This window comes from Impatiens glandulifera, unplaced genomic scaffold, assembly GCF_907164915.1.
Source record: "Impatiens glandulifera unplaced genomic scaffold, dImpGla2.1, whole genome shotgun sequence".
NCBI lineage: Eukaryota > Viridiplantae > Streptophyta > Magnoliopsida > Ericales > Balsaminaceae > Impatiens > Impatiens glandulifera.
Window position 1 is genome coordinate 23,491 of NW_025919462.1, and position 144,179 is coordinate 167,669.

The 144,179-nt window shown below is 30.5% G+C and overlaps 11 protein-coding genes and 1 pseudogene across 13 annotated transcripts; 6 read left to right on the forward strand and 6 right to left on the reverse strand.

The window, feature by feature from the left end:
* Window positions 1-217: 217 nt before the first annotated feature.
* Window positions 218-10,854, reverse strand: LOC124918026 (annotated as a pseudogene).
* LOC124918038 (D-aminoacyl-tRNA deacylase-like) lies at window positions 6,585-10,445 on the forward strand. Its single transcript, XM_047458304.1, has 9 exons — window positions 6,585-6,788; window positions 6,868-7,048; window positions 7,144-7,286; window positions 7,879-7,942; window positions 8,214-8,266; window positions 8,648-8,703; window positions 8,805-8,879; window positions 9,100-9,294; window positions 10,236-10,445. Exons 1-9 carry the CDS (start codon window positions 6,687-6,689, stop codon window positions 10,321-10,323), a joined length of 957 nt encoding a protein of 318 aa, XP_047314260.1. The 5' UTR covers window positions 6,585-6,686; the 3' UTR covers window positions 10,324-10,445.
* An 881-nt stretch (window positions 10,855-11,735) lies between the features above and the next one.
* On the reverse strand, window positions 11,736-16,406 carry LOC124918033 (agmatine deiminase-like). The gene is made up of 11 exons (XM_047458299.1): window positions 16,382-16,406; window positions 16,089-16,300; window positions 15,714-15,827; window positions 15,533-15,622; window positions 15,364-15,445; window positions 14,507-14,562; window positions 14,329-14,407; window positions 13,959-14,093; window positions 13,061-13,293; window positions 12,447-12,605; window positions 11,736-12,087 (listed from the first exon to the last, which is right to left on the reverse strand). Exons 2-11 carry the CDS (start codon window positions 16,173-16,175, stop codon window positions 12,004-12,006), a joined length of 1,119 nt encoding a protein of 372 aa, XP_047314255.1. The 5' UTR covers window positions 16,176-16,300; window positions 16,382-16,406; the 3' UTR covers window positions 11,736-12,003.
* A 6,995-nt stretch (window positions 16,407-23,401) lies between these two features.
* LOC124918029 (peptidyl-tRNA hydrolase, mitochondrial-like) lies at window positions 23,402-28,392 on the reverse strand. The gene is made up of 8 exons (XM_047458295.1): window positions 28,010-28,392; window positions 26,911-26,995; window positions 25,650-25,717; window positions 25,499-25,549; window positions 25,348-25,421; window positions 24,422-24,480; window positions 24,213-24,289; window positions 23,402-23,717 (listed from the first exon to the last, which is right to left on the reverse strand). Exons 1-8 carry the CDS (start codon window positions 28,352-28,354, stop codon window positions 23,604-23,606), a joined length of 873 nt encoding a protein of 290 aa, XP_047314251.1. The 5' UTR covers window positions 28,355-28,392; the 3' UTR covers window positions 23,402-23,603.
* Window positions 28,393-29,999: 1,607 nt separating this feature from the next.
* Window positions 30,000-40,039, reverse strand: LOC124918025. The gene is made up of 3 exons (XM_047458292.1): window positions 39,810-40,039; window positions 38,588-38,668; window positions 30,000-30,228 (listed from the first exon to the last, which is right to left on the reverse strand). The coding sequence occupies exons 1-3, from the start codon at window positions 40,016-40,018 to the stop codon at window positions 30,189-30,191; spliced, it is 330 nt and encodes a 109-aa protein (XP_047314248.1). The 5' UTR covers window positions 40,019-40,039; the 3' UTR covers window positions 30,000-30,188.
* A 3,373-nt stretch (window positions 40,040-43,412) lies between these two features.
* On the reverse strand, window positions 43,413-56,844 carry LOC124918032 (carbon catabolite repressor protein 4 homolog 5-like). Of its 3 annotated transcripts, XR_007097293.1 has the most exons (16): window positions 56,524-56,844; window positions 55,815-55,978; window positions 55,535-55,600; window positions 55,390-55,442; window positions 54,717-54,798; window positions 54,374-54,420; window positions 53,645-53,726; window positions 52,599-52,691; window positions 52,454-52,486; window positions 52,206-52,318; window positions 51,662-51,791; window positions 51,440-51,525; window positions 51,280-51,364; window positions 50,181-50,330; window positions 43,883-43,991; window positions 43,413-43,669 (listed from the first exon to the last, which is right to left on the reverse strand). XR_007097293.1 is itself a non-coding variant. In XM_047458297.1 (14 exons), the coding sequence occupies exons 1-14, from the start codon at window positions 56,783-56,785 to the stop codon at window positions 50,259-50,261; spliced, it is 1,368 nt and encodes a 455-aa protein (XP_047314253.1). In that variant the 5' UTR covers window positions 56,786-56,844; the 3' UTR covers window positions 50,001-50,258. The 3 variants fall into 3 exon arrangements, 1 of the variants encoding a protein (XP_047314253.1); XR_007097292.1 differs by lacking the exon at window positions 43,883-43,991; XM_047458297.1 differs by lacking the exons at window positions 43,413-43,669; window positions 43,883-43,991 and having other exon boundaries at window positions 50,001-50,330.
* On the forward strand, window positions 45,877-49,313 carry LOC124918031 (aspartyl protease APCB1-like). Its single transcript, XM_047458296.1, has 9 exons — window positions 45,877-46,515; window positions 47,012-47,129; window positions 47,224-47,447; window positions 47,526-47,768; window positions 47,991-48,144; window positions 48,222-48,307; window positions 48,401-48,515; window positions 48,605-48,677; window positions 48,962-49,313. Exons 1-9 carry the CDS (start codon window positions 45,971-45,973, stop codon window positions 49,093-49,095), a joined length of 1,692 nt encoding a protein of 563 aa, XP_047314252.1. The 5' UTR covers window positions 45,877-45,970; the 3' UTR covers window positions 49,096-49,313.
* A 5,436-nt stretch (window positions 56,845-62,280) lies between the features above and the next one.
* On the forward strand, window positions 62,281-63,497 carry LOC124918037. The gene is made up of 2 exons (XM_047458303.1): window positions 62,281-62,453; window positions 62,812-63,497. The coding sequence occupies exons 1-2, from the start codon at window positions 62,288-62,290 to the stop codon at window positions 63,360-63,362; spliced, it is 717 nt and encodes a 238-aa protein (XP_047314259.1). The 5' UTR covers window positions 62,281-62,287; the 3' UTR covers window positions 63,363-63,497.
* A 10,540-nt stretch (window positions 63,498-74,037) lies between these two features.
* Window positions 74,038-76,047, forward strand: LOC124918036 (beta-amyrin 28-monooxygenase-like). Its single transcript, XM_047458302.1, has 4 exons — window positions 74,038-74,513; window positions 74,880-75,361; window positions 75,449-75,636; window positions 75,704-76,047. Exons 1-4 carry the CDS (start codon window positions 74,038-74,040, stop codon window positions 75,995-75,997), a joined length of 1,440 nt encoding a protein of 479 aa, XP_047314258.1. The 3' UTR covers window positions 75,998-76,047.
* Window positions 76,048-87,204: 11,157 nt separating this feature from the next.
* LOC124918027 (lupeol synthase-like) lies at window positions 87,205-94,594 on the reverse strand. Its single transcript, XM_047458293.1, has 18 exons — window positions 94,393-94,594; window positions 91,652-91,837; window positions 91,471-91,560; window positions 91,196-91,393; window positions 91,037-91,121; window positions 90,749-90,915; window positions 90,134-90,322; window positions 89,925-90,038; window positions 89,727-89,846; window positions 89,510-89,632; window positions 89,328-89,426; window positions 89,190-89,246; window positions 88,798-88,844; window positions 88,554-88,697; window positions 88,282-88,459; window positions 87,741-87,821; window positions 87,536-87,619; window positions 87,205-87,339 (listed from the first exon to the last, which is right to left on the reverse strand). Exons 1-18 carry the CDS (start codon window positions 94,591-94,593, stop codon window positions 87,220-87,222), a joined length of 2,283 nt encoding a protein of 760 aa, XP_047314249.1. The 5' UTR covers window position 94,594; the 3' UTR covers window positions 87,205-87,219.
* An 11,754-nt stretch (window positions 94,595-106,348) lies between these two features.
* On the forward strand, window positions 106,349-108,197 carry LOC124918035 (beta-amyrin 28-monooxygenase-like). Its single transcript, XM_047458301.1, has 4 exons — window positions 106,349-106,824; window positions 107,059-107,540; window positions 107,627-107,814; window positions 107,903-108,197. The coding sequence occupies exons 1-4, from the start codon at window positions 106,349-106,351 to the stop codon at window positions 108,194-108,196; spliced, it is 1,440 nt and encodes a 479-aa protein (XP_047314257.1). The 3' UTR covers window position 108,197.
* A 19,241-nt stretch (window positions 108,198-127,438) lies between these two features.
* On the forward strand, window positions 127,439-129,432 carry LOC124918028 (beta-amyrin 28-monooxygenase-like). The gene is made up of 4 exons (XM_047458294.1): window positions 127,439-127,972; window positions 128,059-128,517; window positions 128,761-128,948; window positions 129,040-129,432. Exons 1-4 carry the CDS (start codon window positions 127,474-127,476, stop codon window positions 129,334-129,336), a joined length of 1,443 nt encoding a protein of 480 aa, XP_047314250.1. The 5' UTR covers window positions 127,439-127,473; the 3' UTR covers window positions 129,337-129,432.
* The last annotated feature ends 14,747 nt before the right edge of the window (window positions 129,433-144,179 follow it).

Genomic DNA, 144,179 nt, shown 5'->3' on the forward strand with positions numbered 1-144,179 from the left:
ACAAATTCTTTGATGTTCAATTATTTGGATAAAATTCAAATAAATAAACTAAAAATACTATACAAACACAAGCTTTTCCAAACATTATAAGAATATAATACTTGTAACACATTTTATTCTTAAAGAGGACAAAATAAAAAAATAAAACAACAAGATAAACACATAATGACCACGATTTAAGTGTTTCCATAATTGCACATTATTATTCATTCATCCTTTAATGTGGGTAGAGAAGAATGGGAAGACCATTGGCCATCATAGGCATGGGATCAACTACAATTTTCTCATCAAGAATTACCTTCTCCCATTTGAACCTCCTCACTATGTTATACATGAACACCAATATCGCCAACCTCGCATACTCTTTTCCCGGACACATCCTCAGCCCCCCACCAAATGGCACATAGGTGAAAGGAATCGGTCCCTTTCCTTCGAATCTTGACGGCTCAAACTTTTCTGGCTCCGAAAAGTATTTAGGGTTCTTATGCGTTGTATTCGCATTCCAGTATAACTGTGCGTGCATGTAGATTCGATTCTCATTAAAAACAATGTAGTCATCCCAAAAATAAACTCGTGTAAAAAAAAAAGAATGTTACCTTCCATCCCTTGGGAATAGAGAAACCAGCGTAAGTAAAATCAGTTAAAGCTTCTCGGAAAGTCCCTTGGACTGGCGGCGCCATTCTCAGGACTTCATTAACCACGTTCCAACAGTACTTCATCTTCTTCAAATCCTCCCAATTCAGAAGATCCCCGCCTTTCTTCTCCATTGCCAACTCTTCTACCTCTGAAAACATAGCATTCATTCAAAACTCAACATTTTTTTGGGTACAAAAACAACAAGATTGTCAACCCTGAAGAACTTTATCGTAGACTCTTGGAAGCTCTGCGAGATACTTAAGAATAAAGGTAATGGTGGCGCTGGTAGTGTCATGGCCGCCAATTAACATTGCAATGATCTTGTCTGCGATATCCATTTCCTTCATGAACTGCCCATTCTCGTCCGTGGTAATGAGCATGTGGGTTAGAAAATCGTGTCCCGGGATCGCGATTCCTGCCGCGAGATCCACCGTCCTCTGCCGGATGATCCGGATCATCTCTTTCCTTATCGTTTTTGTTGCGTTTATTGCCTTGTTAAACTTTGTGCCCGGGAAGTTTATTGGGACTGATAGAATTCCAGCGACCAATAAATGGAAAGGGTCGGAAAATCTGGCGATTTCGGTGGGATTGTCGACGCTTAGGAAAAGTCGGCAGGCGAGGGTAAAAGTGTACTTCTTTGCTAGAGGAAAGACTATGACTTTCTTGTGGCCGTTCCAATGAGTGTCTAAATGACTCCTGTTAGACAATTTCATTTATTATTTTTCAAATATTTGTTTTAACTAAATATTATAACAGATTATATAAATAATGAAATTCTAACATGAATATATGAAATGGTTTCTTGCTTAAAAAAAGAAATAAAAATTATTTAACTTATAATAAAGATCAATGGTTAAGCATTAAATAAGAGAGTACTTGAGCTTTAAGTCAATTTAAGACCTTCTTTAATTTAGGATAATTAAGCTATGATGTTTTACTTATATAATGATGGTTTGGTTTCTCCACATTCTTATTACAAGTAATTAATTGTAAGTCTAAGAAAAATATCTAATTGTGCTAAAATATTTTAAATTTTAAATAATAAATATATATAAATAATTTTATCTATAAATATTTTAGATAAAATTAATATTATTCAAATCTAACTAATTTAAAATTTGTTTTAATTTGTAAAAATTAAGTTTTATTTTAATCTTAATGTTAACATATATTTATCATCGACACCCACTTAACCCTCAATTGACCAACATCTTTTGACTCACATTTTTTCATATGTTTTTTTTATCCCATCGCAAACCACATACTAATCTTAGTCGACCTCAGTTGAAGGCACACCCCTTATCTCTCATCAAACTTAACCATTAACCTTCCAATTGACCATCATCTTGTGACTCAAACTTTTTTATATGTCTCTTTATCCTCTTGACAAATCATTAACCTCCCAATTGACCATCATCTTGTGTCTCAAACTTTTTTATATGTCTCTTTATCCTCTCGACAAATCACTCACTGATCATAATCTTGTGATTCATACTTTTTCATAGGCCTCTTCATCCTTCGACAAACCACTCACCAATCTTAGTTGACATCTCTTTTACTCTCACTTCAACAAATCAACAACCAATCTCAATTGGTCACACATCTCTTATCCATCGTCAAAACCCAACTACTAACCCCCAACTGACTCCCATCTCGTGACTCACAATTTTTTATATGCCTCTTTATTCTTTCGGCCGTCAAACCACCCATCACCTGACCTCTATCTCGTGACCTCACACTTTAAAATGTTTTCCAAACCAACCACTAATTCCGACAGCACACTCGACAAACCATTAATTATCCAACCTCCATCTCGTGAACTCACACTTTCAAATGCTCGCCAAACTAATTATTAATTCCGATCTCACACTTTTAAATGCCTCGTATCATTTGTTTAAAATTTGACATTAAATGTGAACACTTTAACCGCTAAAACACTTGATATTGCTGAAATAATTTTATTATTTTGTGTATGCATATATATATTATATTTAATATTTATTACTAATTAGTTAATTTTTATATTAATCAAAATATTATTTATATATATATATATATTTATGGTAAAAGAAAAAAAAATAATTAAAAAAGAACGACTTGATAATTTATTAAACTTAAATTTTAGGTATGATTATCATCATTATCATCATTATCATTATTACGCTTTACTTGATCATTTATTAAACTTAAATTTTAGGTATGATTATCATAGTTATCATTATCATCATTATTACGCTTTACGCTTTACTATATTATTATTATTATTATTATTATTTATCTTTTTTAAAATAATTGAGATATACCTAAATTGAAGTAGATGGTTTTCAATATTTTAGTAAGGTCAATGATCAAATCAAACCGGTAACAACCTGAATTAATTTAATTGTACCTGGTGACGACGTCCATGGTAGCCACGTACTTCTGAAGGGCGTCGGGCTTCAAGAATCGGGGAAGAAGATTGCGCATCTTGAGCGACTCTTCAGAAGTCGAAGTGTATGTAGAAGAAGGGAAGATCTTCTCGACCGATCTCGGCCACCAAGATGTCACAAGTTTATTCTCGTTCGAAAACAAGAACTTGTTCCCCGAAGCGCCACAAAACACAACTGTCTTCTCTGCTAAGAGCGAAGTCTTGAAAACTTTGTGCGAGTACATGGCCATCCTCTCCTTGAAGAACCTCTCTGGGGTGCCCTTTCGGCCCATGGACATGAACTCAAGGGTCTCTCCTACAATAGGGAAGCCAGTCCTCCCAGTGGCAGTTGGTCCTTGCCGGAGAAAACCAGCCGGAGAGAAAGGATTATCATGATGGTTAGGAAGAGGAGAAAGGAGAGGAAGAGGAAAAGGAGTTCCATTTCAGTTTTCTTTCATTATCAAATGTAACTAGACTTCTTAAATAATATGAAATATATGTTAAATGTTGTCACACATTAATATCTAATAATAAACTATATAGTGAGACTTTATATAAAATTAACCTTATTATATATACAAATAAATTTATTGTTAATAGAATTTTAATTTAATATCTAGTTATATATATAATTTTTTTAATTATTCAATATTAAATGGTTATAATTATATTAAATTTCAAATTTATATTAATAAAATAAAATAACCATATTTATTAAGTTATTAAATCATTTTAATATATTTATAATGTGTGTAAGAAAATTTGTGTATTAATGATATGCATGAAAATGTGTGAAAAAAATAATGTATAGAAAAATAAATTTTATAGAGTTGAAAGAATCAATCTTCCTAATTATTCTAATGGTTTTTCTATGTTTTGATTTTGGAGTTTTATTAAAATTAACTTATAGAGCTTTAGATTTCATGTTTGGATTTTGGAGTTTTATTTTTTTATGTTTTGATTTTGGAGTTTTATATTTTTTATGTTTTGATTTTTTAGTTTTGTTTTATATTTTGATTTTTGTTAGATTTTTAAGTTATGTTTAAATTTTAATTTCTAACTTAGTATAAAACAAGTACAAACTTACAACCATGCAAATCAACAAAAACAAGACAAAAATAAATAAATAAATCTATACATGAATAGAGAAAAAAGAAAAAGAGGAAGACCGGCCAAGTATTGAAAGACTCCTGAAGAAGAGGAAGAACAAGTGCTGAAAGGCTCCTAAAGATCCAAAAACATGTTTTCCCTTTTTCTTGGTTGGACGACATATTTTCTTACTTTCAATCAAAATGTAGTTATAGACACTCATTTTTATTACCACTTTATAATTGTTAAGAATAATTCCGAGTCTACAAATTTTATTTATAGTCATTGAACCATATTAAAATAAAACAATTAATTTTGGAAGAGATTTGTCTATCAATTAAGCCTAGCTATAGAATATGTTTTTTTTTTTTTTTTGATTTTTGAGTTTTTCGATCACCTATTAACTTCGAGTCCTCAGTAGATGTCTACGCCAGGAAATATGACATGAACAACGCGCATATAATAATTTTATTGAAAGTTAACAACGAATGAGCGTTAACAACGAATGAACTTTAAATTGCTTTGATCTTGTTAGAGTCTTGTCGATTGGCTTCAGGGGCAGAGTCACCCTTAGCCTTAGGGTTACCAGCGGATGAATCAATCTCCTGATACTAATATATATGTAAATAATTTCCTAAGCTTATTAATTAGGATCGATATAAACAGCCCGGTCAACTCCCTCCTATAATATACTAAAAATATAGTTATTCATAATTAAATAAAATCCTAATTTATTAATTTCAAAACAAACCACCATCTATAATATATTTATTCTTAATTAATTAAACACCATACTAATTTATTAATTTCTAAATAAACGTGTCTAACTCAATAATAATAACAAATAATATATACATTCATAATGAAATATATACTTTGTAGTGGAATTATGTATAAATCTTAAATATAAAAATATAGAAGAATTATATTGAAATGAGTAATAAAGAATCAAAAGGAGGAAATAAAACCCATAGAGAGAATACAATAGGGATGAGAGAGAGAAATTTTAACAAGAATTTTTACCTAAATCATTTCATAAATTTCTAAACAACCAATATTCTATTTATACTATTCTATCAATAACCCAAATATTATTTCCCCTTGTATCATTACCCTCTCCTTCACTTCGTTCATCCGCGAACGACAATAGTCGAAGGATACGTTGAAACTCTAAAACATCTGGTGGCTCTTCAAACCATATGAATAGTCGGAATTGCTTCTTTAAGATATCGGGTGGTTTTTCAAACCATACAAACTGTCCCACAAGATTTATCAATTGTAGCCCATAAGAACAATTACAAAACTTAACATCAGGTGGTTCTTCAAACGGGAAATTTGATAATATAACCCTCAAAAGACTCTAATTTTGATATTTAACCTCCATAAAAAACATTTTGATTTTTAACCTTTTTTTAAATTTTTTTCCAATTTTACCCTTAATAACTTTTTTACTTTTTTTTTTCTTTTTTCTTTTCTTTTTCTTCCTTTTCTTTTCTTTTCTTTTCTTTTCTTCTTCCCCTGCTTTCCCTTTCCCCCCCACCGTTACACTTCTTCTTCCCCCGCTTTCTCCCCATCCGGTTTCTCCCCGCCCAGCCCTAGACGCCAAGCTCGAACTCCGCCAACCACCATCCCCGACGTTCGCCAAGAAGCCCAACCCCTCGAGCCCCGACGAGATAGCCAAGACGCTTCCAGCCAGCCTCTTCGACGATCGCCAAGCCTCGGACGCTTCTAGCCCGACGATCTGAGGTTAGTTTAGGTTTATTGTTTAGGTAATCTATATGGATTGGGGGTAAGGAATGATTGGGCGTGGGACGTGGGGGTTGGGCGTGGGGCGTAGGGATTGGGCGTTGGGAGTGGGGGTTGGGCGTGGGGCGTGGGGACCGATTTTGACAGCATTTCAAACGTAGCATTTCCCAACATTTCAACCGTAACATTTTGACAGCATTTCAACGTGAATGAAATGAGAATGATAGAAATGAACGTACCCATTTAGATGCTGGTCGGTTGGTCTCGTTGCGGGGCCTTAGTTGGGTCTCAGGTATCGTCGCTGGGTCTCAGCGGAGCTGTGTCGTTGGCGGTGGCGGCAGTTGGGTCTCCCTCCGAGTTCGGTGGCTGGCAGTTGGGGGAAGGGAGGGTGGTGGGGTCGCGGTGGAAAGGAAACGGGGAAGAAGAGAAAGGTGATTGGGTTTGGGAAATGGGATGGGGACATGTGGGTGGGGACCAACCCGTGAATGAGAGGAAAAGAAAAAAAAAAGAAAAAAAAAAAGTAAAAGTAAAAAGGTTATTAAGGGTAAAATTGGAAAAAATAAAAAATAAAAAAGTTAAAAATCAAAATGTTTTTTTTATGGAAGTTAAATATCAAAATTAGAATTTTTTTAAAGTTATATTATCAAATTGCCCCTTTAAACTATAATAAGTTCAATCCATGTTTTATTTCTGAAAACAAAAAAACGCCAACATCTTATCTTAATGCCCAAAACATCTTCAAACATTTTTCAATTTCAGCTCGAATAGAAGTTATCTCGAACGCATTTTCGCCAAACCGCCAGGGGATATGGTGACGCTTGTAGTGGCGACCACCGCTGACCCGGCTTCAATTGGCCCCGCTTCCGCCCTCTTGGCAATGCCCGGTTTTCACCCGGGTCCTACCTTCCAGGTTTCATTCGCAATTTCAGACTTCTATTCATCTCAAACGGGAATGAATCCATGTGAACTGGATTTCCGATTTTGTGTAGAATATATCGAGTTTTGTGAATAAGGAACTAAGGCTCTTGAAGCATGACAACCCAATTGTCTTGGAAGATCATTTGGACAGAAGATGGGAATCCGTAACAGGTGAAACAGTCGATGAGGTCATCTTCCTTAGTAAGCACACTGCTGTCTCAAACCGTCCTGCGCTCACAGTTCATCCAATTGGTACTGAGATTTTGTCAAATGGGCTTTTCCCCATGATTTAATTACATTTGCAAAGTTGATTTAGATGTTTTTTTTTCATTTTAATGCGCATTTAGGAGTGCCTCATTTGCGAGAAGATGAGGTGCCACCTGCTGGTGGAAAATCTGGTTGGGCTGCACCTCCTAACCCCCGTATAGGACCATGGCTCAGGCTGTTGAAGAGCATTGCTGAATCATTTTCTCTATTGCCTGAATTTGAGGTTAGAAATTTATAGCCATGGTTACTACAGATGATATGAAAGTGGACTTGCAATTATGAGATTCTGGCCATGATTTTGTTTGCTATCTTAAATGAAGTGAAGATCAAATTGTCTCAAGTTCGATTTCTACTAAGAATGCGCCCATTGAAGTGAAGATCGTGCTAGCTTTCTCGAGGGTGCCTTAGTTTTGTAGGGATCATGATTTTCTTCATATATTTGGATGATAATATAATACAGTACAATGTATAGGATATACTAAAGAAGCTAACTAAATGAAATGCAATTTTCTAGATATGCTAGCTTTATAAATACTCAACCTTTACCATGTTTTAGGAACTTCTCTTTGATTGTGTTGTTAGGATTGTAAATAGTAAAATAAATTAGATGACAATGTTGTAAATACGATGTAGTGGGTTGAACAAGTGAAACAATTACAAAAAAAAAACTCTCTTTTCATGTACTGGGTCCTCGGTCTGTTCTCACCTAGACTTAGGCCATTCTCCTCTCTTACCCTAATTCAGAATTCTAGTTTATAACAGTTTGATATTGTATATATTTCAATTTGTTTCTTTGATTATCAATTCTATTGTAGGTGACTTTGGAGGCTACCCATCACGGACCTGAAATAAACTCACCAACCATGTTTGTGGAGATAGGTATATTCTTCACCTCCACCCAACTTATTTATAAATCGGATAGAAGCTCGTTGGGTTTGCTGAAATTGCATAAAAAGCTCATTTTACTTGTTGAACTAAAGAAATAGGCTCAAATCACCTCCCAACGTTTTTTTAACTGCCTTAAATCTTATGTTTCTTAGCTAATGCTTCCCTATTTTGTTTTTTTGCCCATAAGACCTTGAATTGGTTGGTAAGAATTTAGATTTAATGTACAAGTCTAATTTGTTGCCTTCTCCTTGTACTATACTAGGAAGTACAGAAGAACAATGGAAGAGGCAGGATGCTGCACAAGCCATTGCTTTAGTTGAGCATCTCTTCTAATTGAGCCTTATTTAGAAACAATTTTGTACTTGAATTCTAGATCTGGATATGCTTGAGAGAACACCAATGAATACTTTGAGACAGATTCAGATACGTTTGTTTCATAACCTTCAAACAACTCTTACCGATGATCCAAATGACTGTTTGTCATGAAATTTGAATAGGTTGTAGATAGATCTCTTCAAGATGGGTTTTCTTTTCTGGATCTAGATCTAGATCTGAGCCAGACTAAGTTCAAATACAACCCGTTTCCACATCTGGATTCACAACTGAATGATAATTTGTGTTTCCAAATGTTTCTTATGGTTGTGAAACTTTTCATGACAAATTTTTTTAACACAGCTGTTCTTGTGATGATTAAAGTTAGTTTGGGAAGGTTTAGGACTGGGTGGAGGAGCTGCAGTAGGGCACTGGAGTAGGTACAGTGGGTGCAAGTTTTGTAATGGAAATATTGTTGTATTTGAAAATGGAATGTCATTATTTTTGTAATTAATTATATAATCCTTGTTTGATTTCACAGGAAGAACTACCAAAATAAGGTCCTTCTTGGAATTGGTGGTGGACATTATGTACCAAGGCATATGGACATTGTCATGTGAGTATGCATCAGCATTTACGAACAATGTCTATATCATGTTTTGAACATGTGACCAGAACGTATCAATCGAATCTTGTGATTAATTGTTGTAATTGAATATGCAGAAAAACTCATACTTCCATTATTGTTATGTACATACATACATATTCCTATACAAAAACTCCATTGTCTAATATTTCATTCCTTAAAAATTAGTTTGAAGATTTTTATTTTTCAGGAAAGATGGTGTGTGGGTAGGTCACCTTCTGTCTGGGTATTCATTGACAATGGAAGAAGAAGATGTTCATAAATCTGAAGGAAAAACAAGCACAGACTCTGTAGGTGGGACTTGGAGACAAGCTATCAAAGTTGCACTTGAGACTACTAAATCAGCATTCCCTGGGGGAGAAGTTTTAGCACATCTTGACAAGAAGTTAGTATTGCACTTCATATTTCTTTATGTTTTTCTTCTCTTTGAATTTTAGGAAGCTATCATGACCCCACTATAGTCATGCCTAGGAATCGAATTTTAGACAAGATTCTTTCCACTTGAGCTATCCTAGTGAGTTATTTCTTATATGTTTTCGTAAATAGTAAACTCATAAATAATCACTCAAAACTCACAAGTATTTGTCATTTTCAAAATTCTCCTTAAAACTATTATTCTTTTTTGGAATAAGCCCTTACACTATGAAACACATTTGATGCGACCAAAATAAAATGGTCCGGCTATAAAAATGAAAACGCTAAAAAATGCCCTTTCAAAAGTGCTTATATCATGGGCCTATTTTGAAATTGATGGATACTTTAAGGATTATTTATGGGTTTTACTCTTTTGTAAACTTAAAATGAATTCTTTTGAACACATCTTCAGATTCAATTCGAAAATACTAGATTGAAGTGGGAGGTTGTGACGCCTTCAGGGATTAGTCGAGGTGTGTGAAAAGTTGTCCGGACACCCTACTTATACAATAAAAGAAACTTAAAAATATTTTCTAAGATGTTTGACTAGTAAATTTTGATGCAACTCATGTTCAGGGCTTAATACGACTATCAATCAGAATGAGGAGAATGCTTTAATTATTTGTTTGATTATTTTGTGATTTGGGTTCTTTATTGGTACATGTCACATATACTTATAGTTAGGTAATTAGAGATATAGTTAGTAGTATTAATAGTAGTTAATATGATAGTTAATTGAGAATTGAATAATGATGAATAAGAAGATAGTAGTTCGGTTGCTTCTCTGCTCCGTCTCTGAAGTGTCTTGCCCACGTCCCCCATTCTATCATAATGTTTCTCGATTCCCATCCATTCTTTCACAATTGTTGTTATCTCGTCTTAATCGCTCTTAATCATAATCATATTATGCAGGAGTTTGAAAGGTTGGCAAAAACAGGCAATCACAAAGTTCCTAGTGGAGCTGAATGTGAATATTGGAAAGCCTTCTGATTTCTACTGATTGTTCTTGTTTTGTGTATAGTTAAGTGTTTTTTCATTGGTGTTCCCATTATTAAATTTCTTATTTTGTTACTTATGAAACCAAAGGAATTTGATTTTCTGAAAGATGGGTTTTATTGTCAATTTCCTGTACATTCTAGCCTGTCATTTAAGATTCAACTTATTGTTATTGTTATTGATAACTAGAGATGATTTCTTGTCCCAATTATTATATGGAATTCAAGAGAAATAGAAGAAAGTTTGATATTAGATCTTGGCAAGATCAAGATTTTGTAACTTTTGATACTATATTGGTGGAGGTTAAAAAATGAGCACTTCACTCTCGAAATAATGAGTATAGATTGTAGAAAATATATGAAAAGCTAGGTTAAAATTCTTGCACTTTAATGTGGAACTAAATGAGCATTTAAGATAAATGAAAATTTTATGTTTTAGTTTTGCTCTAATTTAAATGTGACATTAAAAATTGTGATTTTTACTACATCTGTCATACTTACAAAATTAATAATACAAATACATAGTAAATTAACATCTATTTTATATGAGAAATAGTTACTTAAAACAAATACAAGAAGTAAGAAACTTTTTATCCTATATAATTGTATATAATTGTGTTGTTTGAGAAGATTTCTTAAAATGATTTGGTTGACTTTTATATGTTTAATTTTTTTTTTTTTTTTTTAAGAACGTTTGGTTCCGCTGCTACTATGGAGTTAATCCCCGCGGGTTAAGTACATAGCCCGCAAACATACTTAACCAGGTGCAGAACTTGCCACCTGACGGACTCGAATCCAGGATCTCATGGAGACATAGAAGATATCCACCACTTTTGCCGTTAGGTTAAAAAATAATCAACTTTATTTATTTGAAAAATATTAAGAGTGTAGTGATTAGAGAATATGCTTCAAATGAAATTGGATCTTTTGAATTTCTTTTTACTTTATTCATGGGATGTTTTTTATTGCTTCATTTTTTCCTATTTATATGATTATTTGGAAACAATTTTTTTTTTCTTTTGAAAAACTTGTTTAGATAAAATAATCAAAATATTCCTAATAATTAATATTTTCAAATACTGTAAAGTATAAAATAAGAATAATTGGAATGAACCTATTTGAAAAAACTATAATAAGTTAATAAATTTATGACTAACTAAATTATATCTCAAAACATTATTTCATCTAAAATTCACATCCAAATAAGATACTAAAAAAAATTCAAACCCAGATCTAAACGTGTTTCTAAATGGAGACCTAAGACTGATGAAGTAAAGATTGAAAGGATAGTAACTTATTTATTAATAATCCACAACAAACAAGCTTAATTGTATAAGTTCAGGTGAAAAATCATGAATTTTGACCAAACAAATCATCTACCCTTTAAAGCATAAATGGAGACCTAAGACTGATGAAGTAAAGATTGAAAGGATAGTAACTTATTTATTAATAATCCACAACAAACAAGCTTAATTGTATAAGTTCAGGTGAAAAATCATGAATTTTGACCAAACAAATCATCTACCCTTTAAAGCATACAAACCTCAAACAGGCAGGAATAAATGAAATCTAAGTTTTACAGAAAACATTATGAGGTTCAGACAAGATAGCTTATCTGACAACAATAGATTTAACCTAATCTTATGTTTATTGTTTCTCCACCATAAGATAAGATAAGATAAAGTTTATGCTGCTGGTTGCTGTTGAGTGATACAGTGCACATTTCCACCACCAAGAAGAATATCCCTAGCACTTTTTATCCTCACTATCTGAAACTCAGTACAACAATATTCAGTTAATTAACTATCACCAAAAAGTATACAATTTTCTAGCATATCCAACCCGTAATCGTAACGACCCAAATGCAAGAGCGGAGCTCTACCAACTGAGCTATATCCCCCGAGCCAAGCTTGGTCTACAGCCTTATCTTTCTGATAAGAGATAGCATTATGGCAGACTGCGCTCAGTTGGTAGAGCTGCGATTATGGGTTGGATGTCTAATTGTCCAGGCGGTAATGACAATATCTTAAAACCATATTTTGCTCATGTAACTTGTAAAAAAAGAAAAAAAAAACTTGTAATAAAATATTTGCATAATTGAAGACAATATTATTGGCTCTTGACTTACTTGATGGTCTGGAAATGTATGAGACAGGACCCTAACTGCTTCATCATCCCATTTCTGATCTCCAAATTGTGGCGTAATAATAGCTCCATTTGCTATATAGAAGTTTATGTAAGAAGCAGCAAGTACCGAGTCTACACATCTTGCTTTAGCCTCCCCAACCTGGTTTTTCATCACGAGGGAGATAATAATAATCTTTATACCAAATGAATTCAAAAAATAAGGTGGATCACAATCCAAAAGTAATATTTATACTGAATGGAGCAAAAGAATGACACCATAATCTGGATTTGATTCAAGTAATAATGATCCAAAATACAATCTTATACCAAATGAAAAATAAATAAAATCACTTTCAGTTTTAATTTGGCGACTTTTAAATGGGATCGTGATTGTGCTAGAAACTGTGACAAAATACCAGTTTCCAAATTATGTGGTTGTAGATAACTTCTTCAACTTTTTGAGAATTTCATTACCCAGAAAAATAAACTTTCTGCTAAAATATAATGTCTTCAGTTTCTCTTAATGAGAACACAATCAACTGAAGAACAATAATATCTAAATATACCTCTTATATTTTCACAATTAACTGCTTCATGATGTATCCTTTTTTTTACCTGAACAAGACCAGCTTCCTCCTCGGCCGTCATGCAAAGAGGCCCAGGAATATGCAATTTAATGATTTCAAATTTTCTCCCTTTCGCATCAGTAGCATTTGAAAGAACCGAATATGCTTCTATGGACCTCTCATACTGAGGGTCAGATTCATCATCAGTCCAGGCCAACAAAACCACTCCAGGTTTCACAAAACAGCACATATTGTCAATGTGACCATTTGTATCCTCATCTCCTGAAAAATTATCTTGTTAAAGAACATTACTTGAGTCATCTTAAACTATGTAAAACAATTAGATGACCTTTTTTGGTTCTCCAAAGTAATTAAAACTAAACATTAAAATGTTAGGATCCAGATAACATTGAAATTTGGAAGTTAAAACTGGTAACTGGTAGTAGAAGGATATATTAGTATTAGTATAGGGGCAGTGTGGTAATTAGTAGAGTAAGTTAGTAGGTTACAACTTACAAATAGTAAGAGTATGTATTTTTTTGAGTAATGAATTAAATGGTTATTGAATCTCGTTTATCTCCTCTCTAAAGGCTTAGGCCATTTTTCGTCCCATCTCTAGGGTGGTAAGTCCCATGATGTTAACTACTTAGTTTGTTCATTTGATCAATATAGTTCTATGTTGAAATCAATACAGAATTCTTGATTTCAAAAACATCCACTAAAGTACTAAAACACCCTTACTATAACGTTTTTAAAATATTACATACATCAAACACTTTTTTTTTTCAAATAATCCTATATAAACAAGCTCTAACTATTATCTTAATTATCTACTAAAAGCATAACAATCTCGTATCAAATTGCACCAAATTACATGGATTTTATTTAAATATGATAGACGAATAGGGATTCAATAATTGCATTTTGAAATCTTTTGATGTTTTTACCAAATAGTCCACGGGGAAGCCACACAATCTTCTGTACTCCAAGATATGCTTTAAGTTCGTCCTCAATTTCTTCTTTGCTCATATGAGGGTTTCTGTTCTTATTTAGTAGGCACTCCTCAGTTGTAAGACATGTCCCTGAATGAAATTTGAAAATTGTATTAACTGTCATATTTAAGACATTCGCGTATAAAGTGTATTTCAAAGTATATATGACAAGCTCCAAACCAAGACATGTAAATCTATATCAGTTTGCATATCTTGGTGTAAAGAAACAAACAAGTGCTTACTTCTCCAAGACAGTTCCAATATCAAATTAATAGTATTAGTAAAACAAGAAGAAAAAAACACCTTGTAGCACAGGAAATCATACCTTCTCCATCTACATGAATGCTTCCACCTTCAAGAATCATAGAGTGTTTAAATTTAGCAACTCGTTCAACATCCAGAATCTGAAAGAAAGAAAAAGGGTGAAAATCAGCAAAATAATTGAAGAATGAAAGAACATGTAACTGAATTGTATACTATCACAAGATCAAGACTTCACTGACCTTACTTGCCAGAAGATTGTCAAAACTCCAATCTATATAGCAACCTCCATCAACTCCTAATCATCCAAAAAAAATTGAAAAATGGAAATATCAGAACTACACGATGAAAAGATATAATAAACAATATACATGTATTAGGCAAACAATCATCTGCAATAAGAAGAGCATTAATGACCCAAACAACTTGAAAAGAATGAATTGGTGATAAAAATAGATAGCTATAGTGCCTCTTCTATCTGATTAATAGGACAAAACTTATTGATTTGATTGAATCATGTGATAAAATGACATTTATGTCACAATAGAACCAAATAAAATTACTCTTTTATCGTATAAAATGTACCACCAGTGTCAATTACTATAACAGGTTGTATGGAAATCAGTGTTTCAAGTCCAGGAAGGCATGAGAATCGACCAAATGATGAAGAACCTATTTAACCTTGCCGATTATATTTACTAAATAAGAAACAAATTGGTAAATAAAATTCCAGATCATATCTTTCTTATCATATTCCCTAATGTACTACTTACATTTTATACACATTTTTAACTAATTCTAATTTTTACACAAGTTTTAACCTCATTCAGAAGATCATTCCACCGAGGATCCATCTTTACCTTATTTACTACAACAATGCCTAACCTATGCCGAATATCTAGGTATTGATGTTCCAGAATAGGAAATCTGGATTATTAGAGTTATACATATATATATATGATCAATTTATGGGGAAGTTTGGAATGTCAAGACACCCTTCAAAGATGAAAGCACTTAGCATAACTCTAATATGGAGATTCTAGTTTTAGAAGACAGGAAGCAGGAAAGTACAAAAGGAAAATTGACCCATCATACATACCCCCATAACTGTTGAATTCCCAATCAATCCCAGCAACCTTAGCCTCTGAGTCACTTGTGGATTTGCTTTCTTTTACAACAAACTAAGAGATTAAGATAAACTTCATTTCAATAATTCAATAGATGTTTGGAAAAAGTCAAATATCATAAAGAGAAAAGAGTAAACATACTGTAGGCCCTGAATCACGAAGCCAAGAATCATTCAAGCTCATTTCAATCACCCTTACACTTTTCGGTAATTGACTTCGAGCATTTGCCCACTGATATTTAACAACCAATGAAAAATAATAATCAAGAATTGGGTATGCAAATGCAAATCCAAATCCAAATCCATTTTCTCCTTCAACTAACCTGTGCAGCACTAGCACAAACAGTCACTGGCTCAAACTTTGATATAGCAGATGCAACTTCCACAAATGCACGTTGACCATGGATTGCATTATCTCTCCAATTATCCAGACGTTCCTGTAAAACAAAAATAACTTCATAAATTAAAAATGATATTTTGGTATTATCCCTCCAGTTTATACATCAATCATATGTTGCCATGATAGCTGATTTGTTTAACTTTGTTAAGAAGTTCTAATCTGATTCAAATAGAAATACATATAGATAGATAGATAGATAGATAGATAGATAGATAGATAGATAGATAGATAGATAGATAGATAGATAGATAGATAGATAGATAGATAAAAAGATAAAATGGGTGTGGATTGAACTCACAGGCCAACCGATCCAACACATAGAATGAGGTTCCCATTCTGCAGGCATGCGGTATCCATGAAAAACTGGTGTTTCTTTCAAATCCATTGCCGTCTTCAATGACTGACTGTTACAGTATCTTCTTCTTCTTCTTCCAAACAACAGATTGAACAGAAAAATACAAGCTTGGAACTGAATACAAAATCTTGCGACTGCAGATTTAACAGTTGTTTCTGCAGCTTCAGAAATCAATGATTTTGTTAGATCGAAAAGAAGGGAAAAAGAACAATGGCGGCAGTGTCAGATAACTTTACCCTTGAATCATCGCAGCGCAGACAAATTTTATGTAAATTATGTATATTTTGTGCTCATATATATTACATTAAGTTTGTTTTTTTACTATATAAATTGTATATGATAAAAAAAAAAGTATAAATAAAATATTTTAATAATATATATTTATAAAAATATAATATAATATATAATAATAATAATAATAATAATGATCGATTGGTTTCACGGATATAGAGTTTTCGTTAATTTGAATATATATATATATAAAAGTAAATGAATATTTGAATCAGATAGTATTTAACACACTCATAAACTTGAAACGGTTAAAATTAAAATTAAAAATATTATATATATATATATATATATATTTCTTATATGAAAAAAAAATAGTACAACCTATTAACCCATTATAAGAATAAAAATATTTTTAAATTTTTTTTATTTAAAAAGTGTTATTTGTGATTTTATATGTATAATAATATATATATATATATATATAATAATATATATATAATAATGTTTAATTTAAATTTGTTTGGTTTATTGGGTCGAGAATGGTAGTTAATTTGAATATATATATGAAAGAGTGAATTATATTTGGATCTGATCTTAGGTTAATTCATTCATATATAAATTTGAAACAGTTAAAATTAAAATTAAAAATACTATATCGAACGTGGAAAAGAAAAAAAAAAAGTAAGTGCTAAAATATTAACAAATTATGATTATAAGAATAAAAGTATTTTTAAAGTTGATAATATAGTCTCAGTTTTTTTATTTAAAAATTGTTAGTTGTGATTTGAAATTATTAATTTTTTTACTTCAACTGATCTAGGGTTAATCCTTTGAGGTTGATAATGGTAGTGTCTCAATTTTTTTATTTAAAAAATGTTAGTTGTGATTTTAAATATTAATAAAAATAAATAATATTAATATATAATGATAATTTTGTTTAAATATAAAATATATTAATATTTTAGTTAATATTTTTTTAAATATAAAATATTTAATATTTTATTAATAAATAAAGATGTGGAGAACTGGTATAAAATGTCCTAATTATTAATTAATTAATAAATATATATTATGAATTAAATAAATCTGGTCATATTATGAAATTTTTTATATAATATATTATACTTCTATATTTTATTTTTATTAGAAAGTCTGTTACATTCTTTTTAAGTATTTCAAAAAATTCAACCAAAATTAATTTTTTAATCAATTATTTCTCAACCCTCACTCATTTCATTAATTAAAATACTAAAATACTTTATATTTAAAATTATTATTTTTTATTTTATTTATATATATCAATACCCTTTAAATTATTTTACCAAAAATAATCATCACCTTCACAAAATCATCACCAATCATTATTTTTTTTCTCTCTAAATTTTTAAAAAAATTTCAATCCGAAAAAATTATAATTTGGGATAAGTTACTTTTTGATATTATTATTATTATTATTATTATTATTATTATAATAGACATATAGAAAATACAGTATCATAATATATCGATTTTTAAGGTATACCGAAAAAAAGATCAAATATAGTACCGAAATTATTTATACGATAAATATACGAGATTTTCAAAATTTTAATATATCGAGATATACCGAAATTGTATTTATACATTAATATATATATATATATATATAATTATTATAAGAAAATAAATATATTTAATATTAATTTAATTATAGAAACATAATTTTAAAAATTAAATCAAAATATAATTATATTGTAATATTATTTAATATCTATCATCTCTAAGTTGACAATAAAATTGAAAAAAAGATCAAACCAAACTTTCAATCTTTTGAAGCAATTGAAATGAGTGAAACTAAGTATTCAATTCTTTCAATTATTGTCATAATATTTTTGTAATATCATCTTTAATAATTGACAATAAGTCTATTTTTAGCTTGAATAAGAGAATATTTGATTTTTTTATGAATAAATTGAGTCTTAAAATGGTGGAAACATCATTGGTTTGTACAAATGATTGGTCAAAAAGAGATGAATTCAATATAAGAAAAGATCTTATTTAAATTATTTAATAAAAATTAAAAAATTAAAAAGAGTGAGATATTTTTATTAATTAATTCTAAATTAATTAATATTTATTATTATTATTATTATTATTATTTTTATTATTATTATTATTATTTAACATTAATTGTATTATCAATTTATATAAAAAAAAATTACAAATACAAATGCTATTAAAAATTGTTTGAATCTTTCCCATATCCCCTTTAGTCTAACTTACCAAGATTATATTTATGTTTATTTTTGATAATTTCAATTTTTGTAACAAAATTTAATTTTTATAAAAAATGTTAAATTTTAAAAAATAATTATTTTATGATAAATATTTTTAATTTTAGGTAACGTTTATGTATTAATTATATTAAATTGATTTTTTTGTTTAAGTTATTATGTTTTTAGGTAGGAAAGATATAATATCGATACCGTACCGAAATTAAAGTATACTGAAATCAGAAATTGCGGAGGCTTGGTTTAATCAAGCCGCTGAGTATTGGAAACATACCTGTAATATTATGAATTTTTCTATACCGAAACTTTCGATAATGTATAAAATATGGATAAAATAATAAGTATACCATATCGACCCACCCTAGTTAGTATAATTTTTCTTTCAATTTATTTGTTATTGAATGATAAAAAATTAATTTAAAAATAAAATAAAGTTATAAGACATTCTTATCAAACAATATATTTACCTTTTTTTTTTCTTCCAACCAAACAAACAAAAGTTAACTTTTTAACTTGAAGCAAATAATTGTTTTGTTATGATTACAAATAAAAAGTTGATAAATAATGACAATTGTCCTTTACCTATCACACACCAAAGTCAATTATCTCCATCAAAATAGGTCACTGTCACTTGTCATATATTTCACTTAATCATCATTTATTTTTATTTCTACATTTTTATTTAGATATTACAATTTTACTTTTCTAAACTTGATTTAACTTCCAAATAATTATAAATGAGGATACTTGCATTTATATCATATTAATGTTATTTAATTTCTCTTTCTAAATGATTATTTCACCTAACATATTTAATAATATGTTGACGAAAAATTTATTATTCACCGTTAGTATTGAATTTTTATCGTAGATTAAGTTTTTCCCAAATCTAGCATAGTCTATTCAATCATATTATCAATATTATTGATTTTTTTTTTAACATGGACCCATGAAAAACATTTTATATGTCTAAAATAGAGATAACGCAATCTCATAATCAAAGTCTCCAACTTTCTTTAATATTTCAAATGTTCCTACAAATTAATGAATTTTCCAAATCGAATAACCTTTATGGCTCTTTTGTGAATATCATTATTTATTATTTTTTACTTTGCGAATTGATCAATTTAATCACATAAATTTTATCAATTATTTTTTTTACTATTGATCATATTAATCTTATTTAAAAATTTAAACATTTAATAAATATTATTATTATTTTTTATTTATTTATTTATATTTACGAAAATCTTTCTTGTTATAAATAGAATCACTTTCATAATCATATTATTAGTTACTATTCTTATTGTTAGATTGCGAGTTAGAAATATACCTATAGTATTTTTAATTTTATTTTAAACCGTTTTAAGTTTATGGGCGAATCAACCCACAATTCGACCCAAATATTCATTTACTCTCACATATACATCCAAATTAACCACAATTCTCGACTCAGCAATCCGGACACTTTAAAAATTAAATAATTATATATATATATATAGATTAGTTAATTAATTATTTGAGAGTAATATCAAATTAAATAACTCTCTTTATAATAAATAAATTAGATTTAGTGATGATACATATAGTTAAGGGTAAACATATTTATATTTAGGGTTAACATAATTCTAACCCAAACTCAAAATATTAATTTAGATTGGTTAATTCAGATTTAGTAGAATTCGAATTAAATTAAATTCGAGTTAAATTTAATTTGGCCTAATTATCCAAATTATATTAATTTAATTAATTTATTTTCATTTATTTCTCACTCCATCCTCTTTGTCCTATCTCTCCCCCTATACCCTTTTCATTCGAAAATCAGAAGTGAAAATCTAATAATAACAAATGCATAATTTTATTATTAACTAATATATAATTAACATGCACAAATATAAAATAATTATATATATATTATATAGTTACGTGTATTAATATATAAAGTTGTACATATAATTATCAAAATCTAACATATTTGTATTAAAAAATAATTTAAACACCGTTAATTTCTTTAAAATCATTTTCTCTAAAACGAGTTAAAAATAATTTCTACTAACTAAAAAACGATTAGAATCAATTCTCCCTATTGAATTATTGATTTATATTTTATAGTATAAAATTAATGTGAAAATAATATTTAAAATTAATTTTAAAAAATATTACATCATTTAATTTAATGTAATAATAATATTTATATTTATATGATGAATATAGTTCAAAATTTCATCTTATTTTTTAAATTTAACCATTTCAAATTTTGTGACGGGTCACCCGTAAATTACAATCTGACTCGTTTACTTAAAAAAAACAAATTTTGCGCTTATGATACAAGAATCTAGAAATTAATAAAAAAAAATTAAAATTAAATAAATATAATATCAAACTTTATTTTGATTTTAAAATATAAAACTCTGTTATTCTTATAAAGTGAAACTTTATTTTGATTTTAAAATATAAATTTTGGTTAAATGTTATACTTATAATGTGATCAGTTTAAGACTTTTATATATATATATATATATATATATATATATATATATATATATATATATATATATATATATATATATATATATATATATATTATTGAAAATAAATTAGTTGTTAATTATGTACATAATTAGTAAATATAAAATTTATTTTATGAAAGGTATCATATCAAGATTGATCCCATATCTAAGTCAATCTTTATGTCCCACTACATATAAAAATTGCATATCTAGTTATTCTTTATGTCCTAATATTGAGACATAAGGATGGACAAGATAATATGATTATGACATAAAATAAAATTTATATTTATCAGTTATTATGCCCATAATGGACAACTAATTTATTTTTCAATATTATTATAGTATATATATATATATATATATTCTTATCAATATATACATACTGTCCTAACTAACTATTGGGCAGCCCTAACTAAACATATTAATATTTTTTATTTAATTTAACAAATATCTTATATCGATAAGTTATTTTTATTTAGTAGATAAAAATTAATTTTGTAATTCGTAAATTATTGAATTATTATAGACAAGAAATTAGAAAGAAATATATTTGGACCTATTTAATTGATTTAACCTACTAATTAATTTTTGGATGGAGATGGACTCCCCCTTAGCCTTGGAATGTCCTAACCGGTTTCATGGGCTTACCCAAGAGCATCCCTTCATGCAATATGAACATTTCTATCATTTATATACATAATAAAATGAGATATATGTCATGTACAAAATTGAGAATATGTATTTTGCAGAATTAGTTTTTTCTTTAGTGAAAACATTTATATTTATTTATTCATTATCAAAGAAGAAAAAAATCAACTTACAAGTAAAATAAACAATTGAAGGAAGTAAATAATTAATGTCTTATTTTTTCCTTTCCTTTCTTTTTATAAAAAATAAAATAAACAAATAATACTGTTTCAACTTTGAAGAAAAAATAATATATATATATATATAAATAATAACTAAGAAAGAACAAAGGAATTTAATCCAACATGAAATATCCAATTCACATATTTTCACTTATTAATAACTCTACATAGTTTTAAAGCCATCGAAATGTGTTGTCAAATTTGTTAATATAAAATACTATTTATTATATATATATTCAAGTATATTTCGGCGGCTATCTAATTATTATTTGTTTAATTTTAGTTCTAATCGTACTTTAACTTTTAGAAAAGTTATCAATGTTCATTCCTTTAAATTTGTGGTTAAATATAACTGTTTAAATTTAAAATATTATTTTATATATATTATCTTTCATTATTTTTTATATTTATATATAAAATTATTAAATCTCTTATATATTTATAATATATATATATATCCTTTAAAATTCATTGAGTTTATATGTATTTATAAAACAAATATTTATCGGAGTTTATATGTTTTAATATCTGAATTAAAATGGGAGATATTGTAAGGAAAAAATTATTTATTATGTTTTGACTAATTCATTTTTATAATATGAACTGATTTAAATTATCCAAACTTGAAAATAACAAAATATATATAATTCAAATAACTTACAGTTATTAAAATGACTTCTAAACTTTTTTTTTATGTGAGCACGATGTTTTGTTGCTGTTTTAGATTTTTGATTGATTTTGACGTTTTGTTTTGCTGAATATAATAGACTTCATTTTGAAACCAAATAATAAATTGATGGAATGGAACATAAGGTCTTGCTTGGATTATTTGAATAATCAGATTATTTAGAAAATAATGATTATGATAATTTTAAGAATATTATAATATTTTTTTTTTTTTTGTTAAAAAAGACTTAAAGGTATCGATATATATAATGATAAAATAAAATAATAATTTAAAATAAATAATAAATTAAATGATTTAATAAAAGAGGATGAATTATATTATGTTTTTAGATTGTGATTATTTATATATCATGTACATACGAAAGTCTAAGGTGTGAAATATATATATATATATATATATAATTTTGATTGCTCTCTTAATTTAATTATATTTATTTTATTCATTTATTAAAGTATAAGATGTAATTTTCTATCTTATTTTTTTAGTTTTTATTTTAAAAAGAGGTGAAAGAGGATCTAACTGAAAAAAAAAATTAATTTTTTTATCTTTTCTATTTTTTAACAATTTTTTATTTTTTCCAACAAAAAATGTCATTATCTCATTCATTACCCAATCTATAGCTACTCTTTTTATATACACTATTGTCCACTATCAAAGAAACCCTAAAATAAACTACAAATAAACATGTTTTAAAGAAATAATTTTATTGAATCTAAGAATAATAATATATAACTTTTACAATAATAATAATAAGTAATGTTCCCTTTCAAAAAAGAATGATAAATAATGTTTCCTAAAACAGATTCGAACCCTTATTTTCTGTCGCATGTTTTCAAATCCATTTCTCACCGATATCAAAGGGACTACACAAAACCTAAAAAGACACTTCAGCCAAGCTGTTCTAAATATTTGGCACTGTTGACATATGTTGCGCTTTTGTCGAAACCATCCAACAGAAGGGTTCGTACTGCTCGAATTCCAGTTTCAAATGTGAAATTCAGCTGGAAATAATTGAGATCATTAGTGCAGAATTGTTGATACCCTAATGATAATGCAATTGTAACTATTTCTTTTATAAAAAAATTGTCTTTTGAAATGTTAACTCAGGAAATCTGTCACATAAGATGAATGTTTTTTTCAACATTAAGGATATAATAAGAGAACCCACAAATAAGTGTATTCATTTAGTTTTGAAATTCACCCTTAAACTAAACTGGGTTTTTATACAAGCTCTTTAGCTATGAAATATGTTTTGAAATGAATTTGTCACATATGTGTTTACTTGACAACAAAATAAAAAAAAAACTTCTCAAACCAAAAATGGTCTTGTGTGGCTGCAAGGTTAAATGTGACAATTCCCCTTAAAATTTGACGTTTAAAAAGGTTATTGTAGAAACGGTTTTGTAGTTGAAGAGGTTATATGTAAAAAACAATAGTTTGATCTAAGAAGTCATTAGGAGTTTCCTATGTATACTGTTTCCAACATTGTTACTTACCTCTTCTTGTTCGTGCTTGTTAAATGGGCGAAGGACAAAGTTGACAGGATCCATTTTCCCAGGCGGCCTTCCTATTCCTATGGAATTTTACAAATTGGTTATATTGAAACATTATAGTTTCAACTCAGTGTTCAACTGGTAACAAAAACATTATTAACTGAGCAAGAAAATCAAAAGTTTGGCTAGCTTTGTTGGCACTAGACCCTTACCTATTCTGAGGCGTGGAAAATCACGACTCCCTTTGAAGTGATCAATAATACTCCTCATGCTGCAAGAAGAACAACAACTGAAGTCAGTTTTACCCCTGATTGTTGACATTTATTACAAGGCTCAAGACTAACTAGGTTATCCATATCGGGTTTTATCCACTCTCAACTCAGAAATTTGTGGGACATATTATGGTTACCCAGAAAGCAAACATACACTTGCTTGATAAGGAAAAACAGAGGCTTTTCTTAATCTCAATCATATCTGTTTGTTTTATTTTTCCATTCCATTGAAAATCGATTTAATAGGCGTAAACTATGACAGTAAAAAGCCCAGACATACCAGAAGCAAAACATCTATTGTGGAGGATCTCCAACTTCAAGTGGAATTGAGCTTGTGTGAAGTATTGAGATTCCAAGAGTAGTTTGGACAAGAGAAGTTTTACTTTTTAGAGAATTTTTAATGTTTCATTCTCTGTCTTTCATGTGTCTCTTATTGAATTCATGACAATTTTTGTCATGTAATGTACTGGTTTGGTTTTTTCTCCCACGAACAATGCAACCTTTGCGTTGTTTGTGGTGTAGTGAAAAGATTTTTCACCCTTTCAAAAGAAAAGGTTACTCAAGCCCCCATATAAGGATTCCTATATATATATATAAAAGAAAGAACATCCTAAGCAGTACATTGCCATCATTTGGAAACACCATTTTGTTCGGATTTTGTCATATGGTTGTGGATTCGAATGAGATTCTGTTTGGTTAGGCCTTGTTAAGATCAAACTTGTTTACCAAACAGAATCTCATTTGAACTTCGGCAATTTCTCATATCGGGATGCAAATCCATTTTGCTCCAAATCCAAATACAAAAGCCATATCATTCAAAATAAGCTATAAGAGGTTTGATCAATGAAAGTAGCAGAGAAACTTACCCATTATGTCCACCATGTCCACCTTTAGGTAATAACCGTAATTTTGCGAAAGGTAAATCTAAGTCATCAAACACCTGTGGGTGAAAGGATCGTGAATTTTGTTACCCAAGATAAAGATAAAATCATTAGTGCAATTTCTAAAACACTTTACCACAAGAACTTGCTTCAAGGGAACCTTGTAATAGGAAACAATTGCACCAACCTTCAAATGAAAAGTATATTATTGTAAACAAGATTTGAAGCATCAAAGAAAGGAATATTAAACTAATGATAAAATCTCAACGAAAAAGCTTTTTACTTACAGACTGACCACTAGCATTCATAAAAGTTTGAGGTTTCGCCAGCATTAGGGGCGCGTCTCCAATGAATCCTACAACATAGTGAACTTAGAAGAAAAATAAAGAATAGGCGTTGCAGATGTAGGCAGTAGCATAAACAATTCCCGTACTTTTTATAAAGCAAATACCACAATCAACATCATGTTCCTGTTTTGTTTTTGTATCTCTTCTTTCCTACACTATCAAACTTTGAGCTTGTTTGATGTGGGTTAATTGGAATTGTTTCTAAATAATCCAATATCCAATCAAACATCACTTCTTTAATCATATCATTCAAATCATCAATCAAAATACCATTAGTTTTTATAACATATTAAATATTAAATACTAAGGATATTATTTGATCCAAATAACTCACTCTTACATCAAACGAGTTTTTTTTTTCAAATAACCCTAGATCAAACAAGGCATTTAGATCACCATATAAACACCTTTAACATTCCTACAAACTTCTCTTAGATATCTTCATATTTTATCCTTTTCCATATCACAGCTACATCTCTTTTGTCTGCTATTTCATTTTCCTTGTTAAATCAAATCTATACCAGAGCCTAACCTCATTACACAATCATTTTCTGATATGATTCATAATGTTCTTATGTTCTCATTTCCTTTTTAATTGCTGCACAATCAATATGACACTCAAAATTCTCTTAACTTGTTTGTGCTCCTTGCAAATGTTTCTGTTAGAGAAATGATAACTAACTGAAATTCTTATATATATTTCACCACTAGAACCTATAGCTACAGAGATGCTACACAAATAACCAAACCTTACCCAACTCAAATAAATAAAAATTGAATACAACTTGATTAAAATTCATAATATTTCATTAACACCAATGGTAAATTCTTCAACATCTATTTAACTATAGTTGATCATTTGGATCAGAAGTTGATCTTATTTGTTCTTGTTGCGTTTTTTTCACCATTTGCTAGCGGCATTCACAAATATAGGGATTAATGAAAATGGTTTTATCCTTTCAAAAAGAAAGCAATAGCTTAATGTAAAGCTCATATATGTAATGACCATTAGAGGAAGCAGAAGCGGAAGTTAAGTGGAAGAGATTCCATACTCAATAATTATAGGCAAACCAACCTAGTAAACCAAGTCTAAAAGATAAGGAAAAAAGCATGTAAGAAAACAGTGAACCCATTAACCATTAATGCCTGGAAGGATTTTTTCAGAGTGATTGAGTTTTTGGAAAAGGTAAAAATAAAGAACCTTTTCCAAACAGGGCTTTGTGTGCAATGGTGCTCATGGATATCCCCTCAGCTTCAGCTATAGCATCTATCATGGAAAAACCAACCTGAAATGAATTAATGCATCAATTAGCAGTTTGCATGCAAAACAGTAGAAAGTTGTAAAGGAGATTTATGAGAAAGGACAGATGTCAAAAAGAGAGAGAGGATACTATTAAGTATTAAGCCTTATAAGCGAAAGTGTGCACATGGTGACAGATCACAGAATCTAGTAAGTTCAACAAGTGCCATACAGCAGCCCACATGTGCATTCATATAGTTCACAGATTAGATTACATTAGATAAAACTGAAAATTAAGTGTTTAATGAATCTTAAGTGCCAAATGAGTTAAGTACCTGGAAAATAAATGTTGAATAAACTAAATGAATACGCCTAAATTTGAAGTACTTGGCATGTAAGTGATTCGATAAATACGAAACTAATGTCAAGTGAGTACTTATTTTACCATTATAATAACATAATTTCACTAATTTTCAAGGTTTTAAAACTATCTTTTGAACACTCTTACTACACATTACCAATTTAAGTCATTCATAACGTTCCGAATTAAGCTAGTTTTTTAAACATAATTTGACATGAATCTAAATACTCAAATCAAATTAACTTCTTTCAAATAAGCACTTAATCAAAATTGTGTTATCAAACACATCACTAGCTTGAAAATGAGATGTTGAGACATGATATATCCACTAACTGGTGAAGAAATCATCATTTTCACTGGCGTATTCTATGTTCATTAACAAGCAGTCTACTGCCTACTGAAACAATCTGGGGAGTTCAATCCCTGCTTAAATTATGAAGATTCTATTAAACAGTCATGGAAAAGTCCATGTTGCTGCAATTATAGAGTTCATGGGTCTGATCAAATCTAATATGATTACAATATAATCTGAAGAAACTAAATCAATCCATAAGGTCAAGAATCTATTAACCTAATTTCTAGATAAGATATCATAGCATGGGTTACAACCCATTAACGAAATTTCATAGGCAAAACATAAATTAACTATCTTTCATCTTTGTAGGACGACAGTGAAAGAGAAGGGATAGAGAAACGAACATTGTGGCGTGTGCTGTTGTACTTCTTCCCTGGATTACCAAGACCAACAATAAGCCAAGGCTGAGGCTTTGGCTTCTTCTCTTCAATCTTAACCAACAACTCTGAATCTGCCGTCATCGAGGAACTAGAGGCGGTGCATAGAAGGCGCTGCGCATCAAAGGATGAGATAGATGATTCTACTTCCATAAGCCCTGAATTTCTCCTCCGCCAATAATTTGAGGCTATGGTTTTGAAAGAGTATGAGTAGGAGAAACAGGAAGGGGCATAACGTGGAGGAAAAGGAACGCCGGCGGCCACAAGGCCGACGACAGAAGTTGCTGAGAAAGGAACCACACCCCGGGGCATGGTCTAGTCAAATGAAAACAAATGGAGGACCAAAAGTTTGAACTTTTAGGCTAAGTCATAAATTATTATTAATTTTAAAAGAAAAAATTCTTAATATTTAATAAAAAAATATAATATATTTTAATAAACAATGAAATAAAGAATTGATAAATATTTAAAAAATTATTTATAAAAGCTAAATTGAGAAATGTAAACCTATTGAAAAAATTTATATATATTGTAAAATGATCTATTTAATTAAAATTTAAAATTAAAAATTAAAAAATTAAAAAAATATTTCAAAATTTATGTACCTTATTTTATATTGAAATTTATAAATAAATTTCTTATACGAGAAAACTCAAATAATATATAATTAATAAACCATTCTTTTAAAAACCGTTTCGGTCAACTCTATTTTGTGAGCGAATTTCGATTCAACCGGAACCACTAGTTAAACCTGATTTTAATTATTTAAAAAAATTAAATATATTAGTATGTAAATTATATATATAATAACTTATATATATATAAAATTAAGTAAATGCATATTAATTAAATTAAATATTTAATCATTAAATTAATATAAAATCAAATATTCATAATTAAATATCAAAAATAAAAAATAAAAAAACAAAAACAAAATGATAACATACAGTTGATAAATCAGGAACAAAGTAAGACCTGAAATGACAACCATTGAGAGCTGAAAAATCCAACCAGACAGTTCACAAAACCGTTTTATAGTTATGCTTACGAGTACAAAGCCAACCTATTGGAAAAAAGATAATTATTTTTATAATTTATTATCTATAAAAATTTAATCATTTATAATAAAAAAATAGGTGAAAACAACTTATCTAGATAAAAAAAAATTAATATATCAATATTCCAATAATTAAAACTCTTTTAAGAAAATAAATTTTCATGGCATGTTATTTGGTCTGAACCAAATATTTTACCGTCGAATTCGAATAAATCGAATTTAAATTTATTTAAATCGGTTTTGTTTTTAATTAGTTTAAGAAAAATAAAAAATTCGAAGAAACTTGAACCGAAAACTCGAATAACCCGGAAATCGAAGCGACCCTTATATTTATGCATATTAACTTGACAAAATGTATGAAATTTATTCATTTTATATTGGATTCATTGCTTTATCTTTTAATTTCATCTTCATCTTGATAGTCTTGTTCATATTTATCTCTTTTGATTATTTATTGATTCAGGGAATGTTGAAGGAGACGAAGGAGATGAGAGAAAATGGAGTGGATGAGTTGAGGTTAAAGAAAGAGACATAAATTGAAGGTATCAACTTTAAATTAAATTGAATGGAAAACTATTTTCAAATGTTGATTAATTTGGATTAAAAAATTATATATATAATATTTGGTTGCTTAGATGGATTAAAAAATAAAAAAAAATAATAATTACACAGTTGTAAAATATTAAGGCCGCTAATTTATTTATTTATTTTTTCTGTTTAATGAATAAATTTGATATATTTTGTCAAGTTTATTTACATAAATAAAATTTTACTACTTAATAGACAAATTTAAAATTATTGTCCAACTTTGTACGTAAAATTAACATTTCTCTCAAAAACAACATATGTATATGCCATGTCATGGACACCTGAAATTATGTTTGTAATAAAAACCCAATCTTATGGAATTATTGATATTGTAGCAGTCTAGCACATTCCTTCAAACTCATTGGATCATAAGTTGAGGACATATGAATACGAATATTTCTATTTACTCTTAATGCCTCGCTCTCTCTTGAAACCACGACCCGTCAACCCCAAAGATACCCCTGAGCTCTCCACGCTCCCCACGCTCCATTGCTTCTACACTTAGTCGGCGAGTCCGCCAGATAGTAGGGAAGTTTGTGATCTGCAATGTGAGGAGAGATAAAGGTTATAAAACTGCAAAGGTCTCTAAGGACTCACCTTCGCCAAAAGCCCTCATCTCTAGAAACTTGGCTTGGGAGGCGTCCCTCTCGTAGTAGGGTTCTAAACCTCGCCTCACTCTTGTGACATGCTATATCCAACTATTGGAAGATGTGTTATATGGAGGTTTTATGATTTATTGTTGACGGGGTTCGACTTTTGATGCATTCGAACAAGATTCACACTCCTTGGCGGTTAGTTGGACTCTTGTTTTTGAAGGGCTTAGTCTCATAATATAAGAAAAAACCCTTTGGGACACCCTTTCTCTTAGATGAGAGCAAGCAAGCCGCCCTTTAACTATGAAATGACGCAAGTTAGTATGGTAGTTGGTCCATTCTATCATATCTTTTCATTCTTGCAAGTCTTCAAAAACAATTAAATGTGGACGATTATATTTTAACGTTGTTAGAGATTTATGTGAAGTTAAATAAATTTGACACTTTTTTGTCAAATTTGTATACATAAGTAGAATTTTACAACTTAATAAATAAATTTGACACATTTATTCAGCTTTGTAAATAAAATTGACATTTACTCATTTCAAAAACATTTTTAAGTTAATTTAAATTTATAACATTTGTTGTATGGTTGTGTGAATGTTACTAATAAGATACTTTAGGATTTGTTGATCGTTATCATTTAATCATAACTAGGATCTCTCTAGTTATGATTCTTGACTCTCCCAATTTTAAAATTTTTAATGAAATGATAAAAAAAAAAAATTGTTTTAATACTTTGAATTCATAATACAAATTGATAGAATGGTTATTTAATACTTTGAATTTAATTATTTATAAGATTTTGGATATGTATTTTTTTTAGAAAGAGAGATTGGTAGAGAGGAAAATAAATTAGTGTGTACATGTAATTAATGATGTCAATCATATTTCTATTTAAATGGTCTGGATTAAAGTGTTTTTTTCAGGTTGAAAGGTAGTTGTGTCTATAGCTATGATTTCGTCTCGATTATACATCGAACACTAATAAACATATTTAAATATATAACAACGTTAATTTATTTATTATTATTTATATTTTATAAGAGTTTTAAATTTATTTGTTTATATTAACATGAAATTTTAATATATTATATGAAAATATTATTTTATATAATTTTATCATTGAATTTGTTTTTTTATAATATGGTATAAACAGTGTTCCGCGAGAATTTTTTAAATCAAACAAGACATAGTAGTAAAAAAATGATCGAGAATAATACTCTCCGCCCATTGTCTCCTCCATGGTACTTTGTACCGGTTGTCACAAGCTCCATATTAATTCCGTTTTAAATAGATAGGCAAAGTAGCCCATATAGTATGTTCTCCTCTATTAATTGATAGAATAATGCTTCCATAAACTCTTTTCAAGCTAACTGCGTTATCGATGGAATGCACCAATATTTTTGATCGTTCATTCTTGCAAAAAGGGTCATGATATTTTGTTTTACAACCTTGTACCATTTCTTGTACCGTATTTCAACTTTTTAAAACAATCTTTAATCTCAACTCCTCACCTTTTTAATATTTCAAATTTGTTAATAATTTTGAAGATATTCATTTTCTTCCTACGTTTGTTGTCGTTGTTGTTCATCAATAGTGAGTATCTTTTCAAACCAAACGAAAATGTGGACAGATGAAATCCTTTCATCAGTTTTTCTAAAATGTCGGGACCGGATCTGCTATCCCACGACATGTCCGATACATATCTCATTCTTCAAAACACTTTAAAATCATATATGGAGAGAAAAACTTTTCATAGTTAAGGACGTTAAAATTAATAAAGATTAAAATGGGGAAGAAAATTGAGATTAAAGATTTTGAAATAGGTACAGGAAATGGTAGGGTTGTGGAACATCATAATTCGACTCTTTTATTAGGGCTTTGGATATGCTGTTTCACAACTTTTATCATTGTTTGTACACCATCAATATTCTTCCCAATAATATTTTTGAATTTTTTTCAAGGGGGGAGAGACATGGAGTGAATTAAGAAAGAGAGACAGTGATACAGCCAATGATACAAGCTGTGAAACAACCGATCCAGACCCCTTTATTAGGGATTCAATATGTTTAAGACTTTGTTACAATTTTTGTTAGTTTGCCAAAAAAAACTATTAATGAGAAAAAGACATTCAAATATTGTCCTCCACTTATAAATCACATATTGTTTCTTTTGTCAATTTGTGTTTAAATTACTCACATCAAATATGATGGTAAACAAAATATACATTGTTCTGGTTGGAAGTATTTACATGACTTTATTTTCAGTGTTTAATTTAAAATAAAATAAAGGAATAAAAAATATTTTAAGGGCCATATAAAATTGAAGACGTTCTTTTTCATTGATTTCATTCTAAGAAACAAACCATAACATTTGATTTGTCTCATGAGTTTCTCTTCTACACTTATTTCATTATAACAAATGTGTTAGGAATGAATTTAAAATATTACAAATATGTTATATTCATGGTACATAATTTTAGTACAATAAAAAGTGTATTCAACAAAATGAAACTATATCTTATGGTGTATAATTTTGATATTAGGAAATAAGATTATCACAATAGAAAATTAAATATTTTGTTATGGAAATACAATTAGGAAATATGGTAATAATAATTTGGAAAGTCTTTTTGAGAGTTTTGGACAAGATATTGATATTGACCTAATTGAAGCTTATTTTAAGGTGCATGACACTTAAAAAAATCAAGTATTTGCCTTGAGAGCATCGCTCCTTGTGAGTTGTGTGTGAGATTTCATTATGAGAGAATAATTGTAATATTCCTATAACAATTTTTTGATAATAAAGTTGAGAGCATCTTGTGCTTCGAAAGTGGATGTAAGCCTGTTTTGGCTGAACCACTATAAATCTTGTGTTTGCGTTCTTTAGTTGTTTTCTTTCGTTTCGACAATTGTACAGTGTTGTTATTATTCTTGCATTAAAAGATACTTTATTTCCTGATATCTTAACAGAACGAACCATACTATTTGATTTGTCACCTAAGTTTCTGAAGTTAAATTATAATAATAATAATAATGTAACAAAATAATGCATCTCTTTATCACGATCATCGTTAGGATGGCAACGAGTACCTTACCCGTCGGTTAGTGAAATATTCATCCTCAAATCCAATTTTTATTTTACTATCCGACCTTGAACTCGACGGGTATCTCTATTTGTATCACATTCCTGATTCGTCGGGTACCCATTACCCGATTAAAATATGAATTTATTATTTTTTAAATATACTAAATATTAGAATATAAATAAAAATATTACTTATTTGTATTGTATAGTTATGTTGTAGAATTGAAAATATAATAAATTGTTTTTATTACATATTGGAGTGCAATAAAAACTAGAGAAAAAAAAAAAAAAAATATCTGAGAGAATGTGAAAAAGGTTAAAAGATTGTAGAATTTGAAAAGTTATTTTAAATTTTAATATTAATATATATATTTTGGGTATCATGTTTGGGTTTGGGTTTTGCACTCACTATTCCCGACTCCAATTTAAAATACACGTCATCGTATATCCATGGGTATCGGGTATGCGGGTACCCATGGTCATCCCTAATTATTGTTATTATTATTTTTTTTTAATGTAGGAAACAAAATAATCTTGTATAATCGTGACTTTTATTTTCATTTAAAATATTTTAAGTGAGAGTGTGATCTCTTAAGAATCGATCTTATTATATTTAATTAAATGTAACAAATATAAACACACTCCTTTTGTCACGTTACCGGTCCAACTTGTATGCAATTCAGACTATATTTTGAGACAAACAATATGTTTGGTAAAGTAAAATGATAATAATAATATTGAATCTTAAGTTTGTAATTAAGGTTCATTTCAACGTTAAAAAGTTATGAAACTCACCTATTGAAACTTCATTATTTTAAAGGATTACGATATTATCCTTGGATATTTTTTTGGTACAATATTTAATTTTACTTATTTTTATTTTTGGTTGGAACAAATACAACTAATTGAATGCAACATAAATGGTAAAAACAAATACTAAAACCAACTTAAGTGGGCTTTCAAACAAAAAATCAATAGTATAATAGATATTGAAAATGTAAAAGTTTATGACAGAAACGGAGAAAGAATATTATATTTTAATAATTTCATAGTATAAGAATAATAAAGTAATGAGTAGAAATATTTCATCTTATTCAAATTATATATATATATATATATATATATATTCTTTATTTCAGGATAACTCTAAACAATGATTGTTTGGTTAGCTTTTAAAGTTGTCAAATTTTTTCAGAAGATTTGACTAATTTATTTTTTTCTTGATCTTTAACAATGGAATGCAACAAACAGTAAGCTTGCCAAATTTATGGGAGGATAAACCTCTTTATTAAATATATCAACAATTTGATATTGTCTAAGAGTAATTTAAAAGACAAATGAAAATCAAATTGTAGGGTATGAAAATCATTATTAGTAATTAGAAGGTTAACTAATTCCAGTAATTTCGAAAAGATTTACATAAAAAAACTAAATATATAATGCTCGATTCTTACTAAAAAACGTATTATTTAAAGGGGGTCATGATAGACCCTCCAAAAATAAACCCAGAGTCACAAAAAAAAGGTGTATACCAATATTATTGATCCATAAAACTAGTGGTGTCATAAAATAAGATAAAATTTCTTTAGGAAAGATTGAAACCAACTAACTCAGTTGTGACATTGACTTAATGCAAAATTTTGGATTTAGAAAGAGACATTACTTTTGGTGTGTCTAATGAATCATTAGGACATCCTTTCCATTCAACTAAGCAGTAAGTCGATGGTTGGTGATGGATAACAAGTTAATGATGAAGAGTTACCTAGGTCTATCTGAGGTAATGCAACTTATGCAGTTGCATAGGTCTTCATGGACGGATCCGTATATAAAGTTATCTAGGTTGTAGTCCGAGTAGTTCAAAATATTTTGTATGTATTTGACAATAACTACAGTATTTTTCATCGTTATTGACAGTTATCCTTCGTTAGAGAGTAATACCGACATTAAACTTGATTTATTCTGTTTTTTTTTGCTTGATATTATTATCATGTTAGCATAATAGATTTTGAAAATATATAATTGTATTATTAATTATATATTATATTATTATTTTTTTTTTATCTTTCAATATATAATAGTATTAATTAAATATATATTATACAATATATATAACTTTTTTTTCTCTATTTTTATATTATAATATATTAACCATTTATATCTCATTTTATATTATATATAAATATTAATTATATAATTAATTAATTATATTCCATTCCCATTTCTATTATAATATTATGCCATTTTCTAATATAATATAAATATACCATAATAATAATTTTCTAATGCTAAATCCTACCATTGTAACTTCCATTTTCTATTTTTATTCTAAATTTCTAACCTAATAATTTTATAAGCCTAAAATCCTGCAACTGCTTGCTTTCGGCTGTAATTTTCTATGCTAATATTTTCTATCCACAAAGACCATAAAAATCATCTTTGAGGCAATGATGTTATTGACGTAATTATTTATTTAATTTTTTTTCTTATTTTTATGTTTATCTTCTTAATCTTTTAGGACTTATATTTTTCTTACTGTAAAGACATCAAATCATATATCACCAATATTATCAAATAAGCTTCAAAACTTTTTTAAGTTTAGATCTAGTTAAATAATTTACAATTTATACATCAATTTATTATTAACTTTAAAATTTACAAATTAGTTTAAATATTTTATGTTTTAATGACGAAAAAGAGTATAAATGATAAAGATCGAATAACATTTCAAATGAATCGGGTGCTTGTAAAAGAATTATCAAGAAACGACACGAGGCAATTATAAAATAATTAGTGGGTTCGATTTATAAATTGTTCAATGCAAAAAATCAAAATTCTCTACTTTTAAGTCAAGATGAAAATGAAGAAAATGATAGTGTAGGAGATGAAATATTGAAACAACCAATTAGGAATCTTGATAATGAATTGGATAATGAAGAAAATGATTGAATTGTAGATGAGACATTTGAACAACTCATGGCTATGAATGTTAATATTGGGGATAAATGCATTAATGAAGAATTTACACCTGAGTTTGAATTTGAAATGAATGTTGATGTTAACTATGATCTTGGATTGTGGAGAGTATCAATAATTCAAAAGGATAATGTTAGTTCAACGAGGTCCTATTAAGATTTTAAAAGATAAGTTTCTAAGAATAATATAAGTGGGAGGCGTTTTTTCCTCAAATTTTTATGTTTCTATTCTTCTCAATGTCGAGAAATAAGAAAAAAATATTTGTTTATTCAAATGAGTTGAATAAGGTCTTTTATTTTTATTGCAAACTATTTAAACATTAACACTATTACAAGTAGTTTGTTCGAATATGGAAATAATGATTGGAGCAACCTTTATCAAATAATAATTTGAGCAACATTTATCCAAAGATTAAAAACTATCTTTTATGAAATTGTTGGAAGTTGATATTAACTCGAATAATTGGGAGTGTGAAATATCTTTTATGAAATAATTTGTCTTTTCATAAGTTTAGTGAAAAAAATTATGAGAATAATAATAATATATTTTTTATCAATAAATTGAATTTAACTAATGGTAGATAAAAAAAAATTCATGCTCATTATCTTAGTCACAAAATTCAAAATGAATTAATAAGTTTATTGGCGGAAGATATAAAAGAAAACATCTCAAGAAGATTTCGAAAGCTAAATATTTTTCCATTATCCTATATTATACTCTCTAAATATAAGTCATCAAGAACAAATGATGATTATTATAAGATGTGTGAATATTGATGATATTATTGTCAATGTGCATGAGCTTTTTTTGGGTTTATAAATGTTAAAGACACATTGAGGCTTGGACTTTTCAAACGACTAGAATATGTTTTGATTGAACTCAACTCATATAGTCGTTTGAAAAGTCGAAGTCCCGATTTGTCTTCAACATTTATAAACCCAAGATGAAATTCATGCACTTGGACAAAAATATCATCAATATCCACACATTTTATTACAATAGTCATTTATTCTTGATGACTTATATCTAGAGAGTATAATCTAGGATAATGGAAAAATATTTAGCTTTTGAAATCTTTTCTGCCAATAAACTTATCAATTCATTTTAAATTTTGTGACTAAGATAATGATAGTTAGTAATTTTTTTATGTACCATTAGTTAAAAATGTTCTTTCATATTATAATCAAATTCCGCAAGAAATTCAATAATTTGATAAAAAAAAAATAATCTATTATTATTCTCATAAATCTTCTCAATACCAACGAAAAGACAAATTATTTCGTAAAAAATACTTCACACTCCCAATTATTTGAGTTAATATCAACTTTCAACGATTTCTATCTTTGTCGATTAGCTATTCCCTCCTCTTATCAATTGTTGTATTATGTTATTTCTTTTTTTCTTATAATTCATTACATCTTAGAACGTTGAGAATGTATTCTAAATTACTTTCTTTGTCTTTAATTTTTAGATAAATGTTGCTCCAATCATTATTATCTATCTTTGGTGAAACTACTTGTTATAGTATTATGCTTAAATAGTTTACAATAAAAACAAAGACATTATTAAAAACTCTATTGAATAAACAAACATTTCTTTTGTTTTTTCTCACCATTAAGAAAAATAGAAACGTAAAAGGAAAAATATCTCATTTATATCATCCTTAGAATACTTTTTTTTTAAAATCTTAACAAAACATCGTTGAATTAACATTATCTTTTTTTTTAAATCTGATACCCCAATATTCTAGATCATAGATAACAAACATTTTCATTTTTTTTTTAAATTCAAATATATGTGCAAATTCTTATTAACACATTTATAGTCATGAATAGTAATGAGTTATTCAAGTATCTCATCTTCAATCCTATCATTTTATTCATTATCCAATTCATTCTCAAGATTACTAATATATTGTTCCAATACTTCATTTTCTACTCTTACACTATTATTTTCTTCATTTTCATCTTCACTCATAGATATAGAACTTTTATTTCTTGTATTGAACAGTTTAGAAATTTAACCCACTATTGACTCTACCATTGTCTTGTATCGTTTTTGATATTTTTTTTATAAACACACTCAATTGAAACCTTATTCGATTTTTATCATTTATATTTTTATTTTTTATTTAAACCTAAAATATTTAAACTGATTTATAAATTCTAAAGTTAATAATAAATTAATGATTAAGTAAGATTATTTAACTAGATTTAGACTTTAAAAAAAGGAAAAAAAAAATACCTGGTGTTAGGGTCCGGTGATATGTTTTTCGTAACTTTGAAGTATAATTTGATAATATTGGTGATATATGGTCTGATGTTTCTGCAATAAGAAAAAAATATAATGATATATATTTTAAAGTGATAAAATATTAGAAAGATAAACATAAGAATAAAAAAAATTAAATAAATAATTGCCTCAATAACATTATTACCTTAAATATAATTTTTAAGATATTTATAAACTTAAAGATTGATAGAAGGGACCTAAAATATATCAAAGATGTAGACAGACAATATTAAAATATAAAATGAAAACCATGATTTAGCTAGAAACTTAGAATATAAATAAAAAATGATTGCTGCAATAGTAAGATTTAGGTTTAGAAAATTACAACTATAATATTATGTTAAAAATGGTAACAATATTATAATAGAGAAAAAACATGAATTATATAATTAATATTTATATATAATATAAAATGATATATAAATCGTTAGTTAATTATAATAGGTAAATAAATAAAAATAATATAAAAATAATATATATATATAAAAAAATAAAAAATAATAATATAATATATAATTAATTATATATTAAAAATTAAGATTATACAGTTATTTCTTTACTAAGAGTAAGTTTTTATCCCAAAATCAAAGTTCTTATCAAGAATCTAATTATTAATTTTATCCATATAAATACCTAAATTAATCTTTCTATTTTTCAGTCACCTTATCTTTTCTCTCTCTAATCCACAATTCTCACACATTCACCATAAATTCATCATAACCACTCAACTAAGAGAGGGGTAAATCAGTCTTAAAATTTTAAAAAACAATTGACGATTTCTAATAGAAAACTTAGAAAACTTAGGTAAAACTAAAACCCACTCCCTCAAACAAGCCCCAAGAGGCTATGTTGTACCCTTACCTAGGACTGACCTGTTTTGGGAAACCATAATATGTGTTCAGGAAAACTGCCTTGATTAAATGTAACATGCATGTCAAAAAAAGAAAAAATATACATCCATTATGAATATGTACATTGATATCCATTATCTGATGAAATATAACCCTGAAAGCATGTAGTCAAAAGCACAAGTTATCTCGTAAACTCGTTCGATCCAACAAAAACAAGTCACTAATCAAATAAACTCATTTTTAAACAAAATCGTAGTTAAATCGGGATTTAACTAGTTGAAATCAATAAATACGGTAAAATCAGTATAATCGGAAAATTTTACCTTAGATTTCTTTCTCGATCTCGATCTTTGGCCGTAAATCTATGAATGGGAGTAAAGAAGTCTTGTGAAGGTAGTAAGAGATGATAATGTAAATGGAAGAGAAAATCTATGAAGAAGGAGACTATTGAGTGTAAAATTTGTGATTTTTGATGGAAGAAAAATGTCTTTGAAGAAGAAGAGTAGAGAGCTGCGGCTGCCATCGATACCATCGATGGAAGAGATTAAAGAGAGAGAATGGAAAATAGGAGGAATGAATAATTAGGGTTTCTTAAATTTAAATATATAACATTGTTAGGTTCAATTACCATTTAAAGCTCGAACTTTGGACGTATTTATCATATGAGACTCTAACTTTTGATTTGAGCCATTTGGATTCTAACTATCAAACTTTTGGCTATTCGAAACTTTTACTTAACCTCGTTTGATCCGTTAAATTTATAATGTTTGATCCGTTAAATTTATAATGTTTGATCCGTTAAATTTATAATGACTGTTATTTTGTTACCTCCATCTCCATTGGGAATGTCACATGAATCAGTTAACTCTCTATTGCATTGATAGCCAAAACTTACCTTAATTTCTTCACAGGGATGGCTTATTGTTTCTTCAAACATCACTAGAGCCGAGAATCAAATCAAATTTACACTTAAAAAACGTTTAGTTCAATAATTTCCTACATTAAAATCTTCTTCTAGGCCTAGCTAAGTAAATTGTTCCTGTGTTAGACAAAAGATTGAATAAAAAAAACTCTCAATAATAACATCTAGTATTGAAGAGATCAAAAATCGAACTCATTCTTCATAAGAAAGTGAACATAGTACGAGTCGTCCCGATGATAATACGGATGGAGATCAGGGCGGAGCCACGTTATGGGCAGCGGTAAGCTCAAGATTGTCAAAATCGAGAATTTACGTAGAATCGTTATCTAGTGGTCCGGTCTTGATGTTGGAACTAATCCACGGAATGGGGGAATAAGAAGATAAGGAAGCAGGTATGGTCCTGTCTTTCTTTCCTGTATCTTGGATCCACTCGAAGGCGGAATGCCCCCCTTCTCTCACATAAGGGCGGTAGTCACATCCTGGCAAAGAAGAACCGAACCGACTAATGGCTCGAATTGGGTGGGGGTCTCCAATGGGGAGTCGCACACAACACGCAATCTAATCAATCTCGAGAAATCTCTCCGTGAGGGTCGATGTAATTGAGCTCGACCAGAGGGTTCAGGTCGATGTAAACTTGTAAAATCTAGAGTTTATGTAAGAGTTTAATTTGAAAAAATAATAGTTATATATTATTATTATTATTATTTATATATATAATTAAGTATTTTATATTTAATCAATTTAAAAATATATATATATTTTAATATAAAATTAATTAAAAAATAATAATAAATAAATAACACTATAAAAAATTATAGTTACAAAATTAATTATATTAATTAATTTATTTAAATAAATAATAAATTTATTTTTTTATTTTTAAATATAAATTTGTTTTTTTAAAATAAAATTAAAATTATTTATAAACTCGTAAAATTATAAAATTTTATTATTGTAAATTATAAATTTAAAATCGTAAGATTTACATATTTAATAGTTTATTTAAATTCAGAATCGTTATACTAATGTGAAATCGTAAAATCGTAAGATTTTAAAAGTCAACTCAAAATTTTGACAACCTTAGATGGAACTGTATCCCATGTAAATATTTTAAAACATTATATATATATAATATGTTTAACATAAAGTTTTTGGTATGTTTGCTTTGTGACTGAACTAATTTATTTTAAAATATAAAATAATATAATTTATATTTATTTAATTTATTTTAAAATTAATTTATAATTATACTATTCTAATTTGAATTAAGATTTATTTATATAAGTTAAAGTTTATTTTAAAATTATATTTATATAATAATTATATAATATTTTTTATTAATTTCAATATAATTAATAATACAAATTACTTATAGATAAAATATAAAAATTAAAATAATAATTTATATAAATATAAGAGTAAAATATATTTTTTTTTGTATTTCTTAATTTTTAATTATTTCAAAAATTAATAAAAAAAAATATAATTTAATATTAATAAATAAATTATACCAGTTATATTGATTTGGTTCGGTATTTAAATAAATAATTTTACATATTATCTTTATATGTATTAATATTATATATCTATTCACTTGATAACATGTGTTTATCACTTATATTTTTGTTATTGTTTATATTTTATATTTTTATTTTCTTATATTATTATAAAATTATACTGAAATCTAATTAATTTATATTCTTACATTTTTTATCATAATTTTTTTTTTTTTAAATATAGTATTCTTTCTTATATTTTATTAGGTTGGTATATTTATTTTATTTTAGTAATGGTATTTTTGAAATTTAATTAATATGTTCAACTATTACTCATTTTAGTATAATACTTATAATTTTTTCAATCCAAATAAAAAAAATTCTTAAATTCGCACTTGAATTGAGAAGGAAGGAAGAATTATAACAAATGTAACCGAGTTAATTAAAGAGGAGTTTATCCTAAGGCAAACGGTCCGGCTAGATTTAGTTCATTGATGATGACCTTCAGAGGAGAGAGAAGAAGAGAGGACGGTTGATTTTTTTTCTTTCCACCTACATTATTGTGTTATTAAAACAATAATTAAAAAACGACCGTTGTCATATCATTTTTAAAAATAATTGCCACGTCAATATAAAATTATCGGATCAAACATCCGTTAGTAAAAAGTCCCAAATGACAAAAAGTTTGATAATTGGTGTTCTAAATGGCTCTAATCAAAGTTCTGAGCCTCATATAATAAAAATGTTCAAAATTTGAGCCCAAATAATAATTGGGACAAATAAATAATATAATATAATATATATTTATTATTCTGAATTTTATTAGTTATTTATTATTTTAATATATATCCGTAAACAATTATATATTTTTTTAATTTAATAAATAAATTTTATTTTATATATATATATATATATATATAAATTTTAATAATTAATATTTTTAAATAAAATATTAAGAAAAGATTTTAATATATGATATATTTATATTGGTTAGTTATAAGAAAAAAAAAGTATAAATTTATTAAATAAAAATTATAAATTTGTTCATTATTTGAATTATTAATTGTATTTAATAAATAAAATAAGTTTTAATTAAACTTTTACGATTTTATTTTATGTAAAATCTAAATTTTACGAGTTTACATATATAAAATGATTTTACGTGACTTCTCAATTTTAACAGCATTGATAACAACCTAATTTAAAAAAAAAAAAATCATTTTAAAATATGATTAAAAATAATAGTATAATATTATTCAACTAAGTCATTTTGTTCATGAAGTTCGGTTACAAAACAAAAATTTATATACTCATCCCATGATCAGTCTATAACTTGCTTTAATTTTCCAATTAAAATGGTTCTCAACAAATGCTTCAAATTTTTTAAATATATTCAAGACATTGCATTTTTTTCAAAGTGAGTAAAATCATGTAAATTTGCTAGTCATCAACCGAGAGCACGAAATAATGAAAACTGTAAAGAGTAAACACATGTTCAAGACCATACATCGTAATGTACTACATTCAAACATTCCATAGAATTTAGATAAAGAAACGAGAATTCTTAAATTGACAGAATCACAAAAAGTAAGGTTTCTAATTCTTAACACTTGTAAACTAAATTTATTAAGTATAAATGAGATGATAACAACATACAAATGTCCTAATTGATGATTTAGCATTGAAGTTGTAAATTTGATTATGGTACAAGTAAAATTTTGACACATGTGCTCATCCTGATAATAAAGGTCATCTTTAAGCGTTCCTGCATAAAAATTTCTTTATTTATAAAGCAATATTGTGAATGAAATTCAAAGAAAACAGTATTATCAACATTACGAGCCCACTTATAAATACTTTTTTATGCCAAGTATATGTAATGAAAGTTGCATACTCATCCTATGATAATAACATTACCAATATTAGAGATAGAGATAGGTGTACCTAGGGATGATAAAGAAGGGTACTTGAAGGGTACCTGATACTAGAAGTTACTATTCTACTCTGTCCTCAAACCGCCGACGGGATATGCTATCTAATCCCCATCCACGAACAAGCCCATTGCAGTCCGTTATGAATTTACACATCTATAAGATCATTCTTAGATTGTTAACAATGTATTTATACTAGAGGCAATGACCGCGGAGGAGACAAAGATCGCCAAAAGAGAAAGAGATGACTGACAAGAAGTGTACGTTATTGTGTCACATAATATATTTGGATTTTAACAAGTTAAATCTTAATTCACGACTCCATAGTCATAACTTTCAACTTCAACTTAAGGCGTTCTCAGTGAGAATCAAACTCATGACATTTAATATTTTAGGTACGACTCTTGACATTTGAGCTACATTAGTGAGTTAGAAGAGAGACAAATGTGTGAGGAGAATGAGTTGAGAGGAATGAATTTAGAAGTGAATTTGAAGTTTGTTGAGGTTCGTTGTGATATGATCAATAGCACCTAAGATGCATAAAGTGGTTGGATTTGTAAATTTGGTTGCTAATCCAAAATATTTGGGAGCTATTTGACTTTGTGTACCATAGAGTTGACACATTATTCTAGCAATTAATAATTAAATACTCACTTTGATTGAAATAGGTATACTGTATATCAGATTATCTTCCTTTAGAATAGTTAGATGAGCTTGACCATTTATGGATTGTGGCCCACTAGAAGGAGAATAGTCAATACAGGTGACCCACTTGAAATAGAATACCAACATCAGCTGCAGATCAGCAAAAAAGTGATGAACAAGTCCCCTCTATATGAATAAGGTTTCCTGCTACAACTAGAGTTTCGACTATTTCTTACACCTTTTACACGTATTCGACTATCGAAAGCATTCCTTTTTGTATTTTGGAGCTCCTATTGCAGATGAATTAGTCGCACCTTAGATTGAGTCGCAAAATGCCTAAGGCTGTCCACAGTTCTTATGTTGTGTTATATGTTGCATTCTCACTCAGGATTGACATCGAAACGGTTGTTTTTAACCAACAGGATTTGGTCGGATCTTGTAACCCCATCTATGGCCACAATCCAAATATTTTGGAGCTCCTATTGCAGATGAATTAGTCGCACCTTAGATTGAGTCGCAAAACGCCTTTCTAAGGCTGTCCACAGTTCTTATGTTGTGTTATATGTTGCATTCTCACTCAGGATTGACATCGAAACGGTTGTTTTTAACCAACAGGATTTGGTCGGATCTTGTAACCCCATCTATGGCCACAATCCAAATATAAATCAGAAGCCTTAATTATGGAAGTGACTTTTGATTTCCAAAAGGCAGAAACAGACAGATGAATATTATACTTTCTATGATAAATCATTAGATTTAATAGTACAAGTAAAGAAATACAATAAAAGAATGACTATAAATAATTAACTGTTATTCTAATCATATATTTCATTTCCTATTATTTCAGAGTAACTAAAGAAGAAGATTCTTACTGATTTGTTGGAGCAGTTAGAGCTGAGGAATATTTATAGGAATAAACTAGCCGATTTTGGCATTGTCATTTCTTCAGCTTTAACAATGGACTTATGGTATCGATTTTTAACGGAAGAATCGAACAGATTATTTTCGAGCAAGAATCACGAATTGAAAAATCAAATTGAGACTTCATATATAGGAATGTCTACTATGAAGTAAGACGCAGACCATGCTCAACAATCTCCATAAAATATTCGAAGCTCTTGTAGATCTTAGCTTGCGTATATTTTAGGTTTCGTATGGACCCTACAGTCATTGTCACGGCCCAACTGTCATTTCAAATTTGAATTTAGTTAAACAAAACAAACTTAAAAAAATAATTTAAAAAAAAGCTATGCTGTTGAAAAGGTATTTTATTATAAATTTCATAAGCTTAAAAAAAAGGGGGAACTGACTGACTTTGCACTTGTCATTCCACCATAGAAATTTCCTGGCATCTTCTTGTTCTTCTTCATCACACTTCTCTATCTCTCTGAGAAGACTTTTTATAGTCTTCTTCTTCAGTCGATCAAAATCCTAGTCTCCCAGTTTTCATCATAAACATAAAGAATTGCAGAAACCCTAAACAGACAGAGATGGAACCTGAAAATTCTCCGAAGCTGAAATCCGTTGTCATAATCACACTGCCTCCATTGGACAATCCTTCTTTAGGTAAAACCATAACTGCCATCACTGTATCTGCTATATCTCCAATTCCAACAACCCTCCCTTCAGAAACAATCCATCAAAATTCAGGCCTTCAGCCGCCTCAAATTCCATCGCCAGCAAGTATTCGACGTCAATTATCAATCCGAAAATCCTTGTTTGGCATTCCGAGAATTACATTGGGCTTCCTTAGCGCTTTTCTCGCTGCTATGATCGTTTGGGCATCGTATTCAACTCATAGTCTTGGCGAGTTGAGAAATTCTAATGAAGAACGAAATCAGCAGCCTGATACCTTCGTTTTCCCTCTCTTTCTCAAAGAGAATTTTCAGAATAAGGTTAAATCAGTGAAGATTGTGGGAAAGCATTCTGTAAAGTTTCAGCAGCCTCAGCTTGATGTTGAGATGACTTCTTCTATAGCATCAAAGATTGATTCAACAGCTATTTTACCTATTCGGGGTAATATCTATCCAGATGGGTAAGTATGTTAGATTTGGTTACCATTTTTTCTCTATGATTTTCAATATATCTCATGTTCAAACTAGCTACCAACCATTAGTAAATGAGATTAGTTAACTACTAAAGGATTTTCTTATCTTAGATATCAGGTTCTAGTTAATTTCTCATTGAAAACAAGAGATTAACGTAAGAAATCAAGATGGTGTATCATTGTACTAACCTCTTTTAGGAATTTCTTTTTACAAACAAGGCAATAAGAGTAAGTTAACAAGACTCCTGCATTCATGACCCCTGACTTCAATTAGGAAGATTTTAGTGGGAATCGAACATAAAATCTTTGATCAATCTCCTCCCGAATTCAAAATGGATAAAATACAAATGTTGATGTGAACCTGATATTATACAACTAAGTATTTATACTAGTTTTGAGCACACAAATTTGAACATAGTTAATTATAGAACAACTATCAAGTCTTATAAACCCTATGGCATGTGATTGATCATCTTTCCAACAGGTTGTATTACACATATATGATGATTGGGAATCCTGCAAAGCCATATTTTCTTGATATAGACAGTGCAAGTGATTTATCATGGATTCAGTGTGACGCGCCATGCACTAGTTGTGCAAAGGTAATCTCAATTTCAATACCAAAAGTCACTAAAAGGAATTAGGTGAAAATTCCTTGATATTTATTGATTGAGATTAATTTTCTTTTATACACAGGGAGCACACCCTTTATACAAACCTTCCAAAGGGACAATAATACATTCGAAGGATTCATTTTGTGCTAATGTTCAAAAGGATCAACAAAATTGTGAAACCTGTCATCAATGTGATTACGAGGTAGAATATGCAGATCAAAGCTCGTCGGTAGGTGTACTTGCACGAGATGAGCTCCAACTAACAGTTCTGAATGGATCCATTGTCAAATCCAATGTTGTTTTCGGGTAATTGTCCTTCCCACCCACCAACCACCTCAACCGGAACCCAAATTCTTACTATTTTTGTCAAACTATTGTTTCCAGATGTGCATATGATCAACAAGGCTCAATTCTAAAGACACTGTCATTGACGGATGGAATCATTGGGATTAGTAGAGCTAAAGTGAGTTTACCTTACCAATTGGCAGAACAAGGAATCATAAGAAATGTTGTTGGTCATTGTCTTAGTGCTGATGCTGGGGGTGGTGGATATATGTTCTTTGGAGATGAACTTGTCTCTTACTCGCAAATGACATGGATCCCCATGCTCGATAGTACTACTTCACAGTAAGTGATCAATTCTTTCAACTTAAACCCACATAACTCATTTCTTAGATCAAACAAGGTCTTAGGAAATTGAAAATTACTAAGAGTTTTCCAGGGTTTTGGTTAATTTCCTTACATTGTCCAGAAACAAATCTTAAACATATCTGGATAAGATTATGTTTCATAACCAAACTCATTCAGATTAAGAAATTTATTGGATGTTAAAGATATTGCCTTTTACAGGAACTTTTATAAAGCCAAGATTTCTAAATTGAGTTACGGAAATAAACAGCTCCTCATAGATGTTAATTATGGCGTGCAAGGAGGGGTGGTTTTTGATAGTGGTAGCTCTTATTCATATTTCCCTAAACAGGCATATGCCCATCTAGTGACTTATGTAAGTGTACTTACTCAATGTAAGTACTTTTTATAGGCATATATATGCCTAGTCTTCTAAAATATATTTTGTTGCAGCTTAAAGAAACTTCTTTCAAAGGTCTCGTTGAAGACACGACTGATCCCTTATTACCTATTTGTTGGCGAGCTAAATCGCCAATCAGGTATTAAAATGAATTGACTGGCTTCATTGTAATTCCACATTAGACTCAGTTAGTTGTTACAGCCTTCAATAATGGCTTTATTGAATTGTCTAGATCCATAGAGGATGTGAAACAGTTCTTTAAGACTTTGACACTCAACACTGGGAACAAATGGTGGTTGATGTCAACAAAATTTTATGTACCACCAGAAGGCTACTTGATCATTAGTGTAAGTATCTCTTCCCAACAATATGATCCAATATGTTTTTACTATTCATTTAAATTGTATTCATTTTGGAAATGACTCTCTTGCTACAGAACAGAGGTAATGTGTGTTTGGGTATTCTGGAAGGAGGTGATGTACATGATGGCTCTACTATTATACTAGGAGGTAAGTACAATTTTTTTTAGTTCTAGAGCTTGTTTGAATCAAATAACTCAATGTTCAATTAAAAATCTACTCATCAACCAAAATAATAAAATACCCTCTATTTTAAAAGAAATATATTTTACCCCTAATGTCATTTGCCAACCACATCAAACTTGGTTATTTGGACATAACCCTAGATCAAACAGGGCCCTAATCTTGTAGCTATCTGCACAACAGTTTCATAGACCTTGCAGAGGCTCTTGAATTAACTAACTTGAGTTCATTTTCAATGTTTTTTTTGGCAGACATCTCACTGAGAGGACAAGTGGTTGTATATGACAATATGAACCACAAAATTGGGTGGGCAAAATCAGATTGTTCAAACCCAGAGAGATTGATGTCTCTTCCTTTCATCAGAAGCATGGATCTTCAGAGTTAAAGAAAAAAAATTGACTGCTATATAGACAAGTCTACCTGATTTTAACAACTTGTACATATTCAAGTATGTGAGATAGGAAATAAAGGCTTATGTTTGACTTGTACTAAAACTTGTGTAAGGGAAATATTGCAAAAGAGAACTTAATAATGAGTTAATAAGAGTTGTAAAATGTTATATGGAATGTTCAGTGTTATTATGTTTTATGTAGATTATTTTTTTTTTGAATTAAGTTGAACTAGCATGACACCCACCGTCTAAGTAGCACGGATATTTTTTTGGAGTATCGGATACGATACGGATACGGCAAAACGGGTATCGGATACGGCAAAAGAGGTATCGTTGACTTTTTATGGAGTTGACCAATCCGATATGGTTTGGATACGACTTGGATACGTTTTAGGTAATTTTTAAAAAATAAAAATTTTAGGAGGACTTAATGTTTAGAATAAAACAAATCCTAAACTAATATTTCCTCCTCTTGACTGAAGCCTCCTATCTATCTCACTTCTCACTTCGTTACTCTCTTGCTTTTCTGTTCAACCACTGCCCGTTGATCCCGTTGATCGACAGTCACCGCCCGCCATCGATCGACAGCCACCACTAACCCATACAGCTTCACTGCTTGCTTTCTTAGCCCATTTATTTAGTATACATATATTCTGGATGTGCTTCTTAGATAAATTTAAGATTCATATTAAGTTATTAATTAACTTTTAATATATTTTAATTATTATTTTTTATATATATTTTTAATAATATCCGTATCCTAACGTATCGTATCCTATATTTTCAAAATTTGTCGTATCGCCGTATCCGTATCGTATTTGATACGATACCCGTATCCGTATCAGTGCAACATAGCCCACAGTCAACACAAAGCACTTCCAGTTTTATGTAGATTAATGCTTAAAAATAATATTGCAATTATTGAAACGTTTTGTCACAAGACAGACATAAGAAACTTATGTTGCCATAATGTACACATGTTATATTTATGCCCAAATGAACATCGAAGCTTTCAGGGCAAACTGTGTCAAAAGTCTTCAAAATTTTAAGGTAGTGAGTTGTAAATTCTATCCATTTACCTGAATAATTTTGGTAAGAATACAACCACCCCTTGAGGAGAAGGAAAACAACAGAAGAGATATTGAAGCCTGAATAAATCATGTCTCATCGTCATCGTCATCAACGAAGGCAAGCTCACATACAAGAGCCAGATGATCACTTCCCCATTTCTGTGAAAAGAAGAAGCAAGTTACATTATTACCAACATATTCCCCACTTGAAAAAAGAAGTATGAGCTTATTGTAGAATTTTGAGGAGAAAGGGGATTTAATAGATTTAGAATTATTAACTATTACAAGGATGCAAAATTAGAAGATAATAGTTACTAATAAAACTACACTTATTGGGAAGACAAAAACTCCCAACTATTTTTTTTGGTAAGACAAAAGGATTCACAAGAATGTGCCAAGTTTGATAATTCCACACCCTTCAACTATGCAGTAAATTTCAGCCCAAATGAGATCTTGATTTCAACACAAAAATTGTGGTTTTGCACACAATCACCAACCAGAAGGTTGATGTCAAACTTCTTAAACATTGATAACGTGGAGTGTCTGCAGAATAACGACCATTGAATTGACATAGTTGATGCAAAGTTTTGGAGTTGTTTCCAAAACTTCGGATGTTAATATTTACTCGACAAATCTATCTATTCTAGTTTTTTTCCTAATGTTCTTTTTCTATACATGGATGCAACCAAACAGTGTATAGCTATCACTTGAGGTCCCGTCGCAAATCACCTAACCCAAAGTCTCGTGTTGTGCGGTGTTAGATGCTCAGCTTACTGTTACGTTGGCTAGATAGATAGATGCTTAGTAATTTCCAAATTCGCTCTATAATATTCCTTTTTAGGATGTTACTAATGTACAGATTTGTTCTTATTTCCATATCCAATAATATATTATTGAATTTCTCATATTTTATCCATTCTCACCCCAATATGATGGCATATCACCTATAGATGATGATGTCAATTAGAGTGAAAATTTTCTGGAACTCCCCAATCACGTCGGACAAACCCTGCCCCCTTTTGAGTTTAAATGCAAGTAGACAAGATTCAAAGCTTCTAAGGTGAGCTCAGATGTCAAGAGTGATAAATGTTATTGAAGCAGAATTTACCTTACATGGCAATCCACCCATTTTTCTTAGTACATCAAGAGGTAAGGTCTCAAGAACTCTTACAGGTACAATCCCTTGACTATGCCTGCATTCACATGTATTTCAAAGCGGACCTAGATAAATAGAGTCAGTGAAACCAATAGCCAAGCCAATATATTACCATATGTAGTCAACAGTGCCCATGAACTTGGAATGATAAGATGTCGCTAAAGGTTCTCCACACCTATCTCTTGTTCTTGAGTTTCCCTGCACAAAAAGGTTACAACTCCAGATCACATGGACTCGTGGACTAACATTTAATATCATCTCCTATATAAATAAATGTCATTATGCTAGGTTATTGTTATAAGAAGCTATGAAAGCAATCTCCTCATGTGCTTACATGAACTCCTGAGTACGCACTTTGGAGTCTCAAAGGGTGCTGAAGCTGAGTTACTTGAGACCCTGTAGCATTCCGTAGCTCTTCGTCACTCCATCTATTTGAATGCATCCTCCAAGCAGAATTCCAAGAGCTGCACATGCCTTAAAAGTATCAGTTGAGTCTTTGCACGTTATTGTGACATACCAGTTTACAAATCTAGGATTTGTAGAAGAAATATAGGTGAGACTAAGAATGGCATGAGCCTGATAGAGATAATCAAGATTCAATAATTATTCCATTCATTGCTCCAAACATTACATATTCCACTAGCTATATAAGCTACTAACACCATAGTATCCTTGTACTACTGCTAAGTACCTACTACTACCATTACAGTTATCACTAGTCATTAATCTTCCAAAATATGGTTACTGCAAAGCAAGGAATCTGGGGGGGTAGGATTGTATGAAAGCACTTTGATTGAAGTAGGGAATCATGGCAGTGGGATGTTCTGATAGCCTCCTCTACGGAAAAAAAATGATTGTATGGAAGTATTGGAACAAACCTGCACATGTGATAGTTCCTAGCTTGATGATAATTATTAGATTGAAATGCTCTGGACTCTGATGCATCTATCTGACCACATATGTTTTTCCGGTCATTTAGCAGGAGATCTAGCTGCAAAGATGTGAGAAACCCATTTAACTGATTGGTTTTACCAACGGGAATACTTTGTTCAAAGCATAATAGACTTGATTTTGTTATTTTATAGGTCATGCTGACTAGACTAGAGAAATAGAGCTGAAAATTCACCTCAGCTGATGCCAGAAACTTGTACATTGCACTCTGATCAAAAGAAAAAGAGAATGAAAGTAAAATCTTGATAGTATCATTACAAATAAATGAAGGAGAACTATTCACGTTATTTTAATTAAGATAAGTCCACAGATAAGATTACCTTTGGCATGCTATTCATATCCCCACCAAGGATAACTGGAATTTTTCCCCATTCTTGTGATAATTCATATGCTTTCTCAAGAAACAATCTCATCTATACATGCAAACCAGTTATAATTTAATAATATATAATCACAGTTGATTGCAGCTTGACAATAAAGAATGATCCAAGACAAAAGTTAATTCTATGCTTCATCAAACATGAATTATAGCCCAACCATTACATAGTTTGATAGTAGAATAGTTTGCATAAGTTTTACATCTTTTGATGCTCCAATCCTGACCGATTTTATAACTAGTGATATTTTGCATATTCAGCATTCCATAGTATATACAATGACAACAGTTTTAACTCCATTTTTTTTATCTTTTATCGTGTAGTATATTGGGTGTTTTGTTATCAACTTTTTACATTTTGATCATGATTGGATAAATCTACAATTATTATGTTTGTAAAAAAATTACAATGATCTAGAAAACAGTTGGAACATGATCAAAAAAGTAATCTGATCATGATCCAAAAAAATACTAAATAATGTAGAAAAATTATTCTATAATTTGGATCATGATCTTTACAATAATATTTTTACAAGCAACAAAATTACAATATATTGTAACCATGAGCCTGAGAAATCTTACAACGCATGAAAAAAAAAATTACTTTCAGTTTCAACTTTGACAATTTTCTGACGGGATCATGAGTGTGACAAAATCCTAGTTTTTCGAATATGTTCATTAAATCAATTGACAAGTGATCCATATATACGCAATCCTTCAACTTCAAAATATGTTGTTTTTAACATAACAGACGTGCTAGCAATTCTCCATGTGAATGGAGCTTAATAAAACAGTGTAAGGAGCAAGAAACCAACCAGCGCGTCTATGTAGATGAGAAGTCGTATATTTATTACATATTATTTCATTTTAAACAGAAGATCTGTGACTAAAAACGAACATAAGACAACTATATTGTGGATACAGTTAAACCATAACTAAGTTTATATGATGAGAGCATAAATTCCATTTTAGTAAACAATAACCCAGTACCTGTCCAAGTTTAATGTCTCCTCGTCTTGGGTTGAAAAGAACATGAATATTTCCAACAAGTAATACCCGAGGGAAATGAGCCCTGTATAAAAATAATATGGTCTTTGAAGCTCACTAAAAACAAGATTGAACAACCAAATTGACATTCTAATGCGTAGTAAAAATTAATCGATATTCATGAAAAAATAGAAAAATCTCTATACCTCTGAAGCCAAAAATCAAAATATAACTTGGATCATGATTGAGAAAAATTCTTATACCAAACGAAAAATTAATAAATAAATCACTTTTAACTTTGATGATTTTCCAATGAGATTGTGATTGTCATAGAGTTATGACAAAATAGCAGTTTCCAAATAGGCAATTCATAGAGTTATGTCATAGAGTTAATACATCCTTTGATTGAGGCAATTCACTAGTTATACATAAAAGTGAGTAGCAAGTAATTTGAAGTTCTCAGAAAAGAAACTATTACAAGTATTTTATTTTGTGTAAAGAAAAAAAGGTTATGTGATACACTTAATCAGCAATCTATCAATTCATTTTTTTCCATACCAAACTTATCTTGAAAGTGACATGTATAAATGAGGAATATAACATTCATTTTTCAAATTGACCGAGGTGCAATTTTTTCAAACACTTTATTTAAATGAGAATGAACAAATATATTAAATATATATATATATATATATATATCAATTAAGTAATATAGTTATCATTAGAACTTACGATGATATTTGATTATCTATATTGGACCTTGATTTCCTTTGTTTTATCTGTATGGTCATGGAAAAAATTAACTAAGTAATGATAAAATTGATAATTGAAGCAAATTAGTATTAACTGCCTTCAAGAGGATAATTTATGTCAAGATTCATTGTAAAGCAAGGCTGCAGGAAAAGACAAAATAGAAATACAACATTTAGAATTGGAATGGATACCCATGAAACTGGACCTAATAATCCCATCAGCTGGTAACTTGAACTAAACCACACAAAGAGAAGAGAAAACAAGAACCCTTGCTTAAGTGAAAACAATGATAGGAAACAAAATTCCAACTCTTTAAGCTTACCTTTAACACACAAAACTGAGCAACATTATTACGAAGGCCAAACTTGTCAAACTCCATGTTCTCTTGGTGTAAAAGGGTAAACCTACATGCAAGAATTAACTTCATTGCTTAGAGCAAAGAAATCAACTAATGAACACATAAGGCCTTTTTGTTATCACAACTAATTATGTTTGCCAAAAATCACAATGATCTAAAACAATAATTTCGATAATGATCTAAAAATAATCATACTAAATGAAACCAAAAATCACACAATAATCTGAATCATAGTCCAGAAAATAATCTTTATATCAAATGCAACAAAAAATCAGACTATAATCTAGATCATGATTCATAAAATAATCTTATACCAAACTTTAGCGATTTTCTAATGAGAGTGTGATTGTGACAAGGTACACGAGTTCAAATAGGCTCACAATCAACAAATACAAAAAGATGTGATGAAAGGTATTTTGTTAAAGAATATCAGGTTCCTAAAACAATTCTCCAAGAATAAGATAGAGAAGAAATTGAGGCATGAGGATGTTCTCTTCAAATTTTGTATACTCGTCCATGCACAGAGAAATGGTCATTATCAATAACAAGATAACAAGTCACTTATATCTATCATGCCATTTCAGAAAAATAAAAAATTATAATTCATAACTTGCAGGTACAGAATGAGATATCTCACAGTTTGTCTTTCCAGAATATTGCACAGCCATCACATGAATCACCCGTGCGTTCCTTTGAAAGGATAAACAACAAACAATTCAAAGAAAAGCTTAAACAGAAAACTCTACACTATCCTTCACTTATATAATCTGTAATGAAGATACCTTGTGAACTCCAACAAAACCATCATTAATGAGAAGTGCATCTATTTCATTGAAGCGGTCAACCTCCTGCAGTTTTATTGTTCAAATGAGTGAAGAAGGCTCCACATAACCCTTTTCAATCTAGATATTAATCATTTTTGTCCAGAATGATGAAAGGATGGATGAAGAATAATAAGCAAGTTTGATCAATATGATAGTAAAATAGTTCTAATCCCTAAAATAGCAAAAGGATCTGCATTTTTGCATAATTAGGAAATAGTCCGATAGATAATATACTTTCCTGGAGACACATGATGTCTGCATTGTAACAACCAATTTCTTTATACAACAGACTTTTGCGGCGGTTCCAATCCAAATACTTAGGCAAGACCTTGGCATACAAATCTGGATGATTTGTAGCATTTTGAGTGCCTAGTATATTGTATGACATGAAAATAATTCTATCTGCAGAATAGAGAAATTATCCATAATAAGATGTCTAACATTTAATTAGCTAGTAACAGAAATCAAAGAGAACAAATGGGGCTTTCAAGATGATCAAATGACATTAATAGTTTGGATCTTTTCTATATTAAAAAGCAACTGAAATACAAATTTCTTCTAGTGCATTGCAAACATAGAAATGCTCATCTTATTAAGTCATGTTTCCATGTACACAAACATCTAGAAAGCATAACTCAATGGATTTATCAATTAGAGAATATACATAGTAATGACTAGTTTCATATTTATAAGAACTTGTTTACAAATTGTCGCTTCATAGCTAAAGTGGTGGCTTCATTCAATTTGAATGACATGTTAAAGTGGGTTTCATTGAGAAGACTAATAGCTTCTATAACCATAAGAAGATCATAGAAATTGATGTAATGAAAAAAAAAAAACTAATCTTCAATTAAACTAAAGAAATAACATCCATTTAACAAACAGATATGCCTAATGCTAATCAATAGACAGACACCCAAAAAAAATACAAATTACTATTGTTTTACCTGTAAAAGGATCACAATTGCGAGAGGAGGATAACCATTTGCGAGAACCATATGGACTGGAGGACTTCAAAGTACTACGATTATTGTACTTATTGGAGCGATTCGGCCTCGGTAGATTGAGTGCACCGGTGGCTGTATTCAGAGTTTCGGTTTCTCGGTTCCGTTTTCGCTTCTTCGGTCGACGGTGAGTAATTGGAGATGGTGGGCATTCGGCGCTCGAGGAATGCTTCGCCGGCGGAACTCGACCGTTGCCTCTTCCCATGCTTCTATCGTTGTATCCCGTTCAACTTCAAATCTACCAGAATTCTTTTTTATTTAACCTAATACATAAACCGTCTTTGGAATTGGAAAATGGGGAAATTTGATCGAATGAATGACCTAAAATTGTCTTATTTGACTTTTTTTTTTTTTTTTTTTTTTTACTATACCTTCTATTTATTTATTTTGACGAAAATGTCCTGTTATGAAACGTAATTTGGTGCATTGAAAAAAAGTTCACAATCGATAGACGCAATCGACATTCGCGAGACAAAAAAAAAAAATCGTCTTTCGAATGCCGGTTGCGTCTCGCGATTGTAGACTTTTTACAAAACATTTGTGGACTTTTCACAAGACATTTGTGGACTTTTCACATGTCATCCGGTTGCGTCTCGTAACGAGAGCATTTTTGTCTAAAAAAATAAAAAGTGTCACCAGCACATTAAAATTTATGCGCTGACTACGAGGCAAAAATAAGGCAATTTTTAAGTCCATTCAGTCAAATTTTCCGCCAAATGCAACTCCTTAAATTAAAGGGAAAAAAATTATTTAGATGAATTATTTTTTTAATTTTTTTTTAAACAAACAAATTTCTCAATTTCCTTAAGGTAGAACTATCAAAATTTATCCTTAAACTAATATCATGCTTAGATACTAAATAATTTTAAACCAAGTAATTATAAAAGATATTATAATAAAAGATCAATATGATTCATAGATTTTAAAAAAATTGTTAACCAAATATTTTTAAAAGTCATCATAATTAGACCTAAATCATTTTGAATCAAATATTTTAAAACTTTTCAAAGATATTTTAAATCAAGGATCACATTATAAAATATTTGAGCTATGATTCTTCTAATTATGATGTCTAGCCACTATTTTATAGTAGAAAAAAATGAATGAAAAAAAACTAATCAATTTTGCTTAAAAAATACAAACTATCTTAAATTGTTTCAATAAAAATCTCTTTAAACTAAATTTAAATCACTTTTAAACAAAAGAAAATTATAAAAACTTCAAAACTAAATCAATTTCATATACTAAAAATTCAATCTCATCAATAAAAAAAAACAAATAACAATGACAGATAATAAAAAATTATAGAATAATCATTATCGGAATTAATTTTAGATACCTAAAAGATTTTATAATTTAACCTATTAAAAACAAATAAGTGCATTTGTTAAACAAATTTAAAACGAATAAAGAAAAAATCAATAAATTAAAACTTATTTTTGCTCTTTGTGAAACTTGCATCTAAATAAAGGAGTTAGCTCTTGTTGAGAGATGACTATATACGTTATTAGGTATAGGTTTAGACAAGGTTGAGATAAAATAGTCACGAACGCGTACCACGCATGAAAAGAAGAACACAAATGTGAAGTGAAAACTTCACATGATAGTTGCTTGGAGTGCATATTGTAGATCCTTATAGGTAAGGAGTCCACGAGCATAAGAAGAATTTTAAAGTATTGGAGTCTCGTTTATGGCATTACAAAAGTCAAATATTTTTTCAAAAGTATTTGAAAATTCTGAATTTTTTTATGCATGTTAAGAATAAGTTTAGAAACACGATACAATCGAGTTTGAAATTTTTCAGAGTAATAAAACTCCAATTATGACACTACAAAAATATTGTTTTTTCAAACATGCCCCAAAAATTCTAAAATAAATTTGGAGGTCATAAATATATTTTTTAACCTATTGAATAAATTTAATGATTTTTGAAAATATGAAACTCATCATATTAGTTCTTAAATATATGATTTTTTTTAAACATGGCCTAAAATTAATGGAAAATTTTATTATTGTAGAAAATAATATTTTTGAACGTTCTATATTTTTTATTTTTTCTAAAATGATTTAGGGTCTCGAGAGGTTATTTGGTGTTAAATTAACCTAACACACCTTTAGAAAATTTCAAAAGCTTCAAATTTAAACTTAAAGGTCAAAATTTAACCTGAATAAAGTTTGAGGGTCAATCTTGATTTAAACAAATAGTCCAGGTGCTGAAATAATTTCAAAATTATTAAAATAATTAAAAATTTAATGTTTGTAGTCAAAATTGTATGTTAAAATAGTCTAGGGGCTTAATCGAAGAATGCTGAATTCTAGTGACTAAATTAGTTTAACGTATTTAAAATAAGTTAAAATTTAAAAGATTGAAGCCAAAATTTATTGTCAATGGAATTGAAGGGCCTGTACGAATTTAGAACAAAACATCGACGAACATTTCCGAAAATGGATTTTCTGTCTTTTCTTCCCGTGAGTTCACCTTCGGCGATTTCCCATGTGCAGGCTTCTACTCTCTCTTTCGAGTTATACGTGTTATTTTAATATTTATGTAATATATTTTATTTAATATATGTATTATTAATTTTAATTATATATATATTTATAAAATAATTAATAAGTTTAATGTGAAAGATGTGTAATTAATAGATTAATTAATAATTTACAGAGAATGTAAATATTTTAAGAATTTAAATAAAAATATGGGTATAATAGGAAAAATTGTTTAAAAGGTGGGTAAACAAGGAATTGCCCCCAACAATGGAGTATCGATGAAGCAGAATTCGTCTTCGGGAACGAGTCTCTCAAAGTTCTCTCAAGTGTACATCTCTTTATACAATCTCACAAAATGACCAAATGCAGCTAAGCTGCCTAAAAATGAATGAAATGTCTTTAAATACCCTCCAAAGAAAGGTAAGTCGGTTTCCACTTGTTACCGGATCACTAAATTAAGTGGGTAACGTCTCGGGCTTGAACTTAGTCTTGGCCGAGCGAATTGGAAATGTAACGCTTCAAGCTTCATTCTCTAACTTGAATTAACCTAATTCGATTAGTGTAGACCAAGTTATGATTTTTTAAAGTCGACCCTCTTTTGATTTCTTCTTCACCATGCATTGTTCGGACATAAACTTTTTAAGTGTCTCCTAAACGACTCAAACCCATTTTTATCAAGACATGCCATAAGTTTACGAAATTTTGATGAAACGTTGATGACCTCGAATTGGATACATTGGCTTATAGACGACCTAGCGTGGGCTGTAGGTCGAACCACGAGTGATGCTTGGTGTTAATCGAAAGATGACTCCAAGACCTTTCCAATGGTATCTTATTGACCCCAATTAGTGTTGGGTTTTCTTCAACGTATCAGGGTCGTGCAACGAAAGCAACATTTTTTTCGCAAACCCTAATTCGTTTCATCATGCTTAACGATTAAACCTTAATAAGTATACTAACCTAGTTCAATTTTCAATGATTATTGAGATGCTGCTTGATGTGAACGTCCTCTATTTGTATCCACACGTGAGCGGGAATCCAACGCCTTGGATTCTTGTCTATTAGGACTCTTAATTTTACACACACGCTTGAAAACCCTCTCAATAGTATTTATTTCTTGCTAAGTCTTAATGAAACCATAATAACAACTTTATGGGTTTTATAATCCCATCAAAATTTTAATCTTAGCTTTATTTTTTAAAACCCGCTCAATAGTGCGACCCAATAGGCTTATTTAATATGGCACTGGGCTTAAAAACAATTTTTCGGTCCACAAGTGGTAATTGGTCTCTAACAAGACATTACTACTAACTATATTAAATGAAGAAGTAATCTATAAATTGCATATATATAATTATTATTAAAATGCATTTGTCTCATGATATATGTGATTGAACATAAGGCATGGATAAAATCACCTTATCAAATTCAATCATTTTTCGATCGATAAATAGACTAACTTATTAAATGATATTAATACACTTATTTATTCATTTATAACACGACCATGCATTTCTTAGTCATACTTACACGAAGGGCCCAAAGATATCACTCTCATAATAAGAGGAACAAATCTCATCTTAATTATTCACTATCCACCACATAATTCAGAATATGTCCGAGCACAACTTTTATAATCATCCGGTTAAAAATGACATTTGATTGTGTCAAAACATATTAATTTTTTATGCAGAATTCTAGAGTAACCTCAGGTCTAAGGATTGCAACAATCAATCATAATAAAATTACTTATGACTTATATCCATGTAGTAATTTCCCGTGGGTCGGTCTAGTCTCTTATACTCTTATAAGAAAACTAATAATTATGATTTATTTCTTCACATAAATAACTGATTATGATTTATGTCTTCACATAAATAACTATTTCATGATTATCAATCATAAATCATAATAGCCTTAATTTATTATTGTTCCCACAATAATAATTGACTAGGAATATCAAATATAATCATGGATCTTAATTAAACATTAAATATGCAATTAGATAATAATAACGAACGAAAAAATAAATTAATATCATTTATATAATTATTTTAGAGCACTAACACTAATAATTAGTTGGATAGGGTGTGAGATATGAATTTCAAAGTGCAGTATATCACCGATTCGCTTTAGTAGCTTGACTTGCGCACATAAGTTACCTTGTGTCGACTTGAAGATCCCATTAGAGGTTGAATGGTGGTATGAGACCGGTGTCATTCGAACAGGTTGTGTCTTAGCTACCTACGCATGGTCAAAAATCCTATCTTGAGGCATCACAGCTCAAGTTATGAATTTGTAACCAAGGGTATGTCATATTTAGTTTAATTTGAGCACCTCGCCTTGTTTTGAAAATTTATCGCAATTAAAGGCTCCATTCCAAAATGGTCTGAAATGTTTTGTAGTAGCTTTTCAAAACATCTTAAATCATACAAAACTATAAAAAAAAAATTAAGGTCGAGAAGATTTTTAGAAATTGGAGTATGACTTTAGTCTTTTTTTTTCAGCCCAACATTATCCAAAATGAAGAACATCAAAAGGGGATTTCTCCATACATGGTTCAATGGGGGTGATGATGACGTGTCATCCCCGATTGGTTGATTCTGGCACCGTTGACCATGAATGGGCTCGTGTTGATCCAGCTTTGACTCGTTGTAGTTTACTCGGATTGACTCTTCCCCAAAATTTTTATTTATTTCTTAGATTCCGGAACGCTTTCCTAAAAACTGAAAAAATAATATTATACTAAAAATTCACAATTTTCCGAGTTGGTAAATCTGAAAGTATCAATTCATTCACATTTGGGGTATTTTCATAAATTTGCTTTTAGACCAATGTTTAAAAGGGCAACATGAGCCGATTTAAAAAATGATCTTCATGTTTTTTGTAACCCGGTCTATTTTAAATTGTATATTATTTTACAATGTAACTAATCTATTCTTACATTTTATCTTAATTTAAAATTAACTAACATATATTTATCCTTTAAAACTTTATTAACTATGTGTTGACCTATACCGAGTAGTAGGGAAATAACCCAAATTTCAAAAGAATAATTTGAATTCCAACAGATCACATTTTTCTTGCAGATATATTCACAAAACTTTGGCACCTCTTGCTTGCAGTAGTTAACTACTTCCTAATTCCTCCAACCCCAAGTTTTCTCATATTCTCTCCCCCACTTTCTTTTTTCATTGTTCTTCTCTTGAAGAAACCAATGATTCTTAAACCCTTCCACCATATATATATAAACAAACTACATTATCAAAAGTTTATGAAGGTTTCAAAAATCAGAGCAGAGCCAAAGCAGCAAAATATGGTTTTCAGAACAATTCAGACTTCTTCCATATTCTTCCTCTTGTTTAATCTACAATTCTCTTTAGGTATTTTCTATCCATACACTTCTATTCCTTTTGGTTGAGTTTCATCAATTCTAAATCTCAATCCATGTAAATTTATTCTATTTTTATGATCAAAACAACAATTTTTTCTTAGCAGTCTTATGAAAAAATTTAGGCCTTATTTGATCTGGGTTATTTGAGATAACCCAATATCTATCATCCAAATCATCAATTTTTTGTATAAAAGAAAAAAAAAAACCTTATAAACTATATTTGAAAGGACACTTTGGCTAGAGAACACCTATTTGAATGTGCATAGAAGCAATCCTTCAATCTATGCAAAACCCTAAAACAGAAAAAAGGAATAATAACTTACTGAAACTGTGATTCTTTTCTTCAGATTCAAGCACTGCACAAAAGCTCCCACATGAAGCAATAATGAAAGATGAAATTATGGATTATCAAGAATTTAGCAATGAGATTTCCTCACCTTCAATATCTTCTACTCAACAGGATAATATCCCCATCATCATCCCAAGGTCTTCTAAGATGACAACACCAATTATAATAACTCTGGAAAGTCCAACACCAACTACCACCACTCAACCAACAATCCCCATCATCATACCAAGTCCTCCTATGATGACAAAAACAGTAATAACGCAGGAAAGTCCAACACCAACAATCACTACTCAATCAACAATCCCCATAATCATGCCAAATCTACCAATAATAACGCAGGAAAATCAACCACCACAAATATTACCAACGAGCACCACTCAACCAACAATCCCTGCAGCATCGAGTGGACCCTGGTGTGTGACGAACCCATCTGCATCAGAAGCTGCTGATCTTCAAGCGTTTCTTGACTATGCTTGCGGATATGGAGGTGCAGATTGTTCAGCTCTTCAACGAGGGTCTAGTTGCTATAACCCACATACAGTCTCATGATCATGCTTCCTACGCATTCAATGCATACTAAATCCATTTTTCAACCAGTATGGAATATTGATATATTTAAATAAAAAATGGATTGTTTTGATTATTGTTCTTCATTTACATTAATATATATATTTTTATTTTATATCTTTATATATTAACTCTCTATATTTCTATTTGGTTAATATGTTTTTTATAAAAAAAATATTTATTAATTATTATTATTTTTTTTAATAAATAATTTTGTATTTTTATTTTGATTAATATATAATTTTTTAATTATTTCCATATTTATTATTATTATTATTATTATTATAGAACAAACCCGAGGAAGGAGAAATATTTAAAATAATTTTAACATAGATCAAAAACTTATTTTTATTTATATATATATATATATATAAACGAAAATTTAGTGTCATTAATGGTGTCGAAAATAACGTGAAAAAACGTGAATGAATTTAAAATCTAGTACGAGATAATTTTTTTTTAAAGTTCACTTAATTACATGTTTTATATCATTCCCAACAACATTATCATTTAACATTTATGACACCAAATTCTCGTTAACTATCATTACTCATTCATATATATAATTATAAATTGAATTAGAGTTTAAATTTAAATTATTAATAATAAATAATTATTAAAAAAATAAAAAATAAATAAAAATAAAATTACAATTAAAAGAGATATAAAATGATAACTTTTATATATATATATATATATATATATATTATATTTAAATATTTGTCATATAAATATATATAATAATAATAATAATACAATTTTAAATTTGATACACCAAAGTTTTATTTTTCTCTCTAAATAAAAATATTTTATATTTTTTAAGTTTTATTATTATTAATTTTATTCAATTTTTTTCTCCTCAAATAATTTAGTTATTTTTTCTGATTGTAAATATATATAAATTAATTTTCTTCACTTATTATTTTTCTTTATATATAAAAATGCATATATATATATATTAAATTATTATTAAATAGTTTAATAATTTATGCACACTCTCTCCATCTCTATACTTCGATTAGTGGAGAACAATGTGTAAACACTAAAAATCAACACTCCAATTTATAATATTAAAATAATTACTTTAAAATATTTTTAAATAAATAAGATCAAAATAATTAACCTCATGTCAAAAACATATTTAAAACAATTAATTAAAATTATTTATTATGCTAATTAATCAAATTAAATAAAGATTAAGGCCAAAATAAAAAATAAAATTATTTAGGATAAATGTTGTACCAATTTTATCTTTAAATAATTTAAAAAATTAAAGAAAAGAATAAATAATTTTGATGAATTGTTGTATCCATTTCATCAAAAACAATTATTTATTTAAATCCAAAAATATATAATAAAATAAAATAAATTGGTAAAATATTTACCATATTTATTTTATTATTTTGTGTATTTAAAAATATCAAAATTAAAGATAAAAGGGTGAAAGAAAAATCAATTTCAAATAAACTCTTAAAAATTAAATTAAAATATATATTTGTAATCCCGTATGGCCGAAACTAAAGAAATTAGTTGCAGCGCACGCCATGACCATCAGAAGAGCGCTGAATTTTCATCCAACGCCCAGGAAGCAACCGTGTAACCCGTTGTAGTAGAAGAAACGCACACCCGGGTTATAGGGGATCAGTTGACGTAGGCGTTAGCTTCGTCCCTCTGAATGCTGACGCAACGCCAACGGAGCACCAACGAAACGTTGTAAATCGCTCAAAACGACGTCGTTTTGAGCGCCATTTGTGTCTCCAACGCGACACTGAAGCAGAAAAGATCAAAGACCAGTCTGGTCTTTGATTTTATCTTTTTAGAACTCCCTCGTTAGTCAATCGTTTTGGCTGATTCAAAGCCCAGAATGATCACCCTACGATGGTGATCATCCCTTACAAAATAGAGATGATTCATCCCTATATATTTAAGTGGTCGGAAGAATAGCCAAAACATCATTAATAACTTTTGACTGATTCATCCCACTTGGAGCTTACAACCGACCTTAGGAAGCTCTAAATAGCTCCCATGAATCATTCCGAAGCCAATGAACCAACTCTCTCCCTTCAAATCAAAGAAAATCTCAAATCCGCGATTAAAGCTTAAAGCTTTCGAATTTTTTGAATTTTCTATTTGAAGCCTCAAAGCTTGGATTTGAGCATCCCGAAAGCTTCCTTAAGGATTAAGGAGTGTTTTCCAATCCTTGGTAAGGTTCCAATCTCTCTCTAATTCATATTTATAGTTTGAATTTAAAATTTTATATTTCAAATTACAAAAGCTTGTATGTTTGTTGTTCATGTTGTTTTGTGGTTGAATATTGATCCTAAGATCATTTAGAAACTATCTGGATATGATAGAACCGATCAATTGATCTAATAAACAAAAACCCAAATTTGAATTTCAAAAATCAAAAAATGGGTTTGCTATTTTTGGGTTAATTCTGTTGAATCACAACCTAGAAAGCTTCCCAACATGATTATAAATATGTTGGGCAACTGTTTGGATCATGTTTGATCAATCCCACCCATGTTTAATAAAAATCAAAATTTTCAAATTAAATGAAAATTTTGAGTTTTTGATTTGGTTAAAACGAACATCCAGTGTTCTTGTTTAGGTATCAATCAAGTATATGTAGTATAAAGAAGCTATTGGATAGCTCATTACACTTCAAAACAACTTTAAAATATAAAAATCCGATTTTTGATCACAAACTATTTTGAACAAATTGATCATCATCTAGGTCGATTGATACCTTGAGATGATGATCAACATGTTCCTAGAAAATTTGTGAAGCTACCCAAACTCTTATATTAAAGAATCAGAGCTAAAAAATGAATTTAAAGACCTGCACTTTTGTTTTCTTGAGGACCGAGGCTTGTTAGCCTAGGACCGAGAGATCTGACCGAGGATCCTCGATCCAGACCGAAACCTAGGACCAAGAAATTCAAACCTTTGACCAAGACCTAGGACCGATATTCTTAACCTAGGACCAATGTTCTTGAGCTAGGACTGAGGAATCCGATTGATGATTTTCACCTAGGACCAAGAGGTCTGACCTTGGAACCGAGAATCCCAAGTGTGGGACCGAGAATTCCAAACCCCAAGACCGATAGGTCTGACCTTAGGACCGAGAATCCCAAGCTTGGGACCGAGAGCTCCCGAACCCAGGACCGAAGGACTTAGCCCATAGCTAGCCCAAGACCAAGAGGTTTATACACCTCGACTGAAGCATTTAGCCTTGAGCTATCCCAAGACCGATATGTTTTTTACACCTAGATCAGTAAGATTAGCCTAAGATCGAGAGTCCTTAGCACCTAGACCGATGGACTTCAACACCCAAATTGAAGATCCCGAGCCTCGACCCAAACCTAGGTTCTGTTGACCTCGACCGATAAAAACGAACTTGAGGCTTAGGGCTCCGGTCATAGGCCTGTTTGGTTCCACTTTTTAAAATTCAAAATTATTTTTGTAATTTTGGAACATCAAACCATTTTCTAAAAATTCAAAAAGAAAAGAAAATGTTTTCAAAATATTTTTGGAATATTTTCCACAACATATTTTGATAAAGGCTTGTTTAATGTTTATCTCTATACCATAATGCCTTAAAAAATGATCGATATTCTTCAGGTATTTCCTCCCTAAACAATCATGAACAACATCTACCAACATTTAAATATTGTTGTTTCAATATTTTAAATAACCCACAAACCTTATGAATGTTTAGGATCAGAAGAATAATTGGTAAAAATAAAATGTTATATAATCGATTTTTAAAAGCCACTTTATAAGTATAGACCATTTTTAAAATGGGTACGAAGGATGAAGCACGAAAGACATTTCCCGAGTATCACCAAACTACGAACTAAAAGAAAATTTCGATCAATACGTTTGTATACGTATGTCTGGCGGCTCTGTTTCAAAATAAATAATCTTTTAAGTTAATTATGTTTACTTAATTTAATCTAATGAATTTCTAAAAAAATAAATTGTAATTTGATTACCATAAATCCCCAAATTATTTAAAATTGAACCCCGAGATTAATTAGTTTTAATTAATTTCAAAAGCGGTCAGTAATCAATAGGAATATTTTAAAAATAATGTTTTATTTTAAAAGAAAATTCCTAACACGCAAACCGATGTTGAATTACTCGAACTTTAAGTCTTTCACAAAAACTGATATAATGAGTGTTTTTATATGTTTTAAATAATTGATAAATATATATTTTTTACACAAAATATTATAACATTAAATTATTATTATTTTTAATAAAAAATAATAGTTAATGTTATTGTTTTAAAAAAAAAATTATTTATATAATAACATTTATGTATAAGTATATATAGTTTTGAAACAAGAATTTTACGATGTTTACATAAAAAAAAAGATGATTCAATATTATTTTTTAATAGATATTGTACATATATTTTAATTAATATTTTAACTTTTGATAGATAATAAACTATTTTCGAAATTTTTAACTAGATATATATAATAGAAGCTCAAACAATTATGTATGAGAGATGAAAGACACAAACATATATTTCGTTCAAATATTATTTTCGTTAATTTGAGATGATTTGACCATTCACGTTAAAAAATGTAAAAATTAAATTAAAAATATATAACGAAAAAATTAAAATTTTGAAAAAATGACATACTTGCAATATTTGTTTTCAATTATCCCAATTTCAAAAAAAATTATAATTTTTTTTATAGTAAATGTGATATTAGATACTTCACACAATAATAAAAAAATGAAACAAGTAAAAAGAACAACATACACACAATAATAAAATTTCTCAAACTTATATATTTTATATAGATAGTGTTTAATAATTATGATACTATGAAATTCATATCAAACACAATATAATGATAAAATTTATGTAATAAAATATAAATGATTATTAATTTTTTATAATTCATGTGTAAAATTATAAATAATAAAAATAAAAATTTAAATGTGTCATTTTGTTATATAACAAAATTTAATTAAGGTAAAAATTTATGTTTATTGTATTTGATTAAGTTTTTTTAAATTGGATACAGTAATTATGAGAATCTTCATAATTATTTTTAATAATATAATATTAAGGAGTGATTACCTCCTTAAATATTATTAATTGATCAATTTAGAAACTATTAAAGTAATTTTTAATGCGAGTGTCTAAAAAATGATACGAGTATTTTCATGTAAAAAATTTAAGTTGAAGATATATAATAATGTTATAAGTCATATTAATTTCATATTTTAATAATTAAATAAACAAAAATCGGTTAGATAAAATAAATCTGTTCAAACCACCTTCACAAATGAAACTTTGACTGCAATATAATATTTTTATATTAATTTTATTTTATATTGATCACAAGCTCATTAATAGCAATCTAAATCAAATAAGGTGATTTCAAATAGTTTGACTTCTTACAAAAATATATTTTATTGAATTATATTTCAGATTATATTTTACAAAGACAGTTTGTGTAAGTTGTTTATATATTTTAAAAAGATAAAAAAAATTCATTTCATTAATTCAATTTTTTTTTATCATAGATGATAAAAATAATAAATATAATTTACGAGAAGAATTGTTAAAAATAAGATTATACGTGATCCATTAGGATAGAATGATAGGTTTGTATCACAGAAATATAAGTCTGGATCGGATAACAATTCGAGTGCTCTCTTGTTGTTGCGGATCAATCAAAATGTCATAGTTAATTAACCCTTACTTTGTCAATTCTTTATTATTATTATTATTGAGATTCATGTCAATTCGGATTAATATTTAGGTATAGATTTACCCCTTTTTCTCCTTTCAAACAAATTGAAATATTGAAGTTTTTCTATTTGGAATCGTGTTAGATCTAATTCCTATTACTTTGGCTGGATTATTCGTAACTGCATATTTACAATACTTAATTATTTTATTATTAAATCAGTTGCATGTTAAAAGAATAAGATATAATTTTAGGTCCGCTTGATTTATGTAAAACTAAGGCTGAGAAACGCAATACAAAACAAGGAAGCTTTTTATATTAGTAAAGGAAACGTTATTCAGTGAGTTTGTTTTACTTTCACTCCGCAATAGCTATTGACTGAAAATATAATGACTTTAATTTACATGTAAAACCATGGAGGTATGCAGACAAGGACTTAGATGGCCCCACTCCTTTTTTTTTCTTTTATATATAATAAAATTAAAAATCTTAAATCCATACTTTTCACTTCTTTTCAACTATCGTATACACAATAAACAATAAATATATATATATATATATATGAATAGACAAATATAGATATTAGGATTATTCTCTCATTTTATTTGCAATTTATTTACATAAATATATTAAATTTTGTTTCACTAATTTAATATTATATTAATTTTGTATTATTTAATTATTTTTATTTTAAAATTTTATATTTATTTATCTGATTCTCAAAAAATATAAAATTTTATCATTTTTTTTTCTAATTCTAATTCTCTTATCTGATATCTATCTTCTTAATTATGTATTGGTTAACTTTATTATGTTTATAACAAATTTGATTTTATTATGTTGGATTAAATATTACAATCTTAAGAATTTATAATGTTAAAATTATTTATTTATTATTTTCTATTTTTTTATATAATTTCAATATAATTTTTTAATAAAATAATTACTTAGCTTCAACACTATAATTTTTACTACTACAAAGTAAACATTTTCAGCAATGAAAATGTGAATACGGAACTTCGCAATAAAATAAAGGACAATTTTTTTCCGATTCTTTGACCGTATATATTGAACGAAATATATATATATATATATATATATATATATATTTTATTATAAATGAATTTTTTGTTTTAAAATCTGTTAGAGTTTAACTTATTTAAATATTATAATATAACGTTTTCTTTTGATATATAATTTATTACACAAAATTTAAACCCACCTTAATGTGAATTCCTAATTCGTCCCTGTCTAACACATTCATGTAAAAACATTTATACCTTCATGTAAAAGTATTTATACTTTCGTGTAAATCCTACTAGACAATACATTATAAAACATCTTAATTATTTTATAGTCTATATAATTATATATTATAGGAATATATATAACAACATATTTATACTGTAAATTTATTTGATATATTTAAATTACTTCGTATTAATTATATTATAATTTATATAATTATATATTAAATATATATATATAACAACATATTTTAAATTGATTGGTGAGATATTTAAATGAATTTGTTTTAATTATTTTATATTTTATATAATTATATATGAAATATATATAAATATTGATATAAAACCATTAACATTCATGTAAAAACATTTATACGTTCATGTAAAAATATTTATGCCTTAATGTAAACCTACTAGAGAATAAAAATAGATGAACCGTGCGCTAGCTAACGAGTGAAGATTGCTTTAATATGTATTTACAGCGCTGAAAGGAGTGAAACAAGCACTACCTAGTGAGGCTTGTTTCACTTCTATTTACTGAGTGAAATATATCTCTATAATTTTCATGTAAAATCACTAACACATTCATTTAAAAATATTTATACATTCATGTAAAACTATTTATTTCTTCATGTAAATTATACTAGAAAATAAAAAAAATAAAACAAGCGCAACCGAGTGAAGATTGCTTCACTATGTATTTACATCGCTGATATGAGTGAAACAAACGCTATCTAGTGAAGCAAGCTTCACTGTGTATTTGCATCGCTGATAGGAATTAATGCAACATTTATAGAGAAAATATTAGTATCATATATATTTTTAATTATTTTATACATTAATTTTAAACATTTTTTAATATTTGGATAATTATTTATTATAAGAATATTTTTTTTTTATTTTTCAAAAGATTTAATTATATTCCATTTATTTATTTGTCTAATTTTAATAAATTTTCAATCCTTACTAAATTTGATTCTTAAACCATTAAAATCAATATAAATCTAAAAATAACCTTAATTAAATATAAAAAAAACATCATAAATAGATTAATTATGTGATGTTTTAATATTTTATTTTTAAAATAAACATATCAACAATAATTAATATTAAACCCGACATTTATCAAAGCTACTTTTTCCTATATATTTAACCTATATCATTGATTTATATGATTGTTGTACATGGTTTATACATTTAATTTGTTTTTAAGTGTTTTTCAAATAAACAAAAATTAGATTTCAAACTATAAAAAAATAATGTAATTTTAAATACTTGATATATTTAAAAATATATGTTTAACAATTAAATTTACATTGAACTCAAATTTTAAAAATTAAAATAAATTTAAAATTAATTAAATTTAAATAATATTATTTTTATCTAAAATATTTATACATAAATAATATTTTATTTATATTTTTATCTGTGTAAAAATACTAAGAATTATGCTAGTTTATTTAATTAAAGGTTATCCATCAAATGACAACCACTGAAGGATGCAACAACAGAAACATAAGCGTGCAAAAAAACACAAGATATGAAACTTATGAGTTGTGGGAAAAGAATGACATCAAATCCAATTAAGATGACACTCAATAGTCCTGATCTCACGCTTAAACTTAAAACACTTTCAGATGAAATTAAATCCATGACATATTTGTCTCTTAAGCCGACTCTTACCACTGGCTACCCGACTAAGATTTTTATACTTAAACATAATTGAATTATAACAATATTCCAAAGATGGAGAAAGTCAAGATAGTTGTTAAGATCAGAAGGGCTCAGGTCGCAACATGATTTTTTTGTTTTATAAATTAGCAAAATCATACAATAGTAAAAAAGGATTGAAAGCTCGAAATGAAATGAAACAAAACATGCACAAGTAGGGAAAATTGATAAACTTGATAAAGGAAATACTACTTAGTTGTATGTTGACTTGTACATTTGGAGAAATCTCAACTTGATGATTAGCCTTTCACTTATTTGCGATCTTGACGAGATACGATATCAATCGAATGATGTTGGACGCATCATGATTTTTTGATTTTATTTTTTATCGTTTACTATTTTTATACATAACTTAATTTGCGTTAAATTAAATTTATGGCATAACTTATATATAAAAGAACATTTAATTTTGTGAACGGTACAATTACTCTTTCCCATGAATTAAAAAAAAAGTTTTATTAAAAAATTAAAAATAATTAATAATAATAAGAAAATCTTAACACTATTTCCTTTACTCCATTTTAGGATTATTGAAAATGAAATTTGTCTTATCTTTGATGACACCACAAAGGTTTCATAAGAATTTCATGTTCTCTTTGGATATTCATTTGTGTTGTGGATATCTTTTAAACTAGTAATATTGTCATCTTAAATTCTTTTTCATTTCTCACCAACTTAAAATTGAAAGTCTTTCAAAATAATGTTAAGTAGCTAATTTATGTTTTTTTTAAGAGGGATTAGATATCCATCAGTTAGTCATAACTCATAACAAAGAACCCAACCTATATAGGATCCACGAGCAGGGCGGATCAATATAGGAGTTCGGGTGGGCTAAATTTCAAAAAAAAAATTACGGGAAAAATGTGACATTAGCCCTTAATTACTTAAATTTTTTAATTTAATACAATATTTTTTTATCTATTTTTTTTTTTAGAAAAAGACAACACATACATTTATTCATTATCCATTATCGTTTTATTCATAATTTTTTCGTTATTTTTTAAATTCACCGTAATTTTTTTTCAAGCCCACATCAAATCAAATCGAATTTTTAGAGATAAAAAGTTATAACTATGATAATTAGTGACGGTTACTTTAATTGTTGCTGTTAAACCAAAAATACATAATTTATTTTTGAAAATACTTATAACTGGAATAAAACTGAGTTTAAACGGATAAATATTATTAAATTTATTAATATATATAATTAAAGCATATTTTTAAATATTATTTAATCTAAATAAATATTCCAATCAAATATTTAAAAAGATAATTTTCTTTTTCTTTTGCCCATATCCAGATCTAGATCCGATACAGATCCGTATCTGGTGTTTTCAAATTGGGTATTATTAAAAATCTTTATTGCTCTATTTTGGTAACTAAAGATTAATAGCGACGGTATATGGATTCGTCACTAGTTAGTTGTCAACAAAACAATATTTTTGAGTGATGGATCACTATTTACTTTAGCTTCATTTGCAAGATCATGCATGTGATGGGAATTCCTTAAATCCTTCGATCTAGTCAATTCTGTCAGATTGAATTTTTAGATGGACTATTATTATTTTATGACAAATAACTTGTTTTTGATAATAATTAAATATTATTTTAAAAGAGGATAGGGTATGAAATTTGTGACAGGGAATGAGGGAGAAAATAACGTGTCACAACATCACTGTCGAAAAAAATGATAAAGAGTGAGGAGAAGAAGAGAGAAAAATTGTTAATTTTTCAGCGAACCAGATTGCGTCACGTAATTCCCTCTCAAATTTCATCTCCCACTCATTTTTATTAGACCCACAAATTAATAAGAAAATATAATAAGTTTCTTTAAATTTGACCTACAAATTAAAAAGGATTAGATTTCAATGAATAGAATAGAATAGAATAGAATGTGTGAGCATGCAAGTCTATATATATTTTTGTTCAAAGACTTCTGATAACACATTACATTTAATAATGCAAGAAACAGAAATTGATCTCCTTTTCCTCTTCCTCTCCCTTATCCTCTTCCTAACCTTCATGCTAGCCTTTTCCCTCCGCCTAGTTTTCTCCGGCAAGGACCAACTGCCACCCGGGAGGACTGGCTTCCCTATTGTAGGAGAGACCCTTGAGTTCATGTCCATGGGCCGAAAGGGCACCCCAGAGAAGTTCTTCAAGGAGAGGATGGCCAAGTATTCTCCTGAAGTTTTTAAGACCTCGCTGATAGCTGAGAAGACAGTTGTGTTTTGTGGAGCTTCTGGGAACAAGTTTTTGTTTTCCAACGAGAATAAACTGGTGACATCCTGGTGGCCGAGATCGATCGAGAAGATTTTCCCGTCTTCTACACAAACTTCGACTTATGAAGAGTTGCTCAAGACGCGCAATCTTCTCCTCCGATTCTTGAAACCCGAGGCCCTTCAGAAGTATGTTGGTACCATGGACGTCGTCGCCAGGTACAATTAATTAAGGGGTTAGCGGTTCAGTTCGGTTTGATCCGATCAGGTCAATTTATACACAAAAATGCACCACCAAACCTAGACATTGACTTAAAAAATCTAAAACAATCTTTTTGAATTAAAGAAGGTCTTATATTGATTTAATGCTGAATTCTCTTATTTAATGCTTTCCATTGATCATATATATAAGTTAAATCATAATAATTTTTTTAAAGCAAGAAACCATTTCATGTATCCATGTTTTTTCCATTGTATAGAATGTCAGATTTTTTTTTTTTAACAATTCATTATTTTTTATAATTTGTTACATTATTTAATTAAAAAAGTATATTTGAAAAATAAAATATTAAATCTGTCTAACAGGAGTCATTTAGACACTCATTGGAACAACCACAAGAAAGTCACAGTCTTTCCTCTAGCAAAAAATTACACTTTTACCCTTGCATGTTGCCTTTTCCTAAGCGTCGAGAATCCCACCCAAATCGCTAGATTTTCCGACCCTTTCCATTTATTGCTCGCTGGAGTTCTATCAGTCCCAGTAAACTTCCCGGGCACAAGGTTTAACAAGGCAATAAACGCAACAAAATCGATAAGGAAAGAGCTGATTCGGATAATCCGACAGAGGACGGCTGATCTTGGGGCGGAAATCGCGATCCCTGGAAACGATATTCTATCCCACATGCTCATTACCACGGACGATAATGGGCAGTTCATGAAAGAAATGGATATCGCAGACAAGATCATTGGACTGTTAATTGCCGGTCATGACACGTCAAGTGCTGCCATTACTTTTATTCTTAAGTATCTTGCAGAGTTTCCAAAAGTCTACGATAAAGTTCTTCAGGGTACGCGACAATCTTGTTATTTTTGTACAAAGAAGTTGTTGAGTTTGATTAGTTATGTTGAATTTTGAATGAATGCTATGTTTTCAGAGGTAGAAGAGTTGGCGATGGAGAAGAAAGGCGAGGATCTTCTGAACTGGGAGGATTTGAAGAAGATGAAGTACTGTTGGAATGTGGTTAATGAAGTCCTGAGAATGGTGCCGCCGGTCCAAGGGACTTTCCGGGAAGCTTTAACAGATTTTACTTATGCTGGTTTCTCTATTCCCAAGGGATGGAAGGTAAATTCTTTTTTATTCTTTTACGCGAGTTTTTTTTAGTGAGAATTGAAATTACGTGTGTGTACAGTTATATTGGAGTGCGAATACAACACACAAGAACTCTAAATACTTTTCGGAGCCGGAGAAGTTTGAGCCATCGAGATTCGAAGGAAATGGACCAATTCCTTTCAGTCACGTGCCATTTGGAGGGGGACCGAGGATGTGTCCGGGAAAAGAGTATGCGAGGTTGGAGATATTGGTGTTCATGTATAACATAGTGAGGAGGTTCAAATGGGAGAAGGTAATTCTTGATGAGAAAATTGTGATTGATCCCATGCCTAGGCTTGCCCATGGTCTTCCCATTCGTCTCCACCCACACTAAATGATGAAAGAATAATAATGTTGCATGTGTTTGTTTTGTTGTTCTATTTCTGTTTTGTTGTTCTATTTAAGAATAAAATTTGTTACAAATATTATATTCTACTAATGTTTGTGACAGAATTGTGTTTCTAATAAAAGTTTGTAACATTTTTAATTTATTTATTTGAAATTTATTCAAATAATCGAACATGAAAGATGGCATTAAAGTTAAAAGAATTATATATAGTAGAAAAATGTCGGTTAATTGCAACTCATATCATTACCTGTCCGTCTAAATAGGCTGTAATATAAAAGACTATATATAGTTAAAACTTTTCTTGCTCGAATATCTAGTTAAAAACGTCGGTAAGACAATATCTAGTTGAAGTAGGTGACAGTTCTAAAATGCAATTATCTTCTTTTCAAGGTTGGGATATTGGTGATGCAAATGTTTGGCGAAACTTTAAATGGAATAAGAGTGAACAAAATTTAGTTTAAAAATATTATTATATATAGCTCAAAAATATTATTATATATAGTTCATTATATAATTAAATAGTTAATTTGTTATTTACAATGTATAAATCAACTTAGAACGTCTAAAAACGGCGACATCTTAAAGCATCGAATGGATAGTTTCGCCTCATAATTTACCTTTCTCTCTAATCCCGAGTGAGACGAGGAACCAAAATAATAGGCTAAATTAGAGTCTAACTTAATGTCGGTTTCATTAAATCCAGTAGTTTACTTTTCTCTCGAACCTCGTAAAACGAAATGAGAGTACAACTTTTTCGATAGTCGTCTCGTATAAAATGAGACGAAGAATCAAAATAAAATTTAATGATATTAATTAGACTAGTTTTGACTTTTTAGAGTTGTCATCTAATTTTTTCTTTAAGAAATCGAGAAAAAAATATTGTGCGTTCTCGAATACCAATAAAAGAGATTCCTCATCGCAAGCGAGCGTTAGGAGTCCTCTAGATCGCAGAGAGGCATTTGCGGTATCTTTTGAGCGCAAGATGGCGATGAAGATGTTGAGTGTCTGCTAACCTAGAGCGTGCATTGACTCCTTCAATTGTGTAATTTTTCAGTAGCTTGAATCATGGGCCTCCATTTTATTTAAATACAAGTGCCTTCTTTTCTTTTTTCCTTGAGCTTTGTATATTTAATTCTTGCCCAAGACCCACCAGCATTTAATTAAATAGATCTCTTCATCTACACTTTGTTTGATTTATTTTTTATTAACTAGGTATTATCCTGATTGACTATATATATATATATATATATTAATTTATTTATTTATTTAATTTGTTTATTTATTTATATATTTTATTTTATTTAAATAGTCCGAAATTTAATTGTTTTAAAATTCGATTGATTTGGACTCATAGTCATTCAATTTTGGTCTTCAACTTAAAACAATGGTAAGTGGAATATTGCCATATCTAATGATATTCACAAAATTCATCCTCATATTTGTCTAATGTAATATTCTTTCGTGGTTCCAATTCTCTGATCATTCATTTTTCCTTTAGAATGTTCATCATTTGATTTGGAGGCATCCCAAACTCTTTCAAGTTCCTTTTCTTTTTAAGAGAAAATGGAGGAACACGAGGATTAGTCCTTTAGCACGAATGTCCATCTAAACGTTTCTCATAACTTTCCTTTCTCCTTGGATTTCCCTCATCCATATCAACCTCTTTAGCATGGTCCTTTTTAACATCGAGTGGCTTATCAGATATGTCCTTAAGGAGTGTGGCATCGTCTAACTTGTACCCTATGACCAGAGCCGTCTCATTTATTTTTGGGTTCTGGGCGATCTAAAATTTGGGGCCTAAATTTTAGAGAGACGAGTAAAAAGAAACATAAAACTTAATTTTTTTATAGTACTGCATAAATGTTTTTTTGGGCCTTCTTAATTTTGGGGCCCTGGGCAATGGCCCATCTTGCCCACCCTAATAGTCGGTCTTGCCTATGACTATTAGGTCCTGGAATGAGATGAAAGTGTAGATAGTCATGAGTGCTTCATATGTGTAATTAAGGATTCTCAGAATCATGAAAATCTAAGGATCTTCACTTGGTGGATCTACCATGATTAAAGTCAAACTCATCCAACGGTTTTTCTAAACCTAAAAGTCCTCATTGATTCCTTGTTTCAAAAATTTTAAAAATTTAATTCTTGAGGAGTCGTTCACGAAGAGGTCGTGCATCGTCGAGGTGAGAGCGTCGACTTGTCTCTGAAGTTGTTGAACCATCGTTAGTAATTCTTCCATTTCCGAACGCATTACCTCTGCATGTTGGATTTGTTCATCAGCCATGTTTCAACAATGCTAACTTCTTTGACCGAATGTAATCTAATCTTTCTCAACCTATAACGTGAAAGTGGTTAGCAATAGAGTTGATATCAATGTACGTAAATAAAACCAATATATGCATTTGTTGATACAAATGTGCATGCAAACGAACGTCCATGAATGCACATGTCTATGCGAATGCGGATGCAAATGAATAACAATGTATATACATGTCTATACGAATGTGGATGTTGATGCAAATGCGATCCTATGAAGGGTCCATCATCTCAAAATTCTTCATTCATGACAACTTCGAATGTCCAATGGTAACATTACTCGAGTATGTCGAGCCACCCATGCTCATACTTTTTTGAAAATAGTTCATGACCCCTTTTATATGCTTGACTTAGTTGACTCAACTAGTCAACAATATCTTTTTTTCTTGAAGATCTTAATTTTCCAGTTTGAGATTTCACTAATTTAGACTATTTTCTATTCAAATCAATGATGTTGAAAAAGTACTTTCCATGAATAGAAATAATTTGACATAATATTTACCAAGTTTAATACCTCTTTTCAATTTTAAGTTGATGCTAATTATTAAGTTCATGCTTCAGACTTCAGGCCAAGAATTTCTTCTTTGAGTATCATATCTTGAAATCTATAATGAGGTTAATAGAAATAAATACTTTTACAAATGTTAATGAATGGTGTATAGAATATGATCTAGTATATAAATAATTTGTTATCCTCATAGGTGATAACTGATTTGTTTGATCCAACAGGACAAAATTTGCGAGTTCGTGAAGATGCACATGTTCTTGGAATTTCCAGTTTTTAATTTTTAATTGTTTGTGATATGTAATATTCATTTGCATATGGCCATCTCAGTTTTCATATTACACAACTAATCATGCACGAAGTCGATGATAAAATCATTAACTGTATTCCTACTTGTTGAGAGTTATATTTCTCTAAAACACCATGTATCATTGTGAATGATGCTAGAGTGTGTTTCCACTTAATGATTTAGTTGATTTTCTTTTCTTTATAGTTCCCCTATTGTTTTGTAGCTAGTAAATTGGTAAAGAGAGTTCTTATAGCCTCATATATTTTATACATGTTACAGGTAATTATGCTGAGGGTATTAAGGAAGAAGTAGTTATGTTCCATGGTCATGCTCTTTTTTTTTTTTTTATTGTTGTTGGTGAATGTAATAATTTGTATTCTTCCTAATGCGAGTGTGTTGCAAATATGGTTTCTTATAGGATTTTTGTTGGAAAGTTAATTATCTTTTTTCTATGCATACATTTGTATGCAAAGCATCGACATGCATGTTAGCGTTTACCGTAGGCATGATAATTGGTATACCAGAGGTGCGTCCCCGGTCCTCTCGTACTAGGGTTCAAATAATTTTAATATGTTCAGTAGTCGTGGTACACCATATTTACTCTAGTATGTATTATTAAGAATATGTTTTTAATGTTTAAACTTTGTTTGTTTCAGGCTTTAGTGTACTAAAATATATGGTTGTCTATATCAAGAGCTTTGATAAATTATACATTATTTTGTTCCTACGTTGATGACATGTTGATTGTTGAAAGAAGCTTGTATGAGATTAACAAGCTCAAGAAAGAGTTGTCTGAAAAGTTTGCAATGAAGGATTTGAGTGTTGCAAAATAAATCATTGGGATGAGAATTTTCAGGGATGAAGAAGTTCTCAAGCTTTCACAAGAACAATATGTGAAGAAAGTTCTTAGCAGGCTCAACTTGTATGATGCAAAATCAGTTACTATCCCCTTAGCTAGTCACTTCAGACTATCTAAATACCGGTCGCCTTCAATAGAGAAGGAGAAAATTATATGGCCAATATTCAATATGCCTCTACCATTGATTGTATTATGTATGTGATGGTTTTCACAAGACCAGACATAGCACACATACAGTGGAAGTTATTAGCATATTCATGAGCAACTCAGGTAGACAACATTGGGAAGTAATAAAGTGAATACTATGATACTTAAGAGGAAGAACGGGTCTCGCTTTGTGTTTTCGAAAGTCTAATATGGGTTTGGAAGGATATGTTGATACTGACAATGGTTGTGATGTTCATAGTAGGAAGAGCACAATATGGTACATTTATACTCTAAGAGGTACTGCAATCAATTAAGTTTCAAAATTGCAAAAGATTATTGTTTTTTCCAGTTGTGAGGTAGAGTAGGTTGTTGTGATAGAGGTTGCTAAGGAGATGATGTGGTTACAACCCTTTTTGCGAGAATTGGGTCAAGACTATGATGGAAGTGTGTTGCGATGCGATAGTTAGAGTGTCATTTATTTGACAAAGAATTCAGTTTATCATGGAAGGACAAAGCATATACAAGTTCGTTATCATTTCATCCGGTCAGCTTTAAAAGATGGAGTATTAACTCTTGAGAAGAATCCTAGGAGTGAGAATCCAACCGATTTTCTTACGAAAGCTGTGACAAATGAGAAACTGAAGTTGTGTGCAAATTCAGCTGGTCTTCTTCGTTAAGACACCGGATGGAAAGCCGCTACCGATCGAGAGATTATGAAATTAGTGTCCAAGTGGGAGATTGTTGAGTTATGGAGTCTACACTTATAATAAACTTTACATTGTTAATTAGAGTTTATTGGATGTGTATTTGTTTTATTGTTACTTGTTTTATATTTTATTTTTAAATCATTATTGGTTGAGAGAAATTGTGTATTAAAAAAATCCGAAATTCAATTATTAATCGATACATTTTTCTCTCTAAAAAAATAAATTCTAAAAAAATTGAAAATTTAATATTTCTTGGTCTCTCCGTGACTTTTTTAGTATAGGAGGGTGTAATATTTTTCTTTACATCACTCAAATTTGAGTTGGTGTTGTGTTCTGTTCGGTCTGGCACCCTGTTTAACCGGATCGATTTTTTTCGTTCCGAATTTTTATAATCCGAATAATTCTCTCAATTATTGGTGGATCGTTTGCTACTCATACTCTCCGATTGTGTTGGTGATATTTTCTCGAGTATGTGTCCGTCCTCTTCTTAGCAGCAAATGAGATGATAATCGGATATGGAGTTAATTTTTATTTTTTCAATAAAAGATTTTTGTATTCGATATTTCATATGGAAAACCTCTTACATTATTCTCCAATTATTTGTATGGATTTCTCACTATTTTGGTCATATATGTAGATGGTCTATTTTCACTTGTCAGGATTTTTTCCGACGTTGTTTACCAACTATCGGCTAAGGATAAATTTTTATTGTCGCTTAGAATATTTCGTAGAGATTTGTTTGACTCTGTTTTTTTGACTAATTGTTTGGCTTACTCTACTTCAATAATCATCGTTCACGAACTTAAATGAGTTTGTCTTTAGAAAATTTTTCAACAAATTGAATGATCGTTGGATATTTTCGATTGGGAGTTTAATTTTTGTATATTGTTTATACAATTTAATATCTAGATCATCTAAGAGGTGGATACTCACCCTAAAATCTTGGGTTCGAGCCCGTCAGATGGTAAATTTTGCGCTTGGTTAAATTGTTAAGTGTATTTGCGGATTACATGCTTAACATTTTTTTTTCAAAAATATATAACTAGATCATTATTTAATTATTTTGATTGTATAGATGTATATTGTATTATTTATAAATTATTTTTATATGTTACTCTTTTTAATTTATTGAAAATTAATTTCATATATATATATATATTTTGTGCCTCACATGATTGTTATGAATATACATGGAATTCGAATTATTAAGTAATAATTTTAGGAAGTTGGTTTATCATGAAAACTAATTTGAGATTTTGGATATTAATTATAAAAAAATAAAGATTAATGTCATTAATTTAACGGTTAAATTTAAAAAAATCAGTTATCAAATTTTTTAAATAGTTAAAATTAACGGTTAAATTTGATAGTTAAATTAGTGACATTAATATGTTATTACGTATTTATAAATGTTGCGTATAATAATCATTGTTTTTGTAATTAAATTATAAGTTTTAAAAAGAGGTCTTTAAATCCCAATTAACCCCTTTGCCTGATCCTTATCATTAGTTGGAGGAGCATATGTCAACTCAAGTAATTTAGATTTGTTACAAAAAAACATTATTATATATGTTATTAAAGTTAGCTCAATAATTATTTCATCCATGATAATCATGAAAGATCCTTTAACACATCACAAAATGAAATGTGTATATTGTGAAAAGAAAAAATAATTTCCACGATTTAGATATTACATTCGCGATGTGTTAACTGTTGAGAGATATCATATATAAGAAAAATATTATATACAAATATGAAGATAAACTTTTGAATAATCCAAAGAGTGTTTCAACAATGAAGAATTTCTTAAGTCTATCAAAATGAACTTTTGAAGAATCACTCACAAATGTTGTCATTACTCAATTTTTCAATAGGAGAATTTCAATAACAATGAAATTATTGATATCTGAAATCTGATACTATTTTTTATTAGAGAAATGATACAGACAGCTACTGGGAGAGCGATTCTCCCAGCGACTGTCTACGTGGCCTGCCACGTAGGCCAGATAAAAAAAAAAAAAAAAAAAAATCTAAAAACCCAAAAGCCCAGAAGCCCGCCTTTCATCTTCCATTTGCCATTTTCATCTTCTCAAACATTAGGGTTTCTCTCTCAAGTTCATCGGCTACAGATTTTCATCTTCTCAAACATTAGGGTTTCTCTTAAGTTCATCAGAGATTTTCATCTTCTCAAACATTAGGGTTTCTCTCAAGTTCATCAGAGAAAATCCATCGTTTGCTCGCGTTCTTCGTTCCACACAAAATGGTAACTTCTTCATCATTTTTTACTTTAGTACATTTCAGCTGCAGCGTGAGCTAGGGCCCGATATTCTGCCTCCGTTGATGAACGAGCCCTTTTGTGGGGTATTCTCATAAGATTCAGGCTCCGCCGGTGGCTATACTTCAGCCCAGGATAAGAAAGAGGAAGAATCTCTCCTAACCCCACTACCTTTCCCGGAAACTTATTAAGTCGAATTGCAGGATTAGAAGAGAAGGTAGTTTGGTGTTAAAGAACCACCCTCCAATTCAGATTCTTTATTCCCCCCAAGCCGGTTCATCTTTGCTTCCTTGCATGCCGCTTTGTTAACAACCGGCGAGACTCTCCTTCTCAAGCCCCAGGTCGGGACGAGACTTTCTTTGAGCTACTGGGGAGCAGAAGACAATCTCGAGAAATCTCTCCGTGAGGGTCGATGTAATTGAGCTCGACCAGAGGGTTCGGTTATATAATCTAACTTGCGACATTTTGGTAATGTTTAGGAATCAAATAAACAAGTGGTTATATATGATGCTTCTAAGAAGAACGAAGCAAAAAAGATGAAAACAGTGAAGAAGAAGAACGAAGTGAAGAAGAAGAATAAACAGAATGAGGAAGAAGAACGAAGGTAACAAACGAACAACAGTTAACTGCATTGTCTAGTTAATTTTGTTAACAACATTATGTTTTATTTATGCAATTTCATGTTTATGAACTCTGTTAAATGCATTATGTAATGAACTGTAATGAACTGCAATGTCATGCTACATGATCTGCAATGTCATGTTTCACGAATTGCAATGTAATGTTACTTGAACTATTTTGTCATGTTAGGTGAACAACAATGCCATGTTATCTTAAATGCACTGTCCTGTTATTTTCTTAATTGTATTGTCATGTTTTATGAATTGCAATGTCTTGTTAGGTGAATAACAATATCATTTAACTGAACTGTCCTGTTATTTTTCTTAACTGCATTGTCTAGTTAATTTTGTTAACAACATTATGTTTTATTTATGCAATTTCATGTTTATGAACTATGTTAAATACATTATGTAATGAACTGTAATGAACTGCAATGTCATGCTACATGATCTGCAATGTCATGTTTCACGAATTGCAATGTAATGTTACTTGAACTATTTTGTCATGTTAGGTGAACAACAATGCCATGTTATCTTAAATGCACTGTCCTGTTATTTTCTTAATTGTATTGTCATGTTTTATGAATTGCAATGTCTTGTTAGGTGAATAACAATATCATTTAACTGTACTGTCCTGTTATTTTTCTTAACTGCATTGTCTAGTTAATTTTGTTAATACGAAGCCTTAACTAACAATATCAAAAGAAGAAGGATATAAAAAAGCTAATGGGTTTTTTGAAGTCTGTGATGAAGTCTCCCATTGCTGATGCACTCTCCACCTACAAGATGAAGTTGGTCACTATGCCGTGGCAAGATAACAGCAACTATGATGATTGTGGAGTGTATCTGATGCTTCATATGGAGAATTACATGGGCGAGGTCCATAATTGGAAGTGTGGCATCACACATGCCAATTCAAAGGAAAAACTTATTTGGTTGAGGAGTCATTACGTGAACAGAATCTTGCACTCGAAGAATAATAATATCAACCTGTCTATTGATTTTAAATTGTAAACTTGATACTTGCTTGTATGATTTTAACTTGATATTGGGTTATCATATTTATAATACAGGATTTTCTTGTTCATAATTCTGAAATGTCATATTGTTTCAACTACAATGTCATGTTGTGTCGACTACAATGTCATGTTGTTTCAACTATAATGTCATGTTATTTTTATAAGTTGCAATGTCATGTTGTTTATAAACTGTGAACTGTTTTTTATTGGTTAATATTGTAAACTGTAATGTCATGTTACTTGAACTGCAATGTCATGTTACTTGAACTACAATATCATGTTACTTGAACTGCAATGTCATGTTACAAATTCGAACAGTGCTTAATCAAAATATTTATACAATTACTATTTACGTTGAATGTTGTCCCCATATGTATCGGCAACATGGGAAAGTTGACATGACAAAAGTGATGTGAACGAAAGTTGAGTCGAGACTGGATCATTCCATTGTTCTTGAGTCGATACTTGATCATTCAATTGTTCTTGAGTAGAGACATGATCCTACATTGAAAATGCAGAAACAATGAAATGAACAATAAAAATGAAAAAAAATCCAGAAAATGCAATGAAAATGCAGAAAATGCAATAGAAATGCAGAAAATGCAGAAAATCCTAAGAACAATAAAAATCCAGAAAATGCAGAAACTATTCTAATGCAATGTCACGTTGTTTCAACTGAAATGTCATGTTAAATTAATAATGAAAATGCAGAAAATGCAATAAAAATGCAGAAAATGCAGAAAATCCTAAGAACAATAAAAATCCAGAAAATGCAGAAACTATTCTAAACCATTTCCTAACCTCAACCTTCTAGCTTTCGAAATAAAATTTCTACAACTTCTCTCATCAAAGTTCAAATTCTCATATCCTCCAGCTTCAACCACAATAGATTGAAATGTTTTTGACAAAGGTATTCCAGCTACGTCGTTTACTTCCAATCTTCTCTTCGCAATTGAATCTAGAACTTTGTGAGATCTAATATGTCTAGACTTTCCCGGGCTCAATATATGGTTGTGCTCAAGGTAGACACTAGTAATCTCAAATTCACACTCATTCCTAACAGCAACGTTAATCTTAGCCTTACAATTCGTCTTGATGGAAGGTCTAAGTTGTAAAATATTTTTCCCTTTTGAAGTAAATACACCATTTTTAGCACATGCAATGGAGAACCACTTTTGCTTTCCATCTTGCCCATTTCTTGCTCCTAACTTACAAATGCCAAAACCCTTTGATTGTGCGTAAGCATTATAATACTCACGAAGTTCATTTTCAGAATTAAAAGTCATGCCAACAATGGGGATTTGAACATTGGGAGGGGATGATGATGGTTCACCCATGAAGCTGAAGAATAAGAGAGAAATTTCAGTATTAAAAATATGACATGACATTGCAGTGTTAAAAACATAACATTGCGGTTGAAAGAACATGACATTGCATTTGAAAGAACATGACATTACAGTTGAAAGTGTAATGTAATGTAGCTGTCTGTATCATTTCTCAATGAAAAATATTAAAAATGAAAATTGTCAATTTTAATGTTGTATTAAGCTTGAATGTCGTGTTTTGAAATAATAAACATGACATTCAATTTTTTTAAAATGAACTGCAGTTTAATAGACATTTTATTTTAGTGCAAAACATGACATGACATTGTAGTGTTAAAAACATAACATTATAGTTGAAAGAACATGACATTGTAGTTAAAAAAACATGACATTTCAGTTATATATAGTTTATGAACAAAACTAAATACAGTTCATTTCTCTTATTAAATACAGAGAAAATAACGACATTACAATATTTTCTTGAACAATTAATAATGATACTTGGACAAACCTCTCTACATTCAGGGGTTACAAACTGGAAGCGGGAGATAGGGAGCGGACAACCGAATGGAGGGAGGTCAGAAATCGTAGTCGATGGAGAACGGACGGAGGTCAAAAATCGGACGGAAATTGCAGACAATGAAGGCGCTAGAGAGCGGACAACCGAAGATGAGAATGGAGAGAGGTCGAAAATCGTATTCGACGGAGAACGAACGAAAATCGCTAGAATTGCAGATGAACTTGAGAGAGAGAAACCCTAAAATGTTTGAGAGGATGAAAATGGCAAATGGAAGATGAAAGGCGGGCTTCTGGGCTTTTGGGTTTTTAGATTTTTTTTTTTTCTTTTTTTTTTATCTGGCCTACGTGGCAGGCCACGTAGACAGTCGCTGGGAGAATCGCTCTCCCAGTAGCTGTCTGTATCATTTCTCTTTTTATTATTATTATAATTATTTTATTTTCGAGGTACAAATTCCATTGACAAATTTGCAATATATTAAAGATAAGAGTTGATAAGACTCACAAACTTAAGTTTTCAACAAACCAAATATTGCATCACAAGAAAAGAAGCCAAACAGAAATACACATAACATATTTATAGAAATACACTCCATATTCAAACCATATATATTTATCGATGATCATCAAACTTAGACTTCAACTTTTTGTAATATTCGTTTGCGGTATTCGCCAAGGGCCCAAATGGGAAAGATGTTTCGGTACGAAGAATAGTTCAATGTGCAATTCTTCATAAATACTCCAGTAATTTCCTGCATTCAACAACTTAATCAAATAATTAATCTCAAATATGTAACTAAATGACCTTTATTATATGATATAAATCACAGTATTGCTTGATTTTGCATTAAAGAGAAACAATGTGTTATGTTATTACCCATTAGGGTTGGTATTAATATACTTATTTTCCTATAAATTAGGAATCAATATTCTAAAATACATTTGTACCTGTTGGGGGAAATCACCATCTTCCATCTGACAATTTATCAATAACTTAATCCCTTGATGGATGGGAGTTGGGTCAATTTCAGCCTAAGTTCAATCAAATATTCAATGTTAGACCTAATTTTGTTATGCACTTGCTTATGTAAAGTAATTATAGCAATAAAAATGGATTCTTTAGCATCAAAAGACATTCATTTGACTGACAAACCTGTCCAGCATCAATTAGGGACAATAAAGCCCATGATGTTTGTACCAAATTGGATCTGCTTCCTTCTAAATCTGTATATACCTGTAAATCCAAAAATAAAAGTTCATTAGATTGACCCAATTCTATATTAGAATCAAAGATTGACTTTTTATGGTATTTTCGAGAAATTTTGAAACAGTATCATGTCGTTATAGTCATTTCTGTATACCAGACATATAACATCATATAATGAGAAAGAATCAATGTTGTGCATCTTTCAGCAACTATCTTGATCCAATATTGAATTTATCTTCTTATCCATGACAAAAGAATTTGGACCTCTAAGATGATTTGGAGTTTTGAGCTTCTTTGATATTTTTAGATATGTCTTACTTTTTATGATTAATTCGCCATAATCCATGTCATGTCATGACTTGCACTTGTTCTGTTTTTCGATGTTTCAGTTTGTGCCACTTTTGCATTAACCGTGGATTAATGAAAATAGTTTTATATTTTAAGAAAAATAAAACATGTAAAATTGTAACATGGATTATTATAACACCTTATTTGAGGCTGAAAGGTAGCTTTCTCCCCATCCACCATCTGAAAGCTGCTTTGACAGCAAAAATTTACAAGCTTTACGCAATATCGCACTATTGTGGTAGTTCTTTCCACAAGCAGTTAGTCCTTTAACGGCGAACCATGTTCCATAGGTATAACAAATTCCCCAACAACCGTACCTAATAAATATGAACTCTTTTAGTTATCTTGATTAATTGCCAATTGAATCATTGCATTACTATTAGAGTAATTTGAAACAGAAAATACACATACCATGAACCATCAGACTCTTGAGTGGCTTCAATGTATTTGATTGCTCTATCAATGCAACTGTTTACCTCCTTTGTCCGGTGGTCTGGATGTAACTTTGCAAACAGAACCAAACCCTGAATTGCTGATGAAGTGCATTCCACATACCTAAAAGGGTAAAATAGATAAAAGAAAATAACATGAAATGACACTAGTGAATTCCAAGACTAGTTCATAAGTCAAAAGAGTTGGGATTGAGGAATCTTACTCTCGTTCAATAAGGACATCTTCAAAGAACTCGGTAGGGTTGAACTTCTACATAAGTAGACCATTTGTTTTGCCAGCAGCAAGGAAGTGTTCAATTGCATGATTTGTAGAAGTTTAAATTGATAAATCTAACTCTTGCTACATTAAGGCCTTGTATGATGTGGGTTATTTGAGATTAATTTCAAATAACTCACTATTCAATCAACAATATACTAATATATATCACATCATTCAAGTCATAAACCAAAATATCCTTTTTGTTCAAAAGAAAATATGTCTTTTTATCCAAATAACAGTTGCATCAAACAAGATTATTTGGAAATTACCCAAGATCAAACAAGGCCTCAATATCAATAGTTCTAACAAATATTCAGTTATCTTGGTGAGCCTTACCTCCAACCAACCATATGCTCTCAGAGGCTCCCAAGCAGGAAAACCGCCATTTTTGCTCTGAGTCAAGTAAAATGCAGATATGATTAGCTAGCATCATCAGTCTGAGTTTTACTATTATCATTTCGGACCGAGGCTTACTTGTAGGGAAAGAATAACGTTAACAGCATCATATAATTTCTCTGTTTCAATCCTTTCCCCCACAAATTCTGATGGCATTTGTGAAAAGAGAATGCAACACTGTAATGAAGGGGAGATCAAGGGTAAATCATGTATCTTCAGTTACTATGATATTCATACATAGATTCAGTTATTTTACATACTTTCAACCCTTCTGCTGTACAATCTGATACTTGCCAACCATGATCTTGCATTGAGAATGTCCATGCACCTTTATTTGCGTGTCTATACATCATAGTGAAATCTCCTGATGGGTTTTCTCGTACCTACGAAAAATGAACTATTGCTTTAGTATATGTTGTATATAATGTGCTATAATTTGTTTGTGATAATTGGAAGATTTTCATTTCAGAATGTCACCTGTGATGCTTTAACGAAACTATGTGCTTTCTTAAGCATTGGCCAGTATTCATCAACAAGGTTACTCGAAATAATTGCCTGAATTGCAAAACCAGCATCCCACATTTGGCATCCAAAGCTCTACATCAAATTTATGTGAAGATTAGTTTAACTACATGATTTTATAGTAAAGACTAATAATATATCAAGTTGCATTACCTGCATTTTCAAGCCATCTTCTGCCACCCAAAAGTAATCTGGTATTCTGGCCAAATGTCGTTTATAAGCTTCTGAATTCGGATCTTCGACCCAACAAGCAATTAAGCATAATACCTTTGCAAGGGAAGTTGGAAAAATTTAAGCCATTACTAATTGTTGATCAGATCAATTTTTTTATTAGGCATATTAGTGACTTAGATTATGTTTACCTTCTCTACAGATCCAATGCAAAGGTATCTGCTGTTCTCATCCTCATAGTGAACATGTTCAATTGCAACTTTTAGAGCCTTTTCTCGGAGTGCAGAGAAGGGCCAACGTGATAGAACTGGCTCAGCGAAATGGTGAAGGAATCCCCACAACATATCTTGCACTAAAGGATGAGGGTAGTAGAGATCCTCCTACAATAACAATCCATCTATTGTTATTAGAATAATACTTACTCTGTCCCATTTTTGGGATCTTTAATTTGTAAAGCATGTCTCAATTTTTTGGCCTCTGAGGTCAATTCCTCTACTTCAACAACACACTCACCAAATTGCCTTATTAATCCAATATCAATCAAGACCATTTAATCATTACATACTCTTTTCTCTTTACTTTCTAAGAGCATTTTGGTCTAAATAAATTCATATCACTACTCCTTAAAACTCAATCAAAACTCTAAGGATTTTATATCATAGAGTCAGGGTTGTCAAAGAAAACATCGGGCTAGTGCGCACTTTTTCGAGCAAAAATATGTATTTTCATGGAAAGATATGGGCAAACTTATGGAAGAGATGAAATAAAATCTTAGGTTGTTGCAAGATAAGTCTTAGGATGTTAACCTTGGCACATGTATTCCGGGCTTTGTTCCAGTCAATCTCGTGATAGGCCTCGTTGTAGATCTCCCGCCTCAAAGATTGAACTAGTGCAGTTATAGGCCCAACGAATCTTTTCCCATAAAGATATGACATAGGCATGTAAACCAAACGACAATAGCATAACATTTTGCCTGCATTTTGTGACAAAAATGTTGTTATATAAACCAACTGATAAAGATGGGACATAGGCATGTAATTGAAGAACCAATTGAACACTGTCAAGATGTTTATTGATAATTACAAGATCAAAACCTGGATGGATGGGAAAGAATTTAGGAAGCAACCAAAACTCTGGAGGCATTGGATTGCAGCCATCCCATTCGTATACTCCAAGTACCTACAATATAATGTATCAAATGCTTTAAAAATTCAAACTAAATGCAGATGATGTAGCAAGAAGAAGAATCAAACCGTGAGCCAGAACTTTCCCCATGAAGGCATTCCCACTGCACCACCATGATCAAGAATCCATTTACGGCCTTTAGCAACTTCATGATTCTCACCACCATCAATTTCTTCTCCTAGTATCCTAAGAACAATATAACTAAGACAAGATCCAAATACAGTGCTGTGGCCCTCAATGTGTATTCCCCAACCCCCATCTTCATTCTGCTCAAGTAAAAGAAAGAAACAAAAAAAATATGAACTCTTATAACTCCAATACAAATAGGAAGTTGAAATCATACCTGATGATTGTAGATATAACGAATGATCTCCTTTTGATGTTCTGATGATAGAACGACATTCAAAGCGCCGGTAACATAGAGAGCTATGACCTTGAAGTGAAGATTGGAAGAAGAAGAAGATGGTGAGAATCAGAAATGCATGGTTTATATATGTGAAAGGAAAGGAAGGTGAAGCAATTACCAATGGAGGAAGGAAGAAGAGAGGTCCTGCAGATTCAGCAGGCCAATGTCCATCATGGGCTTGAATGGTAGAGTAGAAGCTGATTGCTCTTTTAAGAGTAGTTGTCAAACCATTTTCAGTTATGTCTTCTTTTTCATTCACTTTGATTGCCGCCAGATTTTGTTTCCATTCATTTTCTTTTCTAAGCTGAAAATATAACATTTTATTCAATTTTATTTCTTTCTCAATTCAATTTTAATTTTAATATAGTAATATTTTAATTCTTATCGTATTAATTGAGATTTCGAATATTTTTTTTTTCAAACCTTATAATTTGGTACTACTTCGTTTAAAACTATAGAAAAGAGATTTTATGTAATTTTCAAATTTAAATGTCATTTACAAATAAAAAAATTATATAACTAATTTAATTATTGAATTTCATTGAAAGAGGGGTTTTGACACCAATTAAATTAGTGATATGAATTATTTATTTATTTGTTTATAAATGTTATTTAGATAATAAGTTAAAAGAGTTTGAATAAGACGTTTTGTATAACTTTTATCATGTTTACTGGTGCTGAAAGAATAACGGTAAAATAAGCTATACTTGATAATAGTTTGGGCTGCCTGGTGGGGTTCTAATGGGAAAAACTAGTGACTAAGGAACGCAAACTATTAGCAAGCATTTTTCGAGTTTTAAAGGGAGAAGTAACACTAAAGAATTTTAAATTGTGTGATTTGAAAAAAATATTAAAAAATTTGAATTGGGTCTAATAAAGAACTTTAATTTAATAATTGGACCTTATATTATTATTACAAATTTAACATTAATCATTATTATATATTTTAAATTATATAAAAACATTTAAATAGTTAATTACATAATAAAATAAAATAATTTCATTTCCTTATTATTTCTTATCTTATAAATGAGATATTATGGTTAGAATGTGAAGTGATCTATAATTTATTATTATTATTAATATTATTATTATATATATATATAGATATATTTGTTTATTATAAAGTTTAAATTAATATGTTAATACTGTTATTATTATTTTGTAAGATAATGACAATATTTTTTGCATATTTATTTAAAATTACATTTCCTTATAAATTATTAATTTATTATATATATATATTAAATATTATATTTGTTTTTTAAAATAAAGATAAATAAAAATTTGATATTATCTGATAAAGTTAAAGTAAAAGTTATTATTTATTTGTTATAGTACTTTAAAAAATATGGGTGACATTCTTTTGTGAACGAGATCTCAAAATAACAATCTTTAACTAAAATTAATTAACATGTTTGGTTGAAAGGTAAATTTTATTTGTAAGTTATTTATTGAACTGTTAATAACTATTTGTGTTATAAAAATGTTTAACTTATTATAATAGTTTAAATAATAAGAATTTTTTTTAAAGAATTTAAATTTGTCAGATTTAAATGTTATTTAAGTTAAAAAAAGTACGAAGAAAAAATAAACCACGATAAATTTGTATAATTCTTTTCACTGTTGAATAATACTCTAAGTTTTTTTTATTTAAATAATTCGAATCTGAATAAATAAACAATAGTTTTTTTTTTTACATATTATTGCAGTGGATTACTGTTTTTCTCCTTAAACTATTGGTTAAAAATTCTTTGAAAATAGTGATATCATTCATCGTAGTTATATATATATATATATATATAATATTAATTGAATTTTTAGACTCTTTTAAAAAATCATGACACCATAAGTGTTTTTATAGTCAAAGTGACATTTGATTATTTGGCATTACATAGTTTGATTATTAAATACACAAGGTAGAGTATTTGAGTGAAACTAATTAAAGTCTGATTGAAATGGTTATTTAAATAACTTAACACATATCTTTTCATCAATATAATCATTAATTTATTAGTTTTTTTTAATGAAATAACTCAACTTTTTATATTTCATACCAAATAAGATTAATTAAATAACTTAATTAAATCAGTTATTTAAGTAACCCAAATTAAAAATTCAAATAACTTGGTATCTAAATGGTCTAGCCACCCTATGAATATGATTATAAAACAATGAAGCATATGTTACTAATTAACTAACTAGAGAATTGTTTTTCTTTGCATTTTATATCAATAAAATAATTGTTTAAACTAAAACCGACAAATTGTTCAACCATTTTGCTACGTCTTCAAAGTCTTGTTTAATTTTATTTTCCTACCTTAGGAATAAGATTTTATGGAGTTACACTTTAGTTAATACATTTTTACTAGTCTTATCTTATAACTAGAAAAATCAAAATAGTTTAGTTTAAAAATATCTTAAGTAGGCATCAACTGCAACAATAAGTAACCGTCGTTATATAACTAAAAATGATCAAGCTCGATATTAAAATTGCCATATTTGTTTCTTAACTAACACTGACCGCTCTAAAAAAACATTGTAATTACCGGAAATCATTAAGACGGTACTAAAACCGTTGTTAATTCTCATAAAATTATTCTATATAGACACTTAAAATAGTCGTTATTGTTTTTAAATAGTCTGAATGTAAAGACTCAGACCTTAAGAACATGAGTTCATGTGTTATGTCACTGAACTATCTGCCAAAATCGTCGCTGTTAATTTGTACCGTAGTTAAAAACAACTCTTTTACTAGTGACATAATTATGAAGTTGTTTCTTTGTCTTTTTTAGGTTGTCATGAACTTATAATATCAAATTTTGTTTTGTTGTATTTGACATAGAGAATTAAGATTACCTGAAAACGCATTAAGAGATCAGAACTTTGCTTGACACGAAAGCGGTTGGTTTTGAAGTGGCGGCGATAGTTATCGATAATGGCCCTTTCCTCGGAGGTACCAGCTTCTGGATCGAACTCCCAGTGTTGTCTTCCCACATGATTGTTTGTGGTGCTCAACCACTCATTCCCTCCTCCTTCTGCTATCTTTAACTTCCACATGATTCCTCTCTTTAAATATATATAAAAATGGCTATATTTTGAAGTGGGGGATAATCCATTTTATTTATAGAGATTGTATCAAGTGGAGTAATGAAATCAATAGTTGAAGATGCATAAGATACAGAGGGGAAGGTGGTGGTTGAGAACTTGAGATAAGGTCTCATTAAACCTACCAGATTGCTGCAAAACAAACAAGCCCACATTAATGAAATTGTTTGTTTTTTTCATTAGTTTAATACAAGTTTTGATGGCTTTTAATGTTTATTATATAATGGTTCAAGTTGATTACATAAGTGAGTGGTTTTTTCTTTTGTTTCTTTCCTTTATTGGATATATATATGATACAAAATTATTTGATGTATTTGTATTTATGATATGGTGTAATTAATGATTTTTTTAAAAAAATTGTAAATTTAGCCATTTAAAAAAATTGACAATTTTTTCGGACTAAATAAAATTCATCAATATTTTTTCATTTCATACAAATATTTTTTTATTTTACTTTTAGGCCTCCTTTAAGAGGACTGGGTTTTTTGGTTTTCACTTGGGATTTGTCTCAAAAAAACCTTATTTGATCTAAATAAAAAGAAAACTAGTTTTTAAATTTTTTTTTACCCAAAGTAATCCTGCACATATCCCAATAAAGGGTAATTTATTTATTTCTTAAATAAATAAAAGATAATTTTTAATAGGTAAAATGATTGATCAGATAGTTGGAGTGATAGATTAGTTTCGTAAAAAAAAAAAAATAATAGCCACTGCATCAAATAATCTCTTAATGTTGGAAGCTATATCATTCCTCACATAGTCATTATTTTCACTTCAAATAACTTAAATCGAACATATGATATTCATATTAATGTTAAAACACATTTTCAATAGTTATATTTTTATAATTTTAAAATGTGATTATCACAATTTTGGAAAGATACATACATTTTCAAAGAAAAATTTGATTGTGATAAAATGTTACTTTTTAAAAATTTAAATCTTAAGAAATTTAGAAAAAAAAAATAATAAAAAGAATGTACTTAAAAATAACATTTTAATAAAGACGAAGAATGTCTTGTTTGGTATTTTGAACATTTTATTAGATGAAAAAATTAGAATGGACGTAGAAAGTGAATGAGTTATTAGAAAAAGGCACAATTACAATTTTAGGCGCGTTTTGTACATCAAAGGAGTTAGGTTAAAAGCCCGTTTTGATTGATTTGCAAAAGTATTTCTTTGGATTATGAATTCATTTTTTCATGTACTTGGATGTGATAATATGATCAACTTCATTAAAATTAAAGTGATAGATAAGTCATCACCATTAAAGTAAGTTCCTTAATGTGGTGGATAGTTGTGAGGGTTCTCTATAAGCATGACTAGGGAAAAGTGATACATGCAAAACTCATGGTAGTTGAACAACTCCCAAACCTAATTCTCAAGTGTACATCAAATAAGGGTGTTATGAAATGCAGAGACATTGAAATGTAATGTTTGCAAATGATGTTTGCTAACTCGTTTTTTGTGGGGATGTCAGTGCTACTAAAATTTTTACGACATGTTTTCAAATAAAATAAATTAATATTATAATTATGGCGGTCTATAATGTTGAGGAAATATTCGTTCACAAGATAAATTCAAAATTTTATATCTATATGGAGATATTTGATGAAAAATATAAAAATTAAAATGTGATTTTAAGCAAGTTAGTCAACCTATTGAGTTGAATTTTAAAATTTTCTAATCCAATATACTTTTCTACTTCCTAACAAGTCATAATTTCAAATTTTACAGTTTTAAGATGGTACAATTGTAAGTGTTTATAAATTATTTTATATGAATAAAATGAATTTATATTTATAAATATAAAATAATTCATCACTACTTTATTTTATACATTGTAATACACACCATGTATAAGTGAGTATGCGATATAATAATTAATTAAAAAACTTGTTATTAACTTTATATTTTATGATTATCTTAAAACTTAATACCTACATAATTATTATGACAGGTAGGTGATCAAAATATGATATATTTTATAGAAGAAAAATAATAATGTATTCATCAATGTACTTTAAATACACAATGTAAAATATAGGTAATTGTTAAAGTGCTACAAAATCATCTTCTTTGAATTAATTAATTATTTTATTAGTATCTGTAAATTTTAATGTATGAAATTGTGTTAAAACTCACCGACCAATAAGTTAAAAGTGATAAATGTCTTTTAAAATAAACCTTAAAAAGAGAGAAAAACTCTTTAGATTTTTAAGTAAGCACGATCGGCACAGACAACTCAATACGGCACGATCGGCTCAGAGGCATAATAGGCACATCCACGATACGATCGGCATAGGCAACATAATATTGTTTTGAGTCGGAAGTCATAAAATCGACGCCGAATTCACTATTGATCAAAGGAAGCGTGAACGGCACATGCGACACAACACGATCGACACGGGCGACACAATAGGAACAGGCGGCACGACCCGATCTACACAGACGACACGATATTGTCTAGCACCGTTCTATTGTGTTGTGCAATTGGCTTTGTCTGTTGTTTCCTGGTTTCTTTTGGCTGCTTTTTTAAGATCTGTTGGTTGTCGTCTACTGTACAGTTTGCTCCTCAATCAGTCTGGTCTGAGTTGAATGACTTTTGTTGGCTCCTCTATTGTTATCTACTGCTGCAGATTACTGTTGTTGATTTCTGCTACAGGTCTGAATTGTTGCTGGTTGCTAAAGCATTTGACTGTCTGCAGTGCAGGCTGAGCCACGATGAGCTTATGCTCGACCAACCTCCTTAACAAGATCTAAAAGCACAAGGAAAAATAAAGGGAGTCTGGAGAAATTGACTGAAAGGACTGTCACTTTTTCTAGCTGTCCGACCGGTCACAACGCTGTTGATGCAAATGACGCTGCCTTCAATCCAACTGTTGCAACGACCAGTCACATGGCTGGTTTATCAACCGGTCGCGCCTGTCTCCCAACCAACCACGACGCCCCTCCCTTGACCGGTCATGTAGCCTCCACCCCGACTGGTCTGGATACTATCAACCAAACTAGCAGCGCTATTCCTTCGACAAGCCATGTCACTACCACCCTAACTGGCCATGATGTTTTTTTTCCAGTCGGGTTCACCTCAACCACTACAGCACGTCACAACATCCCCACCCCGACCGCTCAAATCCCTAATAAGTCATGGACCATGAGACGAAATGAAATCGCAAATCTGGCGGGCATTCAGAACCAAATTCTCAAGTCCATCATTTAGTTCCAAAGGCATGAACTTATCATGACCAATAAAAGGAGCGAGCAAATCATTTGCCAATTCAAAATCCGATTTGAGCAAGATTGGAACTCATTCGATAAATCCGAATACAAGGAAATTATTCTATGGTCGGTTAGTGTCATGAGGGAGTTCTACAAGTGCCCTAAAACCTATGCCTACACTACACAAACAAACGCAAACCGAACATGGAAAACCAACAAGTTTTGGGGCAAAAATAAGACAACTAATGGAGGCACACTCAATGTGGATCATAGCCTAAAAATTAAAACGTTCGAACACCCGCTTCAAATCTAACTCTCCCTAGTAATTGAAGAGGGACACGTCAACGATTGGAAGCGAGTTGTCATCGGTCACTTCAAGGGCACCCACAAGACCCCATTTCGAGTAATCAAAGCTGCCCTTTTCCAACAATGGAGCGAAAAAGAACTCAAAAAAGTCAAAGTCAACGACTTGGCTATTTCTTCCTCACTTTTGGCACGAAGCCCAAAGTCCAAGCCATTGTCGACTCAGATTTCACCTTCATGTTCAACTTATGTTTCAAGCTCGCCAAATGGAATGAAGAAATGAACATCAATATCAAACCTCCACAATCTGAACAAGTGTGGGTGAGACTTAGAAACATCCCACCACACCTTTATAATGCCAAAACACTTGCCTACCTCATTGGACTCATTAGAAAGTCGCTTAAGCTCGATCCCAATTTTGACTTGTTTGAACGGGTCACGTTTGCCCGCATTTGCATTGAGATCGACTCAACGAGTACAAAAACAAAAAATTTGAGCTATTATGCTAAAATGGAAACATGGCCACCATTAAGGTCATGTATGAGCAACTAGAAAAAGAGAACGGGAAAACAAAAGAAGCCCGTGGTCACCTCCGAACAAGAGAATGTCAATGTGGTCAAGAAACCATATATCAAAATCTTCAAAACAAATGAAAGACACAACGAACATGTGAACGAGAACCAAATCGATCTCGATCCCACCGTGCCTGAAACCGAGGCCCTTTTCCTATTGAGTAGGTTCGAAAAGCCCGACGTCGACGTGGATGTTAGCGAAAATCAAAGAATCTCGAAAACCATGAGCTCCGAAACCAAAGAAAACTGCAACGTTGTCAAAGAAACCACCTTATGAGAAGCAACTCATATGCTCTATTCCAAACTCAAGCTCAAAAGAAAAAAGGGACAAGAGAAGCTAGCGAAGACGAAGAAGCCAGAACTCTATCCGGAAATATATCCCCCAAAGACCTAAGGGTGACAAGAAAGAAGGAAAGAAAGAACAAGGGCAAAGACAAGAGAGATGAGTCCGAGGAAATCAACTCATATCGTCTTGTTTAGTTGTTTGATTGATAATTTCATTCCTTATTCACTTTTGTACTTAAATTTCATGTCCGTGTGCGTTTCTTAGACCAACTATGGATTCTTTGACATGGCCATTGTGTGTTGACTTTAAACAAATTACTGTAAGCTCAATTTCATCTCTTGTATTCCTTTTACCATTTCATCTCTTGTATTCTTGTCATTTCTAGAAAAAATAAAAAAAAAGTGAGAATTAATCCAATTTTATTTGACCAGTAATAAATTCATACATAATTCATATGTACTTAAAATTAAAATACAAATGATTTTAAAAAAAATTAAAACGTTACCATTACCTTACAATCATATATCCCCTCCTCAATAAAAAAAAAAAAAAAAAAAAAGGGGTCTAATTTCTTAAAAAACACCTTTAATCTTTTAAATAAAACTCTTTTTTACAAATAATTAAAAAAACATTTTATAACAAAAGTAATTTCCATTTATAAAATTGTCTAGTGTCTAGTATAGTATATATATTAGAATTTTGAAAATAATAATGATATAATCAAATTGCAATCTACTTTTACTTACTTTGTTTATTTAATTTAGAAAATTATCAATATATATTTGAATGATTTAAGTTATGAATGCTTCTATTTTATATTTTATAATGTAATTATTCTTAATAATATAATACCAATGAGTGATTACATTCCTAAATATTATTAATTGATTAATTTAGAAACTATTAAAATAGTATTTAGTAAAAGTAGTATTTACAAAAATTAAATGTTATGAATTTAATCTTCATGTAAAATATTTTATTAATTGACCAATTTAGAAACTATTAGTAGTTTTTGTTTAGTAAGAGTAGTATTTAAAAAAAATTAAATATTACGAATTTAATTTTCATATAAAATATTTCAAATTATAAGTCATATTAATTTCATACATTAATAATTAAATAAACAAAATTCGGTTAAATAAAATAAATCTGTTCAAACCACCCTCACAAATAAAAACTCTGACTTTAGCAATCTAATTAAATCAAATAAGGTGATTTCAAATAGTCTGACTTCTTACAAAATATATTTTATTGAATTATATTTCATATTATAAAAAGCTTGACAAGCAGTTTGTTTAAATTTTTATATATTTTAAAGATCAAAACTTTTCATTTCATTAATCCAATCCTTTTTTATCATAGATGATAAAATTAATAGATATAATTTATGAGAAGAATTGTTATAAATAAAGTTGTACGTGGTCCAGTTTGATAGAATGATAGGTTTGTAACACCAAATTGTTGTTGTTAATCAATTTTTAAAAATCTTTCACTTCATTCATTGATTATTCGGAGACTTGTAAAAGATGGATTCGTTAGTTTTATTTGTTGTTCAAAATATCATTAATAATTAAAAAACTGTATTAGAAAAATAAATAAATAAGTGAGTGTTTGATAGTGAGAGGGTTTTTTAAATTATAAAATGTACCGTTTGTCTAATATTTATAAAAATAAATGTATGTCCTGGTCTACAAGTTAAAATTATTATATTCAAAGTGGATTGACAGTTCAAATTTTTAGCAATAATAATAATAATAATTATTATTATAATAATGTTACTTGATTCCAACTTGCTTAACTTGTGGAGTCTTAAATATTTGGGTCGGGTCTTACCTGTCCTCAAACCTTTGAGTGATTTATTAAAAAGATTTATAAGATTAAAAATATATAAATAAGATTGTAACTTGAAACTTATGATTATATACACTGTCAAATCAAACTACTTATCATTTATATTTTAAAATCAACAAAATAATTTTATAAATATACGATTTACTACCATTTTTTTTTCTATTTTTTTATAAGTATTTTTTTTTTTTGGTAATGTTAGAAGATGAAGTTTCCTTTTAATGTGTATTAATATTGAAAAAAATATAATGTTGGTAAATGTATTTTTTATTTCTATTTTATTGATTTTATTGTTTATAACTCTATTTGTCAATAAAAGGGAGGTGATAGTGAGAATGGTTAAGCATTTAGAATAAAAAATTTATGTAACTTTTTAATGTGAGGAGTGGTTTATTTTGAATGGTTAGTTATCAATTATATATTTATACATATAATTATTAATATAAACTAGTAATTTAGAGTGATCTAATGGTTAAAATGTTTACAATGCATCAAGGTTCAAATCCCGTGAGATGTCGTTTGAAAATATGTGATAATTAAATATATGAATGAGATGATTGGTGGTTGATCAAAATGATGGTTGAGTGCAAAATGTTCAAAATGAGGTCACGAGATTGATAATGAAAGATCATTAAATATATGTGATAGTTAAATATGTAAATGAGATGGTTGTTAATGATATGAGATTGTTAAAGTGCAAAATACTCAAAATGAAGGTAAAAGAGGTTGATAATGTTGGGAATAGTTGAGAAAAGTAAGGTCACAAGATTAAGTAATATTATAATATGAAATGTAAATTAAGTAAGAAAAAGATATTGGTATGGTTAAATGAAATTATTGGTCGACTAATTATGTGAGGGTAAGAAAGTTTGGTAATATTGAATTGTTTGGTGTAAATGCTTGAAATGAGGGAATGAAATTGTTAGTTGACTGAAGTGAAGTAAAAAATGTTTGATAATAATGAGATGGTTCGGTGAAAAATGCTCGAACTGAGGGAATGAAATTGTAATTGGTTGACTGAAGTAAGGGTAAAAATGTTTGATAATGTTGAGATGATTTGGCGTAAAATGTTTAAAGTAAGGGTCGTGAAATTAGTAGATATGAGAAATCAATTGAGAACAAAAAATATTAGTGGTTAAAATATGTGAATGAAATGATTGTGGTTTGACCGAAGTGAAAGTGAGGTCACGAGATAAAAGTCAATTGTATTGGTGAAAAATTTGATGATATGAGATAATGAAATTAATAATTAGAGGTTCATTGGAGAACAAATAATCTTTTGATGGTTAAAATTGTGCGAATGAGATTGTTGATTGACCGAAATAATAATAAGAAAATGTTAGTTTGCCAAAATGAAGGTAAAAGAGGTTGGTAATGTAGAGTTAAAAAAATGCTCGAGGTGAGTACGAGATTTTAATATTATGAGAGGTACATTGAGGAAAATTATATTCATGGTTAAAATATATGAATTAGATGAGTTGGTTTTGATATATTGATGGTTAAAATATATGATGCTCGAAGTGAGGTAACGGGATTAGTAATTATGAGAGGTCCATTGTGAGAAAAAAAAAATATTTATTATGCTCGAAGTGAGTTAATTTTGATAAAAAAAGACTTAAAATATATTAATATATAATGATAAAATAAAAAATAATAATTTAAATTAAAAAAATATTTTAAATAATGAATTAAATGACATAATTTAGAAAAATGAGAGTCATATCATGTTATTTGAATTGTAAATCATTTAAATAATCTATAAAGAAAATGATAGAATTAAACTAGAATAAATATAATAAAATAATATATGAATGATAAATTCAATGAAAGATTCAACGAAAACAAGTATACGAATCCGACATGGCCTGTCAGGTTGTCCTCACGTCCCGAGAGCGCTCATTTCGGATCCCGAAACCACTCATTTCGGGACCCGAAATGACCATTTCATGATCCGAAATGACCGTTTCGGGACATTATGAAGTCGTTTCAGAACATTATGAAGTCGTTTCGGGACCTGAAATAAGCGTTTCAAAACATTTTGAAAATTTTCTCTCTTCTACCCAATGTCATGCCACGTTGATTCGTAGACTTACTTTCGTTAAATCTTTCGTTAAGTTTATCATTTTTCAAAATAATAAGGGATATCCAATCTAATCGTAGCAGGCATTATTTTTCATCTTGTTTTTTTATTAGAACATGCTATTTTAATTTCAATCTTCTATAAGAAAAAGTATTGAAATAAAATAATTAATTTAAGAATCTAAAATTACTCCATCGTTGTATTTTCATTTCAATTTCAAACCATTTTATGTGAAAATCGAACTCGTAACATTTAGTCTTTTAAATCTCGATTTAAACTCTTTAAGTTATCTTAGTGAAGTATAATAATGTAATTTCTTATTGTTGTGAAATTTGATATAATAATCCATGAAATCATAGATAATATACATAAATAAAAGACACCATATATAAACACATCCAATATCATCATAAACAGGTCATCTAAAGCATAGTCCCAAAGCTTAGTTGTCATTTGTTGACCATATTTGCAACCAAGTTGTATGCATAACCCAATCTTGAAAACCCTTCAAAACAAAGACTATGCAAAGAAAGTGCCAAAATATATACAGATGGAGGGTAACTAAAAACTTATATCAAATCAACCGGCACGGAAATGTCAAATTGTGACGACTTTCTTCTCGATTAATCTTTTTCTCGAGGGAACACGTGAAGGAGATTTGGCGATCAAACTCTATGTTTGACAATGTCATCTTGCATTGTTTACATGTGATTACCCATGTAAGGTCGAAGTTTGGTTACAAAATAATGCAAGGTCAAAGATTGGTTACACGGGTATGACAAGATCAATGTTAAATGTAGTTGTCCATTTCCTTACATTAAGATTGATATCTCATCTTTTTTAAAAGTTAGCATGCTATTTCTCTTTATCCTTTTTAGTAATTGGTCAATACTATTTCTAACTTTAATCAATTAAAAATAGCTAACACATGTTATTAAGGCCTTGATCGGTAAAGGTTATTTAAATAACCTAAATAGAAAAAAATAATAATGATAATTATGATTTTACGGAAGTGAAGATATTTTTAAAAAAAAAATTAAATGATATCGATATATATATATATATATATATATATATATATATATATATATATATATATATATATAAGTAATTAATAAATAATTATAGCTTATCTTATCTTAGAAGTTTGAATGGACATCAAGGATGGATATGAAGTGCCGATCCCTTTTATAAAATGATACTTTAATTTTGTGTTCCTGTTTAGTCTTATTTGGCCACTGTTTGGGCGCATTGGACATTGTGAAACTTTAAATTAAAGATAAGTATTATAATTGGTTGATATGCATTTTTATATGTTCTAAACAAACATTGTCATTCTTCAAATTCTTTATAAGCTCTAATTTATTTATATATATATAATAATAATTTAAAGTAGATTTCATTTTAGTATTTTAGTTAATGAATTTATTAATTTGACGGATGAGAGTATAAGTAGAGTGATATTTGATTTTTTTAGGTTAAATGAATAATCAAAAATCAAACAAAGCATAAGATAGCATTCAATCAAGAACGTTTTGCCTTTAGTATATGAATTAATATCACCAATCAATTGTTCGTGATTTATATTAATTTTGTTATTTCATCATTTATTTTATAATTACGCTTAATTAAGTTAGGTGTTTACGTTTTCTTGTTTTCAGCATTTTATAGTTTTAGTCTTTTTTTATTTCTGCAATAATTTTTTCATCTTTATCTTTAACAATAAGAATTCTCTCTTTATCTGTTTTTCCACACTTTATTGTTCATCACTTTCTTGCATTCCGCACAACACAATCTAGTTAAGAAGACAAAATAAACACAACTAGGCATCGCTAGTATGCAAAGAGAAGGGCTTTTGTCATCATACCCGACTATGATTTTTTGCTAAAACGCATGTGAATTATGACAATTGTCCAAAGATGGATAGGGAGGTCAAGACAGTCGTTAAGATCCAAACTAGTAAAATCAAAAAAAAAAAAACTTAAAAAAATGTTGACCTGTAATTTTGGAGAATCGCGATTTTGAAGATACGAGATCAATCGAAAGATGTTGGACGCATCATGATTTCTTGATGTCTTTTTTTCTTTCTTTTATCTTTTACTATTTCCAAGTCTTTGACACAACTTAATGTAAGTTTAAATTATGTCCAATTTATTGCATAAATTGATTTATAACTTGAACATTTAATTTTGTGAACGGTACACTCCTTCCCATAAATTAAAAATAAAAAGTTTTACTAAAAATAAAAATAAATAATAATCATAATAATAAAGTTAGAAACAAGTGGATGAGAATTTGACAATAATTCTCATTTCCACACAAAGAGATAACCCCGGTGATTATTCAATTAGAATTTTTTTAACTTTTCCCAACATCAAATCATCTCTTGATGAATTAACACTATTTCCTTTCCTCCTTTTTAGGATGATTGAAGATGAAAATTGTCATACCTTTGATGACACCACAATTGTCCACAAAGGTTTCATAAGAACTTCATGTTCTCCTTAGATATTCATTTGAATTGTGGATTTCTTTTAAACTAGTACTATTTCCATCCTAAATTCTTTTTCATTTCTCACCAACTTAAATTTGAAAGCCTTTCAAAATAAAGTTAAGTGGTTAATTTATGTTTTTTTTAAGGGAATGAGATATTCATTCGCTAGTCATAACAAAGAACCCAACATAGGATTCCTAGCTAGAAAAGAACCCAACATATATAGGATCCACTAGTAGACGAGAGGTTAACCCACTAAGGTAGCTCAGTGATAAGAGTCGGCTTAAGAGACAAAAATGTCACGAGTTCGATTCTATTTAAAAACGCTTTGAGTTAAAACGGGGTCATGACTTTAGGATGTTATGCTAGTTCTACTTAATTTTAAAAAAGTCTAACAGACGGGAGGTTATTTAGTAATGGTTACTTTAATTGTTGCTATTAGACCAAAATTATACATAATTATTACTTTTAGAAATATATAGAATTGAAATGGAAAAACGGACAAATGTTATTAAATTTGTTAATATATACCTAATTAAAGTAACGTTTTTAATTGAGTATTATTAAAAAGCTGTATTGCTTTATATTGGTAATTAAAGATCAAAACAATAGCGACGGAAAAGAGAAACAGTCGCTGATTACGTCATTATTTACTTTAACTTCATGATTTGCTAGATGGATTATTATTATTTTATGACAAACAACTTGTTTTTGATAATAATTAAATATTATTTTAACTACAACCCAAAAATTTAAAAAAAAAAATAAGTATATTTTCTTAATTAGTATAATGGAAAATATAATAAGTTTCTTTAAATTTTGCCCACAAATAGAATGTGTGTGCATGCAAGTCTATATATATATTTGTTCAAAGACTTCTAATAAATTAAACATTACATTTAATAATGCAAGAAACTGCAAATGATCACCTTTTCCTCTTCCTCTCCCTTCTCCTCTTCCTAACCGTCATGCTAGCCTTTTCTCTCCGCAAGGTTTTCTCCGGCAAGGTCAAACTGCCACTCGGGAGGACTGGCTTTCCTATTGTAGGAGAGACCCTTGAGTTCATGTCCATGGGCCGAAAGGGCACCCCAGAGAAGTTCTTCAAGGAGAGGATGGCCAAGTACTCGCCGAAAGTTTTTAAGACCTCGCTGTTAGCCGAGAAGACAGTTGTGTTTTGTGGTGCTTCCGGGAACAAGTTTTTGTTTTCCAACGAGAATAAACTGGTGACATCCTGGTGGCCGAGATCGGTCGAGAAGATTTTCCCATCTTCGACACAAACTTCGACTTCTGAAGAGTCGCTCAAGATGCGCAATCTTCTCCCCCAATTCTTGAAGCCCGAGGCCCTTCAGAAGTATGTTGGTACCATGGACATCGTCGCCAGGTACAATTAATTAAGGGTGTTAACGATTCGATCCGGTCATTTTATACACAAAAATGCACAACTAAACGTTGACATTTTATTATTTTTTTAAAGCAAGAAACCATTTCATATATCCATGTTTTTGCCATTGTATAGAATGTTAGATTTTTTTAACAATTCATTATTTATACAATCTGTTACATTATTTAATTAAAAAATAAATTTGAAAAATAAAAAATTAAATCTGTCTAACAGGAGTCATTTAGACACTCATTGGAACAACCACAAGAAAGTCACTGTGTTTCCTCTAGCAAAAAATTACACTTTTACCCTTGCATGTCGCCTTTTCCTAAGCGTCGACAATCCCACCCAAATTGCAAAATTTTCCGACCCTTTCAATTTATTGGTCGCTGGAATTCTATCAGTCCCAGTAAACATCCCGGGCACAAAGTTTAACAAGGCAATAAACGCAACAAAAACGATAAGAAAAGAGATGAACCGGATCATTCGGCAGAGGACGGCTGATCTCGGGACGGGAATCGTGATCCATGGAAATGATATTCTATCACACATGCTCATTACCACGGACGAGAATGGGCAGTTCATGAAGGAAATGGATATTGCAGACAAGATCATTGGACTGTTAATTGGCGGCCATGACACGACAAGTGCTGCCATTACCTTTATTCTTAAGTATCTCGCAGAGCTTCCAAAAGTCTACGATAAAGTTCTTCAGGGTACGACAATCTTGTTGTTTTTGTACAGAAAAAAATGTTGGGTTTTATTAGTTACTTTGAATTTTGAATGAATGCTTTGTTTTCAGAGGTAGAAGAGTTGGCGATGGAGAAGAATGGCGGGGATTTGCTGAATTGGGAGGATTTGAAGAAGATGAAGTACTGTTGGAATGTGGTTAATGAAGTCCTGAGAATGGCGCCGCCGCTCCAAGGGAATTTTCGGGAAGCTTTAACAGATTTTACTTATGCTGGTTTCTCTATTCCCAAGGGATGGAAGGTAATATTCTTTTTTATTCTTTCACGCGAGTTTATCATTAAAGTATTTTTTTTTTAAGTGAAAATTGAATTTATGTGTGTATACACAGTTATATTGGAATACAAATACGACACACAAGAACCCTAAATACTTTTCGGAGCCAGAGAAGTTTGAACCGTCGAGATTCGAAGGAAAGGGACCGATTCCTTTCACCTATGTGCCATTTGGAGGGGGGCCGAGGATGTGTCCGGGAAAAGAGTATGCGAGGTTGGAGATATTGGTGTTCATGTATAACATAGTGAGGAGGTTCAAATGGGAGAAGGTAATTCTTGATGAGAAAATTGTGGTTGATCCCATGCCTATGATGGCCAATGGTCTTCCCATTCGTCTCTACCCACACTAAATGATGAAAGAATAATAATGTTGCATGTGTTTGTTTTGTTGTTCTATTTAAGAATAAAATTTGTTACAAACATTATATTCTTCAAATGTTTGGGACTAGATTGTGTTTCTAATAAAAGTTTGTAACATTTTTAGTTTACTTATTTGAATTTTATTCAAATAATCGAACATCAAAGAATGCGGTAAACTTAAAAGATTTATAGGAGAAAAATGTCATTCAATTGCAACTCATATCATTATTTTTCCATCTAAGTTCGTTGTAATATAAGCGACTATATATAGTTAACATCTTTTTCCGTAAAAAAGTCAGTTAGACAAACTCTAGTTGAAGTAGGGGATGGGTTCTATTGAACTATCCAAAATGCAATTATCGTCTTTTTTTTAAGGTTTAGATATTGTTGATGCAAATGGTTGGAGAAATAATGAAGGGAGCGTTTTTTAAATAACTTAAATATTTGATTTCTTGAAAGAATGTCAAGTTCTTGTGATTTAGATACGCAATTTTAATCCCGATTTATAATTTCAATTTGAAAAAAATTAGTTTAAAGATATTCTTATAAATAGTTTAGTTGTACAAGTAATTTTAGTTAATTTGTTATCTATAATATTGTATAAATCAACTATCAAACCCCTTGTGTTACAAAAATAAATAAAATTCACAATTATAAAGTTGAAATAGACAATACTTACCTTTTTGTCGTCGACATCATAGTTTTCATTGCATTCATCATCGTTTTCATCGTCTTCATCATCTTTATTGTCGACAATATTTATAGTATGAAGTATGAACATGAAGGACTTCAATGGTTGGGGCAACTTAATGGTCGTCTTATTCCTTATCTCATTCAACGTTGGTTTTGTTATTCATTAAAAAAAAATGATAACAAATTTGATAAGGAGACGTCCATTTAACATTTTTTTTCATTAGTTCACCGATTTTACATTCATTTCTCGGTCAACTAAAAATATCATTTCTTACTTAATAGGCATCTCATATTTACTAATCTTGTAACTCCACGTCTGCGCCCAACTATCAATAGTACCAACATCTTTTAACTTTACTTTTAACATATCAACAATCTCATCATATCATTAACCTTTTTACATTAGTTTCTTCGGTAGACCAACAATCTCATTCATATATTTAACCATCAATATTTTTGTTTACCAATTAATCTATCATCTTATTCATCGGCAAACAAACCACAAATATCTTATAATTGGCAAACCAATGTTACTGGTTTCTTATCCCTCGGCAAACCAACCACAAATCTTAATCATACTTTCACAAGTCTCTTATCCTTGGCAAACTAATGGTATCGACCTCTTATCCCTCAAAACACCAACAATCAAATCTCAATCGACCTCTTATCCATCGGTAAACCACATCTTAATCACACTTTCACAAGTCTCTTATCCTTGGCAAACCAATGTTATCGACCTCTTATTCATCGACAAACTACATCTCAATCTCAATATTTATCGCAGCCTCTTATCTTTTGATAAATCAACCATCAATCGAACTCTCTAATCTAGTAACCTCGCTCACTTCTGTACTCAACTATCTCAACAGTACCAACATCTTTTACCTTCACTTTTGACAAACAAACAATCTCATCCATATATTTAACTGCCAATATTTTTTATTTTCCAATTAGTTTCTCATATTACTAATCTCTCACCCTAAACCCTAAACCTTAAACCATAAACCCTAAACCATTGACAAACCAATGTTACCGACCTCTTATCATCAGTAAACCAACCACAAATCTTAATCACACTTTCACACTTCTTATCCCTCGACAAACCAACCATAAATCTCTTATTATTGACAAGTCAATGTTACTGGCCTCTTATCCCTATTAACAAACCAACCTAACCTCAATCGACCTCTTATCCATCAGGAAACCACATTTCAATCCCAATGTTAACGGCCTCTTATCTCTCGGCAAACGACAAATTAATCACCAATCTCAATTAAGTTTTAATCTCGTGACCTCATACTTTGGTCAATCAAATATATGGTTCGTATATTTTAACTATCAATATCTCATCTGTTACTGGCCTCTTATCCACACATATAATTTACTTATTTGCATCGGTAAAGATTCAAACTCTTGTCTCGGGTATGAAAGATAATCATTTTAACCATAGACTATTTATGATTAATGTGTTTTATTTATAATTGTGTGTATGCATGTTGTTGTATATTTTTGTAACTAATAAAATTTCGAAATTTTTAATTAAATATATCAAAAATTAAGTTTTAAATAGATTGTTAAATATATATATATATATATATAATATATATATATATAATTTTTGTAAATTGTCTCTAATGAATACAAATATAATTATATATATATATATATATATTTTTTTTTTTTTTTTTATAGAAGAACACTTATGTTATTATAATTAGATTATTTTTTTTATTCTTAAAATTGATTAATTCTTAAATTATTAATGTTTTATTTATTAGTTAAAGAGAGAAATAAAAGAAGGAACAAAAATATATATAATTTTAAAAAATAGTGTAGAATTATTGATATATATATATATAAATATTTATTTTAAAAAATTCTATTAAAAATACTTATTATTTTAATATAATTAAATTAAAATTTTATTCTTAAAATTTATTAATTTTTAAATGGTTAATATTGATTATATATTTCATTTATTAGTTATAAAGATAAATAAAAGAAGGAATATAAAGAGACTTATCTGTTTTCTTATTAAATCGACCCACAGTTTGACTCATGCATACGATGTTGTATCTATTTACTCTCACGTCAAGATTCAAATTAACCGCGTGTCTCGATCCCCGACAATTTAGATTTAAACATTATTATTTATATATATATATATATATATATAAATAAAAGATAATATTAAAACAAATAAATATAATATATATATATGTGTAATTTATAATTAATAATTATTTTTTAAAATTATATAATTTATAAACAATTCGTTTCAAATTATATATCTAAATATATATTTCAACATTTGCAAAAATAAATAAATAAATTTAATTTTCGTATAATATTTAATTTAATTAAAATATAAAAAAAAAATAAGATTATTATTTTTAATTATATTTAATAATAAAAACAGAAGAGTATAGAAAATATATAAATATAATATTTCAAAACTTTTAAAATCTCGAGTTAACTTTTAAAACCTTACGATTTTAGTGAAAGTTAACAAGTCTGATTTTAAATAAACTCTTAAATAAATAAATTCTTACAATTTTAAATTTACTATGAAAAGATTTTACGATTTTATAAATAATTTTGATTCATGATTCTATACTATTTTACATTAAGAGTTACATTTTGCACGAAAGTATGAGTTTATGTGCTTGATATTTAGAAGATTACGAGTCAATAGAGACATCGATACAAACAACTTCAACACTTTCTATATTCTTGGCAATGAAAGATTTATCGGTTTCAACACTTTACACATACGAACTAGGTGATTGACATCGTGCTCATGTATACATTTTGAAAATTATCTCGAAATCGAACAATATTACATGTAAGAATTCATAAGTTGATTATTGACTAAGTGTGAATTTTGTAATTAACTAATTACAATTAAATGTCATTATTTGCAATAAATTCATGCAATAATATTTGTTTTACACAATAGTATTACAATATTTGATTCCACTTCTCACGCGTGCTTTAATTTTGGATGATGTGTACGATGCTCTATTACACTTGTCTAGGTTATTCCGATTGTTGTGTCAAAAATCATTAAATCGAGATGAATTGGAAGAGTTGTAGGATGACATTGTTTTGACCTTTTATAAATTGGAAAAGATATTTCCACCTTCATTCTTTGATATAATGGTACATTTTCTTGTACACTTGACTTTTGAGGTTTTGCTAAGGGGGCTTGTCTAGTATCGATGGATGTATCCAATTGAACAATATATGCGTACCTTGAAAAAATACTTTCGGAACAAAACATTTCCTGAAGGGTCAATAATTAAGAGTTATTTCTTGCACGAGAGTATGAGTTTATGTACTCGATATTTAGAAGATCACGAGTCAATAGAGACATCAATACGACCAAGTTCAACACTTTATATATTCTTGGTAATGGAAGATTTATCGATTGCAACATTTTACACATACGAACCGGGTGATTGGGAGCGTTCTCACGTATACATTTTAAAAAATTGTCTTGATGTCGAACAATATTACAAGTAAGAATTCATAAGCTGATTATTGACTAAGTGTGAATTTTGTAATTAACCAATTACAATTAAATTTCATTATATGTAGCGAATTCACGCAATAGTTGACTGATACTGGGCGACTCAGTCCTTCTATTCTTGAACGCAATAAACTTTATATAAGTTTTTTAAGAAAAGGAGGGGGAGTTGAATGATGAATCAGATTCTATTATAGTATTTGATTCCACTTTCCACACGTGATTTACTTCTGGATGATGTGTACGATATACTAGTGCACTTGTTTAGGTTCTTCTAATTGTTGTGTCAAAAATCTTTAAATCGAGATGAATTGGAAGAGTTGTAGGACGACATTGTTTTCACCCTATATAAATTGAAAAATATATTTTCACCTTCATTCTTTGATATAATGATACATTTGCATGTACACTTGACCTTTGAGACTTTTCTATGGGGCTTGTTGAGTATCAATGGATGTATACAATTGAACAATATATGTGTACCTTGAAAAAGTATTTTTGCACGAGAGTATGAGTTTATGTGCTCGATATTTAGAAAATCACGGGTCAATAAAGACATCGATACGACCAACTTTAACACTTTCTATATTATTGGCTATGGAAGATTTTCTATTGCAACACTTTACACATAAGAATCGGGTGATTGGGAGCATGCTTGCGTATATATTTTAAAAATAAATTTGATTTACGATTATATACTATTTTACATTAAAAATAAATAAATTTATATTTATACGAGGGATTGCTGAATGACGAGACCTTCTAAATTAAAAAATATATTATTTATTCAAATAAATTAATTAAATTAATTAATTTGGTAAATATAATTTTTTTATAGTTTTATTTATTTATTACTAATTAATTTCATATTTAAAAATATAAAATTTAAAAATTAGATAATATAAAATAATTAATTATATATATATAATAATAATATATATTATATTTTTGAAATTAAACTCTTACTATTTAGGTAACTCTAGATCTTACGAGTTTTACAAAATTACACAAAAAAAAAAAAAAAAAAAAAAATTTGAAGTAAATTTTCGATTTTAAGTAGCAAATTTAATAACTTGAAAAATATACATGGAACTGAAAATATAAAAATTGTATTAAAATATTATCTTAATAGACTTGGGCATAAAGATTGGACTTTGTTTTTATAAAATAATTATACTTATTTAAAATGGAGGTCAGTGGCCAATGGGCTTGAGCTCGTCGTCCATGGGCCGTCCCTAAAGTAACTAAATTAATGGATAAATTCATATTGCATTAAATATTTAGATCATTTGGCAGCAGAAAAACATATGAATGTAACATTTGTGATCCATTAGGGCTACCAAAGAAAAATCTATACAAGAAAATGATTGATAAATAATTAAAATGTCAAATTGTGATGATTTTTCTCCTACAAATTTATTTAACCAAAGGGATTATTATTTGGTGTGATAGTAGAAAATAAAATATTGACTAGATGGCGTAACATTTTGTGATTTTTCGTTAGCTAGTCATCCATATATATATATATATGAATGATAATTTCAAAATTAAAAATATATGAAAAACTAATTAAATTATTTCAATAACAATGAATAAAAAATATAGAGTTTAATAATTATTCTTTTTTATTTAGAAAACTAACACAAATTTTACATAATTTTAATTTTAATTATTTAAAACGTTTTAAGTGAATATCGAACTTTCATTATATATTATATATTATATAATTATAAATTATAATTGATTTCAAAATAATGATTTAAATAATATGTTTAAAGAAGATAACAAAAATAATTAAATATAAAATAACAACCTTTACTATTTCCAAACAAAATATTAATAATGTTGTATTTCCATATAATTGAATGTTTAATACGTAAACAATTGTTATCATTTTTTAGTTGGAATAAGCAAGAAGTTTTAAATATCTTTTATGCATATAATTTTTTTTAAAATTATTCCTTTACAAATTTTTTTAATTACTCCCTTTATATGTATTTTTGTTTGAAATAGATATACTATTTTAGATTGTACAAAATAAAGAATTTAACTTCAAGTTAAAATTTGAACCTTTTAATAACTAGTTTAAAAATAATTGTCAAAACTTTTAAATTTAGATTAGAGTTTATTTTAACTAATAAATTTATTTAGTTTTTAAATCAAATCAAATTACATTCATACTAAGAGAATAATCGACCAATTCAATCATATGGTAGGGTATTACAATATCATATTTTATATTTTTTAATCTCTATCATATTATTTACGTTTTAATTACATGACTATAAGATATCATTCTTTTTATCAATATCAATATTTTGTATTAATTAGAATTGATTTTGAGTGCAAAACACAAACACATAATATATATAAATATGGAGGAAACAAATAAATAACAAACTCGTCGTTTTCTATAGTATGCAACATTGTTGTTTAGAAGTGAAATATAAAAAATGCGTTGTCGTTAGATAATGTAGTTGAAAAATTCATCTTAAGACTAAAGTGAAAACCTATAAGAGTAGTTAGAAAAACTAAAATATGGTATAAATCCACCTTAAATTATTTTTTATACGATATAAATATGTCATGACCTTTAATTTTTTTTTTCAATTTAATTATTTATTTATTTATTCTTATTATATAAAAAAAGTAGATAAAATTCATATTATTCAATGACTTCGTTTATAATCTCTCCTTTATTTCTTAAAGCTCAATTCTAAATTTGATTCACTTTCATGATTCCAACTTTAATTCTCGAATTTATCTTGCTATATCGTGTAAGAGAAATTTTGATATATTTTTAACATAAATTAACAGTTTTATAACATTTTAAATGATCTTAGATATTTATCGTGTGAATTCAAACAAAAATAAATATATAAATTGTAATTTCAAACAAAAATAAATTTATAAAGAAAGATTTCTAACAAAAAAATAAATAAATAAATGTATAAAAATAATTAGAAATAATATTAGTTTAGGAAATATTTCAAACATAATGAAATATATAAAATTAGAAAGTATTATACATATTATCCTTTATAAATTTATATTCCAACAAACCAAATAAATCAAAATAACATTTTATTATATGGATCACCCATAAGTCTTTTCCTATATTTACACAAGTAAAAAAGATTATTTGTATATCTCACATTTAATTCAATATAACTTTTTCATATTTAAATTAGCTTAGATTTCATCTATATGATCTTTACTGTTCTGACTCCTCACATAATTTTCTATAATTTATCAAGAATTAAATTTTTATTTTTATTAACGGTGTAAGGAAAATTGATTGAATCTTTTAAACTAATGGTCAAATCAAATCAAAATCCAATCAAATAATTAACCGAAAGGATGAACTCTTAGCAAACAATTAACTAACTTCAATTAAGAACTTAACATCTTTTTTCTTTTTGTTGATACTTAAACAAAATCTTTCAATTTATACTATTTGTCTTTTTTTTTTTTAATTTTATATTTTTATTATTTAACAAGTTGTTTTTGAAAAGAAATTCACTTACATCATTAATCTTTAGTGAAACATAATGGTTATATCAATTTTAATTTTTTTTATGTTAATGTAAGAAACACGAATGACTTTGAGTAATGACTTAATTGCTTATTTATATTTATAATTTCTATATAATGTAATATTGATTAAATTATATTTTTTTTTTATTATAGGTACATATTAATGCTATTTTTTATTTTCTTTAATAGTATTAAACTGTTAACTGTTTATCTTAAATTTTGGTTACACACAATTATTATAATTTTTTTTCTATATAAAAATTTAATTTAATTAAGAATATTACTATATAAATGTAAGTTATAAAAAAATTATCTCAAGAATTTGGAAAATGCTTAGAAACAATATATCAAGAATACAAAGTTTGTAATGATTAATATATAATTAATATAAATAATTGATAAGTTCCCGAATCACTTTAGCAAACTCCTTTACTCAATGGATTGAATTTGTTCTCTTAAATAAATAAAAAAACGATCACTAATAATTGGATTCTAGCTTGCCCAAAACAAACATATGGAGATTTTTCAATAAACAACCCCAAGAAAAACAACACCAAGAATTTATACCATGCCTTCTCAACTTATAATAAATTAATGGTTTGTTATTTGGGGTCGAACTTAGATTATTTTTACTAAATGAGCTCCAATTTTGAATTGTGTTATATAAGGTTTCTCAAATGAACAAAACGTATAATTTTCGTTTTCTAATTAACGTATAATTTCTGTTTTCTAATTAATTTGTGACGTTGATATTTAAAGACATTTTAGAACGCATTTTTTAAAATTAAATATTGTTTTCGATTTTTTTTAATCAAATGAAAACTAGCAATGACCCTACAACCATGTCCCCAGGTAAACTCAAAGCGTTTCTAGATAAAATCGAACCCGTGACCTTTTGTTATTTTAAACCAACTCATGTTTTTGAGATTTACGCATTCTAATTTGTTGAAATTTGTTTGGATGACTAAAAAAATGTGTAATCTAATTAAATATTTGAAAATTTTTGAATAAAGATAAATTTTATATTAATTTAAAAAAAAACTTTATAACGATATAACTTTGTGTAATTAAGTTCTATCAATTTTGATGTATTAATTTGTGTTTAAAATTGAGTATTTTTTTCGAAATATACGTATTTAAAATTGCCTAATCCAGATTGTCTTCAAAATATGTAATGTGTGAAAAATGAGAATAATTGAAAAAAAAAATTGTTATTTTATTTTTAGATAAATTTATTTAAAAAATAAAATTATGTTAAAATAAATGACTAAAATTGTAATGATTGAAATTTCATATTGCACATTTCAAAATTCGACAAAATTCGGCCAAAACGATCCAAGTTCGATCATAAATTAATATATACCATGAAAATAAATAAATAATTTAATAAATAATTGAAATAATAAAATATAAATAAGATATAAGAAAAAATGATGTTGTATAATTTGTTTCTTATATCTTATTTATATTTCAAAATTAACATCATTTGGAAGATGTTGTCCATCTTCCAAAATTGATCGGTAGTATTGACTATATATATGATTCCATGGATGATCTAGTATATATATCATATTTAAAATATTATTACAGGACCTTGTGTATTTTTATTGTTAGGCACATATCTTTTTATTTAGAATGATAAATGATAGAGTACATAACTATAAATTATCTATAAATTATGGGTTGTTAAATAGGAATGAATAAATTAAGGTGGATTATCAGGGCTGTTTAATTAGGTGAATAAAGTAAGGTGATGTAATGTGGTGGGTTACTCGTGAAATGTGTGTTAATCCATTCGGTTTCGGACAATTCAAGTTTTTCAATTCGGGGTTCGGGTCGATCTTTGATTTTTATTTTATGTAAATTCGAAAACTGAATCAAATTGAATATTAAAATTCGAATTCGGTTTATTTTGAATTCGGTAAATTCGAATTCGGTCGGATATTCGGTTAACGAAATGTTGAATACATCTACACAATTATATATATTTTTATATAATAATTACACAGACACTTTTTTACTTTTATTATTAACAAATTTTAGGAATTAGAGTTTTATAGGTTTGGACGAACTAACCATTTACCTAATTTAATATATAATAAAATATATAATTAGAATAAATAATAAAAAAGTATTCGGTTTTGGTTGACCGTATTTGATTTTCGAGTTGGGTTAAAATTTAATTCGAAAACCAAAAATGAAATTTGAATTCAATTTAATTGAATTCGGTCGGATATTCATTTTTTTTCCTTTTAAGACACTCATTAGTACTATTTAATTAGATAGAAAAAATTGAAAAAAATAGTGTGATTATAAGATAGCATGCAAACGCGTTAATGAGACTAAATTGTTCGGTTTTTTCCTCCTAGTTGGAGGGTCCCCATGGTGTCTGTTTTATTTAGGTCCTATGTCACATTGTTGTGTAGATCCAATTGCTTTTAAGGTTAATGTGTATTTTGGACAAAACAAGAATAAAGGGGATATTAAGTTCAGATTTCTTGTAGCAGCCGGAGAAGAATTCAGTTTGTCGGAATTTACAGTGTTGGATCGACTTAGAACTTTGACGTAAGTATTGTTCCTAACTTATAGGGCTACATTTTGAACTACAACGTGTTCAATTATTTTATCAATTTCCTTCCATTTAAGGCACTTAATACTTTTTAATTAGATAAAAAAATAAAATAGTTGACGATGCTAACGAACACAAATGTAATTATAAAATAGAATACAAGCTCGTAAATGAGACCAAACAATGCATGAATATCATGATAATCTAAGTGATAAAACTATTGATTTAACAAAAAAAAAAATTAAAAAAATGCATTTGAAATGCAGACAGACAAACCATGATCTGATCTTGATTCATTTTTTAAAAGGTTGATCCAATGAAAATAAATTTTGGATGAATTCCTTTCCTAACTCCATTTCTTATTATATACACATTTGTTTTTTAAATTCTTAAACTTACTATAGAACATCGTGAACTACGTCTTGTATACTTTTCTTGTCCACGTCGTCCACAAACTACCGTTACACTGTAATAAGGTTTGAACCTTAAGAGACACAAGATGTATTAACCAACTAGACTAGCTCATTTTTGTTAATTATAATAGGAAACTAATATAATCAACCTAACATCAAATATATATATATAATAAAAATAAGAACAAATTTATTTTTTTCGACTAGAACACTCCAAAATCATGCTAACCACCTCAAAATTAAATCGGTGTAAAAATAATTTACGCTAACGAGATAAATAGCCTACAAATCTTTGTTTAGTTGATGTTAGACTTCATTTATTCGATCAAGTTGAAAGGATATATAGCTGAAGAGTACATGAACATAATGGTAAAAAAAAATTAAAGAGCAAAATCATACAAACTTTAGATCCTCTAAATGCGGGTCCATTCTATGTGGATATGAAGCTATTAAAAAAAGCTAGCACTTGATCTAAAGTTGATCATGTGTTTCATAAAATAAAAAATTAAGTGAAATTTTAAGTGCTAAAGGTTGAATTTAAGTATTTGAAAAATAAATAATGAATACCAATTGAAATTATTTAAATTTTAAGTATTTTTTAAATATATATATATATATATATATATATATATATATATATATATATATATATATATATATATATATATATCGATTTAATAAAATGTTAAGCTATAGTTGAAAAATTATATATATCTTTTAAATAAAACAATTTTATTTATCTATATTTTATAAAAATCGTAAAATAAATAGCAAAAATCACGTAGAAAAACAACGTGATTAGTTATAATTTATTGGTTTATTTCATCAAATAAACGTATAATTACTAACTATCTAAAAAACAACTCATGTATATCAAAAACATCATTGATCATACAAGGAACTCATAAAAATGAGTTGAGAGAATCAATGTCGACTTTCCAGTTGATTGTCGGTTTAACCATTTTTTTTTATTGTAGTTAACATTGGATCATATACATTTTTTAGCGTTCTTTTCTCACTTTGATTTCCTTTTGTGTTGTGTTGAGGTGTTCCTTGCCATTGCGGGCGGGTTTAAAATTCCGGGTAAACGGGTCAGGGTTTTCTTTTAGAAAACGGGTTAGAGTATAAATACTTTTTTTTGGGTATTTTTTTCATAACAGAGCAAATAGAGAGAGAGTGAATTACAGATCTAGGGTTTCAGGTTTCCTTCTTCTTCTTGTTCTTTGGCTGATCCAGAGTGAGAGATTGAGGGAGCTTTTGATTGTGGAGTAGTCCAATCATTCCTAGTGTAATCACTTCTTTCATTTGAGAGCAGGGCATGTTTTGATTTCTAAGAAGATCCATAGTTTTGTTGTTGCAAAACCCAACAGTGGTATTAGAGCAATATTAATTGGTTATCTGTTTTAACATTGGAGCAGAGTGCTTTGCTGGTTATTTGGCGAAATTCATAGAAGAGATCAACTGGTTTCTTTGCTGGTGTTTTTGTCAGTTGTTAAGGCAGTAATAATGGGGAAATCTAGACCTGATATGGTGAGTCTGAATGGTACAAACTACAGGCAATGGAAACTGATGATCAGTGATCTGTTAGTTTCAGATGATTTGAATGAAGCAATTGAAAATGAGGGTGTTAGACCTGAGACTACAAAAGAAGCTGATTGGAAAAAGATAGATAGAAAGGCCTGCAGCTTTATTCGTTCCTGGGTTGGTGTAAATGTTGTGCACCATGTTGAGAATGAGACTACAGCGTATGGTGTGTGGAGCAAACTTGAATCTCTCTATGCTGGGAGGTCAGCAGGGAATAAAGCAGCACTGGTACGAATGATGGTGAATTTGAAGTACATTGATAATAAATCAATTGCTGAGCACTTGAATGAATTTCAAAATATTTTGAATCAGCTGAGTAGTATGAAGATAAACTTTGATGATGAGGTGCAAGCACTTTTAGTCCTTGGATCTTTGCCTGCAAGTTGGGAGACACTTATTATCATTCTCAGCAACTCAGCACCAAATGGTAAAGTCAACATGGCATTTGTCACCAGTTCCTTACTTGATGAGGAGAATCGAAAGGGGGATAAACCCCCTAAGTCTGATATGTTGGTGGCTGATAGAGGAAGATCAAAAGATAATAAAAGTGGTTCGAGCAGGGGAAAGTCTAGAAGCAAGTCTAGAGCTCCAAAGAAGGATGGTGCTTGCCATTACTGTGGCAAAATGGGTCACTGGAAAAATGAGTGCTGGAAATTTAAAAATGATAAAGCGAAGGGTACAGTGAAGCCCAGAGAAAAGAAAGAACAGAGTGCAGATACATCTGCTTATGCTTCAGATGGTGAACTGACATATGCTTCTAACTGTCAAGACTCCTGTCTTAGCACATCTTCAAATGAAACAGCATGGATTGTTGACACAGGTGCCTCATTCCATATAACTCCGCACAAAGGTTACTTCCATTCCTACAAAGCTGGTGATTATGGTGAGGTTCGCATGGGTAACAGTGGTGTGTCCAAGATAGTTGGTCTGGGTGATGTTAGAATTGAGACAAATATGGGCTGCTTCCTGACATTGAGAGATGTAAGACATGTTCCTGATTTGAGAATGAATTTGATTTCAGCAGGTAAGCTCGATGATGGAGGCTACCATAATGTTTTCAGTGGTGGAGCATGGAAGCTAAGCAATGGTTCATTGGTTATTGCACGAGGTAAGAAATGTTGTTCCTTATACAAGACAAATTTGAAAATTGTCTATGATGCAGCATATTCTGTTTTAATGGAGTCATCCTCTGAGTTGTGGCACAAGAGATTAGGTCACATTAGTGAAAAGAGGCTGAATGTTTTGATCAAGAGGAATGAGTTGCTGAATCTCAAGGATGCTCATCTTGAAAATTGTGAGCATTGCTTGAAGGGTAAGCAGAACAGAGTCTCCTTCAGTAAGTCAAAAGTTGAACTGAAAAAGAATGTCCTTGAATTGGTCCATACAGATGTTTGTGGTCCTATGAAGATTAAATCTATAGGCGGTGCTTCCTATTTTGTAACCTTCATAGACGATGCATCTAGGAAGGTTTGGGCTTATGCTATAAAGTCCAAGGATGAGGTTGCAGCAAGGTTTGAGGTCTTTCACAAGCTGGTTGAAAGAGACAGGAAGAAAACTGATGAGGGTGCAGTCAGATAATGGGGGAGAGTACATAGGCTCATTTGATGATTATTGCAAAGAGCGGTGTATTCGACATGAACAGACTGTGCCCAAGACTCCACAACAAAATGGTGTGGCAGAGAGGATGAACAGAACAATGTTGGAACGGATGAGGAGTATACTCTCCCATGCCAGGTTGGCTAAGCATTTCTGGGCTGAAGCCATGAGCACTGCAGTGTATGTGATCAACCGTTCTCCCTCCAAGCCATTGAATAATAAGTGTGCAGAAAGCGTCTGGTTAGGTAAAGATGTTAATTATGACTATTTACGTGTTTTTGGTTGTAGAGCTTTTGTGCATGTTCCAAAAGATGAGAGGTCTAAGCTAGATGCAAAAACCAGACAATGCATATTTTTGGGGTATGGTGATGAAAAGTGGGGATACAGGTGTTATGACCCAGTTGATAAGAAGGTTTTGAGAAGCCGGGATGTGGTATTCCTTGAAGATCAGACTATTGAGAATTTTGAAGATGGTGAAAAACTTGATGCATACATACGTGACCTTTCTGGTCTTGAGTTGTCTCATGATGTTGAGGAGACAAGGCCACATGTAGCTTCAGACTCAGATAGTGATGATGATGTTCCTCAAGGTCAAGCTGTAGGCCATGGAAATGATACTAATACTGAAACTGATCTTGGTGATAATGTTGAGGTTGATTTTGAAGTTCAACAAGAAGATGGAAATCAACAGAATCAACAAACAGAGGTACTTCGGAGGTCTACTAGGGAGAAAAGATCAAGTTCTAAGTATCCTGCTACAGAGTATGTTCTTCTAACTGATTGTGGGGAGCCTATATGCTATAAGGAGGCTCTTGAGGATGCTCATAAGAAAGAATGGCTAGCTGCCATGGATGAAGAGATGAAGTCATTGCTGAAAAATGGCACATATGATCTAGTTGAAAGACTAGAGAACAGAAAAGTATTACAAAATAAATGAGTGTACAAGATCAAGCAAGAAGGTGATGATAGCAAGACAAGATACAAGGCTAGGCTGGTTGTCAAAGGTTTTGGCCAGAGGCATGGAATCGATTATGATGAGATTTTCTCACCGGTAGTGAAGATGACTTCTATCCGGGTGGTGTTAAGTCTAGCTGCTTGTATGGATCTTGAGGTTGAACAACTTGATGTCAAGACTGCATTTCTCCATGGTGATTTGGATGAAGATGTTTATATGGAGCAACCTGAAGGTTATAATAAGAAAGGTGAGGAAAGCAAGGTGTGCAAACTTGTTAAAAGTCTGTACGGTTTGAAGCAAGCACCAAGGCAGTGGTATCTTAAGTTTGAGTCGTTCATGACCATCCATGGGTACATGAAGACATCTACAGATCACTGTGTCTTTGTGCAAAAGTTTGCTTCTAATGATTTTATTATATTTCTCCTATATGTTGATGACATGCTGATTGTTGGGAGAGACAAGCTCAAGATTGCCAAGTTGAAAAAGGATTTGGCTAAGTCTTTTGAGATGAAAGACTTGGGTCAAGCAAGACAAATTCTTGGAATGCAGGTCATTCGTGATCGGGTGAAGAAAAAGCTATGGTTATCTCAATAGAGATATATTGAGAAGATTCTAAAACGATTCTGTATAGACAAAGCAAAGCCAGTTGCTTGTCCATTGGCTACACACTTGAAAATAAATAAGACAATGTCTCCCAAGGATGAAGAGGAAAGACAAGAAATGTGCAGTGTTCCATATGCTTCAGCAATAGGCAGTCTGATGTATGCAATGGTCTGTACAAGACCGGATATAGCTCATGCGGTTGGAGTACTTAGTCGTTTTCTTTCAAATCCTGGTAAGACACACTAGGAAGCGGTTAAGTGGCTAATGAGATATCTTCGAGGGACCTCCAAATATGCTTTGTGTTATGGTACTGGAAAGTCACATGTTGAAGGGTTTTCTAATTCAGATATGAGTGGTGATATTGACACAATGAGATCAACTTCAGGGTATTTGTTTACTTTTGGAGGAGGAGCTGTATCATGGCAGTCTCGTCTACAGAAATGTGTTGCTTTGTCTACTACAGAAGCTGAATATATTGCCATTAGAGCATCCCCATCCTTGTACCCATACATAGGTACAAATATGTGCCACATCAGCAGCCACATCACAAATAAATTATACCTCTCCATTTATACCTCTCCATTTATACCTCTATTCCCCAACCATCTCAAGTACAATTGTGGTCCCACCATCCACATCATCTAATTCATACAATATTTTTTAATTCAATAATTCAAGTAATCTTGTTTTATTTTTTATTATATTAATTTGTTTAAATTAATAAAACTAATATTTATAAATTATATTAAAAAATTAAAAAAAATCAATAATTTTTAAAAATAATTTAGGAAATTATCATCACAATAATACTTGAAAAAAATAGACTACTAAATCATATTTTGTTAAATAAAATATTAAATAAAACGGTTTATTTTTTAAAATTTTTAAATGTTTATTTTTTTTTATAAAAAAGTGGGGGTGGGGACCACTTTTTTTGACTTTTTCTCATTTGTACCCAGTAACAAAACTTTGCTACTCAATTTTCTCTCTCCTAATTTGTACCCATCTCCCCATTAGTGTACCCAGGTACAAATTTTGTCCACATCAGATTTGTACCTACCGATGGGGATGCTCTTACTGAATGTTGTAAAGAAATGAGATGGATGAAAGAATTGTTGAAAGAAATTGGCATTGCACAAGACAGGTTTGTGGTGTTTAGTGACTCACAGAGTGCTATACATGTGAGCAAGAATCCAAGTTTTCATTCACGTTCAAAACACATCCAAAGAAGGTACCATTGGATCCGTGAAGTGCTCGAGAAGAAGGAGTTATACTTGGAGAAAGTGCATACAGATGAGAACGGGTCAGATATGATGACAAAGGGCTTGCCAAGAGGCAAGCATGAGATATGTTGTGCCAAAGCCGGAATGGTTCTGGCAGGAGCGTCACGATGATGAATGTTTATAGCAACATTCTCCCATGGCTCGGAAGGGGGAGAATTGTTGAGGTGTTCCTTGCCATTGCGGGCGGGTTTAAAATTCCGGGTAAACGGGTCAGGGTTTTCTTTTAGAAAACGGGTTAGAGTATAAATACTTTTTCTTGGGTATTTTTCTCATAACAGAGCAAATAGAGAGAGAGTGAATTACAGATCTAGGGTTTCAGGTTTCCTTCTTCTTCTTGTTCTTTGGCTGATCCAGAGTGAGAGATTGGGGGAGCTTTTGATTGTGGAGTAGTCCAATCATTCCTAGTGTAATCACTTCTTTCATTTGAGAGCAGAGCATGTTTTGATTTCTAAGAAGATCCATAGTTTTGCTGTTGCAAAACCCAACATGTTGTTCTTTTTCTAGCATTCTTTTCTAACTTTTGTTTTCCTTTTGTGTTGTTCTTTCTAATGAGTTTAACTTGTTCATTAACGTAAATTTACACTTTATACACCTTATTACTAGTTCATTGGTATGGCCTTAACCGAAATTTGTACTAAGTTAAGTTGTCTATTGATTCGACTTAAAAGAAAATAATCCAAAAATGAATTTGAATATAATTATGATATATGTTTTGTTGTCTGCTTTCTTTTTTTCTTGTCAATGTATTTAATCATTCATTTTGTTTATGAAAGGACTATACAAAAAATAATTAATTTAATGGACCATTATTTGGATTGTTTCCATTTATTACTAAAACCAAAAATATGCCTCGTGGTTCTTCCTTCACCTGCCATGCGTTACACGCGACTAAGTTTCTCTTCTTTTTTATTATATTATTTTATTATGCAAAACTTCATTTATGTCTAGTAGTGCCCATTGCTATATATCCTATTATTATATTTATTAATTAATTAATATATTTTTATTTTTTACAGAAATATAATGTCCTTAGTATATATTTTCTTTCTCAAACTATTTCTTACTCAAAATGGTAATTATTAAGGATCCCAACTTTTTTTTTTTAACTGTCAGCTTGAAATCACGAATGTGGTCATTCACTATTTCAATGAAACATTCATGTTCAGTAAATAAAATTTATTATTATTGAAAATAGATATAGTATATTTGAAAAAATTATAAAAATAAATTAAAATACTTATTATTATTAATATAAAGTTATAAAAATAAATTAAAATAGAATTATGTAAATAAAATTCATTTGAGTATATTACAATTAATTTTTTTTTATCTCAATTAACTATTTATATGATGGAGATATATAGTAATACAAAAAAAAATATTTATTAATTTTTTAATAATGAAAAAATGTTTATACAACTTAATATATTTATCTTTTCTTCTAATTATATATTACTAATTATTTTGAAATTAATTAAACTAGGAGGTAGGTAATAATATAAAAAATCGTGAAAAAAATATTACGGTAAAAATGTGATAACATCTTTAATTTTATTTTTAATTATTTTAAGTTTATGGGCGGATAAACCAACAATTCGATTCAAATATCCATTACTCTCACATTGTAGAACGATTTTTAAAATAATTGATACAGTTTGATTCCTCGACTCATTTAGTTTAACATTTAGAGTTCACTTCTTCCTCATACTACGAGTGAAAGGAAAAAATGTAAATACTACCATTAAAATAGCATAGACGAGACTTACTATATTCATATTAATTATGTCCACTATCTCTATAAATATGACGGAATTCATCCATTATTGCTCACTAATAATAGTGAAATTTATAGTGCGAAGTCAAAAGAGAATTATGACCGATTAAAAACTATTGATGAACCACCGAGTTCTTCAAATTTGGTGTTGAATTTAAAATATAAAGTTTTATTAGCCTATTTGCTTAAAAGGTTGACTTATTTTGTTATGTTGCAAGTTCAAACCATACCTATAATTTTTTTAATTTTATTTTTAACCATTTTAATTTATGCGCATGTCAACCCACAATCCGACCCAAATATCTATTTACTCTCACATATATTGCCCAATCACTTTAAAATTTAAGCATCATTATATATATATAGATCACCGATCATCAACCTATAAAGGTTTTTTAAGGACAAAATATAATTATGTTATACAAACAAAAAAAAGTTTTTGTTTGATATTGGGTTAATTATTTGTAATTTTTATTGAATTGTTTTTAATAAATAAAAAGTCATTCAAATGAAAATCCAACTTATAACCTTTAAATTGTCAAATGTGTTTGTATGTTATGGTTTTAACCTATTTGAAAGTTCAAATGAGAAACGGAACTCGAAATTGTGAACCCAATAAAAAAAAGAAACATCAAATCAAACGTGCCCTTATTCATAGATCATCTTCTCTATCTCCTACATATTTAACAGTCCTTACAGAAAACACAAGAGAGAAAGAATCAAACCCTAAAATGGAGCTTTCTTACTATGTATACTTTCTCACCATTTTCGTTCTAACAATAACTCTCACTCTAAACTTTCTTTTCTTCCGCCACCCAAAATCATCCTCCCCAACAAACCTCCCGCCGGGAAAATCCGGTTTTCCGGTGATCGGAGAAACCTTCCAATACCTAGCCTCCGGCTGGCGTGGACATCCAGAAAGCTTCATTTACGACCGAATAAGAAACTATTCATCATATATATTCCGAACCAATCTCATGCTTGAACAAACCGTTGTATTCTGCGGCGCCCCAGCTCACAAGTTCATCTTCTCCAACGAGAATAAACTGGTTCAATCATGGTGGCCAAGTTCAGTTGATAAAATCTTCCCATCTTCAAATCAAACATCTTCAATGGAAGAAGCTATTAAGATGCGTAAAATGTTACCTAATTTCTTCAAACCTGAAGCTCTACAACGTTATATTGGAATGATGGATATAATTGCTCGTCGTCATTTTGATTCCGATTGGGGTAATAATATTAATTATATATTTTCATAAATACAAACACTCTTTTTTACTATATATCTTTTAATTGTTATTATTTATTTATAACAGGTAAGAACGATTATATCGTGGTGTTCCCTCTCTCTAAGAAATTTACATTCTGGATTGCTTGCCGGATCTTTCTTAGTGTGGATGATCCGAAAGAAGTGGAGCGGTTATTGGAGCGGTTTAATTTGGTGGCGGAAGGTTTACTTTCTTTACCGGTGGATTTACCCGGAACGCCGTTTAGACGCGCGATTAATGCGTCGGAGATGATAAGGGGGGAGTTGATTGGAATAATAAAGAAGAGGAAAATTGATTTGACAGAGGGGAATGCGTCGCCGGTACAGGATATATTGTCGCATATGCTTTTGACGGCGGATGATGACGGTAAGTTTATGACGGAAACGGATATTGCTGATAAGATCTTGGGATTGCTCGTCGGCGGCCATGATACCGCTAGCTCTGCATGCGCTTTTATCGTTAAGTATCTTGCTGAGTTGCCGGAAGTTTATCACGGAGTTTACAACGGTAAATTCTCTTTTAACAAGAGTAACGATAGAGAACGAGAATTTTGTGTCATGAATGTGTCGGAAATAATGTAAAAACACGTGATTAAACTTGGAAAAAATAACGTTATCACATTATTCATGGCACCAAATTCCTCTATTGTTACTATTATTACTTTTATTTAATTATACAATTTTAGTACAAATAAATTACTATATAGAATGTAGTTTTGTAATGATACAATTTCATATTGTCATTAATTAGAGCAAATGGAGATTGAGAAATCAAAAGCCCAAGGCGAACTTCTTAATTGGAACGACATTCAGAAGATGAAATACTCGTGGAATGTTGCATGCGAGGTTCTCAGATTGGCACCGCCTCTCCAAGGAGCTTTCAGAAGCGTTCTCGTTGATTTCATGTACGAGGGTTTTTCGATCCCAAAGGGTTGGAAGGTAAATTAATTATAAGAACTTTTTAATATTTTGTTTTCAATGATTCCCATGTTTGTATTTCGAATGTTCTAATCGAATTAATTGTCTTTAGATATATTGGAGTGCTCACTCGACTCATAAGAATCCGGAGTATTTCTCGGATCCATACAAGTTTGATCCATCTAGGTTCGAGGGATCTGGTCCGGCACCATATACATTTGTTCCTTTTGGTGGAGGACCGAGGATGTGCCCTGGGAAAGAGTATGCCCGGTTGGAAATACTTGTGTTTATGCATAATTTGGTGAAGAAATATAAGTGGGAAATGTTGATCCCAGATGAGAAGATTATCGTAAACCCTATGCCTGTCCCCGAGAAAGGTCTTCCTGTTCGTCTATTTCCTATTAGTTAATTAATAATAATGTGTTGAATGTAATCCTGCTTGTATTTTAATTTTGCATGTACATTATATTTGATTTTCAATAAAAATAAATAAATAGTTTCTCTATATGTTGACTAATATAAATTGGACTAAGAGAATGATGCAGGATGCAAGCAGATCAGATCTTCTGCTACCGATTGCCGTGTTCCCCTGTGGCGCACCAATCAGATTGCAGCATTATTAATTTAATAATAAATCAATCTGGGCAGGAGACGGAGGGAGGGAGAATCCGGAATCCGGGTTTAGGCCCGGGTTCACACAAGACGCCGTTAACGGAAGCGCCCGTTAACGCCAGGAAATAATATAATATTCAGATAATACCCAGATAAGATATCTTCGCTCTGATCTACACGCCCGTTGCCATGACCCTCATGTAAACCCCGCATACCCACCCATGAGAAGAACGCGTGACGTTCATGAAAATACACTTACACGTCCATGTAAAGACCGAATTGACATGCATATTATATTTACGTTTTTTAAATATTAGTTTAATTTATTAAATAATACAGGCAGCGATATAATATTCGCTTCAATTAATTCAATCTTTTATTTTCTCGGATTTTATATTTTTTTTTATGTAATTATTTTTTACCTCGAGACTCTCTGGAGCGAAGATATATATGCTTCAATTAATTTTAATAAAAACCTCATGTAAAACCCCCCTACCCACCCATGTGAAGACCGCTTGCCTACCATGTAAAGACACTTACCCGTTTATGTGAAGGCCAAAATGACATGGATTTTATATTTCCGTTTATTAAATATTAATTCAATTAATTGAGGATGACATGCAGCGACCGAACAAATCTTCGCCTCAATTACCGGCTTGTTTTCTTTTTCCATTTTTTTTTTATTTCATTTTTTTTGCCCCGAGACTCTCTGGAGCGAAGATATATTTGCTTCCATTAAGTTTAATAGAAACCTCATGTAAAACCCCCCTACCCACCCATGTAAAGACCTCTTGCCTACCATGTAAAGACACTTACCCGTTTATGTAAAGACCAGAATGACATGGATTTTATATTCCCGTTTATTAAATATTAATTCAATTAATTGAAGATGACATGCAGCAACCGAACAAATCTTCGCTTCAATTACCGGCTTGTTTTCTTTTTCCATTTTTTTTTTATTTCATTTTTTTTGCCCCGAGACTCTCTGGAGCGAAGATATATTTGCTTCCATTAAGTTTAATAGAAACCTCATGTAAAACCCCCCTACCCACCCATGTAAAGACCTCTTGCCTACCATGTAAAGACACTTACCCGTTTATGTAAAGACCAGAATGACATGGATTTTATATTCCCGTTTATTAAATATTAATTCAATTAATTGAAGATGACATGCAGCAACCGAACAAATCTTCGCTTCCATTCCTTTGCCACATTTTTTTTTATTCCGTTTATTAATAAATGTTAATGTAATTAATTTAAATTGAAAATCACTACACGACCAAATATTCGCTTGAATTTTGTTTTTCGAGTAGACGATTGAAAGCGAAGATTTCTTATTTTCCAATAATTTTAGCCTGACGTTCATGTAAAACAACCTCCCCTCACATGAGAAGCCAACTTGACTGTCATGTAAATTCACTTACCCGTGCATTTACATTCCACGAATAAATCTTCGCTTCTATGAATACTATCTCTTTTACATTTATTTTTATCATTTCTTTATGAATTTACGATATCGAACGAATATTTATTCGCTTCCATTACTAGTTGATATAATTTCAATTTCCCGCTACAAGCCGACTATCCCTCTATTTCATTTTCATAAGCAACTGTTCATATTCTTCTCTCTCTATCTCCCGGCGATAATCCAAACACTGAACGTCGAAACCCTAGATATTTCGTTTATACTACAAGGATTTCTTCTGAACATGTCGGGTAACCAAGGCAACAACATGGAAGTGGATCATCCCATCGACTCCCGAGAGGTCGTCTTGCAAGTTTGTAGGAGCATAACCGAAAACGAAACTGCACCCACTCCGGCATCCAACGTCAATCCCAGCACTAAACCAGAGAGGTATGTTCATCTTATTGTGTTTATACTAATTTTACACATGTTTATTCAATTTATTTCGTTGAATACTGATTTATGCTATCCCACCCAAAATAATGACTTCGAGGTTTAATAACTTTACATATGAAAGGAAGAGGAAGAGAAATCCGAAGACGAATACTAAGTCGTCGATGACTGCTGAATCAGTTTCCACAGTTGCTGTCGAAGCTACTGATGTTGCTGTAGGTACTGATGAGATTTTACCACCACCTTTTCCCCCTAAAAAAAAACGAAATGTTATTCATACCTCCACTCCAACAGTCGATGAAGAGTTACCTGAAGCACCCCCAGAAACCACTAATATTTCTCCGTCTACTACCCCATTCGATGAAGAGTTTCCCCCCTCTCCCCAAAAAACCAAAACCCGCAAGAAACGTCCAGTGACATTTCTAACCAGATCATCACCTCATGGCCTCGCTCAACTCATTCCTCAATTGAGCGTAGAACAGAGGGAAGCCGTTAAGGAAATCGGGTTTGGTTCTCTTCTTACAATGGGCGTCTCCAAGTGCCTTGCTCATTTTTCCAAACATGTAATCCAATCTTTTGACCCGGATAAGAGTTCTCTGGTATTGGCCAACGGTGATGAGATCCGTATCGATGAAGATCTCGTACAGCTCGTGATGAACCTCCCTAGAGGCTCAATGAACGTAGTCGAGTCCGTTGGGTTGGACAAGACTAAGGACCCTGCTTATTTTAATTTCTTGAGGGATTGGAAGACCAGATGGACCGGGGAAGACTCCAAAGCTCCCGAAACACTTTCTATGATCCCCAAGATATTAAGTAACACAAGTGCAGACAACGATTTCAAAATAGACTTCGTTGTCTTTGTTGTCTCTAGTTTTTTATGTCCTGTTCAAAATTCACGAGCCAGGTAAACATGTATTCAAACCTCTTATATATCTAATTGTATTTTTGAATACTGACAAATGTATTTTTTTCATTTCAGGTTCAAAATTCTCAAATCCTTAATGGAGGTTGATAACATAAAGGAACTGAACTGGTGCCACTTTACACTTCAACGATTGATTGACAGTGTAAGAAGTTGGAAAGAAAAAGCAAGTAAAAATAAAAATCCATATTTCGATGGACCTATAACCCTTTTATCGGTAAGTATTGTTGCCTCTCTTATATATGATTTATAGATATGTAATATTTTCTAACATGTCTCCCACTCCTTTACTCCAGATTTGCTACCTAGATGGTGTTTTTGTGGAAGGTGAACGTATCCCCTACGAAAGAAAATTTCCAATCATCTCCTGTTGGGATGACGTCAGCGTGTTGGAGTTTACCAACTTAGAAGGTCGTGCCGGTGGTTTTGGGCTTGGCAGGGCAAGGGCGCGCCTAGCAGTTAGACAACCCGAGAATCCAGTTGACTCGGTTGAAGTAAAAGAAGACGATAATGAGGTATGTGGAAACAATAAATTGACTCCCATTGTTCTTTATTATCCTGTTTTCAAGATTAATGAAGTATGTTTTTCATAATGTACAGTTGTTGACATCCAAAATCCTGCAAACTTTTAAAGATACAGCCCAACAGCTGAATTACCTATCAGGGGAGTTGGAGAAACGCAACATCGATCCGAAGCCCTTTTTTGAGGCCGGTTTCCTGAACCTCAGAGAGTCTGAAGGCTTCATGAAACACTTGAAGGTGGTGTTCGATGGTCCGGTTCATGTAGGTGTGGAAGATCCTACAAGGGAGGCACTTGTGGACACTTTACCGTGTGCGGGCTTGAAAGTCATTAGTCCCCGGGTTGATTACACATGTGAGACTGCATTGGAGGACCATGCAGACAATCCAACAACACGGGTTGAACAGAATGATTTAGAGGATGCAGTTATGCCCCATCAAGAAAATCGTTCAGATCAGGTAGAACCGAATGATCTCGATGATGCAGTTCTGCACAATGAAGATCAGTCACTCCCTGTTCAAACGAAAGATGTTGAGGATGTAGGTCATGACATTGACGATGAATCACTCCTTGTTGAACAGGAAGTTGTACAGGCTGCATTTCATCCCATTCAAGCCAAGTCACCCCCTTTTCAACCGGACGAACCTGAGGATGCAGTTATGCCCCCTGATGAAAATCATTCGGATCACGTGGAACCGAATGATCTCGATGATGCAGTTCTGCACACTGAAGATCAGTCACTCCCTGTTCAAACGAAAGATTTTGAGGATGTAGGTGTGGACATTGACGATGAATCACTCCTTGTTGAACTGGAAGATGTACAGGCTGCAGTTCAGCCCATTCAAGCGAAGTCACCCCCTTTTCAACCGGACGAACCTGAGGATACAGTTCTTCCCAACAAAGATGCCTCACCCCGTGTTGAACCAACTGATCATGATGGCGAAGTCAAGGAACCGGATGAGGTACCCCCAGTGCAGACACCCACTCTTGAAGACGATGATCAGGGTGAAGGCAAGCAACAGGTTGAGGAACCCAAATCTCATCATTTAGAACCGAATGATCATGGTGCAGGGAAGGAAAATGTCGAGGAACCCCAAGCTCAGTCTGTTGCACCAACTGATCAGGGTGAGGGCAAGCAACAGGTTGAGGCTTCTAAGGCGGTTGAATCTTCTGAAGATGAAGATGAAGGTGATGGGGGGGGGGGGCGCATCAACATTAAAGAATATCCTAAGAGGAAGATCTCAAAAATTCCTGTGCACCTTCGATCCCCTTACATGCAACAGGTGGCTGATATGTTGGACCACAAAATAACCAACAAGGAACAGAGATTAACCGATTTTGTGTTTGATGAAGACCTCCCTGGATCGTAAGTTATTTCGCCTTGTTTTAGAAATTTTAAAAATGAAATTATTTAGTTATGGTCTTCTAAATGAATGTATTTTGCAGTGACGTTCTGTACGTAGGTGCACCTGGTAATATCACCCGGGAATTACTTCGTTCAATGAAAATGGGTCGCGAAATTTCGAGCGAAGTGATTGACGCTTGGTCCATAATTGTGCACTTCAAATGCCGTAGGTTGCCAAGGCATGAACCAAGAATAATTTGTTTCTCATCATGTTCACATGTAAGTGCATCTCTTTTTTTTTGCTATGTATTGTTTGATGTTCATGACTTTGATGCTCTGCCATTATTTTGCAGGTTAATATGCAGCATGATGCCACGTTATTTTCCCAATCCATTGAAGAAGACATGAGAAACTACCAAGTCACAAAAGAAGACCTCATCTTCGCTGACGTGGTCTGTACATATCCCTCAATTCCAAGTAAATAATATGCAATAATGTATTAAATGTTTGTGTTCTTTTTGCAGATATTCCTACCCGTTGTCGTTTCCCGACATTTCTTCCTTGTTTGTGTGAATATTAAGGACTCCAAAATCGTTGTAATAGACAACTCCGGCCGTCCTCATGGAATGAAAATTTTGGACAAGTATGTCACTTTGAGTAAACAACTCGATTGTTTTGTGAACTTCTTGTTAAGTCAAGGCATGGACAGAATGGCTGCCAAGGTTAAAAAATACAGGATAACGGCACCAAAGCTGGACTGGCAAGACAAAACAAACAAGACAGACTGTGGTGTATACTTAATGAGACATATGGAAACATATAGAGGAACGACGAAGAATTGGTCTATTGACATCAACGAAAATAATGTAAGTGTTATACCATATCTAATTTTTAGTAGATGACATTGAACAATTTTAGATGTTCTTATACTTTCTCTTGTTCTTTTGAAGGCCGAAGAAGCTTTGAGTACGTTGAGGATTAAATATTTATACAGAATTCTTATGTCTGAGCACAATGTCAATAGGTTCAAGTTAAAGACTGCAATTAGATCAAGATATTAGGGATTTGTATGTCTTATACGGAATTATACTTGTACAGTAATTCTTATGTTTACACAGGTCAATTCACATTTTTTAATGTATGGATGTTTGATAGTGAATTATAACTTATAATGCAATTCAGATCTTAATGTATGGACTGCAATTCAGATGTTAATGTATGGAGTTATAATGTATTGATGTTTGATGTGTCTTCTTGTACCGATTTTTTTAAAATCATAAACGAGTACATTTTCTTAACTGTGTGTTTTAATATTCTTAAACGAAGATATATTGTCAACATCATGAAACTGAAAAACTTGCAACCGTAATATCTTCTTCACTGAAAATTTTGAAATTCTTAAACGAAGATATCTTCTTATGGTAATTTTTGGTGAAATCCATATTTTGGAAATCCGAGACGAAGATATCTTCTTCACTATATGTTTTTAAATTCATAAACGAAGATATCCTCGCAACTATACATTTTGTAAATCATAAACGAAGATATCTTCTTATGTTAATTTTTGGTGCAATCCATATTTTTAATATCCGAGACGAAGATGTCTTCTTCACTATATGTTTGCCAATTCATAAACGAAGATATCCTCGCAACATGTAATGCAACCACCTGTGGTATGTATTGATTTCAATTCAAGAATGAAAACTCATTTATTAACTTCAACTACTGCTGTATCAAGATCATCACTCTCATACCCTCACTCTCACTCTCACTCTCACATTACACTCTTACTCCTTCCCGAATCTCTATCTACCGTTGTCTTTCCTTAAGCGTAAAACTCATAAGATGGATGTAGAGATGGACCCAGACATGCTGGTTTTATCGCAGCAACAACTGGAGCGATACTTAAGTCTGATCAACGATGACCCTGTCCCTTTTAGTGTCTATCATGTAGATGAGATTCTTCCTCTATTACGAATAAACGTTAACGACGGACTGATGGCCCACATGCAAAGCAGATGGGATACGGACTCTCGTTCTTTTGTTATTGGGGAAATGCACATATGCCCGACGCTAGAGGACTTTGCTTCAATCCTTAGGTGTGGTACAAATGCACTCATGATCTTGCCTGTCCATCAAGATCCTCATATGGCCGTCCACATTTGCGACAGCTTCTATGGATGTACAATGCTTGATGCTCTCTTGTTTACCCTCCAACATGGATTTCTGAATATGACAAACATAGACGAGTACATTTGGCGTGTCCAGGGAGCTGAGAGGACCATCAGCCACACACAAAGCAAACTGATCATGCTTGTGGTTCTGGCTCATTTTTTTTTATGTCCGGCTGCAGGACGCCGGCCTTCGGAAAGGCTCCTGCGTGTAGTTCCTGCACTGATGGGAAACGCCCCAAACCTGGCTAGCCTGGTACTTGCTGAGACATTACTTGGTCTTAACGAATTTGTTCCCGAGGAAAACAACTATTCTCGCCGTGGATCACCTTTGGTTCTATACCTCTGGTTGTTAGACAAGTTGCATTGGTTGCCCCGTCCTTCAATTCCCTACACTTCCTTTGCCAATCTACAAGTGCAAAGGGTCAATGGACTCGTGCCTCCGAATTTTATTTCGGATATTCACCCAATTAGGTTCATTGTTCCGTGGTATCTGTTTACTGAAATGATGTACGAGATGAGGGGTTCTCCATTCATCATTTTGTTGGGCCTTCAGGGAACTACCTCCTACTGCACAAGTGTCATATACAGACAATTTGGCCTACGGAATCCCCTACCTTCAAATGGAGACAATCCTCCGGAGGACTTCATGTTTACTCCTCAACATCTTTACTTAGAGTACGCATCAATAATTGAAAATTCTTTGACGGTTTTCATCCCCAACCGATGGATTAATGCTGTGAACGAAGCCATTCAGCTATACATTCCACCCGTCATCGAACATGAGGTCGTGTCGCTGACAGGACCGATAGACGAGTCATCCTCTCATGAATCAGACTAGAGCTTCATTTGTATTGTTGAACATCTCTATTTTTGGTTAATCTGTGCAGTACTTATGTAAACGGATTATGGAATGTTTTTGTGTATTCATCAATATTATGAAGTTATGTTTGATTATAGTCTGAAGTTATATTTTACATTCTGTAGTGATATAAATCGACTCATTGTCGTTAGCTTTGATTCATTCTTTGATTGCAATTTGGATGTCATGATCAATTCAAAGTATAATGTACAACAACTGATCTGTTCATGTAAACCCCTTCGATTGATCAATCGATTGGTTGCTCGCTTCCTTAAACCATATCTATTCAGTAAATCGAACGGACATTTCTTCGCCTGTAAAACCCTTAAAAACGAAGATGATGTCGCATCCAATCTTTGAAGTTACATATTATTGTTGACACTTTCATGTCATACTGTAATGAATTGGAAAACGAAGAATCATTCGCCTGTAAGTTTCTATATTAAACAAAACATTGTTACGAAACGACATAATATTCGCTTGATCTTCATATTTCAGGTCGACCACATTCAACGGTAATGTATTGAAAATATCTTTCATCATTCAAAAAAGAAAAGAAGTGTGTTTTCGTATAAAACCCTATAAAGAAATCATTTCATATCTATGGATTACTGTATGTAGCCTGTAATGACATATCAAATCGGAACAGTGTGCAGTATTGTTGTCACATCAAAAAAATTAATAAATATTGTATTTTAATGAATTTGCAAATTATGTTTATTTTTCAATTTTTAAGCACATGACTTCATCTAATTATATTTGAAAAGAAGCGAACATATATTCGTGTGCATAACTAATTTGAAGCGAATAAATATTCGCTTGAATGAATTCTAGGTTGACTTACATGTGAAACGCACAACCCCTACATGAGAATACCCTTTACACCTGATGTAAGTACACCAACGCTTGTATGTGAAGACCAAAATGATGAACGAATGTGGGAGGAAATTACACGCCGCGAATAAATCTTCGCTACAAACCATTTTCCAATTTCTTTCCGTTAATCACATATAATTTTTATTTATAATCATTACACATCGAATCGGACCAAAACTTACATTTAAAATTATGGCAATGATATGATAATACTTTATTATTTTTAAAAATTTCGTTATTTTATTAATGTTTAATGACATTTGCATGAAAATATAAATAACAAATAAATATTATCATTCGACGTACAAATTTTCATTACAAGTTTCATAAACATTTCCCCGTTTCATAAACATTTGTACATTTTAACAATATTCATCTGCATCTCCAGCTTCAAGGCATCTCCATTGAAGCAACCACAGCGGATCTCTCACGCATAACTGGGGTCCTACACCTGTTGAGTTATCTCTTGAGATGTTTTCCATCCCAGGGAATCTCCCAAATGATACATCCTAGGGAAGCAACCACAGCAGTGTACACGAATGATCTTCATTTGATCGGTAGTTTCTACTTGAGTTACCAAGCATTCGTGTACACTGAAGATGTTTTCCACCACTTGATCTTGATTGTACAAGTTTTCCATCACAGAGAATCTCCCAAATGATACATCCCAACAAACTATATGAAAAAAAACACACACTCTCAACAAAAACGCTCAATAGATATTTCATGCTGCCGACGAAGATTGTTCATGTAATCCCTACATTTATAGCAAAAAGAAAATCTGTTTTCTTCATAAATTATTTAGATCTATTGATTCAGAAAAAGTAAATTTCCCGTGATGAAATATCAAATCCGAACAGTGTGTAGTCACTTTGTCACATCATGAAAAAGTAATTTCATTCACGAAAATGTAATAACACTTAATAATATTAAAATAATACATTATTCAATATTGTCATTCACATTATATTAGATAATAAATTATTTCAACATGAATAAACACATTTTCATGAATAATTATAAAATTATATTCAATATAATACGTAGGATGTGTTTGGTAGACAGTAGTACACTGTTATAATTATTTCAATATAATTATAAAAGTATATTTATCCCAATAGTAAAATTATAAGGGTGTTTGGTTGAACTGGTTTTATATGTATAGTAATTATTTAAATTTATTTGTAACATTTTTTAATCTTATTCTTTTAATATTAACATTAATTCTTTTTATTAAGTTTTAATTAAAGTTTAATTATTAAGCTTTTATTATTTTTAATTTAAGTTTAATTATTTTTAATATTTGTTAATATTATTCTTTTAATATTAACATTAATCCTTTGTTTTGTCACATCGTGCAGAAATTAGATGTCATCATTGAAAAAGAGGTGTGTTTTTGTATAAAACCCTATAAAGAAATCATTTCATATCTATGGATTCAGTAAAAGTATTATGCATGTCATGACATGTCAAATCGGAACAGTGTGCAGTATTGTTGTCACATCACAAAAAGTAAGAAATAGTATATTTTAATACAGTTTCCAATTGCACAACATTTTTCTATTTTTAAACACATGCAATCATCTAATTATACAAGAAAAGAAGCGAACATATATCCGTGTTCAGTGAAACTTGCAAGTTGCAAATTATGAGAAACTAATCTGAAGCGAATAAATATTCGCTTGAATGGATTCTAGGTTGACTTACATGTGAAACACACAACCCCTACATGAGAATACCCTTTACACCTGATGTAAGTACAACAAAGCTTGTATGTGAATACCTAAATTATGAATGAATGTGGGTGGCAAACACACTAACGCGAATAAATCTTCGCTACAAACCATTTCTCAATTTCTATCCCCTGGATCACATTTCAATTTTTTTTATAATTCATTGCCGACATATTTTTGTACGTTACATCATATCTTAAACTAATCATTATACATCGAATCGGACCAGTCTTCATTATTTTAGATAGGGAACATCAATCATAATTTATATATTGTTAATGAAAAAGTTTAGGTGATGTTTGATCTTATCTTGTTACACTCATTATAGGAATCAAAAATTTATATTAAAAAATGCTGAAGACTACGGTCATAAATTAAAATATTACATTTACTATAATTAACATTATATGAAATATTAAATTATTCATATATAACAAACCTTATATTTATTACATGAGCGTCAAAGTAAAATATATACAATGTCATTTATATTCCAAGAAAAATTATAAAAAAATTTAATTGACAGCTCAATTAAAAAGGAAATTAGTACAATGAAGCGCCAACAAAATTACCACATGTCAAGTCAACTGTCACAAAGTCTCAGACTTTGTGACGCCGGTCAGTGAATCGCTACCATCGAATCAAACGTCATTCCTTTAGATTGGATACGATCTGTTAGATTGGCAGATCGAAGATTTGTTCGCTTATTCAGCATTGAGAATCAAATAGTTGTTTCTTTTGTGGGAATTTTTTTTCAAATAATGTGAAACATGAAAGACATGTACTAAGCGAAGATATATTCGTACAGTGCGGAGTTCTGCACGAATACATCCTCGTCTATTGTCGTATGTTACTTTTCATAATGCATAATTACCTTTCACACTACAAAAGCGAATATCGCTTCGACTCGTACGAAGTTCATGAGAAACTCCTTATTCATGTTTGTGAAAACCGATACGGCCTCATGAAAATACATTCACACTAAGAGTGCACTTTGCATAGTAAAACTGTAAAACATCTGAAGCCCGAATTCGGCCGTAAGACACCCAGGTTATTCTACCATCTGACCTAGCGCTGTCGTCTCCGGCATTTCGACTACGAACCCATTTGTCTTCCGGTTAGTATCTTCGGCTCCAGCGAAAATGGTAAGAAGTATTTACGGTTGCATGCTTGTGTCTATTTCGTTTTCTTAGTTTAGGTCGTTAGAATCTAAATGTGACTTTAACATCTCAGAATCAGGATTCCGATATGCAAATAGTTCCATATACTGAATCCACGACTGAAGTGAACACACTAAGGTAATTACGCGAATGTTACAATTGTTAAAATTTGACTCTATTTGGATTAGGTAAGTAATCCAATTTGCTAATGATAATGTAGTGTTCAACAAAGGAAACGAAAACCCGATGCATCAGGCACGCCCACGACACCACTGGATATTCTGGCCAACGCGGCGAATGAAGCACTTAGTGAGAACCAGGTTCAGAAGAAAAGAAGAAGGACTCGTGACCCTGATGTCGATTTCAAGAGCAGAACCTCTCCATCGGGCCTTCATCACCTGATTAACAGGTTATCTGAAGAACAGAAGCAGGCTGTGAAGGACATCGGATTTGGTTCCCTTCTGTCACTTGGCATATCAAAATGCCCACTTCAATTCTCACGGTGCATTGTGAGTCTATTCAATCCCAGAAGGAGGAGCATCGTCCTACACAGTGGAGAGGAGATGCAGATTGATGAAGAGGATGTTCAATGTGTATTGAACATACCCAGAGGTGAATTAGTTGTGGCAGAGTGTTTAGGAAATCACACGGACGACAAGGTGTACAAGGAACATCTCACGGCGTGGAGAAGGAGATGGGGATTCGAGAACAGTGGAGGTCCTTCAACCTACCACATGCCTGACAAAATTCTACAGAACACAGAAGGAGACAGTAACTTCAAGATGGACTTCGTGGTGTTTGTTGTATCCAGTTTTTTGTGGACATCCCAAAATCCACAGTGCAGGTAAACCCAAAGAACCTAGCATTAATTCTGTGATCTCATTTAGAACTTCAATATCATTTTACATGGCTTGAGTCACTACTTTTTTATTTTCAGATTCAAAGTACTGAAATCCCTCCAGGATGTATCTAAAATCAAAGACTACAACTGGTGCAAGTTCACGTTAGACGGGCTAGTCGACAGTGTTTATAAGTGGAAAGCAAAGAAGACATCCTATTTCCATGGACCATTAACCTTTCTTTTGGTGAGTGTAGAAATCTATTTGCTGGAGGTTGTCCATTCATAATTTTTTGATGACTTTGAACGTAACATATATTTGTTCATGCTAATGTATCAGTTGTGCTACTTGGACCGTGTGGTTGAGTTCAAGGTAAACAGTAAGATCTCAAGGAGTTTTCCTATTCTAGGATGCTGGGACGAGAAGAAGATGTACGAAAGGGTTGAGTATGAGGCTGCACAGGGGGGGTTTGGACATGGTAGGGTGGTTGCTCGCATAGCCATGCCGAATGAGCAACCACCGATGCAACAAAATGTGCAGCCAACACCACCACAAACTGGAGATGACCATCCAACTGAGCATGCTCCAATTACACAAAACCTGGCGTCATGTTTGAGGAAGGTTGCTGCCGCTGCCGAAGAATTGGCACAAGGGGCTAAATATCTGAATGAGATGCACCAGATAAACGCCATGGAACTTGTACAGTCTGCGTTTGAGCCCTTGGCCACGGTGCTAAACTCCAATGCAATCCTGAGGGAAGGCTTACAGCGGAGTCTGGACCAAAACAAAAGCAGCAGCCCAGAGGAAGTGGCATTAACCCCCACACGGAAGCCACCACCCAAGCGAAAGGCAACACCCTTCCTACCAACAACCATGCCAACACCAATCCAACGGCCCCATCGAACAAGAACACATTCACCCCCTCCACCGAAACGAAGACAAAAGCCAACCACCCACCAACGGCCCCATCCAACAAGAGCACACTTTCTCCCAACATCACAAAAAATATCAACGCAGACAACCAAGCCAAATCCAACACCCATCCTCTAAACACCCTAGACCACACACAACCCACCCTCACACCAACACCCCAATCCCACAAGAACCCCCTTCCACTCAAAACAGTTACCCAAACCCCAGCCCCACCCCCTCCAATGGCACAAGCCAACGCCAACCCCCTTCCTCCAATCATAACCACACCCACTCCAGTGGCACAAGCCAAAGCCAACCCCATTCCTTCACTCAAAACCACACCCCCTCCAATGGCACAAGCCAAGCCCAAAACAAACCCCATTCCTCCACTCAAAACCACACCCCCTCCAATGGCACAAGCCAAGCCAACCCCCTTCCTCCAATCATAACCCACCCCTCCAGTGGCACAAGCCAAAGCCAACCCCATTCCTCCACTCAAACCACACCCCCTCCATGGCACAAGCCAAAGCCAACCCCATTCCTCCACTCAAAACCACACCCCCTCCAATGGCACAAGCCAAAGCCAACCCCATTCCTCCAATCATAACCACACCCCCTCCAATGGCACAAGCCAAGCCCAAAACCAACCCCATTCCTCCACTCAAAACCACACCCCCTCCATTGGCACAAGACAAGCCTAAACTAAACCCCATTCCTCCACTCAAAACCACACCCCCTACATTGGCACAAGACAAGCCCTCAGCAAACCCCATTCATCCACTCAAAACCACACCCCCTCCAATGGCACAAGACAAGCCCAAAGCAAACCCCATTCCTCCACTCAAAACCACAACCCCTCCAATGGCACAAGCCAAAACCAAAGCCAACCCAATTACTCCCAAAACAGAAACCAACACGAACCCCAGCACTACAACCACCCCAGCCTTGCCTCCTACCCTAATTATCCAAAAAATGAGGAAGCAGGACCTTCAAAGGCCTTAAATGTCCAAAGAAAGCCCCACGAAATTTGAAAACTGATTGGTTAACCGATGTCATCAAAACCGAAACCAACAAAAACTCCCCTTCTTTGGCGATAGTTAAAAAGGAACCTGAAGAATGCATCTCCAGTCTACCACAGCCACTTCAAACCGCCTCGTCATTGGAGACAGTGAAGAATGAACCTGAAGAAGGCATCTCCAGTCTACTAACGCCATTTCACACCGCCTATTCTTTGGAGATAGTAAAGAATGAACCGGAAGAAGGCATCTCCAGTGTACTACCGCCACTTCAAACTGGCTCTTCTCGTCCAAACATGCGAACGACAGAATGGGTTAAAGCATTGGAATTGCCTACAGCTTTGAAAACACCACAATTCAATAAAATGTTTAGGGATGACAAGAAACTAACAAACTTTCAGAAGATTTTTGTGGGTTTCGTATTTG

Coding starts and splice junctions, on each gene's coding strand:
- LOC124918038 (XM_047458304.1), top strand. CDS start 6,687: ATGGTGACGCTTGTAGTGGCGACCACCGCTGACCCGGCTTCAATTGGC. Junction 6,789..6,867: donor ACCCGGGTCCTACCTTCCAG/GTTTCATTCGCA, acceptor GATTTTGTGTAG/AATATATCGAGTTTTGTGAA. Junction 8,704..8,804: donor GCAGTAGGGCACTGGAGTAG/GTACAGTGGGTG, acceptor TTGATTTCACAG/GAAGAACTACCAAAATAAGG.
- LOC124918033 (XM_047458299.1), bottom strand. CDS start 16,175: ATGGATTTGAAAGAAACACCAGTTTTTCATGGATACCGCATGCCTGCA. Junction 14,408..14,506: donor ACAATCTTCTGGCAAGTAAG/GTCAGTGAAGTC, acceptor TCTTTCTTTCAG/ATTCTGGATGTTGAACGAGT. Junction 13,294..13,958: donor GCTTCCCCGTGGACTATTTG/GTAAAAACATCA, acceptor ATAATTTTTCAG/GAGATGAGGATACAAATGGT.
- LOC124918029 (XM_047458295.1), bottom strand. CDS start 28,354: ATGCCCCGGGGTGTGGTTCCTTTCTCAGCAACTTCTGTCGTCGGCCTT. Junction 25,550..25,649: donor TGAATGCTAGTGGTCAGTCT/GTAAGTAAAAAG, acceptor TTTCATTTGAAG/GTTGGTGCAATTGTTTCCTA. Junction 25,422..25,498: donor CCTTGAAGCAAGTTCTTGTG/GTAAAGTGTTTT, acceptor TTTCACCCACAG/GTGTTTGATGACTTAGATTT.
- LOC124918025 (XM_047458292.1), bottom strand. CDS start 40,018: ATGGTATCGATGGCAGCCGCAGCTCTCTACTCTTCTTCTTCAAAGACA. Junction 38,669..39,809: donor GATCGAGAAAGAAATCTAAG/GTAAAATTTTCC, acceptor TTCTTATTGCAG/AAACATCAGACCATATATCA. Junction 30,229..38,587: donor TCACCGGACCCTAACACCAG/GTATTTTTTTTT, acceptor CTCACATTGCAG/ATCACAAACTTCCCTACTAT.
- LOC124918031 (XM_047458296.1), top strand. CDS start 45,971: ATGGAACCTGAAAATTCTCCGAAGCTGAAATCCGTTGTCATAATCACA. Junction 48,516..48,604: donor AAGGCTACTTGATCATTAGT/GTAAGTATCTCT, acceptor CTCTTGCTACAG/AACAGAGGTAATGTGTGTTT. Junction 48,678..48,961: donor CTCTACTATTATACTAGGAG/GTAAGTACAATT, acceptor TTTTTTTGGCAG/ACATCTCACTGAGAGGACAA.
- LOC124918032 (XM_047458297.1), bottom strand. CDS start 56,785: ATGGGAAGAGGCAACGGTCGAGTTCCGCCGGCGAAGCATTCCTCGAGC. Junction 53,727..54,373: donor ATAGATAATCAAATATCATC/GTAAGTTCTAAT, acceptor ATTTTTATACAG/GGCTCATTTCCCTCGGGTAT. Junction 51,792..52,205: donor AGGAACTATCACATGTGCAG/GTTTGTTCCAAT, acceptor AGGCATGTGCAG/CTCTTGGAATTCTGCTTGGA.
- LOC124918037 (XM_047458303.1), top strand. CDS start 62,288: ATGATTCTTAAACCCTTCCACCATATATATATAAACAAACTACATTAT. Junction 62,454..62,811: donor TAATCTACAATTCTCTTTAG/GTATTTTCTATC, acceptor TCTTTTCTTCAG/ATTCAAGCACTGCACAAAAG.
- LOC124918036 (XM_047458302.1), top strand. CDS start 74,038: ATGCAAGAAACAGAAATTGATCTCCTTTTCCTCTTCCTCTCCCTTATC. Junction 74,514..74,879: donor ACCATGGACGTCGTCGCCAG/GTACAATTAATT, acceptor TCTGTCTAACAG/GAGTCATTTAGACACTCATT. Junction 75,362..75,448: donor CTACGATAAAGTTCTTCAGG/GTACGCGACAAT, acceptor CTATGTTTTCAG/AGGTAGAAGAGTTGGCGATG.
- LOC124918027 (XM_047458293.1), bottom strand. CDS start 94,593: ATGTGGAAGTTAAAGATAGCAGAAGGAGGAGGGAATGAGTGGTTGAGC. Junction 91,838..94,392: donor ATCTCTTAATGCGTTTTCAG/GTAATCTTAATT, acceptor TTATATTTTCAG/CTTAGAAAAGAAAATGAATG. Junction 88,698..88,797: donor GATGTCCTTATTGAACGAGA/GTAAGATTCCTC, acceptor TTACCCTTTTAG/GTATGTGGAATGCACTTCAT.
- LOC124918035 (XM_047458301.1), top strand. CDS start 106,349: ATGCAAGAAACTGCAAATGATCACCTTTTCCTCTTCCTCTCCCTTCTC. Junction 107,541..107,626: donor CTACGATAAAGTTCTTCAGG/GTACGACAATCT, acceptor CTTTGTTTTCAG/AGGTAGAAGAGTTGGCGATG. Junction 107,815..107,902: donor CTATTCCCAAGGGATGGAAG/GTAATATTCTTT, acceptor GTGTATACACAG/TTATATTGGAATACAAATAC.
- LOC124918028 (XM_047458294.1), top strand. CDS start 127,474: ATGGAGCTTTCTTACTATGTATACTTTCTCACCATTTTCGTTCTAACA. Junction 127,973..128,058: donor TCATTTTGATTCCGATTGGG/GTAATAATATTA, acceptor TATTTATAACAG/GTAAGAACGATTATATCGTG. Junction 128,949..129,039: donor CGATCCCAAAGGGTTGGAAG/GTAAATTAATTA, acceptor AATTGTCTTTAG/ATATATTGGAGTGCTCACTC.